Here is a 144179-nt window from a genome sequence, read left to right on the forward strand (position 1 = left end):
CATTAACATGAAGGCATCCATCTGTCATCTGCTATTTATCTGTTTTGTATTCTGGAACACAGACTATAAGAGAATGATGTACGAACACTTATCGTACTTTTCTTGTTCTAGTCAAGTTCTAAACCAACTTCCACAGTTCCACTAACGTCTATCAACGTTTTAGTGGATCATTTGACCTCCGTATATATTTCGGGATAACTATGATGGATATACAGTGGACACTCACTAAGAAATAATGGGAGAAGTGAAATTATCCATTGAGTTGTAATCATGAAGTGCTTTTAAAGCACTAGTACATTATTTTCTCGATTGGATTATTTATCTGCCCTTTTTATGTTAGAATTTCGAAAATACAGAAGGTGTATATGAATCGGGATTCAATGTTTTGAGAAAGATGTTGGTTAAAATTCATCAAATAGTTTGATTACGACCAAGCCAGGTCCCTAATACGAAACGTCAAAGTTATAATCGTCTCTAGTTGTGTAGGAACTAAATATTGTTATCATTTTATCTTTTGTAATACGCGAAGTACAAAGACAAACACATTTGTACGACCTTTTAATGAGCTATCGAATATACCCCATACGTCATTACATTACATTATATACAGATGGTTTAAATTTCCAGGAAAAAGTATCAAGTTTGGATAGTTAGGTTGATGATAATTTTCTCAATTAAAAAGAAAAAACCAAAAAGCATTTCATACACATTGCAATAGGGTGACAATAGTTAGACGTCAAGCTAACTCGATCCACGAGTCTTTTGTACAAGGCCAACATGGTTGCCGAAGCGAGGTTTTGGTTGGTGTATTCAATAATCATTTATTCATGGTCTGATTAAATCAGTGCTGAACAGACTATTTCCCATTCCTAAATATAACCAAGGTCTTGATGACTTCCATCACAGTGTCATACTTCAGGGTTTTACATATGAAGATCGAAGTTTCCAATCAGTTTCTTTTCCATCACGTAATCAATATTTGAAGCCGTCGTTGTCATGGAAACAATATATCATTAATCATGCAATTTCTTTTTTCTTCTCTTCAAATTTGTCCCTTGAAATGTCTGAAACGAACTTTTTCGATTAAAAGATACAGACATTGACTCTTTTTCATTTGTTGATAATACTCTCAGGCAAAAGAGCCAATAATATGTTCATTGATTGTCCCATACTGCCGATAAAATGTCAATTCTTTCTCTTAACAGACAAAGTTTTTCATTCATCCGAAAAAAAACAATTACGTAACCTCACAATGAATTATTGAACAGAAGCAAACATACCAGGACATTTTCTTGTTTGTGATGCATGCCGGGACATCAACATGCTGATGAAGCATGTTATGGCTGTGATATCTGCTGACAAAGCATCCTGGATCTCTACCCGTTGACTTTACTCCACGTATCGATTTTTGCCCCAAGTCCCTTCATATCTGTGATCACGCCTGAACTACATGCAATCAGAAAATCAGAAATACGCTCACGACCAGTGACAAGTATACAAGTTCATCAACCCTGGTATCAACTCCCGGTATCTATTTCACTGATCACTGATGATACCTATCTGGAGTCACGATGTGATACAGTTTCTTCTGGGATCGGGATTATGATGTGATAGGCACGGTTCTCGTGCAGTTTCCAATAGTAGCAGAGCATATCTAACATTGTGAGACTGTATCGGGTTGCTATTTGCTGGCAAAGCACATTTTAAATATATCTTCGTGTGCATTCGAACTCGTGTTTGAGTAGTTGACTCAGTAGATCTATGATAAAGACATTTTACTTCTTTCGGCCCGCGATATTTTCTCTCAAGCACACAAAAGGAAAGCATTATTCGATTTAGGGAAAATTAAATTGCATGGAACACGAACTTATAATGTGGAAATATAGACAGACATGCTTCATTTGAGACAAAATCTCCTCGATATTCCGATATAGACCAGTCAACGTTTTTCTTCTTGTTTTTATATGTTGTTTCATATACACATGTCCGCTCTAAGAGCCGTAAACATTTACATCTATAATTTTTCTAATAAAATAAATATCAAAAGCGCTAGGATCAAATTATTTTACACAATTTCACAAGCAGCTGGGGTCAGACAGAAAATAAGTGTCATAGATTATCGTTCAGTGTGAAAGGTCAAAATCTGTCAACTATCCGGAACAGAATCAGAGAAAAGAAGACGACTCTTGTTTTGTTTTTCAGCAGTTCTGCATCAAGGGAATGTTTGACAACATCACAGGTCAAAGTTCATCCATTCCAACGATTTTCTTTACTCCATTACATATGAATCTGAATAACATCAGGAGTCAACCACGACTTATCTTGATGTCAACCAGTGATTCAACGATTCAGTGATGAATGCCAAATGAACCGAACCTCGAGATAGATTATGGAGCTGATGACCGCTTTCCAGAAGGAATTCGGTGGTCTAAAACTACTACAATGTTCTCTAAGACTGCATTGACCAAAACTCCCAATAGGTATGCTGTCAACGTAATGAACAATAAACAAATATACAGCAATATGTGTATAATTTCATAAACCACCCTCTCTAAATATGTGCCACTAAGCTATATGTTATAGACTCGCTACTCGTTCTGGTAATTTGAATATCATCTGCATTCTAGTGTACTGTCACTATATTTTGCCTCAGTACTGATCACCGAGGCCTAAAACGAGTGTCCCTTGGGTTCTCTACGTGCTGCTGGCCCGTATAATTTCATCATGGCTACATTTTTTATTTTTACTCAATGAAAAAAAAATTAGTGTTATTTGGTAAAAGTATGAATGGATATGCGAAATATCGGTTCTATTGATGCACAGTTGACTTGTTCTTGAAAATTGATCTCCGTTGAGGTTGACCACGGATACCATGCTCCAGTTGCTTCATTACATTTGATCGGTAATAGTATTGCCAGAGGTTAAACCAGAAAGCTTTATGTAGACTATTTAGGTCTCCGGTTATACCCCGAGATTTTAGGAGAAATAGGATTGATGTCAATTCAGCTGCTGACGAAAGATGGTGTTCTAAACACAAGATTGGCCAGGCCATAACAACATTGATTCCACATTATCTCACGTGCCTTTATTCGAACACGCTAGCCTTTTCTACTTGGCAAACATTCAAACCTTTTCATCCTTTATAGCACAAAACACAATTGTTTTACATACCGATTCTGACCTAGATTTCTAGGTTTGTGTGTCATGCAATGAAAGGTATGCACCGTTTGACAATAGCGAGGCAATTAATGAAAACAAGACGGCTGGTGTTCAATCTTAACAGTACATAGAAGCTTTCAATAATGTAGTACGCAGACTCTTTTAATCGCTGTTCAAATAAAACCCTACACACGTTTCATTTTTATCTTGACACAATCAAAAGTGACATATCGTGGGAACCGATATTACAATGGCGTACATGAACACAGATGTTTCTGCTGTAGTAGTGTTAGTGTTTGTAGATTATATATACCGTCGTAAAAAGCCAAAATAATCGATAATCCCATGTTCGCTTCCAGCGTAACTCAAGAGAGACGTCGCCAATAGTATTACACTCAGTGCTACATTTCTTTGGGGTCTGTCCCAGAAATCAGATATAAATCTGATTTTCGCTCGGTTCCTTATCAACTTTGTGAGAACGTTCCATACTAAACCAAATGTCTCATCAGTACATTACACAAGCCATCTAGAACAGAAATCCGATGTTTGTGAACAGAACTCTGCATGGTTAACTGTTAATGTTTGATGGTCTATCATCATATTCAGGTCAACTTAGGACTCTGTCTGCTTGAATTAGGTCAAGTAACAAACCAGTGTATAGTTCGACTACAAGGACATTTCATGTCGCAGCCACATTGGTATGCTATATCTCCCGACTTCTGAATTGACCAGTCATGTGAACGTTTATATCCCTCTCATTGCTGGGCGCCAAGCGGGAAACAACAAATAGCCATTTTAATGACTTTGGTATGTCACGGCCTCAGGACAGAACCCAGTAGACTTCCTTGGTGGGATGGACGCTAAATAAAGTATTGAGACAGGGTCAAAGTGTCAAGGGAGACATTGGGAAAGTACTTACAAAGCAGCAAGGGGGATATGTCCCAAAGTTAGTGGACTCTTACTGAACACCTAATGTCCTACCTGTAAGGGAGAAATGTCCTAAAGTTAGTGAACTCTTACTGACCACCTAATGCCCTACCTGTAGGGGGAAATGTACTAAAGTTAGTGAACTCTTACTGACCAACTAATGCCCTACCTGTAGGGGCAAATGACCCAAAGTTAGTGGACTTTTACTGACCACTTAATGTCCTACCTGTAGGGGCAAATGTCCCAAAGTTAGTGAACTCTTACTGACCACCTAATGTCCTACCTGTAGGAGCAAATGTCCCAAAGTTAGTGGACTCTTACTGACCACCTAATGCCCTACCTGTAGGGGCAAATGTCCCAAAGTTAGTGAACTCTTACTGACCAACTAATGGCCTACCTCAAAGGGCAAATATCCCAAAGTTAGTGGACTCTTACTGAGCAACTAATGTCCTACCTGTAGGGGCAAATGTCCCAAAGTTAGTGGACTCTTACTGACCAGCTAATGTCCTACCTGTAGGAGCAAATGTCCCAAAGTTAGTGAACTCTTACTGACCACCTAATGTCCTACCTGTAGGAGCAAATGTCCCAAAGTTAGTGGACTCTTACTGACCACCTAATGCCCTACCTGTAGGGGCAAATGTCCCAAAGTTAGTGAACTCTTACTGACCAACTAATGGCCTACCTCAAAGGGCAAATATCCCAAAGTTAGTGGACTCTTACTGAGCAACTAATGTCCTACCTGTAGGGGCAAATGTCCCAAAGTTAGTGGACTCTTACTGACCACCTAATGCCCTACCTGTAGGGGCAAATGTCCCAAAGTTAGTGGACTCTTACTGACCAACTAATGGCCTACCTCAAAGGGCAAATATCCCAAAGTTAGTGGACTCTTACTGACCACCTAATGGCCTACCTCAAAGGGCAAATATCCCAAAGTTAGTGGACTCTTACTGACCACCTAATGCCCTACCTGTAGGGGCAAATGTCCCAAAGTTAGTGGACTCTTATTGACCACCTAATGCCCTACCTGTAGGGGCAAATGTCCCAAAGTTAGTGGACTCTTACTGACCAACTAATGTCCTACCTGTAGGGGCAAATGTCCCAAAGTTAGTGGACTCTTACTGACCAACTAATGCCCTACCTGTAAGGAGGAAATGTCCCAAAGTTAGTGAACTCTTACTGACCAACTAATGCCTTACCTGTAGGGGGAAATGTCCCAAAGTTAGTGGACTCTTACTGACTAACTAATGCCCTACCTGTAAGGAGGAAATGTCCCAAAGTTAGTGAACTCTTACTGACCACCTAATGCCCTACCTGTAGGGGCAAATGTCCCAAAGTTAGTGGACTCTTACTGACCAACTAATGCCCTACCTGTAAGGAGGAAATGTCCCAAAGTTAGTGAACTCTTACTGACCAACTAATGCCTTACCTGTAGGGGGAAATGTCCCAAAGTTAGTGAACTCTTACTGACCACCTAATGTCCTACCCTTGGGAATGTCCAACGTAGCGTCCATTTTAGAGGTGCCATTACAGGGACTATGGGATAAGAACAAAAAGCAGACATTAAAGAGACACTAAAGCAACACGGTAAGCAACATAAACCGAACTTTCGTATCTCACGTTCCTCCATAAATGTTTCCGGTGCCACATGGGGTACCGGATTTGAAGTTTTTTTGGTTTTTTTTTTGTTCAATGCAGAAAAATCAATGAATGAATAAGAGATCATGCCAAACAATTTTATCACCAAGTTATATATTTATAACAGGAACAATGTACGACTCCATCATCTTTCCATCTGCACCGCCCCTCAACAGCTAACTGATGGTACCAAATAGCTTTTCCAGGGAGTTATGTGACCTTTTTGAAAAATATCCGATATATGGCGTGCAGAACGCTCATCAGTTACCTCGACAGGATAGTATTAAATCGCTCTGCCCTAACATTTGTCGGTATGTGGAGCAGGTCCCGTGCTGTCATCCTCACATCCGGTGGGTGTTTCTCGCTTTAAATATGATTTAAACAGAAAAACGGACGCACCTGGTAATTTTCGATGATTATGATATGTTTCGGGGACCGTTTATTGGGGAAGTGGTTTTAAAGTACATAACATACGAATACATTCACTTTGTTTAGTTCACAACTTCATTGCATCAAGTCATGCAATAGTTGGGAAGGCCTATATTTAGGTACCATTCAATGAAAGGGAATGTCTGTGTAATATAAATACTATGAATAGATACTAGGCTGGAAACGATTCAGTGATTTTACTTCTGTACGGAGATCGTCTGTATATACAGTAGAATGTCTCGTGTTTCAAACCAACTATGTCATCTTAACAATAGAAAGGATAATTGTTTTTGTTGTTGTTTTTTTTTATTGTAGATAGTTTAAGTATTTGATATACTTCAGTTTGCTATCAGGACTAAAACAGAGGGATTAGCGATATTCCAATGTAAACATTTCGATTTATGTTTATTCGCGTAAAGATAAAAGTGTTACATGTAGGTAGATTAGTTGGGGCCAAAAGTTATCATTGTTTCTTAGTATAGCACTTAAGGCAGTATGCTACCTTACTCTGAAATTACCTTCTTTTTAAAAGAGTTCTATTTTTATTACATATCACATGCCCCAATATGAACGGTAATATATCAAGGCGCATTCACAGTGAATTATCTTTGTTTATGACAACAGATCAAGTAAATAAAGCCTACCTGTAAGATTGTCTATAAAAACTTGTATATATCTTGATATGAGTCATTAGAAGTAGAGATCTGTACCGTTCATCGATAGTTTATAAGAAAGCTATTCAAGGCTTAAAACAAAACGATGTCTTTGTATACAAACCATCAACACCATTAATCTTATCAATTTAACCCCACGGAGTTTAGAAGATATATCGATATAAGGTATAGAGATATGTTATTTACACAAACTCATGACATATATGGGCACAATGTTTAGAACATTAGCGGAATCGATAGAAAACATTTATATGAAAAATTATTTTATCGTCTGTATTATTCATCATTATCTTTAGTACTCGGATAGCGACGAACAATTAAAGATACACAATTGTGAAGGCGATGTAAGGAAAATGTACGTTTCAATTAATTGAGACAGATACGGTTATATTTAGAGGGTAACTCATTATCTCATTGGATTTGCGGCGATAGATCGATTCGTCGTTCGTAAACTCAATCTGCGACAAGATAACAAGTTAAAACACGTTCTTGACGTTTTTTCATTATTTTTCTGTCAGATGTCTGTGTAGCTCTAGAAATTTAGACTGGATTACCTTTACATGTAGAAAAAATGTGGCAAGCAACTTATCTGTCTTCCTGTATGATTGGTGACGTTAACAACATTCAAAGTGAGACGGATTTCATTGGCCTTTGACCTAATATCCTTGACGTTTGCGTCACGTGTCCGGGTCAGTAGAGGTCATTGATAAAAGAAAGTCGGTATCAATGATATTGCAGGATAATATCAATCGTTAGTAGTGTTGTTGTATAATTATGTCTGTCTGTTGTCAGTATATATGCAGGCGAACGGTTTCATATAGGCCTCTGTCCATTTGTATGGGTTAACGGACTTGGAGGGTTTATGGCGTCATCACTAGACTTACATTGTACGATATGTGGTTGACAATACTAGTTCTTTGTATCGTGTGACTGGTAGTCGTGTTGTCTACAGGCCGAGCTCTTGACAGTATCTGTAAGTACCTCACAATAAAACTCCTAAGACGATGAACACTAGAGTGTTACAGATGTGCTTGCTGACCGATATCACAGATTATTAATGACGTAGCAAAACTTGTAGTATTTTAAAGGTTATGGGTTTGTTAACCTTGTCAGATATTGGAAAACACATATGATGCTTCATCTGTCCGACAGACCGGGAACTTCCTGACGCCAGTGTTTCCGAACTCTCCCTGTAAATAACTGCATGGTTACTTGTGCGTTTACAAGGTGCTAATGTAGGAAAAATATATCAATTTATTTAAATTAGAACATCCCCTATGATCAGTGCATTTCGCAGCACCATTTTATTATGACGTCATAAAGCGATTATTTCATAACTCAGACGTCATTTTGCACACGATATTACAGTGATCGCAAATTGTGACATATGATTTTAGGGGTCGTCTTAGTTATTTTGATGGGTATAGATAAATTTCAATGTTAGAATGGGATTTGTTTTGTCCTATTGTAGGTGTATACGTCACTTACAGAGAAGAACTTGCAAGTTTCATTTGTCATTTTTTGGTCAATGAAAACGTATTCAAATCAAGTACGTCACTCCTGAGTTAATTGAACAAAAAACGTCACTCCAAGAGACCAATACCGGACGAAATATTCTGTTATATCACCAGAAATGCATGTAATACATGTTTGATAAAACTCTACTTAGATTTTGTTTGTATATTTGACCGCGATATTCGTCATTTTAAATACTTGTATTTAGAAATATAGATTCTCTGTCCTCGACATACCCACCCTACCGACATCTGTTGAGATCAGATCTATTTCTATCCCGAGATATAAACACACTAAAGCGTTATCGACCCCGACAACAATAGACGTTAAAGTACTGTAAGTAATAAATCCGTGACACATTTTAATCATAAAACGGTAAATGTGTCCCTGCTTTATCGGGGCATGGCCAGAAAGTTTCGTTTATTGCTAAAGCATATCATTGCTTAAAAGTTTATATCAGTTTGGACGTCTTATATTTCATCACACGTTTTCACTCCAGACAATGGGATTGCCTTTTTATGATTTAATGATGACAAAGGGTACAAACAACATATTATTTGCTTTTTTTATTCGCAAAAGTGCAGCTACTTTTCCAGTTTTCGTTTAGGATATGGTAGCAATCGTAACATCTCGGTAAATTTCGTCAAGTTTCGGAGACTCCGAACTTAGACGGAATTCGCCGAGAAGTTTTCATCGATATTGAAGTGGACTAACAAGTGTTAGAACCTTATACAGCGACACAATCTTCCTGAATGGTCGGTAAAGTGAAGGGCGCGTTCCGGCACATCTCGACAAACTCACCAAAAGGAGTAAATCGGCAGCAAGAGGTTTCAATATGTCGGTATCGAACGCCATAGCTGTCACACATGACCTTAAGATAATATATTAATAGATATTTTCATTATATTATTAGACTTTATCAATATATTATTCGATTTTATCAACATATTATTCGATTTTGCAATAATATTATGAAGTTGTACAATAATATAATGGTATGTTGCAATCATATCGTGATATGCGTGAATAATATGATGACGGAATGGTATAATGGATAATATTGAATGATATAACGATTAAACAAAATAATATAATGACCAGAGTAAATAATATAAAGAGAAATAATAATATTGTAATGATGAAATCAAATAATATAACGACAACATATAATAATATAACGACAAAATCGAATAATATAACGACAAAATCGACTAATATGTTGATAAAATCGAATAATGTATTGATAAAATCTAATGATATAATGAAAATATCAATTAATATATTATTTTAAGGTCAAGTTTGACAGCTATGGCGTTCCATATGTCGGTCTGTTTGTTTGGTTTATCGCCCCATGAACAGACAGGTTCATTGTGAGGCGGGGTCATTTGTAGTAGTTGGTGACTACTTCACTGCATGAACAACATACGGGAGGCCCATCGCATGTCATTTAGAGTAATTAGGATAAAGTGTCTTGTACAAGGGCGCAACCGATGACAGCACAGGCATGTCCGTTCTCAGCTTCCTGAAAAATAACACAAACCGCTACCGTTAGGGAGCGTCGAACCACGCACCTCGGACCTTCACCCCGAGGTTACCTGACCGGCTCTCTTAAATATGTCGGTCACAGTTTGCGAACAACGTTTACGATGAAGAATAACTTAGTCTTTGGTTTTGAATGCAAAGAAAAACGAGATCTTTGTCATTATTAAGAAATAGATTGATCAAAAGGAGTATGGAACTATGTAAAGAAATTCTATTACGTGGTAAAGATTCAACTAATCGTCCAGATATTACGACGTAATAGCGCAATTTACATACGGAGGGCGTAACTGTTATATAATAACACGTATCATTTCTATATATCGGTTTGTATATTATCGTTATTTTATTTGAAACCCACATTGTCGGTGTAAACAGAGTAAGAGAGGACGCTCAATTGCGTCTATGTCAAACAGAAGATCTTGAAACCGCGTGTCAATCTCTCCCAGAGAGCATTGCGGTTCCCTTCATAACTGTTATGAAGGGAAGGGAACCGCAATGCACTCTGGGAGAGATTGACCGCGTGTGACATCCGCAAGTGGAGGATATCGCAATGCATTCTGGGAAGTGTTGCGTGTACTCAACGTAAACATTGTGATGAGAGGGAAACAAGTACCCGAGTGTTTCGTTCTTCTGTACATCGATATCAGCCTGTTGATGAACACTGGTCTTATTAGGATCACTTCGAAGTTGTAACGATAGACTGATAGCATATTTAACAAGGTTTATAATGCTACCAAGTCGTTGTAGAGTGTGGTAGACGACCCCTGGAGGAAGGAAAACATGATCATGAAATTGCTTTATAACGGTTTATTATCTAAGGTGTGGATATTCCGTAGTGAATGTCTGGCTTCCCCTCTGTCTGACACAAAATGGGGTCAGGAGGGACAAGCAATGTCTAGAATCACTCTTACATTTCATAAAATATGTTGTAATGCCTTCCCTGCTGGGTTATACAGTAAATATACCATAATAGATCTGTAAACATAATCGTAATTGGATTTCACAAATTCCAAAATTATTTTGAAATATGTCATTTTGGCGTTAGTTATAAGTACATGATATACTGTATACGATTTTTGAAATGGTAATATAGATAACTAAACAAGAGCCATAACAATCTTTTGTGCTATTTATGGATGAAATTCGATAAGCTATTCAACAAAAATGAGTCATATTTCGAAATTTCTCGTTCATTATTGATGTAGGTTATTGAGTCTATACACCGTCACGTGATGATCATATATGTCAAACATGGTTCTTACGTCTTTATAGCATAACGTTTGGGGATTTGAAGCTACTTCTATGCCATTTCTGTCTTGGCGAACTACTGTTACTTAATAAAAGAACAGACTTTAAATGCAGAGTACTAAATGTTCTTTTTATGATTACATTTCCGGGAATTGTAATCTGCGAAATATTTCCATATTAGAGAAAACGGACTCCCTTTTTGAGCAACTTAAAACGACGAATGTGTTTTATTTACTAAACTAACTGCTGAGAGAATGTCTAGTCAAATCGAACGGTAAAGTAATTAATTAGTTTATGCTTGTTACAAGTATTTTGATTTATTTAATAGAAAATATATAATATAGACTCTCTTTGAGTCACTTCCGGCACCATTCCAATGACGAATTCCTTTTTATATGTTGGAATTGGCGCAATTCAAGCACTTTCTTCAAATGCAGCAGTAGAATACACCTTGGAAATTTTTGGACACGTGGAGATGAAATTAAGCGCATTTCCAGAAAATGTTTTTCTGTTGCAGATCAATATAACCGTTTTATCGAATTCTGAAACCACAGTGTACTTAAGTACGTAAGTATACGTTATGTATATACATTGCTGTTCGTGGATATTATTAATGGCTTTATATAGATGTGAAGTTGTTGATCTTAAGATGTATACATACTTATGGTCCTTGAAATGATGTCTGGCCAGCAGCCAAAGTGTCACGTGATTAAGATGAAAAGAAATGGTCATCGTCACATGAGGCCCGTATGAAAAATTGCCTGGACGTGTTCCAGGGAGCATCTATCATCGCCATGTGTTGCAAGTCGTGTCAAAAGCACGGGTTTTGTAAAGTCGTACGCCATCCACCAAACTTTTCTGTTACGCTTCAAAGCTGGTGACATTAATAATCTCCTCACGACAATGGACATACACAATTTGACGATTGATTGTTGCAGTATCGCATTGTCGGGAAATGAGAAATGCACACTTTACATAATCGCAATATCTCGGCCATTCCCGTCAAATGCGATTCTTGACGGAATTGGCCGAGTTTTATAACGTGACATTGTGATATTATCTTAAACTGGTTTCGTTCCAGGAAATGTGAACATGCTATTGATATTCCGAAAATCATGAATTATGCAGAAATTTCTTCAATCTGAGCATTTTCATGCCGTCTGCATATTAATACCGTATAACAAAATACTCTCAAATCCAATTCCATTCCAGACACATTTTATGCCGGTTTCTTTGCCAGACTTGTTCACTTATTGGATAAAATAGGAGCGTTATGATATACTGCATCACATTTGTTTCCTGAACAGAGAATCTTAGATCCGCAATATCTCTCTGTAACGAGCAGGAGAGATGTCAGATCGAGGTGTCGTCGAATTCATAAACCTGTTTTAATACAATTTTCATAACCTGAATACAAACAGTACAGGTATTGACTGGGTTTGAGGTACATACATATATTTGCTTAAACAAGATATATAGCCCCAATTTTAATTTAAATCAATTTATTACACATAAATCTTACACAGAAGGATCGGACGCAGGTCATCACAACTTGTCAACTATTTTAGGAACAGACTTTATTGTTTAGACACAATTGGATTGGCCACAAGTTTTTAGCAACTTATAAAATCTCTCTCCACAAATATATATTACAAAGATTGTGATAGCGACACAGTATACTTATAATGATTATAAAGAAAGAAAAGCAAAAAAGAGTGACAGGAAGGAAGACCAATCTAGAGAGGTTTAAGAGTAATATGAATGCTGCTACATTAGGATATACTACAGATTAGGGTTCATAAACGATGTACACAATATCTTAATCTTATGTGTACAAATAGGCTGAGAATAGCCTCGTTTGATTTTATATCTAAGGAATTATCACCGTACATAGGCTTTCGTATGTAATATCTCTATACCTTGATAATGTCTAAGCAATGTATTCCTTTGTACGTTACATAATGGACAGTGAAAAATAAAACCGACTGGGCGGAATATCAGTCAGAGAGACGCGGAATAATACAAACATTGTTCGAATACGACAATGAGAAACAGTCCCTTTGTTACTCGACAATGTTCCACCGTATACTTTAGATGTTAGATTGCCATATTGCTTTTTTAAGATTAAATGAAGTTTATAAAGCTTGGTAGTAAACCCTATATTCGCTTTGATACGAACACTATAATATTTCATTGTTGCAATATATTTCAGAAGACAGATTTTTAATGTTTATCATTTTAAAGATGCTACGACAAGGAGTAAGTATTAGGACCAATTAAAAAAGGGATAGATTGTGGGTTTTTTTGTTGTTTTATTTTTATATAAAATACCAAAATTTTCACTATGACTACCCTCGAAAAGAGTGGGTTTCTGATTATATCTTTTGAATTTAAAGAGGATAATTGATTACAGCGAAGTCATTGTATCGTTATCTGCCTCTATTTATCGTATACAAGCCACTATAACTGTAAAAAAATTCCCCGTTGGAAAATGTTATCAGACGTAATATTCTAAAAATATTTCATATAACTAAGACTTTCCCTTAATGACGCAACTTTAAAGTGTCCGCAACTCTAAATACCTAAATTAGAGCGAAACAATAACATTACAATTCGCTGGGTCCTACAAGAATTCATATATTACCGCTCGTAAGCAGAACACACCACGTGACTCCATTCGGCCTTGTCCGTGTTGCGTTCACAGACTCGTATACCGCTATATCTTAAACCCATTTTACTATGCACAAGACGAAATCACAGTTCAATGAGAACGAAATCTACAGTTATGGTCGTTTAAACACGATCATCATATTTTTTTTTAATTTGTTAAGTGTTAATTAGATATTGTTCTATACCATAGGTGCCATTATACGCCTCTGTCATTGTGTATACGCCGTCAGTACTGGGGGAATCTTTAAATATTTACCCCATTACAATTATCCCTGACAAGTATGTCTGAACAACTATACCGCCATGTGATTAATATATTGTGACAGTATAACAACTCGAGACAAACAAATCCCCAGCACTTGTAAATTTAACTTCCGCCTCCTTCAATTGTTGTTGACGTAAACATTATTTAACGCACTAGACATGTGATGTATCACATAAAACTTGGTGGTTCTACGTTTCAGGAATTACCCGTCCTCTGCGTATTCATAAACTCTTATACTCAGGGGCCTGGACACAAAATCCTGGCAAATAATGCATATACAAATTTACATGTATATAGCCCTCAGGTTAAGATTGTTCGCCAGGTCCCTGTGCTCCTACATGTCTAGCTGTATTTTACCGTTGTAGTTCAAAAAATTATCAGCTTCCCACGAGAATACTTTAATTGAGAGTAAATATAATTTACAATTAATGGGAGTATTAGAGGATCAGTTCTAGAAAGTATTTCGTCATAACGTTTTCGCCATCGTAAAAAATCTGGCCTCTCCGCCGAGATATTTAATCATCATCAGTCATGCCATTTCAGGTTTATCATCATTGGTCATCAGGGACGTAATCGATCAAAAATCCTCCAGCCACCTCATCCATACTAAAATAGATCCCCGTAACTCTGAGACATCATGAAATCCCTACTTTCGTTTTCCAAAAGAGGAAATTTTCTTTTAGAAAATGGCATGTCAGCCAAGACTTTTTACGGAATCGTTAGAAACTGAAACATGTACGTGATCGTGTGTTTGATAAACATGTTTTTCCAGCCATGAAAAGTTTCAAGTGTTTCACGATTTTAAAACATTTATTTGGCAATATTTCAAAGATGAATACAAGATATTTTGATACATGGCTGTAAAATCCAATGCTGGTGTCTAGCTTTCAATACCCATTACGATTCGAATGTGCTTCAGATATCGACCAAGATCCCGTATTTTCAATACTAATATGACACTCATACATGTATACCGCAGCGTAATTGATATTAGTTACTTCTTTCATTAAAATGCGAGACATTTTGAAATACAAAGATGGTTTTATCATATTGTATAAATGCAAAAATGACAGTCTATACACTGTTACAGTGTGTCAGGTGTTTCGTTAGCAACATTCTGTCAGATCTAGCCGCCAAACATCAGAGCCAGTAATATCCTATACCACACAATTCATGGCGAATACTAGCACGGTTTAGTCTGTCTGTCTTAGCCGGACGACGCAAACATTACAAGAATGTCTGCTTGTCGCAGAGCCCAATCTCTCCCAGAGTTCATTGCGGTTCTCTTCGTAAAAAGGGGGGACCGCAATGCACTCTGGGAGAGATTGTGTAGAGCTATGATATCGCAGCTCGTCGAATATGACATCATTTTTTTGCTACTGATTTTATTACTTATATTGATATCTTTACATTGTAACATAAGTACCGGTAACATTTCCCTAGGGGTCGGTTAGTTTGTCGCAAATCATTTGAATTTTCGACCAATCAGATATATATTAGATAAAGCGTTATACGTCAATGATAAAACATTTTGGAGAGTGTGGTTTATTGTGTATGTGTAATAAATACTTCAATGTATGCTACTAACACTTATGAAATAGATTGCATTGCAGCCACAGGGGCTTGACAATCCTAAATTACTTCAATAAGTGATTTATGGGTCGGACCGTGTGGTAAATGTTTCGCTCTGGGTCAGAGGATAATAGACCCAGGTTGAGACCGGTACATCGACAAGATAACTAAATGCGTTTTCGGTTTCATCTTCATTTAGCCTGGTCATCGGGTATTTCATTTATTTCATCAACCATTTCCATATATAGCACTATGTTAGCCGCTGGTCACGTACGTGGTCTTCTTTTCTTCGATAATATCCGGCTATGATTCGATAATCTCCGCTCATCACTCGGCAATCTCCGTTCATCACTCGACAATTTCCGATCAAAATTTCTGCAATAATGTCTTGCCGTCCGGTCATGATTCAATAAACTCCCGGATTTAAACCACAGCTATTATTCTTTGGCGATACCTATCCATCGTTCTAGGTTGTACCTGGCCATTCAATCCTCGGACAGTCTACATCATCAATGTCATGTTATTATTCTACAGACAGACTTCAATCTTCATTCTTCAAGCTTTTTTTCGGTCAGCTAGTGAAATAGTCAAAGATCAGTTAAAAGATCTCCAGCAATGTCCGATCGTCCTTCCACGCCAAAGTCCATTAACTGATTGTTCTTCGCTAATATCCGCAATTACTTCGGCTATTTCCGGCGTCCCTCGGAACGTTACCACATTTTAGTAGAACTGTAATACAGAAGATGTATATAGATGTATCATTTTATACAAAGTGGAGTATATCTTCACTTGTGATATGAAATATTGACATAATTTTCTGCTTTTTGTTTTACAACAATCTTATGAAACTTTACAGAAAAAAGTAGATACAAAAACTACGTCGCGCGTTCAATGAAATCATAAGCAATAATATTTAATTTGTGCTGTTTTTTTTTGTTTTTTTTTACAGAAACAAATAATCTATGAAAAGTACGTCGTATATCCCTTTCTGTTTCGCAACAAGACTGTTTTCTTCGTTTATCATTATGAAACATTTTCTACTATTCTTATCACAGGGACCTGAGACTTTGTTACAGTCTAGTGTATTGCTATACTCACTATGGAAGGTCAAAATAGACGTAGACTGTGACAAATTATCAGGTCCCTATGATTCTTATAACAGAACATTGACATTTTACAGGAAAAAGTCTACGTCACATATCCAAAAATACGTTTCGCGAAAACACAAAAGGAAATTTCCAGTGTATGAACTCATCATATTGTCCGTGTTATGTCCCCACACACAGCTGGTCAGTAGTGGACATCGATCGGGTCCACAGCGTCAGATTCCGTGCCGTATTACTCACGTACGTATTTAGATACACGTCAACCCTTACTGTTTGTATACTCAGCTCCCTACGACACTGACTTCCGTTAAGTGATCCTCTGAAGCAATTGATTTCAATAATTCATGTAACGTTTTGTAAGCCTCGCTAACAGATTCTCTCTTATGTGGTTCCAAGCTGAAATGAACATGGTTGAGAGCGTGAGAAAATTGGAATGGAGAGAATCCCACAGCCGTTCTATCCATATTCTAGTCTACTCAGTGTACATATTTGTCATTTATATAAATTATTAATTAACAACTCTCGTCTCTTATTAACTTACGGTTTTTAACGACTTTCTGTATTCAACGGAGTGTGTCGACTGGTTGACTTAAATTCATGCATGGATCCAGGTGTCATTGAATACTGGAATAGTTCACCCGAGGATGCAAGAATTAATGAAATTAAGAAGTTAATGAATAGCTGATGCAATTTATTGGATAGTTAAAGGGAAATAACTCGCATATGTTTCCACAGTGAGTTTAAGATTTGATGAAGGGAGATAAGTCATGTTGTTCAAGTCGCGTTGGAATTCTAGGGATAAAACTACTTCTATTGTTATATGTGTTTGTAATTACAAAGAAAAAAAACTGTTATAAGTTTGGTGAATCGCACTCATCTGAAAACAAAGATACCGCAGACCTCACAAACTATCAAATCAACTACCCACAAGTGGTAGCAGTCGAATGCCTCACTGCTTTTGACTAATTTATTACATTCTAAGTAAAAGGCTGAAAATCTCAATATACTTACCATAAATATTTTATATTTATCGGAAGAAAAATGCCTCCGTCTTTGCATAATTCAATTGTTCATACTACTGAAATTCTATCGACATCCATATTATTTTGTGTATGTATTATACTACATTTATATCTATGACCGTGAGTTTGGAATTTGGACCGATTCCTTGTGGATGAGAAATGTTCTTCGGGGCGAAAAGTCGAAAATAATGAACCCGAGAAGACGAGAATTAAAATCGCTAATTTGCGTGCATTTACTTCGTCTTTTCACGTATGTTGTTTCGTCTTATCGTCCCGAAAATTGAAGTTTTTTGATTTTCGTCTTTTCGGGGCGAAAAGACGAAAGGACGAGAATTAAGATATTTGATTTTCGTCTTTTCGGGGCGAAAAGGCGAAAGGACGAAATGGCACAAATAAGCCACCGTACATATCAGTGTCACGTATCAAGTCACCATGAAACCTCTGTACATAAAACGTTTTAAAAAGAATTATTTTCCGGCCAAATGTTGGCATAAGGAACACTAAATACCCTGTACATCATACTGGGGAAATTAATTCACTACGTCATTAAAAATGGTATGAGACAGAATAAAGAATGACAATTTTCTGCAGTATATCAGTATGTATATACATGTACAATGCAATATAAATGTAGAAGCTTACAATGATTATGTAAATACTTGTCAAGATTTTTACTACATGTAAATTAGTCTCATTCGACTCGGTGCCCTTGTGTATGCTTCAATGGCATTTACTGAAAAAGTTTAATCGCCATTTACCAAAACAAGCTATAATCAAGATATATACCCTTCGTGCATAATGGTAGAATTATTTAGAGTTTTCGATTATTCTTACCCGTGTGACCTTGAATGCGGTCTATGATAATTTATTTAATAATTATAATTTGAATACATGTATAGCATGTTATTAATGCAGACTTAACACGGGCATATTGATTGATAGTGTCATTATTGTGTTCCTGCAAGGTTATGTCTCAAGGTCACATAGTTACGTAATGGTGATGGCGCTATATTTGTCAACGGGATACAACCGAGTCACTTCATATCAGCTGGGATTTGGACAATCTAGTCCTTAACTCCAACAAGCTATGTATAATGTGTCAAATCTTATGTCCCCAGGCATTTTAGCCACTGATATCAATGACACATTCCTTAACACGAGTCAATTTTGGTGTTGAAGTGGACATTCGGTCACTAGGATCTCTGACATGCGGCCTCAGCGAAAGCTACAGATAACACGCGGATTGTATCTGTTCATACTCACCTGTCAAAGGTTTTACTATCTTGATGACAAAATGTTTAATTATATACCGAAACATGTGACCATTTAACTACTTTTAATTTGATTATCATTTTCCTTCGAAACATTTAAAATGATACGGGGTATTGTTTCATGAAAATGTCTCCCTAGATAATGCATTGTAATTTCTTAATCATGCTTCTTCCGTTATTACACATATTAGGAGATTTTACTCGTCCTCAGAACACAAACCCAATTTGTCCACCATGTTAGGAATTGACCTAAGAGAAGACTCGGATTCTTTGGTTTCTATGTACAGTACGTCAAGTATCAAGCTGAACATACACAACTGTAATTGGCTTTACATTTGGCCCATCTCATGAAGGTATGACCATACGAGTTCCCGAAGTAAATCTGTATATATGTATTATAACGACTAGCCTTTGTGCAATGGCGTCTCTGGTACATTTCATGTTTTTCATCTTAATTCTAACGCATGTGCATTGTGTGCTTTTACGACAACCACAAGTTGTCTACGAATGGCGATCCCTGGATTACGCCTGGCCAAATGACACGACAAAACAACAGTTTATCACCGAGAAGCGATACATAGTGGAAAATAATATCATTACTGGAATTAAAGTATTGGATGGAAGCGTTTATGTGACCGTGCCAAGATGGAAACCAGGCGTCCCATCGACGCTCAACAAAGTAATGACCAATCTATTGAATTCGGAGGAAAGCATTCTAGAACCATATCCTAATTGGAAGATGCAAACAGTCGGGGATTGTGACGCGCTCCAGTACGTCCAGAGCATGGAGATCGACCCAAATACAGGACACATGTGGATAATAGATTCTGGACGAATCAATCGCCTCACGGACCAACCAGAGGACCTTTGTCCAGCTAAATTGGTTATTTACGACGTCCGAAGTGACAAGCTAATACACATATATGAGTTTCCCGACAACGTCGTTTCAAGAACGTCCAATTTTATGAACGACATTGTCATTGACTACGTAAATGGCGTCGCCTCGTTTGCATATATCACCGACACGGCTGATGCTAAATTGTATGTGTATGACTTCAAACAGGATACGTCATATTTTTTCAAGCATTCATCTATGGGAATCTGAACCTGGAACCGAAACAATTAATATTGGGCAGAATCACGTGACTACGAGAGCCACCATTGATGGCATAGCCATGAGCTTCGACTTCCGGTTCCTGTACTTCTGCGCATTGAATGGATACTCGTTGTACAGAGTGTCCAACGGCATTGCTAAGGAACAGATCAGCAATATTTTCTGTGGAAAGTGTTGGTCGAAAAGTTGACCTCACAGACGGAATGGTGTTCACTGACAAAGCATTGTACTTCGGAGGCTTGACCACAAATTCTGTATACAAGTGGTCAATCAATCCGGCCAAACACAATTCGTTTAATCAACAGCTGGTTATCTCCAACAAAACCAGTCTCCGATGGATTGACACTTTTGCCATGGACGACCGTCAGAATCTTTGGCTCGTTGCCAACGGTTTAGACATGTTTGTGACAGGAAGACGAAATCTTACACAAACAAATATGTTCATTTGGAAAATACCAATTGGAGAGAAGGGCTACCTTTCTTCTGCACTGTCACGGACAAAAGATGATATTTCGAACGGCAGTATGAACACTATGACCTGTAATTTGATGTTATTTTCAGTGTTGGTGGTGTTGACGACGTCATTCATGCTTTAAATCATTTTCTTTAGTGATATAGATAAGTTCGTTAGTTTTTACGAGATGTTCAACGACGTGTTCAAAATGTTTCTTCATTTTATATATTTACAAAATTTAAAAAATCAGCGTTCATAGTCTAATATTTGTTTCACAACTTTCACCACCCGATTTTCTTCGAGAAATATATAGATGGTCATGAACGCGAAGAAGACTAACCACCAAATCTTTTGCTTTTTTGTTGTTGTTGTTGTTGTTTTTTTTGTTTTTTTTTGGGGGGGGGGGGGGGGGGGGGGGTGCATTGTTCAAGTGTAAGTGGTTTGTTTATTATGAAACACGATTTTTGAAAAATGTTCAAAAATATTCAAAGGATACGAAATTGGTTAAAATATGGGGTTGGTGTGACTCTCTTGAAACCCATGTTGATTTTCCTAATATCCAGTCTGGATTTCCACACTTCTGGTCCATCCAGTCCAAGTGTATGGTGCAGTTTAGCTGGTAATATTCGTGCGGGGATTAAATTTCGCTATATTCAGGAATGCTTACAATGTGACGTTACGGGTAATGTAATACTCGATAACCAGGTCCGACTGGAAACACCGCGAAATATTACGCCCTTGGAATTTAACATCTGTGCAGTATATACATTTTTATGTTATTCATCATCCGGCGATTTCTTCGACCACTCGTGGGTCTGACTGGTCCTAGTAACACTGAACAGTCGTACGATATAGTTATACATTATACGGCATGCATACATACTACATATATTATCACATTCATATTAAAATGTGCTATTAATATGTATTCTTATTTTTTGTACAATCTTTTAATCATCGAGATTAAAACAAGACAAAACAAACAAAAACATGAGTTTAGCCATTAAATGTTTTTTTCTTATTTCTTTACATTTGAGAGAAGGCACATATTTCTCGCAAACAAAGACAATATCAGCGACCTTACAAAATGCGAGTTGTGAGTTACAAACTGCGAGTTGCGAGTTGCAAAATGCAGGCATAGGGTTTTGAATGAAATAAAATCCCTTAATCAGTATGATTTACGTTCGGCGTTTTACCGGATGTCTTGCTCAAGTGTTGGCAAACAGTGACCAAGTGGTAATTCTGTCTACATGTTTCCTGTTCTGAATAATGATTGGCGACATTAGATAATGCGTGAAAATAAAGTCTTAAAGCAAAATATAGCTTGCGGGGTAGAGATAAAGAATAAACTTGATAGCAATTAATAGGATATCCCAATACGTCACTGCCATCCATATATCATTGAGTTACGATACTATAGATGTAGTACTTGATCAGAATGGAGAGATTTATTTACTAGTTATACGCAGTACAATATTTATATCGGGGCCAAGTTGTTCAAAAGGTGATCAGGCTAATCTCATTTTAACAACATTTTTCAAATCCTGATATAATGATCTGGTAGAACTAACTTGATGAAACTTTATGAAATTCTGTAATTCTTAATTTACTTCCAACTGGCATGATTTAAAGACGACATACTTACAGGTTTTGCAAGAAATGAAAACTGAAATTTTCACTAATCAAGTGATTAAGCTAATCACCTTTTGAACAACTGGGCCCAGATCACTAATCACATAATCCCAGTCTTCGTGTCGTTGAAAGTTTAGTTCACCTTGTTTGATGACACTTGATTGTCATTTGTTTAAGAGGAATGGATACATATGTAATGACAATGTAATGACTATTGTAGGTTTAGTATTAATACAACGCTAGAGAAAAACGCATGAATTATAAACAGAACAATAAACCGAATAAAAAAAGTAAGTAAATAAACAAACAAACAAATAAAGTAAACTTCTTTACTACCAGGAAGAGTTTAAAAGTGGTTTCTTACAGATATTGAATTCCTTTGATTATACAGTAATGTATTCAGCCCGCTTGATGGTACATCCGGGTGGCTATGATGGGCCTATTCGCATGAGTTACACTTCAATGTAATTATATAGCTGATAAAAAGGATTAAAGGAGGGGCCAAACCCTTGAATGGAAGGAAAAAGCCACAAGATAACGTCAGATGGGTGATATTTAACATACTTAATATAATAAAAAATATTCATGTATTCTGGTCAAGGATTGAGTCACCCGTTATATCTCATTTACTCATTAGATTAACTTAGTTTTTTCACAGAAATGTTAACGAAAAATATATAAATACATAAAATCATAATAAAATAATAAATATTATTAGGTTACTGGAAATATTAACTTGAAATGTTTTCATTTATCGAGAAAGGAATAAAGTCAAAGTAAAATGAAATGTAATTAATTGCTAAAAATATGGCCTGTTTTATATGACGCGAGTAATACTGTACAAATTATTTTCTTTTAAAACTTTTAATGAAGATATATGCATTAATTACATATACCACTTCTACGACAGGCATCAGTTACTCTTCAATCGCTTAACTTAGGTCATACAGTACACAGCAGCTCAGAACACCAACTTCATTAATCTCTCACCCTCCGACTATTTTGAGTGTGCTGGCAGCAATTCTTTGCATATTAAAAATTATAACTTCACAAACTCCAAACTAATCGGCTATGGCTTGGAGCGTCATCTGGACGGAGAGATATTTTAGGGATAGAAGTTATTACTTTTTCATAGGTATTTTAGTTTTCACTTGATGTTTTGACGATATGTTAATTAGAGAATCAAATTCATCCTAAGTCTTCTTAAGACATTCACCTCTTTATTCTGGAATATTGCGCCCTATATAATTTTGGAAACAGGGAATGTTTTTACGTTGTGTGTGTGTTGAGATGCCATGTCTGAAGGAGTTCTCATTAGTTCAGCAGTAACTACCTTCCCAGAATTGTCGTATTGGTTAGAATCTATTCAGATTTGTTCGTTAATGGATGCCATCTTGAAGCTAGAACTTTTGATTGGTTTCTCAAGAGCTTTACTTCAGAACCAATTCGAAAACCAGTTTGAAACCTTAAACCAAAATCTAAGCCAGTTTATTTACAACAAATTGGGGCAACAAATCCACCCAAAGTAAGAATCAACTGATTTCTGTATCGTATGCTTGAAAATGTACATCGTTTACATATATATATATACATATATATAAAACTGGTTATACAGTAGATTATAATTACATCCTATCCACATCCTATCATCCTATCCCACATCCTATCATCCTATCCCACATCCTATCATCCTATCCACATCCTATCCCACATCCTATCATCCTATCCCACATCCTATCATCCTACCCACATCCTATCCCACATCCTATCATCCTATCCCACATTATATCATGCTATCCCACATCCTATCATGCTATCCCACATCCTATCCCACATCCTATCATCCTATCCCACATCCATCATGCTATCCCACATCCTATCCACATCTATCATCCTATCCCACATCCTATCATGCTATCCACATATATCAGTATCCCACATGCTATCCACATCCGATCATGCGATCCCACAGCATCATGCATCCACATATATCATCCTATCCCACATCCTATCCCACATCCTTATCATGCTATCCACAGCCATCATGCGATCCACAGAACAGCGAGCCCACAGCCAGCCACAGCCGAGGCCACAGCCGAGCAGCCAGCAGCCGAGCCCACAGGAGAGCAGCGAGCCCACAGCCAGCAGCCGAGCCACAGCGAGAGCGAGCCCACAGGAGAGAAGCGAGCAGCCACCCAAAGCGGCAGCCGAGCCCACAGCCGAGCAGCGAGCCCACAGCCGAGCAGCCGAGCCCACAGAGAGCAGCAGAGCCCACAGCCGAGCAGCCGAGCCAACAGCAGCAGCAGCGAGCCCACGGCGAGAAGCCTGAGCGAAGCCAGCAGGCTCGAGCCCACGGAGATCAGCCGAGCCCACAGCACAGGCAGCCGAGTCCCACAGACACAGTCAGCCGATGCCCACAGCACAGCAGCCGAGCCCCACAGCACAGCAGCCGAGCCCACACAGCTCAGCTAGCCGAGGCCCACAGCGCAGGAGCAGGCCGAGCCCACAGCACGAAGTCCGAGCCCACAGGAGAGCAGGCAAGCCCACAGCCTGAGCAGCCGAGCCACCAGCCGAAGCCCAACAGCCGAGGAGGCATAGCCCACAGCACAGCAGGCCGAGCCAACAGGCACAGCAGCCGAGCCCACAGGAGAGCAGCCGAGCCCACAGCACAGCAGGCCGAGGCCCACAGCACAGCAGCCGAGCCAACAGTCAGAGCAGCCGATCCCACAGGCGAGCAGCCGGAGACCCACAGCCGAGGCGGCCGAGCCAACAGGCGAGGCCCACAGGAGAGCAGGCGAGCCCACAGCACAGCAGTGCCGGAGCCCCACAGCAACAGCAGGCCGAGCCCATCAGCGCAGCAGCCGAGCCCACAGCACAGAGCATCGAGCCCACAGCAGAGCAGCCGAGCCCACAGGAGAGCAGCAGAGCCCAAGGCGAGCAGCCGACCAACAGCCGAGCAGCCGAGCCAACAGCAGAGCAGCCGAGACCGACAGCGAGCAGCCGAGCCCACAGTCGAGCAGCCGAGTCCCACAGCCGAGCAGACACGCCCACAGCCAAGCAGACACGCCCAACAGCAGAGCAGGCCGAGCCTACAGCCGAGCAGACCGAGCCACAGGCGAACCCACAGTGCAGAGCACGAGCCCACAGCGAGAGAGCCGACCCCAACAGCCGAGCAGCCGAGCCCACAGGAGCAGCCGAGCCCACAGCCCAGCAGCCGAGCCCACACCGAGCAGCGGAGCAGCTCGAGCCCACAGCCCAGCAGCCGAGCCCACAGCCGAGCAGCCGAGCCCAAGCGAGCAGCCGAGCCCACAGCCACAGCCGAGCCCAATTCCAGCGGGCCAGCAGAGCCCACACAGGAGAGCAGCCGAGCCCACAAGCATGAGCAGCCGACCCACAGCCAGAGCAGCCAGAGCCCACAGCCACAAGAGCCAGCCCACAGCCGATGCAGCAGAGCCCAAGCACGGGAGCCAAGCACCACAGCCGAGCAGCGAGCCCACAGCCGAGCAGCCGAGCCACAGCCACAGACAGCCCACAGCCTAGCAGCGAGCCCACAGCAGAGCCAGCCCAAACAGCCGAGCAGCCGAGCCAAAGCCGAGCAGCGAGCCCACAGCGAGCAGCACGAGCCCCCAAGCCAGCAGCGAGCCCACAGCGACCAGACGAGCCAAACAGCACCAGCAGCCGAGCCCACAGTCCAGAGCCGAGCCACACAGCCCGAGGCATGCCGTAGTCCCACAGCATCAGCCGAGCCCACAACAGCAGTATGCATCCATCCACAGCAATCCAGCATCCACCAACTGACCAAGCAGCCAGAGCCACAACTGATGCATGCCAGCCCACAGCCAGACACATCCCACACCACATACATCCTATCCACACCGAAGCATCCTAGCCCACAGCCACAAAGCCGATCACACACCCACAACCGACAAACCATCCAACATCCTAGATCCTATCCACATTCTCAGCTATACCCACAAGCCCACAGCCGAGGCACGAGCCAACAGCGTAGCAGGCCGAGCCCACAGCCGAGCCCACAGCCGAGCAGCCGACCCAACAGCCGAGCCCAACACAGACAGCCAGCCACACATGCCCAGCAACCGAGGCCAACAGCAGTCCCACATCAGAGCAACCAACCCACAGCCGATCCAACATCCTATCATCCGAGCCCACACAAGCCCACAGTGCTATCAGCCGATCCAACATCCTAGCATATCCCACTTCTACCCACACCAGCCCGAGCCCACAGCCGATCAGCATCAGCTAGCCCACATAATATCATCATATCCAACATCCTATCCCACAGAACAGCCGGCCACAGCCATCACCGAGCCCAACACAGTCATCGTATCCCACATCCGAGGCGATCCCACTACCCACACCAGCCCACAGCCGATCGCAAGCCAACAGCCGAGCCGATCCACAGCCGAGCAGAAGCAAGCGAGCCCACAGCCCAGCACGAGCCACAAGCCACAGCCGACCCACGAGCCACAGCCAGCACGACCCACAGCGAGCAGCGAGAAGCCGAGCCCACAGCCGAGAGGAGCAACAGCAAGCAAAGGAGCCCACAGTCCGAGCAGGACCCACAGCCATATCAGAGCAAGCCGAGAGCGAGCCCACCAGCAGCCGAGGCAGCCGAGCCCACAGCGACAGCGAGCCCACAGCAGAGCAAACCGAGCCAACAGAGCCCACAGCCGGGCCCACAGACGAGCCAGCCCCAGCAGCCGAGCCCACAGCAGACCCACAGCCGCAGCCGAGCCCACAGGAAGCAGAGCCACATCAATAGCATCCAACAGCCGGCCCACATCCGAGCCCAAACCTAGACCACAGCCCAGCACACTAGCCCACACAGATTCATCCTATCCCACATTCTATCATCCTATCCCACATCCTATCATCCTATCCCACATCCTATCATCCTATCCCACATCCTATCATCCTATCCCACATCATATCATCATATCCCACACCATATACCACATCAGACTTATTTGAATCACTATATTTTGTAGGTAAAAACCAAGGCCATCGACGACCGAGACTGTCGGAAACACGGGCAAGCAACGATCAAGTCAAAAATGATGGAATTTGAGCAACATACCTAATTTTGGTTTCTTCGTCATCCCGTGACGTCACTTGTTTGTTTTAACTAAACGTTATATTTTAATCACAAAGAAATCTTGTTTGTTCATTGACTATGTTTTTCCATAGTAAACAATACTTTTATTATATTATACTAACTTGGTGGAACAAATCAAAATACCAAATTTGTGGAACAAATAGTGTGAACGAAGCATCTGTACTTTATGTCTATCATTATAGAACAGAAAACTGTGGTATTTCGGACATACATGAAGTAATACATTCTCCTATACGGGTTGAATATTTGTTTTCTTCAATTTTTTTTTTTTTTTTTTTTTTAAGCAATTCAATTTGAATTTGTCTCAATGCTATTAACTTTATATTTCCCATCAGGTCGAATAAAATAATGTCTTTTATAAACTTACAGATTTCTCTGTCGTTAAAGAACCAAACCTCTACTTCGGTCAGGCAATTGCGACACTGAGCTCTGGAGACCTCCGTGACATCATATTGAGGTCGATTTACGACACTGAGCTCTGGAGACCTCCGTGACACCATATTGAGGTAGAGTTGCGACACTGAGCTCTGGAGACCTCCGTGACACCATATTGAGGTAGATTTGCGACACTGAGCTCTGGAGACCTCCGTGACACCATATTGAGGTAGAGTTGCGACACTGAGCTCTGGGGACCTCCGTGACATCATATTGAGGTAGATTTACGACACTGAGCTCTGAAGACCTCCGTGACATCATATTGAGGTCGATTTACGACACTGAGCTCTGGAGACCTCCGTGACACCATATTGAGGTAGATTTGCGACACTGAGCTCTGGAGACCTCCGTGATATCATCTTGAGATAGATTTACGACACTGAGCTCTGGAGACCTCCGTGACATCATATTGAGGTCGATTTACGACACTGAGCTCTGGAAACCTCCGTGACACCATATTGAGGTAGATTTGCGACACTGAGCTCTGGAGACCTCCGTGACATCATCTTGAGATAGATTTACGACACTGAGCTCTGGAGACCTCCGTGACATCATATTGAGGTCGATTTACGACACTGAGCTCTGCAAACCTCCGTGACAGCATATTGAGGTAGATTTGCGACACTGAGCTCTGAAGACCTCCATGACAGCATCATGAAGTAGATTCCAACCATCACCGGCCGTGTCGATCCCTACTCCACGACGCCCTCTGGTTGGCGGGTTTGGTTTCGTTTGCTTTATTTTAACGTCCTATTAACAGCTAAGGTCATTTAAGGACGTCCTCCCGTTCGTGCGAGATGCATGCGTGTGATGAGTGCGTATGTGTGTTTTGGGAGGCTGCGGTATGTTCGTGTTAAGTCTCCTTGTGATAGGCCGGAACTTTTGCCGATTTATAGTGCTACCTCACTGAATCATACTGTCGAAGACACCCAGCAGCACACCCCACCCGGTCACATTATACTGACAACGGGCGAACCAGTCGTCCCACTCCAAATATGCTGAGCGCTAAGCAGGAGCAGCAACTACCATTTTTAAAGACTCTGGTATGTCTCGGCTAGGGGACAGAACCCAAAGCCTTCCTCACAGCGGCGAACGCTCAACTAAAGGCCGTGTATGATGAAACAGACATTTGGAAGTTCTAATGAGATCTGCTGGAGTGTAAATTGAAATATCTGTATGTGTGAAGAAGATAGATATCTCTGTTGACAAAGAAGTAATATTGCATGCTACCAAAACAGCGCCATATTCGAGAATATAGTTTGTGTTAGGAAAAGAGCTGTTTAGGAAGACAGCAGCACTTTAGCTTTATTGATGGCTGTTGGAACATAAAACTGTCAAATACACCATCTCCGATAACGAATGTTATGCTAGTCAGCAATCAAACAAGTTTGAATTGCGGACAATGCATTTAAAAAAATGTCTCACGTTTCTTTCTAAATGTCTCGCGAGCCGTCATAGGCCACTCCTTTAAAATCTTCTGCATCCGTTAGTAAAGTGTTTCCAAGAGCAAATAGGTGTTTACCTTATCCTGAATTTTAAACAGCCAAATTTGCTGGGTGCAAATAAAATTCAAGCCAGCTCGAGAAGTCATCTGTACAATGACCATAAAAAAACTCCTAACACTTCCTTTCGTGTTTTATTTTCATTGAGAGGTAGTGTAATTCAAAGATATGTTGAAGACTCATTCCGGATCTAGAGTACAGAGGTGAAAAGTAGTGACGACTTATTAGAAAGATCCTGTTATCATATTGAACAGTTGATATTAGTCACTGTAAGCTGTAGTGTGTCAAATAATACATGGTTAACGCCCAATTGCCACTTCACAATCCAACACAAAACATTAAAAATGAATCATTGTATTCTATATGTTATTTTTGTAATTTTGGTTTGTGGTGGTGGTTGTGGTGGTGGTTTCGGTGATGGTTGTGGTGGTGGTTGTGGTGGTGGTTGCGGTGGTGGTTGCGGTGGTGGTTGTGGTGGTTGTGGTGGTGGTTGCGGTGGTGGTTGTAGTGGTGGTTGTGATGGTGGTTGTGGTGGTGGTTGCGGTGGTGGTTGCGGTGGTGGTTGTGGTGGTTGTGGTGGTGGTTGCGGTGGTGGTTGCGGTGGTGGTTGTGATGGTGGTTGCGGTGGTGGTTGCGGTGGTGGTTGTGGTGGTGGTTGTGATGGTGGTTGCGGTGGTGGTTGTGGTGGTGGTTGTGGTGGTGGTTGTGATGGTGGTGTTGGAAGGGGAGGGGGGGTCTACTCGCGTTTTCTTTAATCTTATTTATATGTATTCTCTGTGTCTTGATAAAGGAACGGATTGCCTCGAAAATTTGACATTTTTCATTGTCCACACTGTTAGAATAGCTTCTTTGCCCCATGTTTATATATTGTCGTGTAACAAAAGAGTATAAATAAACCTGAATTACATGCATTAACATGGAAAGAAAGCTCGTGAACTATGGCGGTGTATATGTCGATATTGATATTGTAAACATAGTTATATCACGTGGTGTAAAACTGACCAGTGTACATATATACTGTACTTATTGATTCACAAACACTTTCTTCAAACACTTTTGTCAATCCTTTGTCGCACATTTGCATAAAGTCTGTTTCAGAATTCATGGGAAAACATAGGCGTCTGTTAAGGGGACACCAGAGAGTTCAGTAAACAATTCATCCTGTATTCCACCGCTCGTTGACCTTGAAGAATCAGGGATATGGTTAATCCACATGCATCCGGGTCAAACTGTATGTGACGAAGTCGTCATAATAAATAAAATCGTGAAAGAGTATATGCGAAGATAGAGTAAGTATAAAAAGAGTGAAACAATATTTTTGTAAGGCATTTTTAAACAGTATCTCATGTCGATACACTTCTGTGGGAGAATCTGACCTTCTACTTCAAACAAATATTAAATTGAATTGTCTCACTTTGTGTCATCAAATTAACGGTTTGTGGACAACCTAGGCAACACGAATATTCCTTCTTATCTTTATCCTCTTTCTTTGTCGTCTTTCCCTTCCCTTGATACTTAGATTGTTAAGATTTATAATGAGTAATAGTACATGTTTAAGTGGTGTCTCACGTGTTATCTTTAAAGCGACTATAACTGTAAAAATCCTGGTTTGAAAATGTTATCAGGCGTTATATATATATATATAAAAAAAACTCATATAACTAATATTTCCCCTTTCTTACTTAAATTAAAAGTGTTTTGTGAAAACATGTACCTAAATCAGAGCGAAACAACAATATTACCATTCCGGTCCTACAAGAATGCATATACAGGGTGTCCCAAAAAACATGTCCCGACTTTGACGGGTAATAACTTTTGCAATACTAAACTTTTTTTTGAAAATTCAAAATGCTTTGGAAAGCAGGAGTATCCTAATTTAACTTAATTGGGAACACATGTACTGATTACATCATCAGTACGTGTGATGACGTCATAATAGAAATGATGACGTCATCGATGATGTCACAATTCAGTGACTTTCCAGCAACATGAAGATTCAGGCTGAAATTATTGAACTCTACTATGCGACCGGAAAATCCCCTACTTTAGTGAATGAAATGTTAGGAAAACGTCACCCAGGTATGCAGTCCATCTCCAGGAAGCAGATTTACAGAATTGTATCAAAATTTGAAGCTTATGGATGTGTCACCGATCGCAGGAAAGGAAGCAGTGGTAGACGGAGGAGCGCTAGGTGCGACGAGAACATCAGTCAAGTGAAGACCATCATAGAGGAAACACCACAGAGGTCCATCAGAATGGTACTGTCTGACATGAACCAACATCCAAGTAAATCATCAGTGCAAAGGATTCTGAAATTCGATCTCAAATTGACACCATACAAAATATCTGTAATGCAACACCTGAAAGAAAGTGATATTGCGTCGAGATTAACATTCACGAACTGGGTGCTGGAACACGACGACATTTTGGACAGTGTGTGGTTCTCAGACGAGGCTCACTTCACATTGAGTGCCCAAGTGAACAAGCAGAACATGAGGTTTTGGGGGACATCCAGACCAGACTTTTATGAAGAAAAACCTCTGCATAGTGACAAGGTAACTGTATGGGCAGCTTTAAGCAGACATGGGATCATTGGACCCTTTTTCTACGAGTCGGCAGGCGAAACGGCTACTGTGACGTCAGATCGATACCTTCAAATCCTCAGCAAGAGGTTCAGACCAGCACTGAGGAGAAAAGGACATGAACTAAATGGTGTGTGGTATCAGCAAGATGGGGCGGCACCCCACACAGCAAATCGAGTGTTGACCTGGCTAGCAGACACTTTTGGCAATAGGCTGATATCGTTGCGTACTGACATTGAGTGGCCACCTCATTCTCCAGACCTGAACCCGTTAGATTTTTACCTTTGGGGCTACCTCAAGGACCGGTTTACACTCCTCCTCCATCTAATCTCCAGGAACATCCGGCCAGACACATGCAGGGAGGTGGTGAGGAATTTCAGGGACAGAATTCAGCATGTCATCGAAAAGAAGGGCGGACACCTCGAACACATTCTTTGACTGAAATTATCAATTATCAATTATCAAATGTCACTTTCTCATGAATTTCAATATAAGTACTAACAAAAAGATATTTTGGAGGGTTTTTTTATATATCGTTGTACTAAGCAGATCATTACCTTTCTTATGGTATATACATCGAATTCCTCCGTCTATTAAAACATTTTTTATAAAGCGTCAAACTCGGGACATGTTTTTTGGGGCACCCTGTATGTATTACCGTTCGTGAGCAAAACGCTGTGCGGACTCGTCACTCGAACTCACGTGACCCCATTCGGCTTTGTCCGTGTAACATTCTTTACAAACATCAACCGGGGTCAACATTGTTTTAGAATACATAATCGTATATTTATAGAACAGTTTCATGATATTGGTTCAGGTATCACTATTTCCTAAACCAATTTCAATATTTAAAAGACGAAATCACCGTTTAACGAGTATGAAGTTTACGGACATAGTCGCTTTAATGAGTATGAAGTTTACGGATATATTCGCTTTAATGAGTATGAAGTTTACGGATATAGTCGCTTTAACGAGTGTTAAGTTTACGGATATAGTCGCTTTAACGAGTATGAAGTTTACGGATATAGTCGCTTTAATGAGTATGAAGTTTACGGATATAGTCGCTTTAACGAGTGTGAAGTTTACGGATATAGTCGCTTTAACGAGTATGAAGTTTACGGATATAGTCGCTTTAATGAGTATGAAGTTTACGGATATGGTCGCTTTTTACGGATATAGTCGCTTAAATGAGTATGAAGTTTACAGATATAGTCGCTTTAATGAGTATGAAGTTTACAGATATAGTCGCTTTAATGAGTATGAAGTTTACGGATATGGTCGCTTTAATGAGTATGAAGTTTACGGATATGGTCGCTTTAATGAGTATGAAGTTTACGGATATGGTCGCTTTAATGAGTATGAAGTTTACGGATATGGTCGCTTTAATGAGTATGAAGTTTTCGGATAAAGTCGCTTCTTACGGATATAGTCGCTTTAATAAGTATGAAGTTTACGGATATAGGCGCTTTAATGAGTATGAAGTTTACGGATATGGTCGCTTAAATGAGTATGAAGTTTACGGATATGGTCGCTTTAATGAGTATGAAGTTTACGGATATAGTCGCTTTAATGAGTATGAAGTTTACGGATAAAGTCGCTTCTTACGGATATAGTCGCTTTAATAAGTATGAAGTTTACAGGTATACTTTCTTTAATCAAAACATGTGAGTACCATTTATGAAGGATAATCTGTAAATGATTTGTGCAAAGGACACACAAGCTATTATCATTTTTCAACACTAGCATCAAAATACTGTTTATAAAATAAGTAAAGTATACATTGTATCAAATGTTATCACGATTTGTTTTCTGTGACCGAAACATCATTGTACAAAGTAAGTTGTATCCAATGTGAAATAAAAAGTCGCGCCATTACAAAATATTGTTATTGTGTCAGAAAACAGACTACGGTATGTGCCTTTGTCCAGTTGGCATTCATCAGCCCATAACCTTCCAAATGAAAGCAGTTCAATGCTTATATTAACATTTGACAACGACTTTTAAAGACTATATCCAGGAATTTTGCTTCTACGATGAATGAACAAATTATCATCGTCAAAGACGGAACAGCCTTTTCAACAGCCATCTTTCGTTATCGCCGACGTTACAATTAGGGCTGCAGTGTAAATGTAAATATACAACAAAATATTTACATTTACACTGCAGCCCCACTATATAACTTTACCAAGCTCACTTGGAAGTTATGGACTGACTTCCAAATCTTTATTATGACGTCATTCATATAGTGACGTCATAATTGTCACGTCGGCGATAACGAAAGATGGCTGTTGAAAAGGCTGTTCCGTCTTTGACGATAATGATTTGTTCATTCATCGTCGGAGCAAAATTCCTGGATATAGTCTTCGTTGTCAAATATAAATATAAGCATTGAACTGCTTTTAGTTGAAAGTTATTGGATGATGACAGCCCATAACTTCGCGCTTCATGTGAATTTGCCTTTGTTCAGTTGGCATTCATCAGCCCATAACTTCGCGCTTCATGTGAATTTGCCTTTGTTCAGTTGGCATTCATCAGCCCATAACTTCCAACTGAAAGCAGTTCAATGCTTAAATACATGCATGACAATATCAAGCAAAATTGGTTGAAATCAAACCAACAGTCAAGCGACCAAAGGACAAAGTCACTGGGTCTAAGGTCAAGGTCATATCTTGTATCGTCGATTTTTTTCCCGTTTAATGCAACACCAAAGTAATTTATAGTTCGTTAGTATATATATGTTTTCAAATATACAGGAACAGTAGTTTATTTATATATTCTTATCATTTTGTCTGTGGGAATTTGTTTCATGAAATTCTGTGAAAATGTTTTTTTTTTGCTTTGCTTACCTGAATTGTTTATTTACATAGAATAATTCAGATATTCCAGAATTGTTTCTGTAGAGTGATATGACTAGTTATGTTAAGCTTTAGATTTAAGCATTTAAGATGAAGAAACTCCCAAAAAGCTAAAAATCAATTTGGTGTGGTTTAAATGGAGTTCGGTTGCCATCGGTCCCAGAGAGACGCCTTGTTACAGTACCGGATATACAGAGCTGTGGTAAAATAGATAAAAATGATGATGAGGAAGGCAATACTTGTAATGTAACTTTAGCCTCCATTTCGTTGTCCATCACCTTAAACGTACGAAAGCCCGGAGATCGTAGGAGAAAATAATGGGTTTTTTTTTCATCTTATTACGCGAAACTAACGCGTTATATCGCGTTATTATGGAAACTTTCGCATCATATCGCGAAATAACGCGTTATTATGGAAACTTTCGCATCATATCGCGAAATAAGGCGTTATTATGGAAACTTTCGCATCATATCGCGAAATAACGCGTTATTATGGAAATTCTCGCATCATATCGCGAAATAACGCGTTATTATGGAAACTCTCGCATCATATCGCGAAATAACGCGTTATTATGGAAACTCTCGCATCATATCGCGAAATAACGCGTTATTATGCGACGCTAATGCGTCATATCGCGAAACTAACGCGAAAAAAAACTATTTTCGGCTAGCAAAATGATCCTAACTGGCTTTCGTATAAACCACAGTCTGTAGAATGTTTAAAAAAACATGCTGTCAAACGAATCACGCCAGAAGAGTGATATCGTCTGAAATATCATGAATTATTTATAAGGACCGGATGATTGTCTGACGATCTTCCGGTTTGTCAGATTTGTTAGGCCCATGACGTCATTTTCAAATACATTCCTCTTCAGATACAACACAAACACGGTATGATATTTGCGTTGCATTGTCTCTAGACGAAGCAATAACTACCAAACCTAATGTCTGTATGTCGATGTCTACGCTTGGTGATTAGGCTTGCTAGAGACAAGTACGTGTATACCAACAGAGCTTGCCTAAAAACACAAGCGCTTGAAAAAATGAATGTTAAGATACATAATTTAAAAATGTAAAAATTATCACAGTGTATGACATCAGAAATCCAGTTGCGGACGATTCCTTTCGAAATTTCTACGTCAGACAGGGTGAACAGGAACATAGTACTAGAAATGTTGAGGTTTTAACGTAAATGAGTTTACGCGGACGAAACAATTGGTTTGGCTCCAATATTTGCCATTTTATTTTTGATATGCATAAACATATGTAGTAAACGTGAATGAGTATGTATTCGTCTCTAATATTATTAGAGGAACCTTAATCTATTTTTAAACATGAAGGAATACCCATTCTCACATGTTTGCATGTTTTAAGGAGAGGGCGATAATAATGTTTGGAAAGCTTGTGCCCAATTTTGCTTTGTGTGGCAATAACATCTGTTTAAACTAAAAACATAACCAATTACCTCAATGTAAATAAAAATCGACGCAGACACACAAACAAATCAATTCAAATACAAACGTGAGAGCAAATCACCTAACTAGTGTTTTATACGGACGAAATACCGTGTGCAAACTAGTGTTTTATACGGACGAATTACTGTGTGCAAACTAGTATTTTATACGGACAAATTACTGTGTGCAAACTAGTATTTTATACGGACGAAATACTGTGTGCAAACAAGTGTTTTATGCGGACGAATTACTGTGTGCAAACTAGTATTTTATACGGACGAATTACTGTGTGCAAACTAGTATTTTATACGGACGAAATACTGTGTGCAACCTTGTGTTTTATACGGACAAATTACTGTGTGGAAACGAGTATTTTATACGGACGACAGTACCGTGTGCAAACTATCATTTTATAGGACGAAGTACCGTGTACAAACTTGTATTTTATACGGACGAAGTATCGTGTGCAAACTATTATTTTATACGGACGAAGTACCGTGTGCAAACTATTATTTTTTACGGATGAAGTACTGTGCGCAAACTATTATTTTATACGGACAAAGTGCTTTAGGGAAACTAGTATTTTGTACGGACGAATTATCGTGTGCAAACCTGTATTTTATGCGGACGAAGTACTGTGTAGAAACTAGTATTTTATGCGGACGAAGTACTGCGTGGAAACCGAGTATTTTATACGGACGAAGTCCTGTGTGCAAACTAGTGTTTAATACGGACGAAGTACTGTTTGGAAACTAGTATTTTATGCGGACGAAGTACTGTGTGCAAACTAGTATTTTATACGGACGAAGTACTGTTTGGAAACTAGTATTTTATACGGACGAAGTACTGTGTGCAAACTAGTATTTTATACGGACGAAGTACTGTGTGCAAACTAGTATTTTATACGGACGAAGTACTGTTTGGAAACTAATATTTTATACGCAGGAAGTACTGTGTGCAAAGTAGTATTTTATACGGACGAAGTACTTTGTAGAAACTAGTATTTTATACGGACGAAATACGTCAAAAAATCATGTAAAATAGATATAGGTAAATACAAAGTTTATTGAAAGATAAATTTTAGCAAGTGTCGTTTTCACAGCTATTAGAACATTTTGAATAAAACATCAATATAATAGAAATCTGTCGACGTATAGACGCATGGGTTAACTATCTTAATACCCATGTCTTTTCTGAATCTGATTAGGCACAAATATTGTACACATGCATTTAGATCATTACCGTTAAAAATGATTTAACACTTCGTGAGGAGAGGATTTATCCTATCATTAAGAAGGAACAACACGTTTTAAATGTCCCAGGTCAAATAACACCCAATGCAATTTTGACCAATGTAATCATATGAAGGCAGATACCGCAAAAACACATACGTTATAACAAAACATGTTTGGGCGATTACTTCGATGGTTTTGGGTTTTGATAAGCAATTTAAATTGTTTGTTTTTTTATCAACCACGGAAAACATGTTTATAGACACGGTCCTTTCCATGCTTTACAGAAGTAAGTGAAAAAGCGAATATAGAGGTCACAAGTGGGGACAGCAGATTATTTTAGTTATCCAGCATTCCACAAACAGACAAAACAGAACCTCCAACTCTGTTGAGTCACACATTAGTCGCCTCATACTAATGATGTAGTAGCAATGACGACAAAAAGGGTGACTACATCCCTTCCTAGAAGCTGAGGAGGATATACTGTAAATGAATAGCCCATTCTGTTGACCTGAGTTTGATCACCGTAAGTCAGAATCCTGACGCCGGTGATATTTACAACAGTAAACATCCGTTACCTGTACTTCTGTGTATTGTACTGACGTATTTTACCTGAAGGAGAATACATCTACACTTGTTCCGGTGTAGCTTTTTCTAAGAATACCTGTAATTAATGGATAGTCTCGCACAGACTGAACGAATAAAGAAAACCCTGTCTTATCCGACCCCTGATTAATCTCACATACTATTTAGACTGGTACAATGTTTAAATCTAATTTCGCCTTCAAAACAGAAACAACACTTCTTTTTTTCTTATTTATTTGAAAACCAATTTAAATATGATTTTCTATCGGTGCTGTTAGTTGGAATCTAACTACAACCTCTTCGGGGTAAGCGTTTCACCGAATGTTATTTAATTTATATTAAATAAAAAAAGAAAATTTGAATATCAGTTTGTAGAATGTTATAGTGATTAAATACATGATAAGACATCGTATACCCACTGTAGTGTGTAAATGACGGAGACATCGTATACCCACTGTAGTGTGTAAATGATGGAGACATCGCTATACCCACTGTAGTGTGTAAATGATGGAGAAATCTATACAAAGTCTGGAGCTATATAGGGCTATTTATCTTATATGTAGACATCGTTAAAATACGAAATATATGTCCACTGTATAAATTTGTAATGTAAATATTTCAAATATTTTAAAGTTCATAATTAGTGTGTGCGTGAAGGTAAATATCAAGATATGTATATACATATATATTTGTCCTCGTCTTGTATAACGTACACCTCATTTTTAAAAAGGAGAAAAGGGAATCTGAGTACAGAATGCGTCAAATATTGTAAAACTGAACTCAAACGGATGTAGTACTCGATGTTTTAAACCGCAAATTTCACCATAAATTATCCTGCAAGTCATGCCTCATGAGCAACCCCGTTCCCGGATCTACCGTTACGATTCGACTGGGGGGCTACCGGACGTCCCGTACATATATAAGCTGTCTCCCATTATAATGTGATCATTTACAGGACGATACCACACAGACGAACACCATGTGGGTGACACTGTTTGTCTCTGTCGTTGTTTGTGTTTTGCTTATGAAGGTCTGCGATGCCGCAGTCAGTAAACCGGAAGTAGTATATAGCTGGCCAATGCTTGAGTTCGACTGGAGAAGCGAGAACCAAAAACAAGAGTTTATTGCCGACAGCAGGTATATTCCCGAAAACAATCCGTTCACAGGAATTAAGATATATAAAAACAAAACTTACATAAATGTTCCAAGATGGCGCCTAGGAGTTCCGTCTACGTTAAATGTTGTTGTCGAGAAAAATGGAAAACCTCTTCTTCAGCCTTACCCGAGCTGGGAAATGCAAAGTCTAAGTGGCGATTGTAATACATTTAAGTTCGTACAGAGTATGGAGATTGATCCAAACACAGGACTCATGTGGATCATCGACACCGGACGTATAAACATTTTCCCAGCTTCCACTGGATCTCAAGACGCACAGAATCTTTGCCCGGCAAAACTCATCATATACGATCTCAACAAAAACGTTACTGTTCTGAAGTACGAGTTTCCGGAAAATGTCGTAAACTCAACTACGACATTTCTCAATGATATTATTTTGGATTATGTTGATGGCGAGGCTAGATTTGCTTATATCACAGATACTTTCGATTTTAAAATAATTGTCTATGACCGGAAGCAGAATAGATCATACTTTATCCAAGATCTTCCGTCAATGTCTCCTGAAAGTCCAACAGCCGGTGATATCACTGTGGGAAATATAAGCTTATCGGTGGGCGTTCTCGGGATCAACGGAATAGCCATGTCGCCAGATTTCAAATACGTATACTACGGACCAGTGGCAGGGGTTGGACTTCATCAAGTTCCGACATCTCTTTTGCGAAATTATGAAAGCAGCACTGCTACGTCATATCCGGAAATAAGAAAAGTTGGCGATAAGTTTACCCAATCAGATGGTATGTTAGCTACACAGGCCGGGCGAATATACTTCCCGGCCTTGTCCGTAAACGCCCTATGGAGATGGGACATGAGAAAGGACCGATTAGCCCAGGGTGTTTCCCGAAGAAGACGTCATCATGGAAACGCAAGAAGAAGTTGTCAGAAATGACGACACAATGCAATGGATTGATACTTTAGGAATTGACGAATATGGCTGTATTTGGTTTACCGCTCCGGCTGTACAGCGCTGGATGACAGGGAACATGGATCTGTCGGGTGCGAGCGGCGACAACTTCTATATATGGAAAGTGTGCGTTGGAGAACTAGGGTACCTCCAGAACGCTGATGTTACTACAAAGGACGTGGCAAACGATGGGAATTCCCCGGTGGGATTGATGTCTATATTTGTCACGTTGATGCATATATTGAAGCGCTTCTTTCGGCATTTAGTTTAATTTTTTTTGTTATTTATTGTTTTCATTCACACATGGCATAAATGATAGGGGCTTTTTTTTCTGTCGATATTTTCAAATTTCGTCCCAAACAAATAAGTTTTAAAATATCGTGCAAAATGTATATTTTTGTCAACTTTCATTTTGGAAAAAAACATATTCCATTGTAATATTTAAATGTTTAACTTGTGTTTTATAACTGTTTGATCTTTTACATTTTCTACGACAATTTTAATTAAACAACTTTTTTTGATTGACGTCTGTTTTTAGTCATTGTATCTTTACGTGCTTACTTTTAGAAATAGTGCGCATTCTCATTTGTTCTGTCTTTTGTGTACTTTGAAATTATCTATCAATTATTGACCTTTGGTGAGGTCAATGTGGTGTTATACCAACCTGGTAGAATAAAATTATACCGAGGACAAAGCAGTCCGAAACTAATGTTTTAGTTTCTACCAAATTCTTTCTTTCTTTCTTTCTTTCTTTCTTTCTTTCTTTCTTTCTTTCCTGGGTTAAAGTAATTTTAATGGAATTTAATGGCTAGCCATTTCCCGATACGAAGGAACAATAAATTAATTGTTTCCCGTGTGTCTCTGTCTCCGCTAACGATCGTAGTCATTTATATGTAGACAATACTTGTTCCACTCGAGAAGCAGACCTGTTCGAGAGGAACCAGAAAACTGCAATTACCAATAATCTGTACACTGAAATGAAGTGCAGAGTTTGAAGCGTTAAATCTTAAAAGTCACCTCACTAGTGTACGTAACAAACAACTGGATTGTATTCTCCATTGCGATGACGTAGCGGGTGTGGAAGGGAAATGGAACTCTAACTATAGACCGGTACTTAGGCCTATTCCATATGGATCAATATTTCGATTTTGGACAACAGCAATAACCCCCATATTTCTTAAACATATGGACAACTATGCAATGGTATAAAACTCAATTGCAAAAATTAGTTACACTGGCCAAACTGACCGTTTTCAGAGATATTGGTTTGAGTATTAAGTCGCCGTTTTCAAATGTCTATTAAATATGTCAGCAGTTAGTTAGTTGTTATACCCCGTGATGTTTGTTTCCCATTTGTTTAAAACTAATGCAACGCGTATATTGATGTAAAGTTGTGCTATACAAATTTCACATGCGGGGGATTGTTAGAGTTATTTCCCTTTAAAATAAATTGGTTTTAGTATCATTTAGTTTTCGGCATAGCCGTATAATATTCTTTTGGCCTCGGATATGACGCGACAGGTGGCATTACTGGTCAAGAGGAAGCATGTGATTGGTCAATGTAGCGGTAAATGCAAAATGTAGTTATACAGTTTAAAACTAAACAAAGTTAAGATTAAATACAAGCTGAATAAGTGGATGTATCTTTTCAAATGACACATTGATAAAATTACATTCCTAATTCAAATACAGACTTATCATCACCAAAAATGTTTGAAACTGATATGATTTTGTTATCCGTGCTGAAACGCATTAGTTCGTTATCTATAACCATCATTAAAACTATGCCGTTTATCTTTTTTAAAGATATTTCCTGTTATTTATAAAAACGACAACATTTTATACAAGTGACAAGAGGCTTGGGCACTTGTAAGTGGTCACAAAAGTATCAACGCCCTTTCCTCCAAAACCAGGCACGTCCTGAATTGACCCTGGCTGTAATAGGACGTTAAACAAAATAAACCAAACCAAACCTCTGACATATACATCAAATTTATAAAATGGCATATTTTGGTGTAATGTAATATAATTGTAACATTGAAATAGCACGAAGAAAAGAAAGAACAACCTGTCAACGGGCTCGTGAAATTGAGGAGAAGTACGTACCATACCTACCGCTGATCTTTATATAATTGTTTGTACACTTCGAGCCGTTGACAGATCCGGGATACCAGATAATAGTACATCTAAAGATATTGCATTAATCTTTTTCGTATTTTGAAACAATTTAAACCTCTGATGCCTACATAGGGTATTCAAAGGTTAAACGATAGGCATTTTCACAGGGAGATCTATAGATGTGAGTTGATTGCTGCAAGGGACATGGAGCGCGCACTCAATTAGGCAGGTGAACAGGTACACAGTTACAAGTAGAGGGATACAGGTAAGTTTTATGTACACTATTCTAGGGACGATACGCCCTTAGATAAACGTGCAAAATAGAAAAAACTTATAGACTTATAGTAAAACGTTAAGCAACTATTAGGAAGTCATATCTGGCCACATGAGGTCATAGCAGGCCACATGAGGTCATATCAGGCCACATGAGGTCATATCTGGCCACACGAGGTCATATCAGGCCACATGAGGTCATATCTGGCCACATGAGATCATATCTGGCCACATGAGGTCATATCTGGCCATCTGAGGTCATATCTGGCCACATGAGGTCATATCAGGCCACATGAGGTCATATCTGGCCACATGAGGTCATATCTGGCCACATGAGATCATATCTGGCCACATGAGGTCATATCAGGCCACATGAGGTCATATCAGGCCACATGAGGTCATATCTGGCCACATGAGGTCATATCATGCCACATGAGGTCATATCTGGCCACACGAGGTCATATCTGGCCACACGCAAATTTCCACGGGGGCTAGTAATAGGCTGCACCTACATATAATTCAATGCAAGGATAGGTGTCGAGACAGGTAGCCCCCGTAGGCTTCATACATAATGCTGACGTCATCAATGAGTGACGTATCGGTCAGGTGATAAATGTCCTGTCTCAAAGGCGACGATTTGAGGTTTATAATCACTCATACCCTACGTATATAACAGAATAAATAGGATATTGGTCGACAATAATCGTAGGCTATAAGAAGGACATTCTGCTATTGCTGTCTCCTTTTTTGAATGGAGACAACTTTAAGACAAATGCCGATTTCCCGAAGGTTCTGTTTATCAGAGGAGGAGGAGGGGGGGGGGGGGGGGGGGGGGGGGGGGGCAGATAAACAGATTAACTTCCGTGGTTCATATAATAACCACGCCACGGGTAATGTCATTTTTACAGATTTTAATCTTTAATCTAGCCCCCCCCCCCCCCCCCCTCCTCTAAAAAAATCTGACAATGTGCTACATGAATACACACTAGGGAAGGTCAAAATACACGTAGATTGTAACAATTTCTCAGGTCCACACAATTTACACAATTGTAAACTGACTATTGACTATAAAAGTCTGTTAAATATAGAAAGGTAAATGTCAAAATATGTACGTTTGTAAAAAAAAAAATCCTCACAATTTAAGATTTTGTCCTTTCTACAAAAATGTCGTAGAAGATGAATGCTATTTCATTTTAAAATGTCACTCCTTTAACGGTCTCATAATAAAATACATAAAGCCTCACTGTCGGATTAATCCCTCTGTCTATCAGTTAATCAATTCACTATCAACTGGTATTGTGAAAGAATTAGTAATCTGGGCAAGTTTTTATACCGCGCATAGTGGCATCACTTTTATTCCACGCATAGTAATTTAACTTTATTGAATCATATATATAACTTAGCAACACAAATGGCGAAGGAAGACAACTTTTTGACTCGTGCCCTGACCGGGCCTCGAATCACGATCTACGGCACCCAATCGCCTAGCCAGAAATACCCGCAGCTTATAACGCTGCGCCACATCGGCGTTCTTAAAAAAGAACGTTTCAATGGCGCAGTGATGGTCGGCCCGATACCCTGACATGATCATTGTGGAAGTCGTCTATAAGATGATATGAATACCTGGATCGCAATGTATTTACATACATGGATACGAATTGTACATATATTACATATATTTCTCTCGGTACAACTACGACAGGAAATTCAAATCTATATCTTCGGATCACCAACACATAGTGTATATGATACATTGTGCTAATAAATAGTTATATAACTTAGCAACACAAATGACGAAGGAAGACAACTTTTTGACTCGTGCCCTGACCGGGCCTCGAACTCACGATCTACGGCATTTAAAAATGTTTATAATAAATGATAATTGTTTTATGTGAAAATCACCTGTACCGAGGTTCTTTGGTTATTTCTGTATAAGGAAATACGAGTTACTTCCCTTTTGAATGCATTGGTAGAAAGTTTAGATAAAACTACACTAAAATAGAGATTAGTACTGTACATAATTATTTACAAGACGAACGCGTAACTTTATATTCCAACAAAGATCTCGGGCAATCCAGCAACACATATTTTTTATAACAACACATATTTATTAATGTAGAAACGTGACGTTTTCATTGTATTAATATTCCTCTATATATTAAATATTTGGAGAAGGCTTAGATAAGTTGTTACAACATGTCTATTAAAGTTTAAAAATGAATATGTTAAAATCATTGACGTCGATTCATATTGAAGTCTCCGATTACACTATTGTATATATATATCAATTATGTTCAATTTAGTGATGAATATTTACATTTTGGTGGCAAAGCCACGATATAAACATAGTAAAAAGATTTGCAGTCTATGTGACCATAATTGACACCCAAAACGTGACAACAACCCATGCTGCGCATGAATATATTCACCCACCGGAACTACTTGTAACTAACGTAAATCGTTTTTTATGTTAATTAAAAAGTATCAAAAAGACATTTTATACAATATTGTTACACAAATAATAAAAAGAATTGAACAGACATTGTTTTTTTTCGTACTATTTCAAATCACTTTTTGTTTGCCAATCTGCACATGACAAATGAATTTTGAAAAAATAGGCTGTTCTATTTGTCGAACCCCATTGACGAAATCGCTGAATATTGGCATTTTTATGCTAACTCAATTTCAATTTTCAAAAAGTAACAAAACGAATATGTCGAGAATGTAAATATAAGCATTAAACTGTTTTGTTTTTTGTTTTTTCTATGGTCGATATAGATGCCAGAGCTTTGCAAACAAACGTGTCATATTGTGCGCTGTTTGCAAAGCTCTGGCATCTATATCGACCATAGACACCAAAAAAGGACAGTTTAATCCTTAAATATACGTGGCTACGTGATGAAGTTGGTTAGGAGACTGTAGCACCTTATCATGACGTTCTGAGGATGACACCGTTAAGTTCGGTGTACTCTTTAAAAACCAAATTTCCTGTGTAAAACTGTGAAAATGCAAGACGGATAATATGTCCGTATGCTGGTTTTGTGCTATGATCAGTCAAATATATTAATTTAACAGGGTATGGGATTTAACAAATTAATTCTGCTGTTTGACCATTTGCAGGAGAAATTCATACAATATGTTTCAAGTGTGTTATCAGACATGTATGATTGCTTCAGCTTGTGGAATTGACAAGAATAATATTTTCTTTTAAATATCAGAAGATAATTATTTAACCTATTCTTTATTCTTTTAACGCCGAAATCATTTTAAGTTACACCTTTCCCTTATTTTTAATGACAACACTTTTTCAATTAATGTTCTGCTATCGATTCTTTTTTAAACATGAAGCGGACCAAATAATAGATATCCTTCTTAATATTTTAGTTCTTCTAGAATGGTTTTTCTCTTTTCTCTTTTTTGACATATTTTCCTATACATATGTATGTGTTTGCTATGAAATTGATCACCAGGTTCTAATATGGCAAAAAGAAGAAAGAAAGAAAGAAAGAAAGAAAGAAAGAAAGAAAAGGACAAAGAAAACGTTACTCAAGATTTGTTAAGAACTAACTTTGCGATTTTACTGGGAATGAATGATGGTGTTTTTAGTTTAAGCATATTTTATTGCCATAAATTGACAAAGGGATTAGTCAGCAAGTTTTACCAACTTATAAACTACTTCTTCTGGTGGTGTAGGACATGCGACTGGATACCGCAGACTAACGGTATTGTTTCCCACGTAAGATTATGATATTTAAATGAATTACATTGTGGGTATCATATTAATATTATGGCGATCAATAACATTGTGTGTATCATCTTAATATTATGGCGATCTCAATAATTCTAATTCGTTTAGTGATTAAGGTGGTATAATTCGAGATTTAAGCATTCTAAGTTTCCTAATGTAACCAGAATATAGGGTATATCATAACATCATACAATGGTTAGGTGATCCGGCAAAACGGGCTGGTAATATCGTTAATTCTTTGTAGTGACATCACTAATTAATTGAAGTGACGTCATCAATTAATTATAGTGCCATCATCAATAAATGGTATTGACGCAAATTTAAAATAATTACGTCACACATTAATTAAAGTGACGTCTCTATTGAATTATAGTGCTAATCCAAATCAATTATGTGTAGTGATGTCCTCAAGTGTATGTGTGGCATTACCGATCCCCGATTAGTGTTGATTGTAGTGACGTCACCAATCAATGTGTAGTGATGTCCTCAAGTGTATGATTAGTGATAGTCATATCATCAATTGATCGTAGTGACGTCACCAATCAATTTGTACAGTAACGTCATCAATCAATTATAAAATGACGTCATCAATTAATCATAATGGCAATTAGCCATTGTTGTGACATAACCCGAAACAATTACAGCAACACCGCTTTTAAATTGTAGTTACACCAGACTCCCTTCACTTGATCCATTCGATAAGTGAGCTGGATATTGTAATTCTAATATAAAATTTTAAATTTCAAATTAAGAAAGGGTCGTTTTAAATCCTGTGGTCATTGTGGTAATTCCGTAAAAGTAAAATATATTGTAAAGAAATTGAATTCCTCAACCAAATTATGATAACCCATTTCTTGTGAATCATACATATTTCGAAGTCTTACTGTGCAACTGACGAGAAAACATATCTAATTTAATCATTGCTTGTGTGCGTATGGTATTTAAAAAGGCTTCCATTTTGCTAATTCAACAAAGTACATCATTATTATGACTGGAACTGTTTCTTATTTATTTGGATTAAAATATGAGTGCAGCATGGTTTCCATGAACACATGGGTTAGGTTGATAATCTCTAAACCTTTGACTACACAATTGACTTGGTCACGGTTATATCAACAAGTTTCACTGATACACAAGTCTGATAAATAATGTTAATGTTGCATTTTTATTTTTAGAACTTACGTGAAGTTTTGTCTATTTATAAATTGGACTTTAACTTAAACTTTGATATTGGAATCGAAAGAAGAAAACAATTGATATGGTGATACAGTTAGACATATTTATGTTAATCTTTATAAAACTGATGTCATGTTAATGCTTAAAATGATTTGTTTGTATGGAAATGCTGCCTTCGGAACGAAGCAAAAATCTTTGTCAAATATTTCCCCCAAATTAAGACTTTTGGGGACCTTTACTGCTATAGTCCATTCCATTTTCAGTTTTAATGTTTTCTGAATAAGAATAAAAATACGATAAACTGAACAATGCTGACTGTATACTTCATTTCATATACTGTTATACAACAATACGATGATAACACAATTATTTCCTCGGGTACTGAATTAATGGATGGTCATTGGGTGACGTCATTGGTCAGTGCTCGAGATAAATTACGGTAAATTACCGTTATAAATATACCCCCAAAATGTACCGTAAATAATGAGTTTCCATAAAATATCTCTTTTTAATATAATCTTTTATTTTGATAAAATAGTGTTTCCTAAAACAATTTTAATATTTTTAGTGTAATAGAAATATGTTTACTTAATTAAATTGAAAAATTAGCGCCGCAAAATATGCTGTGTGCTATTTCTGGAACGGGTTATAGGGCGGGAATCAGTTGTAAAGCCTTCATCGAACCGATGTCATACGATTGTTCCCGATTTCCCCGGTGTTTACCTGTGTGGTAACGACCGCTAAAATGAATTCAGAACTTGCAGAAGGTAACTAGGAAAGGTTTTAATAGCATTTGTTTTATTAATAACCGTCGAGAATGAGACATTTAGACACAAAATTTATCCCGACAGATCGCGGACTGGAGGCAGTGTGACGTCACGAGAGCATCAACAAAGTTGGATCTGATAGAGAACTGCATCACCTTCGAGGCTGTCAGAAATTTTTCTTGTTTATTTTCTGCGAGAAAAAATATTCCGGATGGTTGGGCATTGTTTAATTTCCAGGTCTGTGAGTGCCCAAATGAAATCAATGTGTTTATCATCTGATTTTGTTAAGAAGAATGTTCAATAATATCGGCGGGGGACCGCCATCTTGGACTTCCAGCTCTAGCGGGTTGCCAGATCGTAACAAAAATAACGAGGGTAGGCATTGTGATAGTGTGCATCAGGAAATAATCGATCGCCAGAAACCTGGGCTTTTCATTTTTTACCTACTTTAGGTTATTTATGCAGTATTATGAGCGCTAACACTGTTTTTTCGTTTGTGTATTGCACCCAAAATGGCCTCCGAAAAACCTAGTCCAGCTCGATAATGCTGACTCGTGTTTACAACAATACAAATTAATTTTCTGAATTCACTAAGTCAAGGTCGCGATAAGTCTCCTATATTCTTTCTACACGTTTGTAAGCCTTATTTATATGTTTATGTCGATTTATTAGCTGGATATTACCAGGATCTTTTCGATGTGTAATTTTCTTCCAGTTGTTAATTTCGCCCTGGTCAACAAAACGTTGTTTACGTGGTCCGACATAATCTGTCGAGAAGTAAACGGATAGAGCCCAAAGGTATTCTCGAGGTCATCTGAGGGTTGATGAATGTGTCATGGTTTTCAGGTATCAATGTCACAACATATATGTGTCTGTGCTTAGTGTTTTGTTGTCAAAACATGTTAATATTTACACGAGATGTTCAGCCATGTTTATGAATAGTTGAGTAATTTGTTAGCCTATTTCTCATTGATTATATGGGAAGATTACACTGGCTTCTGCAGATCTGTAAACCATATTTTGAACATCATTTCTGATTAATCTTCATATCCTAACTAGCTGTGTTGCTGCCATTGTTAGATCCATCATTGCTCCAACTTTATCCTATTTGAACTGATCATCAATTATTTAGACTATTTGATATTGTCGTCTTGCCCTGTTCCCCAACCACCAACTGACTCTTGAATCCATTGGGGAGGAAATCACACATAGATTTTCAGTTAATAATTCATCGTGTAGCTGTTGTGTGTTGAGTCTAGTTGCTATGGACCAGTATGCATATGACTGACATGTGTTTTAGTTGAACTGCATGACATTATTACTTCTGGCTTATAATAATAATCTTAACATTTTCTGCCTAAACCAGGGATCTAACTAGCTACCATGGCTTTTCAATCCAGTTCCATATTGTCATGATTTGTGTTTTTGTCCAAAATAAGTTACCCACAATTTCCTAGCCCTCTCTATCAACACAGAACAAAACGAAATTTCGAGGACGTCACATTTTATGTAATATATGTATATATGAATAAGTATATATGAATAGTGCCTCTGGTTTATTTATGCTAGAATACAATAAGATACTGAAGAATTCTCTCGGAATGAAATTAATTGTTTAACAAGTAAATAATTCTGCCATTTCATATAAAGTAATTGAACCATGTGAGTTTGTCCCACGCACTTCATGCTCGTACGCGTAGTTGCATACCCTCCATGTGTAAAGTTGTGTTCCGTAATGCAATACAAGTTCCCATCATAACTTGTATGCATATTGCATCTGAATGGGTTGATCATTTATTGAATGGATGTCACTTCAAACCTGCAATCTGCATCACTGAAAACCGAAATCAGTGATTTCAACAAATTTTGAATCTGTCTAATGATTGAAGTCAATCTCCTTCAAATAATATCTGCAAAAAAATATGTGCAAATTATAAGAGAAAAATTCATGGATGTCTCGGCATATTACATTGACAAAAAGCATTCCTAGTTATTCTGGATCCTCATGAAGCATGCCACTCTTTAACCTTGGCCCATTCTCGTTTGTACATTGTGTGTCGGGTTTGTACATGCATGTTATTATCGGTGATTAAAGTAGCCAAAATGTTACATTTGTTAACATGCATTTTATTATCAGTGATGACGGTAGCCAATATGATGCATTTGTTAACATGTATGTTATTATTAGTGATGACGGGAGCCAAAACGTGCTATTTCCTTGGTAGGAATAAACACTTTTTAGCACTGTTAAAAAAAATGTATAAAGTCTGATAAGAGATTTGCTTTGATACAATGATATACTCCTATGTAATTCTTAAACTTGGCTTGTGGGTGTAGAATCTTGTATTCATATGCATATATTGTATGTAACAAACTTAGCTCGGTGAGTTGGCAGTTTGTCAATATCTTCTACAAATCAATATAACATGCAACAGTCATTCGTGGTGAACTTCAATTGAGTTATATAGGAAAATGGTAGATCTTTGTTCAGATTCAATTGGATAATTTTATTTTTGTCTGGACGTACATACAATAATGTGTTGGGATGGAAGAAGAATGAGATGAATCAACATTGGTTTGTCTTAGACTGCTGTCAGAATCTGATTCCTTTGACAAGAGACTATGTTGTAGAAAATATTTGGTTTTTTTTTTGCCATCATTTATCCTGAGACTTAATGAAATATTTTGAATGGTGTCTTAAGAAAAGAAAGTACACAGGATTAATAATTACTTTTCTCTTTTAGATATTATCCAAAAAGTTTTGTTGGGATTTATTTTTTTAATTGTCCCACACAAAAAATAAGGAAATCTTCTCCAGTAAAACTAGCATGTATTATTTCTGAAATAAGAGACTCTTTCGCCATTAAATAAGAGTCTGGGCCTGGATATTGTGTAGAAATCACTGACTGTGGTATATATTGGGCCTGGATATTGTGTAGAAATCACTGACAGTGGTATATATAGAGATACAGGAATAAACAATGCTCTAAATGTATTGATTATTACTGTGAGTGGTGAGGCAGTTCATTTGTTGGTAACAAGATGTGTGGATGAATAACTATTCCTGTTGTGGTCAGCTGGTTACAGCAGGGAATTAAAATGACCACAGAAATCTTGAATGGACAACTTGTTGGAGATCGCCTTTTGACCTTTTGGGTGTCAAATGTTCATTACCTAAAAAAAAGTTGTTCATGACAAATGATGGTGGCTGTTGCAAGGATATTATTAGAATCACTCCTGTATGTTTGATCCTCATGTCACACTACAAAATGTCCACTTAGACCATGATGTTACAACAGAAAATGAAAATATAATATCCCCAAAATAGACTGGTTCATAATCAGTTCTGTAATATGAAATCAAGTCACTTTATTGGAAATGTTATGACAAAAGAGAATTATTTTGACACAAATTTGCAGTATTCTTTGTCATTATTAAGTAATTTTCTAAGATTTTTTGTTTATTTTCAGCTGCCGCTGTCAACAATAGCATGGACAATGTAAACCTACAGAGTCTGGATCCGAGAAAGCAAGAATTGCTGGAAGCCAGGTTCTATGGGAGTAGGGTAAGAATCGTAGTCTGATGGTAAGCTGGGTTGTTTGGAATAAGTTATCATGTATATTCCACGGGAGAACTCTAGTAAAAAAAAATCTATGTGTGGTGGTTTGTCGGAGAAAAGGCAGCTTATTAAAGTGAAACCAATGTGTCGGGAATGCCTGTGTCGGTAAAATTATCGCAGGGCTTTTTGGGGCCGTTAATAGGCCCCATTCCCAATTGATATTATTTCATATTTTAGCCAAATTCCCAGCTTACTCCTGAAAAAGTCTTTCCCAATTCACCAATTTTCTTCCCAAAATGAGACAAAAAGCCCAAACCAGTAAGAAAAAGCCCTGTATTTAGGATCATGTCTCCGTTCCTGTAGATATGGTCAGATGATATATATGTTGTTAAAGGCAGTGGTTGGTCGGGTTTCACTGTATGGTACTATTAGAATTAAATTATTGGTTCCTGATAGTAAACCTGGAGTTCTCCCATTGGTTAAATATTTTGACGGGAGTATCCGTAACTATGAATAGCATTTCTTAACAAGTATTAATTACGCTGGGTCAGAGCTGTATGTGTGTATACGCATTAACTGTAACTCTACTACTCTAGTGAGGGCTTTTTGGGCCTGTTAATTGGCCTCATTCCCCATTGAAATTATTTCATATATATATTTAAGCCAATTTCCCAAAATATGCAGTTTGCTCCTGAAAACAAGTCTTTCCCAATTCACAAGTTTTCTTCCCGAAAATGAGACAAAAAGGCCCCGTCCTAAATCAGTGAAAAAATACCCTGCTTGCTGTCAAGGGCAGTCCTATGCTGCTTCAGAATGTGTGAATTACCATGTTGTCTGTCAGGTTAAGTTATAGAATTTGATCGCTTCACTTGAGTAATAAAAAAAATATCACTAGACACATGAATCAGGTATGATGGAAGCAATGCTTGTGTACGTTTGTCTAATTACCAGTATAAATACTACAGTTGGTAGATACCTTACTGGCAGCAGGTACTTTGTAGACCTTGGACTTGGTCGATATTCGTAATGTCTGACCAAATTAGGGCTATTCCAGTAAAATATATATACCAATGAGAGAAATCCAGAAATAAAGAAAGTCTATGCAGATGGGTACTGCAAAAAAAGTAACCAATTATATAGTGCTGTTTAGATTAAATCTCTTCTATGTGGTCCCTGTTTCACAGATCTGGAATCCTCCCGTAGATATTTTGATGGGGTAGCCCCTTCCTAGTTTGTGTATATTGTTTTATCAATGATTTGTATGCATCTTGTTTATTGAATTTCTTTGTTTCAGTTTCAGCCTCTCAACATTGCACCACAGCAGGACAACAGTAACCTTAGTGCAGGCTCCGCAGAGAGAGATGATGAGGTAATTAAGATCCTGGTTGTGACCAGTGACTGCTTCGTACCTGTTGAATGACCTGAATTTCGAGTGTCCGACCATCAAAATGTACCAATCACCAGAATTACTTTCTTGATGCACTCGGTTATTTATATTTCAATGTGCTCTTGATATATTTATGACACTGAATTAAGGATTTTGAATTCTCCACATCAACAGAACACTGACTATATATAGTCATTGTGTTGAAACCTAGCAGTAGGTGGAGTTATGTAAGTGGTAAACTAGTAACCAAGGCCAACAGAGTTCTGACTATAGTAGGTGGGATGAGACCTAGCTATAGGCAGTAATGTAGGCGACACACCAGTAACTAAGGTCGACAAACCAATAACTAAGGTCGACAAACCAGTAACTAAGGCTGACAAACCAGTAACTAAGGCCGATGAAGTAGATAGCAATAGACATTAATGTAGGCGATAAACCAGTAACTAAGTCAGGGCTCAAAGTAGATATTTTAATTTTACATGGTGGCTTATCGGGCTACCAGGCCATGAAATCTAGGCTCCAATTGGAAAAGTTGGGTGGCCGGCTCAATTGTCTTAACTTCACCAAAACATTTCCTATTAACTTTTCAGATCCGTATATACAATATTATGACATGTGTCTGTAACTTTTTAGATTATAAATGTCATTCAAGCATTTTTGAGTGCAACCTTTAAAAGAATAATCACCCAATTGCCAATTTACAAACATTTATGCAGTTTGCAATTTGGTTTTCCAACCACAGTTTGATGAAATCACAATATCTTGAAACTCAGTATTGAAAACTGCAGCCATTTTACAAAGCATGTGTTAGATTGTGATCAGAGAAGTGTTTTAATGTGATGGAAGTAGGGCAAATTTATTGAATTTTACTTCATGTCTAATATTTTCAAAACAACATTTTCTAGTCACCATGCATGCACCTTACTGGTTGCAAATGGTGAATATAAGGCACCATGGCCACCCAAATAGGCGCCACTATGAGTCCTGCTAAGGCCGACAGAGCACTGACTGTTGTTGGCGAGATTAAACCTACCATTTGGCTGAGTCATGTAGGCAGTAAACCAGTAATTATCTGAAGCGAACAGAACACTGATCTGGCTGTAGTTTGTTAGAATGAAACCTAGCAATAGTCATAGTCATGTAGGTGGTAAACCTGTTACTAACTAAATTGATTGATCATTACATTACAATTTCTCAAAACTTCGTTATTGTTAATTTATCAATTATGAATGCAGTGAATGCAAAAATGCTATTTAAGTATTCACCAAAATTTGGTAAAATGATTTTTATTAACGTGAGGTAGTATGATGTTTTCATGCGTGATTATCTGTCCCTAGTTAATGAAGCAGGAATGAGACCTAAGGCATGCTAATACTAAATTCAGTTACACTCGTTTCTCTGCGAATGTTTGTTTATCAAAATATTATTTAATAAAGGAGTAAAGGTATAGGTGTAGGTCAATCAGTTTGTCAGCAGTCTGTTTAAATCTTATAGATTGCTTGGCACACATCTTCAAATTGGTATATATTTTCTAAAATAGTGGAATTCAAAGCTAGATTATAGATTTAACCATTAGAAGATAATGTTGTATAGATCTTGGATTGTATGATCCGTCTCTACGTGTGAGCGTCTGATTTTTTATAGCAACCGCTTGATGTAAAAACTTAAGTTCTGTCAACTTAAAAACTTCTCTTCACATGTCTGTTTATGTTCTGTTAAATAAGAAACTCTAAACAATTTTTGCAAAGTGGAGTCGCCATTGTTACTTGCTATCTTAAATCTTTCCTTTCCTCACTGCTCTATGTTCTTAGTTTTCTTACTATAGGTGTCTTCTTGACACCTTTCCTCATATGACCTTGGATGTTGCCAGGACGATAAACTCTTCATTATTTGTTTGCTGGGTTTATCACCCCGTGAACAGTCAAGGTCATTTTTAGATGGGGCCTCCTTGTAGTAATCAGTGACTACCTCGCTGAACAACATGGGAGGTCCATCGCTGGCCATTTAGAACAGTTAGGGTAAAGTATTTTGCCCAAGGACACAACAATGACAGACCAGTTTCTCAGCTTCTTTAGAAACACGCACCAACACCGGTATAGAACTTCAAAACATGCAACTGGATTCTTCACATAAGGTTACATGGCTGGCCCCTTAACCGACTGAGCTTTTACAAAACAAAACAAATTAACCCAACCCTACTTTGAGCCAATGAATTTGGTTGACAAGATCCCTTTACGTTCTTGTGTTCCTTGACAAATGAATGAAATACACATGAACAGCTAAACCTTGATAATTTGAATGGAGCATTTGTAACATAGTGGAAAGTTTAGGTAAATCATTATTAGCTCACCAGTTACGAGTAATGGTGAGCTAATGCTGTAGCCTGTACCCCCGAGGTCCGCATCCCACCCCAAGACTTTAAAAGTGTTTGGAAAGCTTCTAAGTCCAAAAGTATACACCTCACGCTCTTCTAATTTGGTTTATGCATTCATTAGAGGCCTATGAGTGATATTAGGGCAAAATCATGCAGAAAAAATTTCAGATTTTTCCGCATTTGACCATTTTGTGGACTTTACTTTTTTGTCAGCAAAACCCACTTTTAACATTTTTGCTTATACATGCATAAAAAAAATTAGTGTATATTGTGATTGCTGCTGTCTTTGAACTTTGCAATCATTGATTACACTTGTTAGAACATGTACAGTATATAATGGTACATTCGGCAAGTGAAGTCCTCATTCATTTACAAATTTAAAGTTTAAACTGTCATCAAGAAAAAATGCCTGTCAAGATCAATAACAATTTTGAATTACAAGTGTATGTGTAAAAAATGAAATGCAATTTTGAATTATTTATAAAAAGGAAGTAAGATTTTGAATTGATGTGTACAAAATTATGTACACTTTTGATTTAATGGGTCTTTTGAGATTAAATGCAATTTATAATTATGTTTTGAAATGAAATTTAATTATGATTTAATGATGTCTGGACATAAATTATGAAACTGATATTTTATTTCTTTAGCTATCCGGAGTGGTCCACACACCAGAGAAGCATGCTCGAACTCCATCTGAGAGGAAGAGGAAGCGAAAAGCCACCAGTGAAGGCACTGAAAGCAGTAAGTCACAGCCACTCTAGCATTTAGTCTACCAAACACCAGATGTCTGTACGAGTCTGTGCCAATGGAATCCAATTTAGTGGTCAATCCTCTACTGACTTCTGGGTTCATCACATTCTTTGAGCATAAGATTCTACAAACTCCTGAGATAGTACTATATCCCAACCCACACCATTGTCTCTGTCTCTGGAAATAACAAAACAGATAAGATTTAAGAGTAACACTTTCTCTGGAAAGAACAAAACAGATCAGATTTAAGAGTAAAACTGTTTAAATTGAGTCCTGACATTGACAACCAATTTTATTATTCACTTTTATAGCTGCAATATATTTTCAAGTCACAAGATTTTCTCTACCTGTGTAATAGCACCATGAATACCAAAACAGAGGCATCAAAGACTATCATGAATTATATTGAAGAAGAGGTACAGAATGACATTGACTAAGTTAATGAAAGTATGATGCTCTTTTCCTTGCATTAACTGAACTTTTGTACCTTAAAAATAATTTGATAGCCCTAGAATATATTCAATCTGAGGGTTTATTTGACATTTTCACTGCAAGCTGGTTATGTGGAATGCTTAAAATGATTTGATAAGTCTTAGAATGTATTCATTTTGAGCGTTATTTGACGTCTTCCAGGGCCCGGCAGAAACTTTAAAAAGCACTTGTCCATTGGACTAGTGGCAAAAGCAAGAATTCATTTGTCTAGAAAATTTACATGTTAAACAAAATCCTTTTTCTACTTAATGTGTTCTATGGAAATCATATACCAACAGCAAGTGTGCTTATGTTTGTATGTTTAGTCTAGCTTATTCTGTCATGTTGGTTTAAACAGTGTTTTATTACCAAAAATATTCACGTTCGTACTTTCTAAATTTTCGTAAGGTAATGTTTTCAAGGTATAAAGAATGTCCAATGATAGAGCATATTATAAACATGGCAAAGTAGGTTAAATTTTGTGGCAAATTGTAAAAAAAAAAATCAATGATTCCGACTGAAACAAACATTCTCTTGACTTTAGAGTTATCGGCATGACATCAATAAAGTAAGCATTTGGCATGATGTAAGCCAACTGCAGAAATACTACCATGCATATTAAAAAAGAATTCTACTAACATGTCGCCTGTCCGAACGTCATATATCAATACTTTTAAATTTCCCAACTCTGGTTGTGGACCCCAAACATCTTATACCTGGCGCATGGTTACAAAATCATTTGCCTGAAAATCTGGATGACTATGTTACACTCTGAAGATACACCCTGACCTTTTGTCGACTTCAAACAACATATGACTGGGATATTTAAAAATAAGTTTCACTTTTTGAGATTTTTAACATCAGGGTGCCTTTGGCACTTGCCGTTATAGGCGTGGTGGGAAAATGTTGTTACTGACACCTCTGTTCGGGCTAACTATTCCTCTTTTCTGTCATACAAATGATATACATCCGCAGCCTAATATAGTTCCTATTTTGATAGCAATAATTGACAGAATTTAAGTGATGTAAACCGTGTTTACTGCAATTATTTGAAATGAAATATGAATGTTTGGTGTTCTAGACTATTTTAGAGTATAAATATTAACATTTTCCTCGTCAGTATATGCAATTTTGTTGGCGTAGGATTACGTAGTTGCCTTGAAAACGAAAGTAGAAAAATCAGTTTGATCGTCGTGGAAATTTACGTGCATTCACAGAGAAACTACAGTCAAACCTGTCTATAGCGACCGCCCAAGGGGAGGCAGAAAAACGGTCACTATAGACAGGTTGCCTTTATAGGCATTAATAGTTTGGGTACCTGGTAAGCCAACATGAGATTAATTTTTCTTGATTCTCAGGCCTGCCCGCATCCAATATGAATTCCCGCACCACTAATTTTTATTTATAACCAAAAATAAAAACGTCATTGCCAAAAATCAAATTCTCAAAAAAAACTAAATTGTTGTTGCTTCCCGCATTATACAGAATCTTGTCCGGTCCGTGTTTTAGTATCTCCCAAATCGGATCACTGAAACGTTTGTTTTTTCATCTGCCAGCACATGGTTCGCCCTGATTTCAGTTCAGATAAGGGGAATGTGTTATTGCCACAGACGATTTTATGCAATTATATTGAGAGGTGTATGTTCGTGAAACTATACAAGGGCTCTAGAGATAGATCACTAGGACCCGATGACAGGAGCTTTCCCCCCCAAATTCATCGACCATGATATATCAGCCAGCATCGGCAAAAAGAAGGACAACAATTTTGACAAAGTGTTGATTTATATATCTGATGTTTGGATAATACATAAATTGATATGAGAGGCTAGGTCATGTCTTCTACCACTTTTTCTCAAATTTGTACAAATCATTTGAATAGGTATCACTCATGATGGATATTCCAGAGGTATGCATAAGAAATTATTAAAAGGGAACAGATTTATGCAAGTTACTACAACTTGTTTGCGGATCCTATTCTTTTGTACTGTTCTATGTGTTGTAATGAACTTGTTGAATTCTGAATAAAATAAAGTTAATATTAAATTATTAATAGCTAGAACTGGCTAGTGACACAAATAAATGCACAGATATTCAAATTTTATTCCGAATATAGAACACATTCACAAACATCTAGAGGAAAAAAAACAAATGAAGGTAAGCCACCACACACACCGAGGAGTATATAGTACAGAAAAGCTATTAAGGGACAGACTCGAAGGTTTGAGTGCAATTGTCCATGAGTGTCCAAATATAATTGGATTACAAGATGTAAATGTGACATTGTGGTGGAACATTAATTACATGTGTTAAGTGGAATAATTCAATTAAAGACATGTGTTGTCATTTACAAGAAAACATGTATCGTGGTTGACAGAGAGAACTTTTTAAAAAAAAAAAAGTCCCTCCTTCATCACATTTTTGGAAAAATGTGCCTGAGAAAACAAGTTATTAATTTCGTTTGCCCTGATTATATTACGGTCAAGTAAAACGATACCTAGGGCCAGATTACTGAAAAACCTGAATTGATAGCTAATTAAGTGTACCATCAGAAATGCCTCAAAAACATCACAGAATCGACCGATCATGGAAGTTGGCATGGTGAAATCTATTTATCAACGAGTCAAATAAACGTCGCTTATTAGGTCACCTGACCTATTGTAATCGCTTTTTGTCCAGCGTCGCCCAGCATAAACAATCTACATTTTTGACGTCTTCTCCAAAACTGCAGAACCAAATTCAATGAAATTTGGCAGAAAGCTTCCATAGCCAAATAAGAACCAAAATATTGAATTATATCATATATGGTCCCCCCAGGGTTATAAAGAAAAATCACTTTTTAGACTGTCATTTGTTTCATTTCTATTAGGAATTCATTCTAACTTGGTTAACATTATCAGCATGGAATTTCAATTTGATGGTATGCACATGTTGGCCCAGACTGACCCAAAGGGGCTGATGGGTGGGGCCAAAAAGGGTCAAATTTGCAAAAATATTTCAAAACTCAGGTGACTGTTAAGGCCCATGGGCCTCTTGTTATTCAATGCAGTTGTTGTCAATTCTATGTAAATTTTCAAACTCAAAAATATGAACAGATCAAGGTATATTTTTTTTGTTTGCTTGTTTTTTTGCCCTGTGAACAGCCAGCGTCGGTACACATTGACAGTAACAAGATATTTCATTTGTCAATCAGGGAGCACATATTGACAACATTTGCGAAATATTTTGTCAATCAGAGAGATACCGTATATTATTGACAACAGTTACCAAATATTTCAATTGTCAGTCATGGAGCACCTTGATAAGCAGACACCTCTTCAAGGAATCATACCTCGATATTCAGACCTGATTTCCTATCACACCTAACCCATTTTGGGTATCCCTATAGAGAGCCCTTTTATTTTGACGTCTGCCATATACTGCTTTCATTAATCTACAAAATTACTTCTCTGCTCATTTCCCACAAAATTGCTTGAGTATGTCTTCACACTAATGTTGTGTTAAATTTGGTGTTGCCAACATTCTGGAGCTAAAAATAAGGTCACTGTTATACTAAATATGGGGTTTTGTTGCCATGGCTTATACTAATTTCATTTTCCACTCTTTATCATGAAAACTTCTGCTTGTGTATATTATGTTGTTACTTCACACAAATTGGTTAATACTTATTATGATGCCAATGTTGGTAAAGAAATTCACCCCAACACCTGGGTACATGTGTACTCTAGAGCACACACTTCTGAAGTAGAGGTTAGTAACCTAGGTAGCAGGTGTATAATTTCTTTATCTGTGTGACCATAGCAAAAAGCTTGTAGTGAGTACAAGATATCTCGGTAACCGCTTGACAGATACATATGATAGTTCATATCAACAACTTAGTATCAAAGGTCTACATGTAAGTCTGATAGATTAGATTATGGTTGTCATTGGTCAAAGTTAAGATGTCAAAGGTCACACTTTTACTTTACTTAATTGTACAAGACATCTTGACTGGTGTCAAGATTTAGTTTATATTCACATCATGACAACATAACAAAGTTCAACACCAAATATCTCCTTTCTTGGTCGTCTTTAGTCAAGATAATGGGTCAGAGGTCACTTGCTTGATTATTGTAAAGATTACTGGTGTGTGTAGTGTGGGTATATCTGACCTTTCACATATTATATAGGTGACCAGGGTTTGTTACCCTGATCATACATGGAAATGTATAAGGGTGACCTTTACTGATCTACTTGACCATGTGATTTTTAGCCCACCATCATCAGATGGTGGGCTATTCAAATCGCCCTGCGTCCGTGGTCCGTCGTCCGTCCGTCCGTCCCTCCGTCCGTCCGTCCGTCCCTCCGTCCGTCCGTCCGTCCCTCCGTCCGTAAACAATGCTTGTTATCGCTATTTCTGAGAAAGTACTGATGGGATCTTTCTCAAATTTCATATGTAGGTTCCCCTTGGTGCCTAGTTGTGCATATTGCATTTTGGGACCGATCGGAAAACAACATGGCCGACAGGCAGCCATCTTGGATTTTGACAATTGAAGTTAGTTATCTCTATTTCTGAGAAAGTATTGAAGAGATCTTTCTCAAATTTCATATGTAGGTTCCCCTTGGTGCCTAGTTATGCATATTGCATTTTGGGACCGATCAGAAAACAACATGGCCGACAGGCAGCCATCTTGGATTTTGACATTTGGAGTTTGTTATCGCTATTTCTGAGGAAGTACTGAAGGGATATTTCTCAAATTTCATATGTAGGTTCCCTTTGGTGCCTAGTTATGCATATTGCATTTTGGGACCAATCGGAAAACAACATGGCCGACAGGCAGCCATCTTGGATTTTGACAATTTGAGTTTGTTATCGCTATTTCTGAGGAAGTACTGAAGGGATCTTTCTCAAATTTCATATATAGGTTCCCTTTGGTGCCTAGTTATGCATATTGCATTTTGGGACCAATCGGAAAACAAAATGGCCGACAGGCAGCCATCTTGGATTTTGACATTTGAAGTTTGTTATCGCTATTTCTGTGAAAGTACTGAAGGGATCTTTCTCAAATTTCATATGCAGGTTCCTCTTTGTTCCTGGTTATGCATATTGCATTTTGAGACTAATTAGAAAACAACATGGCCGACAGGCAGCCATCTTGGATTTTGAAAATTAAAGTTTGTTATCGCTATTTCTGTGAAAGTAATGAAGGGATCTTTCTGAAATTTCATATGCAGGTTCCCCTCAGTGCCTAGTTATGCATATTGCATTTTGAGACCAATCGGAAAACAACATGGCCGACAGGCAGCCATCTTGGATTTTGACAATTGAAATTTGTTATCGCTTTTTCTGTGAAAGAACTGAAGGGATCTTTCTCAAATTTCATATGGAGGTTCCCCTTGGTGCCTACTTATGCATATTGCATTTTGAGACCAATCAGAAAACAAAATTGCTGACAGGCAGCCATCTTGGATTTTGACAATTAAAATTTGTTATCGCTATTTCTCAGAAAGTAATGAAGGGATCTTTCTGAAATTACATATGCAGGTTCCCCTCAGTGCCTAGTTATGCATATTGCATTTTGAGACTAATCAGAAAACAACATGGCTGACAGGCAGCCATCTTGGATTTTGACAATTGAAGTTTGTTATCGCTATTTCTGTGAAAGTACTGAAGGGATCTTTTTCAAATTTCATATGTAGGTTCCCCTCAGTGCCTAGTTTTGCATACTGGGACCAATACGAAAACAACATGGCCGACAGACAGCCATTATAGCTAAATCTTAAATTCTATATATAGGTTCCCCTTGTTTGAATAGTACTAGAGGGCTGTTTCTGAATTTACACAGATAAGTAAGACTTAGAGGAAGGGAAAAGTAGGGAAAAGATCAATCTGACATGGAACCTATAAAGATCATTCAATGGTGGGCGCCAAGATCCCTCTGGGATCTCTTGTTCTCTTTGTGGCTTCCTCCGGCAATAAGACCCTAGCACATTTCCATTCAGACCAACACTGACTAAGATTAATATAACACATTCATTGTAAAATGAATAAAATTTATATAGTTTTAAGCTTCAACTCGCTTGATTGTACAAAAGAATGTTAACCTTGACCTGTATTCAAGGTCACATTAGTGAAATTATATGTTAAAACTCTCAAACAACTTCTGATGGTGTTTGGTGTAGGTTCTTTCTATTAACTGAAAGGCAAAGAATCATTAAAGCTGGTATTACTGGCCCTTTGGCCTCCTGTTTTAGGTCAGTTGAAATGAAGTCTAGGGGCCGCGGTGGCCGAGTGGTTAAGGTGTACCGACACTTTAACACTAGCCCTCCACCACTGGGTTGCGCATTCGAAACCTACGTGGGGCAGTTGCCAGGTACTGACCGTAGACCGGTGGTTTTTCTCCGGGTACTCCGGCTTTCGTCCACCTCCAAAACCTGGCACGTCCTTAAATGACCCTGGCTGTTAATAGGACGTTAAACAAAAACAAACCAAAATGAAGTCTCAAATACTCTATTGCAATCGCCTTTTGTCTGGTGCATTCATACAGCATTTTCAATGAAGACACAACATTTGTTAATTAAGGGGGATATTGTAATGCTGTTCTCTGTCCTTCCAAACCATGATCTCCAGACTAAAGTCTGAAGTTTTAAGTCGACCAATTAAATTTCAATTTCACACAGTGCTTCCTCATCATGAGTACTTGATTGATCAGATTTCCTTTCTGGTCAGAAGGTCAAAGGTCGGTGCCAATCACTATTAATTGAAAATGTGTCCCTTGGAAATAGTTCAAGTGTATAGATCTATCGAGCTCATATACACTGCTTCATCATCAATAATTCTTGCTTGGGATTTTCTTTTCTTTAACTGGAGACAAAGTGGACAGATCAAATTCAAACTCTACACATTCCTTCCCTATTGGGACTGCATGTTTAAGATTTTGTTCATAGGTCAGAAGTCAAGGTCATTAATATAGAATTACAAAATTTGTTTCCTAATAAGCTTCAATTCAAGTGGAACGATCTAGCTCAAATTAAACTTAATAAGTTGATAAACTGCTTCCTGATGGGGTGTTTTTTCTGTGCATTGGATTTCTTTTCGGGTCAACATTTCAAAGGTCAAACTTACTACAGATAGAAAATTGGTTTCCTAACAATATCTCCAGTTCATGTAGACCGATGAAACTTCACACACTGCTTCTTTATCAGAACATTATATCTGGTCAAAAGGACAATGAACCTAATGGGGATATTAGTATCTTTCAGCGATACCTTGTAATAATAATTAAATACTTCTACTATTGCATAGAAAAAATCTCTTTTTAACATCAGGATGCCTTTGGCACCTGCCGTTATAGTCGTGGTGGGTAAATTTTGTTAGGTCACACTTTTGTTTCCGGCTAACAACTTCTCTTTTCTGTAATACAAATGATAGACATCCGCAGCCTAATATAGTTCCTATTTTGACAGCAGTTATTGACACGAGCTAACTGATGGTTCCCGTGTTTACTGCAATTATTCAAATTGAAATATGAATGTTTAGTGTTCTAGACTATTTTAGATTATAAATATAAACATTTTCCTCACCAGTATAATGCAATTTTGTTGGCGTAGGATTACGTAGTTCTGTCTCGATCCTTCCTTGAAAAGGAAAGTTAAAAATTAAGTTTGATCGTCGTGGAAATTTACATGCGTCCACAGAGAAACTATCCACATGTCTTCAGACTCATGTTCACTCTAAGTTCATGTGCAGGAATATTTCATATATAAGCCTAAAACCAACCGTGTTTACGTAGTCAAATGTTTACAATTCTATAAATAGCTTTGCAGCCAAACACACTTCAGATGTCACGTGACTAATCATGTGATCATCACTAATCGGCTAAAATGGCGGTTATGTCTAATGTAACTAAACCAGCGACCGTTCGCAGTTTCATATTTATTTGTATGTCACTAGAATACGCAGGAAATATCAACAGGAATTGAAGGCAAGTTGTAACAAACTACATTGCCGTTTTTCATGAGGATTTTATTAAATAAGATTATAATTTGTTTATTTGAAAAAAATCTAACGATTATGATCTGTGACTGATGTACTGGCGTCTTGTTTGTCTATATATGTCTCGTCGGACAGCGTGACCGACTGCGCGACCGCAGGTTTCTAGCGTAGGTTAAAATATTTGCATTTTCGATGTTACTAGGTGTCAGGAAATAGATGTTTGCTAGGCCTAATTAATATCTTATACATGTTGTATCACTAGTTGTACATGTAACTATTAATAGACCGATTTGTCCTTCAGTTGATTTTTAAACGAACATTAATGTTCGGTTATTGCCATCAAGAACTGGACTGAGAAATATGACCATATTTGGTAGCCACATTCACCAATACGCCATCTACTGTCTGTTTCAATGAAATATGGCTGCCCCCATTGCCTTACGCTTCAAATAATTTACTTGCAAAAACATCTTCGTTTTATGTAGTAGTTTTACCGAAAATGTTGAAATGTATTCAGTAGATGTTTTCAAGATGCATACGATTTGAGAAATGCATAACGCTAGCGAAATGTGAAGACTAAATGAACCTGAACTTAAACGAATAACTCCAGGTCAATATATTTATGTAAACAAATATTGCGCAGGCGCATTCGTCTCCGGATGTTTAGAAAGTTTTGCTCTTCCGTGTTCATTCCAAAACGGCTGACATTATAGCATCGGTCTGCAAATATGTCCGCGATTTACTTAAATGTGTATTATATATATTCTAGAATGTAACATCATTATCAACTAGATGAATATTTCTATAATTTAGAGAAAGAAATATATCAATAACGGCATACGAGACGATACATTGTATCATACTATAGGTTACTGTACTGCGTACAGTACATGTTTGCGAGAAAGGTAGATACTAGGTGGCATTTGTGGTCAGGGTGACTGGTCATAGCGTTAACATTGTCATCGATTTCCATATTCCATTTTCCTTTGACGAAAACGACCAATAAATCAAATGCAAATGATAATAACTTGTTTGCCATGTGCACGGGATTGGTTGTTGTAGGCGATACTTGGAACGTATTTACTGTTGTAAGGGAGGTAACTGCAAGATTACGGAAATCAAACGTTAAACCAATTTGATTGGTCGATTCTTCCATGACTTTGGCAGGGGGTTTACAATCGAAGTGACAGATAACTACGGCAATATTTAGATGATATCAACAATAACACTTTTAGATACGTGTGGTCGGCAGTTGTCATGTTTAAAATGAACAATTATATAGCTTGTTTTTATTTCGGCAAAGTCGAGAATATTTACTGAAACGGACCACAGGTGAAGCAGACTTGGAAATACCGAAACGAAGAAAAATGGGGCTCAATTATAATATAAATTGGCATTATTTTCAGAGAATTGACCCACATATATGTTTTTCAATGCCTAATTGTATCATATGTAAAATATTAGAGGTTTACGAATTTTAAATTAATTTTTCATTTGCGAATCGCGGCCCGATTGTCGTTAGAGTTGAATTACCGAAATGGCCGATAGTGGACCCAAATCGATATTTTTACGAGAGAATGGACCCAATATAGGATCTATTAATCTTTGGTGTGTGTATAGAGACCATATGCATTTTTTTCCTTTACCTAGAAGTATTTTGAAAGAATTTGCAATATACCGAATTCACGATCAAATTTTCGATTGTGACGAACTACTGAGACGGTGTTAAGTTCATGTTAAGTCAATCTGATTGAAATCAGCTGTTACATATGTACACATGGCTACGTTTACTATGCAATACGCCTACGTATTTTTTTTTCAAAGACGGAAAACGGAAATCCGGATTATCTAAAAACAAATGCAAAAAGACTTGTGATATTCACTTAATTTAACATTCAGCCATTAATTGTTATTTGTAGTTTTATAACTTCTGAAATAGTGTGATCGATTCTCTATATAATATTGCTGTGGAACTTGTGTTATTTTTCAAACAAATTCATTTTGATATTTTTTTAATTTAGAACGTTCATCAAGTCATGTTCAAGACTTGAAATTCTCGCTACACCATACTTCAAACACAGTAATCAATGAATTGAAAATTGAAGTCAAGCAAATGAGTTAATATTTACCTAAATAATTTTTCAATATACAACACATGTTCAGATGGCTATTTGTGCCATGCTGTTACAAGATTTCAGTTATAATTCTAAAATTGAATTAGTATGTAAATATATGTTATACTGTCAATATCCACAAAGCGAGTGTAGTCTACTGTACTCGGTCATGCCGTAGATAGCGGTACATATACGTACTGCTTACATCTCGTGCTTACTTGTGTGAACTATAAATCAATAACAAAAATGGTTCATATATTTCTATATATGACTTCACAAATTATGCGGTGTCTGAAGATCTGAATGAAGTGAATAAACGATGTATTAAATTATTTTTATGAAATATTCAAGTCATAGATCATTCTTTTTTTAAAAGTACTGATTTCAGGTCCATTTTGGTAATTCAACTATAACGGCTATTAAAATACTTCTCGTTTTTTTGTTAAAGCTGGAAAACGGAAATCCGGATTATCTAAAAACAAATGCAAAAAGACTTGTGATATTCACTTAATTTGATATTCAGCCGTTAATTATTATTTGTAGTTTTATAACTTTTGATATATTGTGATTGATTCTCTATATAATATTGCTGTGGAACTTGTGTTATTTTTCAACAAATTCATTTTAATAATTTGTTAATTTAAAATTTTCATCAAGTCATGATCAGGACTTGAAATTCTCACTACACCATACTTCAAACACGGAGTAATCAATGAATTGATAAACTGAAAATTTACCTTAAATAATTTTTCAATATACAACACATGTTCAGATGACTATTTGTGCCATGCTGTTACAAGATTTCAGTTACAATTCTAAAATTGAATTAGTATGTAAATATATGTTATCCTGTCAATATCCACAAAGCGAGTGTAGTTTACTGTACTCAAAGTCATGCCAGTAGATAGCGGTACATATACTTACTGCTTACATCTAGTGCTTACTTGTGTGAATAAATCAATAACAAAATGGTTCATATATTTCTATATATGACTTCACAAATTATGTGGTGTCTGAAGATCTGAATGAAGTGAATAAACGATGTATTACATTATTTTTATGAAATATTCAAGTCATAGATCATTCTCTTAAAAATATTGATTTCAAGTCCATTTTGGTAATTTTACTATGACGGCAATCAGGCCTAGAATGGCGAATAAGCCCCTAATATTTTACATATGATTAATTTTGACATTGGAGAACATAAAATTGTGTCCATTCTCTAAGCACTGGTAGAATGTACAGAATAGAGCTTCATAAATATATTCTCAAAATTACTAATTACCCCGGTAAATATAACATTTTACATAAACCTCCCATGACTGATGGTGAACTTAAACTTGCAAATCTCCTGTGTCATTCCAATTTTGATATGTGTAAATATATACACGTACTGTATATATATATATATAGTTATAGAAATGGAATGCTTCACAATTTGCATACAGTTATGGAATCTTATAACACCCCCAAAAATGTTCTCACCACATAAAGGTGTGATTTGTGCAATTACATTGCTGAATTGTGTGGTTCAGTATGATTGGATGATCAACATTGGAAAAGGACAATAAATAGGGAATGTGTCGTCCCATCGAATGGACTGTAATCTTTGTGATCAGGTTTGAAGTTGAAAATGAATCTTCAAGTTTTCTTTTCCTGTTTGCTGAATTATTCGATGAAGATAGTCTTTATCTGGTTGTTATTCTTTATCACATTGTTTACCATCCTGTAATTATACCAGAAGTTTTATCTTCTCATATACAGATTTATTAACATCAAATGATTCCTGAACAAAAGGAGTCAAGTTTTTTGTTTTGAAGTACCATAAATGCTTGGGTACAGTTTCAATAGGATACATTCCTAATTCGGGCCTTGATTAGCAGCTCTGGTTTTGGTTTTCAGTAATTCTTTATGTGTGTTTCATCATATTAAGTTGAAATACAACTATGTATGCCAAACTAACGATGGAACTAGCCTAAATTTAGTTCATATTAGAAGTTGGCATCAATAAGGTCACAGAGTCCTGGCTGTATTATAACTGATGATGCCTTCCCGAAAGAAAGAAGACATATTTTATTTTCATCGATCCAAGATAGATCAACAAACTTCCAATTTCAATTAGGACCTTACAGAAACATGCATGTGTACAATCAAATCAGAACAGCTGCAAACATTTCAAATTATTTGCAATTAATTCCTAAACCGATATCAGTAAATTTATCAACTTAAAACTAAGAAGATTACTGATTTTGCATTAAACAATAATGTTCGTTTACAGTACTTCCAGTACTTTGATTTTTCAAAGTTTACAAGCAGCTTTGCTGATTCAGAAGTATATCAATAATCTTCCACAAGCATTAAAGAATATATAGCAGATAAATATGATATACATGTTTTCTTGAATATTTATAGAATAGGAATAGCCAAATTAAGACATTTCATCTGATACAAAAGTAACTGTCTGACTATAAAATCCAATTTTAAATTTCTTATTATATGACCTCAGACCCTGACGTTTCTCAGGGCCTTAACGCTTTGGCCCTTTGATTATGAGCAAGCAGTTCCAAGGTTAAAGTATAGACCTGGCTGAATAAAAAACTTTGTGTGTTTAGTCAGTATGTATTATATAGATGTGTGTTTGACAATTAATATAAAAAGAATGAGAATATTTAATGTAAGGTACATTTTGTATAACATTGGTAATTTAAAACATTTTCAGAAAAATGATCAGCAATTGGCTTATGAAGTTGGGACAGAATATTTGTTGGGTTTATTATGACCTCGTGGGTATGAATTACCATTTCTACGGTATAAGCTGAAGGGGGGCGCGGGGCAAATTTATACTTTTACATTTATAAACAAGGTGGTTCGTTGTTTTTACTGACCTGTAATGGAGATGGGTGGGCTTATTACCAGGCATGGGTTTATCGCTGGATAAATATGGTATTGATACACATACTTGTAGAAGGACAATACACAAATCCAGGGACAGCATTAGAGATTAGCAATGATACCACTGGGCATGTTCGTATGTATACCTGAGGATTATTGCCTTTGAAAATCTATAACAGATTGAATCAATATTCTGATTGATACAGGTGAAAGACCATTTACTTTTAAAACACTAAAATTGAATACTAGTGTACTTTGAGTTTGGTTATATACCTAACACACAAAATACTTCAGGAGAATACATTTAATTATATATACAATTTTTAGCCCACCATCATCAGATGGTGGGCTATTCAAATCGCCCTGCGTCCGTGGTCCGTCGTCCGTCCGTCCGTCCGTCCCTCCGTCCGTCCCTCCGTCCGTCCGTCCCTCCGTCCGTCCGTAAACAATTCTTGTTATCGCTAATCCTCAGAAAGTACTGAAGGGATCTTTCTCAAATTTCATATGTGGGTTCCCCTTGGTGCCTAGTTATGCATATTGCATTTTGAGACCAATCGTAAAACAACATGGCCGACAGGCAGCCATCTTGGATTTTGACAATTGAAGTTTGTTATCGCTATTTCTGAGAAAGTACCCAAGGGATCTTTCTCAAATTTCATATGTAGATTCCCCTTGGTGCCTAGTTATGCATATTGCATTTTGAGACCAATCGGAAAACAACATGGCCGACAGGCAGCCATCTTGGATTTTGACAATTGAAGTTTGTTATCGCTATTTCTGAGAAAGTACCCAAGGGATCTTTCTCAAATTTCATATGTAGATTCCCCTTGGTGCCTAGTTATGCATATTGCATTTTGAGACCAATCGGAAAACAACATGGCCGACAGGCAGCCATCTTGGATTTTGACAATTGAAGTTTGTTATCGCTGCATATTGCATTTTGAGATCAATCGGAAAACAACATGGCCGACAGGCAGCCATCTTGGATTTTGACAATTGAAGTTTGTTATCGCTATTTCTCAGAAAGCACAAAAGGGATCGTTCTCAAATTTCAGATGTAGGTTCCTCTTGGTGCCTAGTTATACATATTGTATTTTGAGACCAATCGGAAAACAACATGGCCGACAGGCAGCCATCTTGGATTTTGACAATTGAAGTTTGTTATCGCTATTTCTCAGAAAGTAATGAAGGGATCTTTCTCAAATTTCATATGTAGGTTTCCCTCGGTGCCTTAGTTATGCCATATTGCATTTGAGACCAATCGGAAAACAACATGGCCGACAGGCAGCCATCTTGGATTTTGACAATTGAAGTTTGTTATCGCTATTTCTCAGAAAGTACTGAAGGGATCTTTCTCAAATTTCATATATATGTTCCCCTTGGTGCCTAGTATGCATATTGTATTTTGAGACCAATCGGAAAACAACATGGCCGACAGGCAGCCATCTTGGATTTGACAATTGAAGTTTGTTATCGCTATTTCTCAGAAAGCACAAAAGGGATCTTCTCAAATTTCAGATGTTAGGTTCCTCTTGGTGGCCTAGTTATGCATATTGCATTTGAGACCAATCGGAAAACAACATGGCCGACAGGCAGCCATCTTGGATTTTGACAATTGAAGTTTGTTATCGCTATTTCTCAGAAAGTAATGAAGGGATCGTTCTCAAATTTCATATGTATGTTTCCCTCGGTGCTTAGTTATGCATATTGCATTTTGAGACCAATCGGAAAGCAACATGGCCGACAGGCAGCCATCTTGGATTTTGACAATTGAAGTTTGTTATCGCTATTTCTCAGAAAGCACAAAAGGGATCTTTCTCAAATTTCATATGTAGGTTCCTCTTGGTGCCTAGTTATGCATATTGCATTTTGAGACCAATCGGAAAACAACATGGCCGACAGGCAGCCATCTTGGATTTTGACAATTGAAGTTTGTTATCGCTATTTCTCAGAAAGTAATGAAGGGATCTTTCTCAAATTTCATATGTAGGTTTCCCTCGGTGCCTAGTTATGCATATTGCATTTTGAGACCAATCGGAAAACAACATGGCCGACAGGCAGCCATCTTGGATTTTGACAATTGAAGTTTGTTATCGCTATTTCTCAGAAAGTACTGAAGGGATCTTTCTCAAATTTCATATATATGTTCCCCTTGGTGCCTAGTTATGCATATTGTATTTTGAGACCAATCGGAAAACAACATGGCCGACAGGCAGCCATCTTGGATTTTGACAATTGAAGTTTGTTATCGCTATTTCTCAGAAAGTAATGAAGGGATCTTTCTCAAATTTCATATGTAGGTTTCCCTCGGTGCCTAGTTATGCATATTGCATTTTGAGACCAATCGGAAAACAACATGGCCGACAGGCAGCCATCTTGGATTTTGACAATTGAAGTTTGTTATCGCTATTTCTCAGAAAGTACTGAAGGGATCTTTCTCAAATTTCATAAGTAGGTTTCCCTTGGTGCCTAGTTATGCATATTGCATTTTGAGACCAATCGGAAAACAACATGGCCGACAGGCAGCCATCTTGGATTTTGACAATTGAAGTTTGTTATAGCTATTTCTCAGAAAGTAATGAAGGGATCTTTCTCAAATTTTATATGTAGGTTCCCCTCAGTGCCTAGCTATATATAGTTTTGCATATTGGGACCAATCGGAAAACAACATGGCCGACAGACAGCCATTATCGCTAAATCTTAAATTTTATATATAGGTTCCCCTTGTTGGAAAAATACTAGCTATAGAGGGCTGTTTCTGAATTTACACAGATTAGTAAGACTTAGAGGAAGGGAAAAGTAGAGAAAAGATCAATCTGACATGGAACCTATAAAGATCATTCAATGGTGGGCGCCAAGATCCCTCTGGGATCTCTTGTTATATAATTACAGCCACAGGTAGCATTAAAATAGCAATAATAAGTTTCTAGCTGAATATTTTAAATTTTATAAAAATGTTACTTTTCCATTAAACGAAAGAAAGAAAATGATATATTGACAAGAAAACTTTTCCTAAAACAAATGTTGTTGACAATTGTAGAAGGCTTCAACCTTGATCGATTAGGTCCATATTTAGAATAAAAGGCTTCCTATATAAAGACCTCCATGATACATCTACATGTAGTTTCTTTTCTTCATGTTATTGTAAAAAATATTCATAGATTCTGATAATTTGTGAATTATGTTCTGTTAAAGATTCATGATGAGACATTGAAAAGATTTTAAGTTATGATCTAATTTACATAAAACTGCAGTGGGATCCTGCTCTAGCTGCAGGAAGTGATAGGGTTTAAGATAAAGTACAGGTAAGAATTTAAGTATATGGCTCATGTCGCAAACAGTTCAGCTATAGGACAATAAACTTGTCCTGTTTATAGCAGCTGTGCAACACAATTGACTGTTTGCAGGCTACCATTTACATACAACTCTGTTAATATTGAGCGCAGTGCCAAGCATGTAGTACCGGCTGCCCGGTGGCAGTGGTGATAATCTGGGGCATTCCTCTTTAATACAATGTACATGTATCAACTGAAGGGACGAACCACTGCTGGCAGGAACATTATCAATATGGTGATAATAGTATCAGAAGTGTTGGAAAACAGATATTTGACCTTGACCTTCAGCTTTCGTGGCAAGCATTTTCGAAACAGACTATAACTTATGGGAATATGTCTTCCCACCTATAATTTTTTTGAAACAGTCTGTAAGTATAGAAATACACTGATGGATTTGTTAGATAATAAAACAAGGATTAACTACTGACACCGGAGATGTATTTCCCAGGATTAATTACAGGCACTGATGGTGGTATACAGTAACACATATATAACTGCAGTGTGATCCCAGGTTACTGTAAATCAGGCGGCCACTATTTTTCCAAGCACATTTTTTGGACTGTGTTCCATTCTGACTTTTTTTTTCAGTTTAAAGTGCAAATTCCTAACATTTCAATTTACTGCTAATTTTTTCCATCCCAATTTCATCGATTTTCTTCCTAAAATGAGACAAAAAAGGTCCTATCATTAGCATAGTGAAAACAAAAACGCATGGTTGTTATTCCATGAAATACTATTAAATATCCTGTTTCCGTAAACATGTTTCCATGACAAAATTAACATTGGTATTGATTGTAATTATTTTTCAGTGCATAATTTTGTCCTGATAAGAAATGCTTTCACCTAAAGTAAATATTGTCCCCATGTAACTACCACAGATTATTATACTGCAGATGTCTGGATTTAGCTGGACATTAAATATTTAAGCTGGCTTTATTAAGCTGACCAATTATCCTTCATGACAATGGAAACAATTCTGTATCTATAATTCAGGACAAAATATATATCTCCAGCCTCCGAATCAATATGTCAGTGAGATGATAGAGTTGCTCATCCCACATCAGTTTGGTAGATATTTTGTACCTAGCAGTCTAATTATTTATCGATACCTTCGTATAATATGTAGTACATGTATAGGTGAATCTGGTACACTTTCTTGAAAATTCTGAATTTCTCTCCAAGCATTCAATCATTACTCGGTATAACCCCTGGGTCATAAAAATATGATTAAGCATGTAAGCTAGGAAACCGTCACATTTCTGTTATGAATTTTTTTTTACTCATTTGACGTACTGTGAATGAATGTTGTGGGACTAGCCTATTTGGTGCTGGTGGTATCATTAATATCTTACATTCTGGGATAGCCTGTTGTCTGGTCTTGTTTATCATTACACTGCCATCTTATATCATGTGAAAGCCTATTTTCTGCCTGCAAAATGTCATCACTATACTGGTATAAAATGTGCTCGATAGAGCTGTGGTGCTATTGTATTGCTGGCCTATCCAGACCCACACACACGTATTGCCTACTGTACTGGCACCTTATACAGGAAATGCTGGGGATAGTTGTCAATTACACATAAATTACTCTTAATCAGACCATGTACAAACATTGGAGCTTTTCTCTGTACGAGATAGCTGTGGTAAATGTCCTTACATTGAATGTTCCCAGTACTTCATGATTATATTCTTGCGACAAATTGTACAATGGTTGTCATGAAATTGATGAGAAAAATTCCCTTCCTATTTCGGTCTCACTTAAAATATTGAATCCTTAAGAAAATTTACTTTTATTGTGTTTTTCATGATGGATGTGGAAAATGTCTAAAAGTGTATGTTTTCATATCAATTAAAGCTCTCTGAATTAGCTAGATTAAAGAATCCTTTCAACAAACTCATTCTACAGTATGGTAAATGTCCTAAAATCAAATGATTATTATATGTTTATTTAGGGACTATAAATTCCATTGAATCAGATTATTGGTACGGTAAATATCCTTAAACTTCATGTTTGAGATAATTTTGCAGAGACTGAGATATGGAATCCTTACAAAAATTTACAACAGGGTATGGTAAATATCCATAAATTGAATGTCTAAAAAAAAATTTAAAAACTCTGAAGTAGATTATTATGTCCCTGACACAAATTGACCAATCTTATACCGTATTTGACCTAATAAGGGCGCAGGGCGCGGGTAATTGACAGTGGGGGCGCCCTTATTAAGATTAGTTATTCTGAAGTTTTATGAAACAGACTATACCTTATAGCAGAATACCCAAGGTTGTGGAAATAGTAAAATATTCAGTCATAAAAATATTCCAGATGAAGATATCTATTCATTATCATATATTCCTGTAAACTTGTAAACCATGCCAGCTGATCTTTAGACCAGAGAACATGTGTTCCACCATTTATGTTCAAATGGAACTCTTTTGTGTTCTATTTATAGAAACAGGTGATTTCCCAGATCATATCAGACATCGTTTTCTTTGACCTAATAATTGATTTACAATGTCTTTTACTAGCTTTCTGTTCTGAACAAAAGTTATTTATCAACAAGAATGAAGTCTTTACTTTATCTTCAAATAAAGATGTTAAGTTATTATTTGTATGTGTGTTTAGTTTTGGGTGCTCTTTGCACTGACATGTCATCTGTAGCCTGTAGGAATACACAAAATGTGGCGAAAACATGTGTTCCAGTTACTTAATTTGCTGAAGAAAACTGAACACATAAAGTAGCAAAATATTTCACATGAATTATTACTTTTGAACACCATTTTGACACTCAGTCAAAGATTTATTTCCTTGAAAAAAGGTAGGGGCGCCCTTAATAGGGCAGGCACGGTACGTGCAGATATGGTAAATGTTTAAAATTTCAAATGGTTTAAACATTTTTCACAAACATAAAATCAAACCCTTTTTGAAAAATTAAATGTCTATATGACTAGATGTAGAGGATTATGACTTGCCTAGTTCATCCAGCATCCTCAGGACATATACATAGTTTAGCCATTGTATAAGAGGACGTTCTTGAACTAAAATAGAGTATGTAATTAACCCATCATTTGTCCACAAGAAGGTCAGTTCAAAATGAGAAATATATGGCTGAAGACTGCATTAATGTAGAATTGTAAAATTAGCAAATAAAAGCTGTGACCATAAATACTAACCTTAGCTTTTCTACCATTTTAAGCCCCAATATAGGCAACTTTCACTAGAAAATTTTGAAGAAAAAAATTATTATTATAATATATGTAGTTAAAATTAATATAGCTGAGGTGTTTCAAGATGATACCGTGTGTTAGTATGGATATATAACAGCACTGGAAATTCACTCTTCCTTAAACATGGCTCTATTTAAGATCATTGCCCAACAAGGGTAAGAAAATCCTTAGTCGTTGCCATGAAAGGTCTGAATTCTGAAGCCCCCACTGTCAATTACCCGCGCCCTGCACTCTTATTAGCTCAAATACGGTATGCTGAACTATAGTAATGAATACGATTATGTTAACACCTTTTTCCTCACTTATCAGATCAAGAGTCCCTAGCTACTGTACAATGTGTTACAGTGTAAAAGGACTTTTCTGCGTCTGATTTCAACATCAGTTAGGCTTTTAACTTCCAATACCTTTCTACCTCATCCTCTATTGTCACAGTTGTGGACTGTCCGTAGTTTGTTTCCCGTACTAGTTCCATTCTTCTTTTTACTTCTCCTGTTAGCTTTTATCTTCCACAAGGTATTTCCTCTTTATGCAGAATATGCAGATTGGTCACATGTTTCTTTTCAGTTCGTATAACATCAGTTTATTTGTTTAGTGGGGCCCATTTTGATTAATTTTCATTTCTATCGATGTTCCCACCAAGTGTTTCTTAATGGATACCACTCAGCTTAAGTGTTAACTTTGCATAATTATCAAGTGGATTTTTTCTCAGAAACTTCCTGAATCACAGAAATTTGACAAATGACTCCTATATTCACTTGGGGCTTATAAATGAAAGCTAAAGCACCTTAATTTCTCTTTATATCTTTTCTATTATTAAATCTTCAGCGGCATGAAATTTTAATGGTCATAACTTATGCATTTAATCACAAAGTCAAGCACAGCACTGAGAATGTTTTGTAGATTTGAAATATATATATTAATATATGTTTTAATAGTTTGTTCTTTAAAATAAAATTTCTAGATACATGAAAAGTTAGCATTACTAAATACATGTATGTCTCATTCTGTTGTTAGGAATATAAATTATATAAAAAGTTAGCGTTACTAAATATATCTCATTCTGTTTTGAGGAATTATTGCTTGCTCTTCATGTGTTTAAAAACAACCTGGGTTTTCTAAAATACAAGGAAATGTCATGATGCTTAAAAAAAACTGTGTTTTTATAGCTCACTGGTTATTAGCTCACCTGCCCGAAGGGCAAGTGAGCTTATGCCATGGTGCGGCGTCCGTCGTCCGTCCGTCTGTCCGGCCGTCCGGCGTCAACTTTTTCATTTAAACAACTTCTTCTCAATAACCAAGAGGCCTAGGAACTTCATATTGGGCCTGCAGCATACTGGGGTGAAGGGCTACCAAGTTTGTTCAAATAATTGACCTTGACCTTCATTCAAGGTCACATTTGTCAAATAGGCTATAATCTTCAAACCACTTCTTCTCAATAACCAAGAGGCCCAGGGACTTGATATTGGGCCTGTAGCATGCTGGGGTGAAGGGCTACAGAGTTTGTTCAAATAAATGACCTTGACCTTCATTCAAGGGCACATTGATCAAATAGGTTATAATCTTCAAACGACTTCTTCTCAATAACCAAGAGGCCCAATGACTTAATATTGGGCCTGTAGCATGCTGAATTGAAGGGCTACAAAGTTTGTCCAAATAAATGACCTTGATGACCTTCATTCAAGGTCGCATGGGTCAAATAGGCTATAATCTTCAAACGACTTCTTCTCAATAAGCAAGAGGCCCAGGGACTTGATATGGGGGCCTGTAGCATGCTGGGGTGAAGGGCTACCAAGTTTGTTCAAATAAATGACCTTGACCTACATTCATGGTCACAGGGGTGAAATCGGCTTAAATGTGTAAACAATAATTTTACGATAGCCAAGAATCTCTGAAATCTGATATTAGGCAAATATTATACTGGACTGAAGGACTAGAGCATTTATTAATATGAATAAACCCAGCATACACTGATATTTGAATAAAGAGGTAATCAGCATAGTATGTGTAGAAATGACCTCAATCAACTTCAAAGTTGCGGTAGAGCCAGGTGAGCAATATAGGCCCATTGGGCCTCTTGTTAGATTAATAAAATACCAAATATTTTATACTGTAAATCAAATCCTACACTTACTGTCTGCTCTAGCTGTCTACAACACATTCATCCTCAACAGGATATTTAACTAGACTGCCTCCAGGGAGCTAATCGGTCGGACTGTTAAAAATATAATCACCTGTAATTTTAACAGTTGTCATGACAACAGATCTTCGAACAACGTATACATGCATGGCCATGATGTTTAAAAGTTAAGGTTACAAACTGAGTTATACAACGACCATTACAGTGAGCTAACCCTTGATTGCTGTCACTGTGCTTATATAGGCCAATATAGGCCAAATATAAAAAGAAATTTGTGTCTAGGTAGTTATAGTCTGTACATACATATAGTGATAGGTATTCAGGTGCTATTTTCTTTGATTAGTTATCTTTGAAGAGTTTTATCGGGTGAGGCTATAATACCGTTTTACCAAATTTTGATCAAACAAGTTTGAGAATTAAGAGATAGTGGGTACTCGCAGGAAAAGAACTCAGATATTCAAATTCCAGCCAGGGTCATTTAAGGACGTGCCTGGTTTTGAAGGTGGAGGAAAGTCGGAGTTCCCGGAGAAAAAGCACCAGGCAACTGCCCCACTTGGGTTTCGAACTCGCACCCCAGAGGTAGATGGCTAGTGATAAAATGTCGGGCACCTTAACCACTGGGCCACCGCGGCACAAGAACATTGATTAATTCATTAAGATAGTGTTTCTGTAATTGACGTCAATTTTGAATAAAGTATTTTACAGGTATTCGTAAACTATTTGTTTTATTTTTAACCCAAAAAACAACAACAAAAAAGGAGTATATAGACCGATCATTCTGTGTGAAAGCGTGGTTACTTGATGGAGGTTTTATTAATCGCCTACTGGTGAATTCGTGGGGACTATATATAGGTGTCCATATGTATGTAACAACAATTAATGTCTGTCGGTGTTTTAGAGACTTCATTCCTTGAGAGGTTTTGATTAAACCTCACAATGATAAAGGACCATAATATCTCGGGACAAGGTCACTTAAAATTATTAACTGGGGCTTGAGCAAATAATACCTAGTATGCTTATTTTCAACATTTGTTGTGACCTAAAAAGTAAAAAAAATAGCAAAATTTTATCAAAAATATCAAAATCCTGGAATTAGTGACAACAGAACATCAGAGAAAAAAAACCAACATCATTTTGTTACACTCTACATTCAGAGTGTTATTCAGAAAATTTTGGAATCATTCAATTCTACACCAATAAAAACTTCGATTTTTTTAAAACAGATGTATGTGTGCTGCATTGCACTAATCTTTGCTGTTGCTAGGACACTAAACCTTTAACAAGATATTGACATTAATTGATTGTAATAGTGTTTGCTCCTAGCTGTCTTAAAGTCTTTTGAAACTAGGACTACTTTGGTAATCAGCCCCGAATCCCCGATTTGTTCTTGTCAGGAAAATCTTGCGATGCAGAAAGTTGATCTGAATGTTCATAGAATAGACAATTTTTTGTTTAAAAATATTAATTTTCATTACTTAAATGAATAAAAGATACTATCAACATAGATGCATCAGTGAGTTGTGAGAGTGACAGGTCAATTCATAATTAGCCTAATATTCAGGTTAGTCAGGGTGGACTCCATGTGCGTGACATGTTTAAAAAAACACAAGCCCTTAAACACCTTGAGTGAATTAGGACACATGGGATGCCAAGCCAAGTGTCGTTAACTTGGCACGGAAATTTGAATTCAGAAACAAATCATAATGCCTTCTGTACCATAGGGGTGGAGTCGAATACAAATTTTCGAAATATTTTGTTAAATTTCAACAAGACAACACCTGAACAGTTCATGGTGTGTTGATAGTGGGATGTGACCTTATGATGGAGATACCTGAACAGTTCATGGTGTGTTGATAGTGGGATGTGACCTTATGATGGAGATACCTGAACAGTTCATGGTGTGTTGATAGTGGGATGTAACCTTATGACGGAGATACCTGAACAGTTCATGGTGTGTTGATAGTGGGATGTGACCTTATGATGGAGATGGTACCTGAACAGTTCATGGTGTGTTGATAGTGGGATGTGACCTTATGATGGAGATGGTACCTGAACAGTTCATGGTGTGTTGATAGTGGGATGTGACCTTATGATGGAGATGGTACCTGAACAGTTCATGGTGTGTTGATAGTGGGATGTGACCTTATGATGGAGATGGTACCTGAACAGTTGATGGTGTGTTGATAGTGGGATGTGACCTTATGATGGAGATGGTACCTGAACAGTTGATGGTGTGTTGATAGTGGGATGTGACCTTATGATGGATATACCTTTCTCGTTCCATGGTTGTATACACTGACATTTGAGCATGGAGGCCCAATCAATATTAAAGATTGTATCATAATATGGTAATGTTGTACATATGTGAGCTGAGCAATGTACCAGGGTGTTTATTCTTGGTGGCATCTGCTGCAGGCTGCAAATTATATGTTATAACTGTTTAGTGTGGAATCAGATTCTTATGTAATACTCTATACACAGTCTGATCATCATGATCATAAACTAGGCTTCTTTGCGGAGGTGTTTTATTTTGTCAAATGTGTGTGCTTTAAATTTTCTTCAGGTAAGTGACCTTGATTTTCAAGGTCACTAGAGTTAAATATATTTAAAACATTCAAGAACAAAGTTTAGTTTATTTCCAGTAAAGGATAATCCTCAAATTATCAAAGATGAACAAGTGGTTATTTAGTCATATTGACTGTAACGTTTCATAGAATTAAGATTTAAACAGATTGAACAGGTGTTAAGACTTAAAATACTACAGTTGGCCATGGTTGCTCCTTGAATAGACAGTTCATGATTGTAAATGATTGTTATACATGTCTCTTTTCAGTGTTTTACAAACCCTTAATTATCACAATTTAAATATATATATAGAAATCTCAACCTTAAATATCGCAATTTAAACATATAATTGGTGTTTCTTGGGGGAAAAATTTCTGCAGACGTAATGACCTTTGTGTGTGGAATGCAAAAAATAACAGCACGATACTTGTCCGACTTTCTTGATGTAGACTTAATCAAGCTGCAGTCTAAATTAGCTTTAGTAAATATAGTCAACAGTTCCAGACAGATTCTAATTATAGCTGTACACGAAGTGGCCTATAAGTTAAACAAAAGGAAGGTTTGATTGTTCCATAGCCTTTACGGACTGATTTAATAACACTGCTCTCTCGGTATCTTTATCTGGAGTGGTGTGTTTGCGAGGAATTCAATTTCCTAACCCTCATGCCTGCTTCATGCGTAAACACATCATGCAACTTCAATGGTAGAAAATCTCCAATGCAAGGAGAGGTGTCTTGAAGGTAGAAAATGCAGCAGACAGGTTTGGCCTGTAAAATGACATCATGCTGATTATTTTGCCCAGAGTGCCTGAAGTATGTAAAGTGATTCATTTAACTGCTCTGCTAGTTTGCCCTGCTGCTGTATCTTGTTAATGGTGTTCCAACTTTAATTGACGGTGTTTGTTTCAGAGTGGTGCAGTGATAATATATCTCCGTCAGGGTATTGTATAATATATACCCTGGGAAGTGGCTAGCTATAGCACACACATGTATCTAGGTTTAATGAACATCTTACACACTACAGTATGCAGTAAGTAGTGTACATATGGATGTACCCTTTACACCTTGGGACTTTTACATACTATACATTATGTATTGTTCTTACCGGGCATCCAGTAGGATTAAAATCTCGGGAGTAAGGATTTAAAATCTCAGGAGTAAGAATTTAAAATCTCAGGAGTCATTGACTCTCAGCTCTAGAATCCTTGGAGACAAATCAAAATCCTGAGAGTCAAATCAATATCCTGAGAGTCAAATCAAAATCCTGAGAGTCCAATCAAAATCCTGAGATCTAGAGTTAAAATATGAAATTCACAAAACATCACTGTCAACAATTTCCATACATTTTTTTTTTTGCTCACCAGTGGCCCTTCAGTAAGTCATAGTGAGGCATACACTGTCCATCTGACGTCGGTCTGGCATCAACTTTTCCATTTAAAAAACTTTCTCTCATCAACAAAGAGGCTAAGAGAGATGAATCAATATTTGGGCAGATAAGTTCCTGAAATGGAGCCCCAAAAAATTCGGGAGAAGAAATAACCTTGACCCATTTTCAAGGTCACAGGGGATAATATTCATTAAAACAGTCAAACGACTTCTGCTCAATCAAAAGGCCTTGAAGCATGATGTTTAGCTGATAGATTGTCACAGGAAAGCTTGACAGGGTTTGTGAAGAAAAACAACCTCAGAAAACAAAAAAACATAACATGAATAATAAACGCCTTCCATTCTGTCAAATGCAGCTGCAGCACTGGTCATGTGAGGTTATTCAGGTTATGAACATCAATATGGCTGCGATTGATGTTTCACATGCATCGGACTAGGCTACTTACAATCTATTTTTGTTACAACTTGTTTGCAAGTTACCATGAAATTATGTGTACATTGACTACATTCATTTCTTCATATGACAATCTATTATAGCTTAATTATTTCAATGATTAAAATGATATTGCTGAGAACAATGGGATTAACTACAGCAAGTAAGGCTGGTAGAGTACAGTGTACCGACATTTGACACCTGTGTGCTCCAATTAGCAAGACACAGCCGGACCTTGTCACAGTTGATGAGTGGCTCTTTTAATTGACGCCATGGGGTATTTTACCATTTAGTGAACATTTTTTAAAGGCCTAATGCATCAGCTTGATGCATAGAATGCAAAAATTGTGCATCAAATTGAATTTTGCTGCTTTTTTGACCTGAGGTCTTTGGTTAATAGATGCCAAGTTGTTCATACTAATTGTACTGTCATGATTGGGAAACACTAATTTAGGTATTGCAAGCCTGCACTTAGTAATTAATGTTATTCCCTTTTGTTTGTTCGCTGGGTTTTTCGCCCAGTAAAAACCTAAGTTATTTCAAGGTATGTATATGCTATGGCCCTTTATTTGTTTTCTTTGCTTGGTTTATCACCCACTAAAAACCTGGGTTATTTTGAGGCAGGGTCTCCTTGTAGTAGCTGGTGGCTACTACCATAAACATCATACAGTAATTCTGCACAAACTATAATTGGCATTAGTTGAAGTGCCTTGCTCCGAGGACATAGCCATCGTTGCACAGGCCTGTTAAACCTTTCCTAGTAGTAAGGATTGAATAACACACCACCAATCTTATATGAGATTGCTTTAGTCCGATGTTATACAGACTTCGCTATCACAGCCCTCATTTCATGTCCCATTGTAATCTATTTATAGTTATGTATAAAGAAATTAAGTCTATCTAAGGCTGAGATAGTACTGTTCAGAAACCTGAGGCATGACCTTGAGGTGTTTGTCATAGATATTAAGAAAAACAAAACAACATACTGCCAGTTATATTTGGAGACCCGGTATGCAACACTTCAAATGTTCTATTACTTCAGTATAAGGATCAGAAATGTGACTGGAAGCATTGAACAATATTTAATTTTAGAATTTTTTGGAAATCTGGTATGCATAGTTTACAAAACATGCATATTAACTGGAATGAGAGAATGTTGTATAGAAGTGTAAGAAAAACAGTAAAATGGTAATTATAGATTCAAGTATCTTGTGTATTATAGTAAGATAATTAAATGAAAAAATGAAAATGGTTGATGATAGGAGTTGAATCTCCAAACATTTTAAAGGAATTCTATGAGAGGATGTTTTTGTGAAGAGAAATATGTGTGTGTTGAGTTTGATGGACAGTTGGGACAAGATGTCACCCATTAGCTGTGGTAGTGGTGTTTAGCCAAAAATGGCCTGTGTATATATGTGTACTGTCAGACATGAAAATAAATGTGATAGAAAAGTTGTTTATGGAGTCTAGGGAGAGTGTTCTGGTCAGGCTGGCAGTGGTAATGATGCCGTCCTTGATCGACCCAGTGTCTAGTGACAACTACAGACATGTGAGAATATTTATTTAAGTGTTGTAGAATATTTATTTAAGTGTTGTTTAATTGTTTTTGACCAGAATGTTGTGACGCTCATCTGTTGAACTCTTTCTGTCATTTCAGATACTCCAAAGTCCAATAGACCAGAAGCAAACGGAAAGAAAATCAATGAGTATTTCAAGGTAGTTGTCTGACTGTAGCTAAAGATGTATGATCTGTTATAATTATAACCAGTGGAAATCTTGCTTAGTTTGGATGACAAGAGTGATTCTAGTTCAAGTTGAAATACATTACATATATAAACAGATTAATAAATTTAATAGCACCATATATGGGGCTAAGTGTCACATTCAGGCATGGGTGTGAAATTCCTGCACCCAGTACTCAATACTCCATCTACTTTCCTATTTCTTAGAATTTCCATGGTGGAAATTGCATATATGTGAAACATTTTAAGATTTGAAAAAAAAAATTGATGTGTAGTTTTCCTATGTACAATAGATTCCTCTGTAGGGTAGTTTCCTACATGGCACATGCTCAATGAATAAAATTTGAGGTTGATGCTGTTTTATGCTTTAGCCACAAAACTTTACAATAAAATAAGTTTCAGTTCACACAAGACAGGTAATAGCAATAGGTAAAAGTTCAACATACACTGAAAAATATTGTTGGTCAAGTTAATAGGTGATATTGCAATCAAGGTTGCAGAGGTTTATAAATATGTACATTATAAATATGTACATGTTTTCGTTTCTGTGTTGGGCTCATATCTTATTTCATTTCACAGATTAATTTGGTACCTTAAACCGAGAACCACGCTGAAATCCATGCTTCAAGTTGTCAGATTTACATGATAGCCTTATCTCTTTACAGCAGAACCAGTCTCCTAGTCGTAGTGCCAACAGTCAGTCGGCCGGGACCAAGTCACCCTCACCCCAGGGGATGAGTTACAGCTACACCGCCCCCTCCCCTAGTAATCATAGCAATTCCGACAGTGTTGGCTACCCTCCAGTACCTCTTTATCATTGTAATAAGACCATACAGGTAAGTCAAAGATAAATAATCATAACGAAACCATACAGGTAAGTCAAAGATAAATAAATTATAACAAAACCATACAGGTAAGTCAAAGATAAATAATCGTAACAAAACCATACAGGTAAGTCAAAGATAAATAAATTATAACAAAACCATACAGGTACTGTACATGACCTAATAAGGGCGCCCCTACCTTTTCCCCCAAAAAAATCTTTGAGTGTCAAAATGGTGTTCAAAAGTAAATTACCCATGTGAAATGTTTTGCTACTTTATATGTTCGATTTTCTTCACCCAATTAAGTCACTGGAACAGAAGTTTTAGCCACATTTTGTCTATTCAGTGATACAGATGTCAGTACAAAGTGTGCCCGAAACTAATGCTAAACACACATACAAATTACTGTTACTATTACTACCATATTTATTTGAAAATTAAGTAAAAGACTTAATCATGCTGTTAAGTAACTGTTGTTCAGAACAGAAAGCTAGTTAGACAGTGTAGATCAATTATTAGGTCAAAGAAAACAATGTCTGATATGATCTGAGAAATCACCTGTGTCTATGAATAGAACACAAAATGTTCCATTTGAAGTAAATGATGAAACACACATTCTCTGTTATAAAGAACAGCTAGCATGGTTTACAAGTTTACAGGAATATTCAAGTGATATTCAAGCTTAATTTATGATAATGAATAGATATCTTCATCTGGAATATTTTTATCACTGAATATTTTACTGTTTCCACAGCCTTTGGTATTCTGCTATAAGGTATAGTTTGTTTCATAAAACTTCCGAATAAAACTTCCGAATAACAAATCTTAATTAGCCCCCTCCCCCCTGAACTGTCAATTTTTTCACGCTGTGTGCCCTTATTATGTCATATATGGTATGTCCATGATAAATTTAATACAACCATACAGGTAAGGCCAAGATAAATAAATTTTAACAAAATCATACAGGTAAGTCCATGATAAATAGATTCTTATCTTATTGGGTTTTAGGGGCCGATAACGGGACCCAATTAATCCATATTAAAGTCAAATAATCAAAGTGATCTACCGTTTACTCCTGATGATTTTCTTTCCAATTCAAATGATACCAAATGCCCCATCCCAAACTAGTTTAAAAGTCAGCCCTGGTCTATGATGGGTTCCTGCTGAACATGGTCTGTTCCATTGATGAATATTGTACACAAGTAATCATTCATATCATATGCCCACATTCCTGCCATTCATTCATTTCTTGTCAATATTATTTCATATTCTTATGCATTTACTGTATGATTTGTTTTTTCATTCTCATATTGTCAAGTATTTGATGAGACAAACGGTTAATGTTATAATCTGACTGCAGTGACAAATTTTCTAAATTCATGAATTAATAGAATTGCCCCTAAGTTTGTGGCTTTTCTGACATTTTAATACTATTCATTGAGGGAAAACTTTCTTAACTTGATACATTATATCATTAAAATTGCCAATTGAATTCCAATATTGAAATGCAAATTTTTTAAACAATAGGGAGACGTGTAGATTTTAAAACCCGATGTATACTGAATTTGTTTGTATCCTTTTTGCCTTACAGACGGACTTAAATCTACAACAGATAATTGTCCTAGAGAGCAAGTCATCATCCCATATAGAACAGAAGGATAGCAAAATAGACGACCTACTACGGGTAACTTCTCATACTACCATAACACCATTCTGTTACTCACACATCTCCATTAAACCATTCCCTTATTCTCATATCATTCATTACCTTAGTGCTATCAAACCGTTCCAACATTTACACATTTTGCCATAAAACATTCCTGTGATATGATTATTCTTACATTCCCATAAAACCATTCCCATATTCTCACATGTGATGGGGAATTTGATTCAAAATTCAAAATCAATCGTCTGTTATATTCAGAAAGGCCTTCTGGGCCCGGTTGTTCAAAAGGCGATTAGCTTAATCACTTGATTAGTGAAAATCTCATTTCTCCTTTACTTCAAATCATAATTTTATGTGTGTATATTCTTCAAATCAGCAGGTATAAAGAGACTGGTAGGTGTTATAATTTCAGAAAATTTTGTCGAATAAGTTTTACCAGAAATTATTTTATCAAGATTTTAATATTGTTGTTAAATTATGGTTAGCCTAATCACCTTTTGAACAACTGGGCCCAGATGTAGTTATATGGTTAAATAATTGGTATTTTATCATATTATTTTTGGGTAAATTTGATTAAAATGCGCAACTTATCTAGGATTCAGTTACGAATGAAATATATGAACAATTATCATCTTTATTAGGTCACCTGAGACGAAGTCTCAAGTGACCTATTCTAATCGCCTTTTGTCCGTCGTCGTCCGTCGTCCGTCGTGCGTCGTGCGTCGTCCGTCGTGCGTCCGTAAACTTTTTACATTTTCGACTTCTTCTCCAAAACCACTTAACAAAATTCAATGAAATTTGGCAGAAAGTTTCTATGGCTGAAGGTCAACCAAAATTGTGAATTATATGGTCCCCACCCCCCAGGGGCCTGAGGGGTGGGGCCAAAAAGGGTCAAATTGACTAAAACTTCAAAAATCTTCTTCTCTACTCTCAGATATTATGGAGTCAAACACTCTTTATAGATGAAAGGGTCTTGTGGTGCTTTACCAAAATTGTGAATTGCATGACCCTGGGGTCTCACGTTTGCCCCTGGGGATGGGGTAAACTTTACTATAGTTTATATAGGGAAATCACATTTTTGACTATTATTTGTTGGATTTGTATTGGAATTCATTCCAACTTGTATCAAATTATCAGCATGGGATGACAGTTTGATGGTATGTACATGTTGGCCCTAATTGACCCCCAGGGGCTGGTGGGCGGGGCCAAAAAGGGTCAAATTGACTAAAATTTCAAAAATCTTCTTCTCTACTCTCAGATATGGTAGAATCAAATACTCTTGATAGATGGAAGGGTCTTAAGGTGCTTTACCAAAATTGTGAATTTCATGACCCTGGGGTCTCAGGTTTGCCCCTGGGTAGGGGGTAAACTTTACTATAGTTTATATAGGGAAATCACATTTTTGACTATTATTTGTTGGATTTCTATTGGAATTCATTCTAACTTGTATCAAATTATCAGCATGGGATGACAGTTTGATGGTATGTACATGTTGGCCCTAATCGACCCCCAGGGGCTGGTGGGCGGGGCCAAAAAGGGTCAAATTGACTAAAATTTCAAAAATCTTCTTCTCTACTCTCAGATATGGTAGAATCAAATACTCTTCATAGTTGGAAGGGTCTTAAGGTGCTTTACCAAAATTGTGAATTTCATGACCCTGGGGTCTCAGGTTTGCCCCTGGGGAGGGGGTAAACTTTACTATAGTTTATATAGGGAAATCACATTTTTGACTATTATTTGTTGGATTTCTATTGGAATTCATTCTAACTTGTATCAAATTATCAGCATGGGATGACAGTTTGATGGTATGTACATGTTGGCCCTAATTGACCCCCAGGGGCTGGTGGGCGGGGCCAAAAAGGGTCAAATTGACTAAAATTTCAAAAATCTTCTTCTCTACTCTCAGATATGGTAGAATCAAATACTCTTGATAGATGGAAGGGTCTTAAGGTGCTTTACCAAAATTGTGAATTTCATGGCCCTGGGGTCTTAGGTTTGCCCCTGGGTAGGGGGTAAACTTTACTATAGTTTATATAGGGAAATCACATTTTTGACTATTATTTGTTGGATTTCTATTGGAATTCATTCTAACTTGGTTCAAATTATCAGCATTGGATTACAGTTTGATGTTATGTACATGTTGGCCCTGGTTGACCCCCAGGGGCTGGTGGGCGGGGCCAAAAAGGGTCAAATTGACTGAAATTTCAAAAATCTTCTCTACTCTCAGATATGTTAGAATCAAATACTCTTCATAGATGGAAGGGTCTTAAGGTGCTTTACCAAAATTGTGAATTTCATGACCCTGGGGTCTCAGGTTTGCCCCTGGGTAGGGGGTAAACTTTACTATAGTTTATATAGGGAAATCACATTTTTGACTATTATTTGTTGGATTTCTATTGGAATTCATTCTAACTTGGTTGAAATTATCAGCATGGGATGACAGTTTGATGTTATGTACATGTTGGCCCTGGTTGACCCCCAGGGGCTGGTGGGCGGGGCCAAAAAGGGTCAAATTGACTAAAATTTCAAAAATCTTCTTCTCTACTCTCAGATATGTTAGAATCAAATACTCTTCATAGATGGAAGGCTCTTCAGGTGCTTTACCAAAATTGTGAATTTCATGACCCTGGGGTCTCACGTTTGCCCCTGGGTAGGGAGTAAACTTTACTATAGTTTATATAGGGAAATCACATTTTTGACTATTATTTGTTGGATTTGTATTGGAATTCATTCTAACTTGGTTCAAATTATCAGCATTGGATTACAGTTTGATGTTATGTACATATTGGCCCTGGTTGACCCCCAGGGGCTGGTGGGCGGGGCCAAAAAGGGTCAAATTGACTAAAATTTCAAAAATCTTCTTCTCTACTCTCAGATATGTTAGAATCAAATACTCTTCATAGATGGAAGGCTCTTCAGGTGCTTTACCAAAATTGTGAATTTCATGACCCTGGGGTCTCACGTTTGCCCCTGGGTAGGGAGTAAACTTTACTATAGTTTATATAGGGAATCACATTTTTGACTATTATTTGTTGGATTTGTATTGGAATTCATTCTAACTTGGTTCAAATTATCAGCATTGGATTACAGTTTGATGTTATGTACATATTGGCCCTGGTTGACCCCCAGGGGCTGGTGGGCGGGGCCAAAAAGGGTCAAATTGACTGAAATTTCAAAAATCTTCTTCTCTACTCTCAGATATGTTAGAATCAAATACTCTTCATAGATGGAAGGCTCTTATATTGCAAAATACAGAAAAAATTCTCCCTTATTCTTACATCTCCATGAAATAATTCTCATATTTACATATTAGACCATTCACACATTTCACCATAAAATCATTCACATATTTCACCTGAAGACTATTCTCACATCTCCGTAAAACTAATCCTACATTCACACAATTTCGTCATAAAACCATTCATACATTTGCCATTTCACACATTTCCCAAAGAAAATAAAAATAATCTACACATTTTGTCATAATATTTCACAAATTTCAACAGAAAATCATTCTCATTATTCTCTCATCCTTCTAAAAGCATTCACCTATCACCATAAAACCTCTCTTATAGCCACCATATATACAAACCATTCTCATATTCTCACATTGCCACAAAACCACTCTCATATTCTCATGTCACTATCAACCATTCCCATTGCTACCAAATCGTCCACCAATCAAATGGTTAACAGGATAATTAATACGTACACCATATTAACACAGATACTATACTGACCAATAGTCACCATATTATCCAAACAGTATCAATTCTTCAACTATCGGGTGGTCGGCCGGCACAGTGGTAACACACAGTTGTAGTGCACATATACTCTCCATTCACCTAGGCGGCATGGGTTTGATTTCGTAATCAGACATGAGAAGGTTTGGGGGTTACCTACCCGACCTCGTAAGCTTTCTCCAGGTAATCTGGTTTCTTCCTACAGTATTACCCCTTGTGTGCTTCCAGTGCATGTTGGTCGTCAAATTGATATTACTTGTTTCACAGCTGTTGTAAATAAGTGAAGTTTATATTTTCATTTCAACTTTTAACATTTACAGACCAACTGTTAGAATGCACTTAATCATCTGATCTTTACATCTAAAGTTCTATGGTATGAATAAGTAACTTTTGTCTCAAAACTTTCTTTCCATTTTACAGCAAAATGACGAGCTACGGCGACAATTAACGGCACAACAGAAGCTTATAGAAAAGCACAAAGAAAACTTACAGAAATGTCTCAATGTCAACAAGTCATTATTAATAGAAAAGGTCAGTACATCACTGTGGAGGCTTTAAAAAGGCATGAACAAAGCTTATAGAAAAGGTCAGTATATCACTGTAGAAGCTTTAAAAAGACAGGAACAAAGCTTATAGAAAAGGTCAGTATATCACTGTAGAAGCTTTAAAAAGGCACGAACAAAGCTTATAGAAAAGGTCAGTACATCACTGTAGAAGCTTTAAAAAGGCACGCACAAACTTATAGAAAAGGTCAGTATATCACTGTGGAGGCTTTAAAAAGGCACGAACAAAGCTTATAGAAAAGGTCAGTACATCACTGTGGAGGCTTTAAAAAGACATGAACATAGCTTATAGAAAAGGTCAGTATATCACTGTAGAAGCTTTAAAAAGACATGAACATAGCTTATAGAAAAGGTCAGTACATCACTGTAGAAGCTTTAAAAAGGCACGAACAAAGCTTATAGAAAAGGTCAGTACATCACTGTAGAAGCTTTAAAAAGGCACGAACAAAGCTTATAGAAAAGGTCAGTACATCACTGTAGAAGCTTTAAAAAGGCATGAACAAAGCTTATAGAAAAGGTCAGTATATCACTGTAGAAGCTTTAAAAAGACAGGAACAAAGCTTATAGAAAAGGTCAGTATATCACTGTAGAAGCTTTAAAAAGGCACGAACAAAGATTATAGAAAAGGTCAGTACATCACTGTAGAAGCTTTAAAAAGGCACGAACAAAGCTTATAGAAAAGGTCAGTATATCACTGTAGAAGCTTTAAAAAGGCATGAACAAAGCTTATAGAAAAGGTCAGTATATCACTGTGGAGGCTTTAAAAAGGCACGAACAAAGCTTATAGAAAAGGTCAGTACATCACTGTAGAAGCTTTAAAAAGGCACGAACAAAGCTCAACATGTTATTGATATAGAAAGTTACTATTCAAAATAAAGCTTATTGAAAGGCACAAAGAAAACTTATGAAAATGTCTCGGTGTCGGTCATTATGAAATATGAATAGAAAAGGTTGGTAAGGAAACAGAAGACAGTCATTAGATTTCATTTGAAATCTTACTTAGTATTTGTTGGATTACATGTATATTGCAAGCTACATTTAGATTTTGAAAATCTTCAATAGCTTATATTTTTTTTGACAGAGTAAATTGGAAAAGAAGACAACGAGACAGAAATGTATGGGGGACCGACTGAGACTGGGCCAGTTTGTCACGCAGAGACAGGGTGCTACATTTGTGGAGAACTGGGTCGACGGATGGGCCTTCACAGACCTAATGAAGTAAGAGTCGTCCAACCATACACGGGAATTTATTACCTTTAAGTTTGTCTTTATGAAAGGACAATAACCTGAATGTCTGTTATTGTGTTGTGTGTGCTTCGATCAAGTCTCTTCGTCAAGCTGATGATGAGTAGCTGACCTGTTATCACATGCTCTCTCAAAATATATTTATCGTACATTGTATAATATTTTGATAAACATAAAAAGTTTTTCAAATGGCACAAACAGATGTTATCTATAGTAAAGCTTGGATGTTCAAATGTGATAAGGAAATCTGCATGGACAGGAAATGTATATAGCTTCATCACATTTTCAGTTTGAGATCAAATTTATTGTGATCAAAACGATCAGATAGTGTAAACAAACACAATGCACAGAAACTGTCCGGACTGGAATCCTTTTTCATAATGCTTGGTTAATGTAAATAAGATCTGACAATTTAATCATTATCTTTAAATACAGTATATTATAGATTTAATTCTAATTATTCACATTTTCATTTAATTTGAATGCTAACTGCAACAAGGAAAAAAGTACATGATTGAAAAACTACGAAATATTAATTGAATCTGTTCAGCTGTATCATTACTTATTTGATGTCTCTTTTTCTCAGACAACAAGAACGAATATCGTCTGACAGAGAAGAAATAGAAAAACAAAGAAAACTCCTAACAAAGAAAAAGCCAACTCAAACTGTGATGAAGAACTCCAAACATGACGCTTTCCTGAAGCCAGGTGGTGATAAGCCGTAAGTTGTGTTTGTGGTATTGTTGGTAGTGACAGAGTTTACCAATGCAAGGGAGATAACCTACAACATTTTTGTCCTCTCTGCATGAACATAAATTGGGATTATAATGGCGATAGAATGGAAAAAAGAATTAACTGGTAAATATTTTCAATTGAAAATTGGATCATATGCTGTAACTGTGCTTAATTTCTATATATTTGAAATCAACTTCTCCCCCAAATTATGTGTTTCCATCCGGGCCTACAAGAGAGATTGATATAAGTTGGTAAAACTTGTTTTGTACAAATTAATATAGATTATAGGTAATAGTAAATTGCCTGCCCATATATTAAAATCTTTTTTAATACCCTGAATCTATAATGTATTTCAATGCAAGAAAATTAACTGATCAATGTGTATACGAGACTTGATTCTAATTTGTTTTTTGTTTCAGAATGACACTGGCTGAATTCTATGAACAGGATGAGATTTTAAAATTGCGTCAGGCAAGCCTGAAAAAGGAGGATGCAGATCTACAGTTAGAATTAGAAAAATTAGAAAGAGAGAGGAATCTACATATACGAGAACTGAAAAGGATACACAATGAGGACAACTCTAGGTACTGCTTTTGTACCTTTCTCTTCCTGAAAATAAATTGTGATGTTTGTCAAATATGGAGGAGTATTTCTTGTCATGAATGGAGGAATATTTCTTGTCATGTCGTGAAAAAGTGTTTTCCAAGTTGGCATGACGATGCGTTTATTGGATTTATTGGAGCAATTCAGCTATACTCTTCAGTAGTGTTACGTATTTATACTGTAGGGAAGTGTTCCTTGATGAATACTGGTGATTTTTTGTTTTGTTGGTGATGGACAAGTAAAATCTGTATGTATTCTAGACTAATGAATCTCTGTCAGGGTCTGATACACAGGCAAAATTCCTGCTTGTGAACTCATGTGAAAAGGGCAAAAAAGTGAAATTCACATGAATTTTTTTTCATGAATTTCTCGTGAAGGAATTTTGCCTGTGTATTCTGTACCAAAATCTTATTTGAAGTGAGGAGTTGAAATTACAGAACGTCCAGACTAGATTTTAATAGAATCTTACATGAATCTGTTGTGTGGAAAAGGTTATCTCCACCCGAGCGTAAGAGATTGGCTGGTCAGCATGAGGCTTACTGGGAAATGTAAACTCTTACATGAGGGTTGAATATAGCTGTCCACAGGATAGACTCATGTTTGATTATTTTTCTCACATACTAATGTTACCCAGGTAAATACTAGCTGCAACATACCTCTCGACTAGAAAGATCTTCTCTTCAGCTCGATCGGTTAAGTGCATGACTAGTAAGCCAGAGGTCAGGGTTCGATCCCTAGTGGAGGCAGTGATTTAAATTCAATTAATCATGTTACACTAACAAATAAACAATAATGTCTCGTCAACAATTCTTCATTATGACATTAAAGGGCTTGTCAGCTGTCTGTCCCTACCACATAGACTTATCCCATCAAGCAAACATGGGTTCTTCACCCTGTGAAGTATGTGAGGAAAATGTAAATTGATCACATCCAATTAGATTATTTTTTTTGAATATAAGTTTGATGCAATAATATACTAGCTGTACTTTATTGTATCAAGTTGATATCAAAGTATCATTTATAATTCACTTCTTAAATTCTTAAATTTGAACTGAACGGCCACCCATAATGTTATGCGTCAGAAGAACAATTGAATATGATGACATAGATGTTATACTAAATATGGGTAACTGGAAAACCTAACATTAGGTAACTTGAGATTTCTGTCTCTGGTGTACGAGATAAAACTGTCCATGTCAGATGTTTGCTCTAAGTATTGTTGTAAATCCATTGATAGCATATTGATTGATGTAGTTTGAGAATATAGTACCTTGTACATTATCATCCTTCAAAGAATTCTTGTAACCAAGGACCAAATTACAGATATCAGTGATTAGTTGACCATCTCCCGCTGAAATACAAGGCAGATACACTTAACTCTCTTCAATGAAATGATTCGTCCATTTGCTGATGGCATAAATTTCATCCAATGCCGACTAACCAAATAACCAGCAGGTGCCTTTTCAGTACAAATTTAAGCACAACACCCATATTTAGTAACACAAATAACCAGCAGGTGCCTGTTGAGTACAAATTAAGCACAACACCCATATTTAGTAACACAGAATTATGTTAACTGAAGTGTGACAAACTTGTGTAGCATTGTTGATTGCAGTTGACCGGAGTGTTGCACCAGAGAATAGTTTATTTCAATGTCTTGTATAAACCGCAGAATTTGTATTCATTGAAGTATGTCATTATTTGGTACCACAAACATAAACTAGAGTGTGGCACCACAGGATTTGTGTTCATTGAAGTGTGACATAATATGGAACCTCAATAACTAGAGAGTGACACAACCAAAGTTTTGTTAATTTGAGTGTTGAATTATATCAGAACCACAAAGTATGTTAACTGGTTCCGAGGAATTTTTTTCTTGTTGTTTTGGCCATTTTCGTTCATAGCAATGCAAATAGTTTGACCAGTTGGGCAAGAATTGATGTTCAAATAAGGACAACGTGGTGATTTAATGTTGCTTTTGGATGAAACGTTACGAAGATTTTCAAGTCCTGCATTAACATCTGCAATTCTGTCAAGAATTACTCCTGAAATGTTACATTTATAAAACTTACAAACTGGTTTGTCTGCATAAACAAACAGGTTCATATGGTTCAATGTGATTTAATCTAAAGTGCAGTTGTAACTCCTCTTGTACTCGTCAGCTTGTCTATATTTCAGATGCTATAGTAACATGTATGTTCATGACATAAATGCTTCGGTTTGCTCTTTTCAGGTTCAAAGAGCACCCAACACTACATGACAGATACCTTCTGCTGTGTTTACTGGGGAAAGGGGGCTTCAGTGAAGTCCACAAGGTAAGGAATATTTCTGGGCATAACAGGATCTTATATGGCCTGTACCGTGGACAGGGATTAACTGCGTGCTGGCCGGCCAAACTATTACATGAGGGTTAGGATATATCTTTGTTCAGGCCCATGATTGAGGAAGATCTTTGTTCAGGCCCATGATTGATTATCTTCCTCACAAAAAAATTACAAAACTTTTAACGCCATAATGAAAGTGTGCATCAGAATTGATGATATAATTTTCGACGTGTGTACACTAGATAAAATGATGACATTGAGCTATTGCGAGTGGCGTCATAACATATGCCAGCTGTCTTTCCCTTCTCCCATACTTCACAGGGTTATCCGGCGGTTGCTAGGGAAAAGATCAATTGATCTTACACGGGGTGGGTAAAGACAGCCGGCACGTGCTATATGACTCTGCTCACGATGATGTCATAAATTTTGACGCACATTCCAAGGAGCATTGAAGATGGCGCGAGGAAAAACTTTAATAAATACTTACGTTCGGTTGCAAGTATGTGAGAAAAATAATCAATCATGGGTCTATTCCGCGAACAAGGATAACTCAACCCTCGTGTAAGAGTTTGGCTGGCCAGCACTCGGCAAGCCTCGTGCTGACTGGCCAAACTCTTACACTCGGTTGAGATATCCCTGTCCACGGAACAGACCCATGATAGATTCTATTATTCTCTTACCCTGGACAGGGATATCCACAGTTTTACTGGGGTGAGATTTTCTTATCTCACCCTAGGGGAAAAGACAAGCTACACGTGCTCTTCGAACGTGCTCATGTTCTCGATAGGGTGACGTCACTATAACCTGACCCGGAACTACTTTTAAGGGGCCACACACATGCATATGTTCGTCTGCTTGTTTACCTGTGTGCATACTATTTGAAGAAGATTTAAAACGTAGTGAAAATGTTCAAATTAAGATAAGTATTAATTATCAGAGTTAACTGAGTGTTTGGTGTTCTTTTCGACATGCGTATCGGTACTATATTTTGAATGAAATCAACATCGTAAGGTGTAAAGCGTCTGCTGCAGCCTTATCACAATAGTCATCCGCCGTCCACGTGTTGTTGTTTACATACGGTTCGATTTGGTTCACACCACGATTGGAAAACAGGGTAAGAGAAAAATAATCTTTCACCCCTTTTGAGATGAGATAGGGGGATCTCAACCCTCGAGGGAGATTGTTAAGTTCCCAAACACCGGTAAGCCTCGTGTTTAGGAAGTAAACAATCTCCCCCCTCGGGTTGAGATCCCCCTATCTCACACCAAAAGGTGTGAAAGATTCTATTAATCCCCTCCTTAGCAACCACAGGATCAGCCTGTCAAGTATGTGAGAAAGAGGATTTCCCCAGAAGGGCAGTGAATTGGAAATTAAAAAAATATCTATTGAGGAGTAATACTATACAATCAGCAAAAGTGCAAGGATATTCAGGGTCCTGCATTGGAAATTTTGGTTTAAATGATAAAAGTTGTATGAAATGTGCTGTTTGACTTATATGGGTATAATACGAAATTTCTACATCCCCTGACATCAGCTTACATAATCAATTAATCTCTATACAAAGGGCATTGTCTTTAATTTGTTGATTCACTATTACCAGAGGATGAGGTCATAAGAATGGATAATTAATGAGGTTTAACATTTGTTTTGCAGGGTTTTGACCTAAAAGAACAGAGATATGTGGCGTGCAAGATCCATCAGTTAAATAGAGAGTGGAAGGATGACAAAAAAGCCAATTATATTAAGTGAGTTTCTATGTTATGGTTAATAGGATCCATGTTTAACAGTAGAAATGATTTGATAATTATCAAATTACAGTTAATGGACTTTGTCAGGTATTGTTTTGTTTGGAGGTATTGTTTCGTTTGGCCAGTATTCTATTATTGATAACATGATCTTGGAGCGAAATCCAAGATCGATTTCTATACATGACAAAACTGATTTATTATTTAAAGCATATATATATATATGTCATTCCTGGGTTTTATCACAATAAATTAATTTCATTTGGCTGTGTCTGCCATTATCATTTACATTCTTTCTCCTCGTATAAGCTGGTTTTTATGGCAGTGAAGTCATATATTAATTTCATTTGGCTACGTCTGCTATTATCATTCAGTCTTTCTCCTCGTATAAGGCTGTTTATATCGTAGATTCATCACTTGAAGGGTGTTTGAAGGGTGATAACTCTCATATATGTTTTGATATACTTGATCATAATAATCATATTTTATGATAAGAAGAGGTGTGCTGAGCACTGGAAAAAGCAGGATAAACTGATGGTTCAGATTACATTTATTATCAATCTCGATCAGTCATGAATTTTAACCAATTCTCAACATTAATAATATATTCATTGAATGTCCTGAAATACTGTTCAGTTTATAAGTCACATATATATGAGGTGATAGAGCCTTTATCCCCCAATTAATACTGATTTCATTTTAGTGTTTGGTAATTATATACATAGATGATATGATGTCATTTATATTTAATGAACTTGTAGTAAATCATTGAATTTCTTTTTCAGACATGCTTTAAGAGAATACAACATCCACAAAAGTCTTAATCACCCTCGAATAGTGCGACTGTATGATGTGTTTGAAATAGACAATAATTCGTAAGTACTATAGTATGCTTAACTCTTGAAATCACTGCAATTTTGTGATACTAGTTGTAATGCATTTCTAGTCCCCTACTGGTGAAGCCGGTACAGGACTATATGTTTCCTCCCTGTTTATCCGTCCGTCTGTAGGGGACATGCTTGTTTCATCAGAAGGGTCATTTGCAAATTTTAAAACATATATTTTTCAAACACCACTCTTCTGTCCGATGTAAATTCTAAAACATCTCTTCGAACATTTTAAATTATAGGCTTTTCGAGAACAAATATCTACCTCAACTTTTGACAAATTAGATATTAAAAATCAATTGAATGCTTGATTGAATCCTATGTCAATGATTTAATTCTGTCGGTAGTGATAACCATTAGCATTAAGTTACTGAGTCTGGAGTTTGAGGTTGGGATAGAAGCTTTACTAGTTTCCCAGCGTATTGAATATCTGTTTTTCCTGTGATGGTATTTGTACATTGTTATATATCTGTTTTTCCTTTGAAGATTTTGTACAGTGTTAGAGTACTGTGAAGGGAATGATCTGGACTTCTATCTGAAGCAAAACAAATCCATTCCGGAGAAGGAGGCCCGTTCCATTATCTCCCAAACCGTCAGTGCTCTACGCTACCTGAATGAGATAAAGCCACCTGTGATTCATTATGACCTAAAACCAGGTGAATCATCTCTACATCTATTTCCAATAATCAATATTGAATTCTGTTATATTTACCAAAAAAAAATGTCATCAGTTGATCTTTACTTTCATGATTTTTTTTGCATAGAGGATATTTAAATTTTTTATGACAGAATTTTATTTTCAAGTCGAATGTAGACTTATTTTTAATGAAACACATTTTAATGATACATAATTTGCCCAAGAACACCACCTCATAATTCGGTATGTGTTTCTCGGGAAGCTGAGAAACGGAAGGTCTGTGCTGTCGTGATGTTGTTCTTGGTACACTATCCATTACTTGGAACAGTAATGAGTTTGTAGTTCCTCGTGAAAGTTTTTATCTATAAATGGCATATTTTATCCAATTTAGGATAAATATTTCGTAAAAAAATACTTAAACGTGACCCTCTTTTGCATATGATGTTAATCAGCATAACAGTTTGAAGATATGATCTAAATATGTAATTGATAAAGTCCAGATAGTGATAGCCAAAACTAACTGAGTGTTGATTATTTTGTTCAGGCAACATACTGCTTGGTAGTGGGTCAGTTAGCGGTGAGATCAAGATCACAGATTTTGGTCTCAGCAAAGTGATGGACGATGACAATCTGACACCAGACGGCATGGACCTCACATCCCAAGGGGCCGGCACGTACTGGTAAGCTCTTATTCACATCCTTTTATAAGGGGGCCGGGATAGCTCATTCTTGTAAGTGTGCCCATCTTGTAACCTCATGGTGAAGTTCCTAGGTGTGTCTGGTTCAATACTCCCTATCCATTTTGGTTTGTGTATCTTGGGAAGCTGAGAAACAGACCAGTCTGTGATGTAGTTATTGTATTCCTTGGCAAGACACTTAACCCTGATTGCATGTAACGGGCCTCCTGTATGTTGTTCAGTGAGGTAGCCACAAGCTTCTATAAGGAGACCCCGTGTTGATAATGACCCGGGCTGTTCAAGGGGCGATAAACACAGCAATCAAACTTAAATGGCAGTCAGCTGTTGACGAGTATTATGGTATGGCGTTATCCATACGGTGATTTTTTTTGCCTTGAGACTACCTATCTCAGATTCCAACATTTGATAGCTTAATCATTGTATGTTGTCTTATTTTCTTCATTTAAAAAAAAAATATGTAGGGTTTGTTAGCATTGCATCTAGTTATGGTTTCCTAACAGCATTTTGAGGGAACAATTTTGCCTTCATTTTCATTTCCTCAATTTGTTTTTGAAGGGGGAGGGGGGCTCGGGTAGTATTGAATAGTGTAAAAGTTATCACTGGTAACTGTAAAAGTCTGAATTTTGGCGAAAAATCTGAGTTTTAAAATACATATCTGAATTTCAGCCGAAAAGTCTTAGTTTTTCAGATATACATTTTATATTCTGATAAGTTGGGGGGAACTCAGATAAGTATTATGAAATTCCGATTTGCATGCTGGAATTCAGATATGTTGGGTAAAATTCAGATGTTTTCTTATTTGTGCCCTCGGGCACCCCTTCTTGCCGGCGAGAGCAGCACGGGGTTTCACACCTCCCGCGGAGCCGGTGTTCATGGTCCACCGGCACCAGCTTACCTTTACCTGTGCTGTTATAAATCATCCGCGTGCGACTCGGTCGGTCACCAATTCAATCATACATCGGTCGCTGCAAACTTCAACATTACGGCCGGTAAAGTGTTTTAATTTGTGATTATCTTCGTCTGTTTTTAGTGTAATGGTCAGTGTCGTCGTTCCGTGTGTGTTTGATACTTTTCTACCTCCGATAACAAAGATCTGACTGCACGGTGCGGTGATGCAATCGGACCGACGACGTTTTGTACAAGGGCATATCACAATCGACAACCAATATCTCTTATTTCCAATTGGTATCTAAGCTTAATTAAAATGATATTCTCAATAAATCTGTTCACGTGTTGTGATCTGTTGAAACAGTCGGTTCGTAACGTAAGTAGCCGCCCATATGTACAGTACTGTGCAGTGTGTAATTAATAAAAATCGTGTGTTGATACCGATATTCACACTGTTATAAACCAAACATTATCATGTGCACTTGACGAAAAATCGGACCCAAATCAACATTACTAGCTGCTACTGTGTATAAATTGTTCGCACACTTTCGATGGCTTGTGGTCGCATGATAGTCATACGTCTGGCCGTACGCTGCGCCAGCAGGCGGTCTATTTTAGGACCGATCAAAAGCCGTACGTCTGTCATGGGCTACCAGCTAGCTACCAGTACAAACAGAATCACCTACCGTAAGTGTCGCTGCTGTCCTTTATATTTCTTACAGAACCATCGTTTTGTTAATGATTATTTGGCGAGATTGGAAAATGTTAGTCTTTGTGAACAACTTAATCGTATATTTGTTTTGACGTATATATAACACAGTTACTATATTCTTGTTTCAGGTATCCCATGGCTGTAATACGGTTGCAGAAAAATTAGACCAAATTTCTAACCAGTTGCAGTTTTCTTCTTTGTGCCTGGCCTGAACGATGCTTGCTATTTATTGATTTTGATATATGCTGTATACCTATATCCGTTAACATTATTTGATATATTTACCCTGTAGCATTTTAATAATTTCCTAAATACGTAGACGTATATATCGCATACATGTGACCTTTATATACGTCTCTGCTTATAAAATAATGGGGCATATCAGGACTCATTTCACGACATGTATGTCGTACAATATGTTTTATACTTTGCCGAATACAACAGAGATACACATTTAAATATATATTTTAGATCGTGGAAAAATATTTCGATAATTTTCTGAATCGCACGTATATATATCGTGTAACATTTTGATGATGTTCTGAATAGAACTCGAGCATCAAAGTTTCTTAATGTATCGGTACGAATATATATCGGCAACATTTTGATAATTCTTCGTGATTTATAGCGGGGCGTTTTTTTTTTTTTTTTTTTTGTATTTTTAATATAATCGAGGATAGAGAGTGGTGAAAATTTGATCATTTTCTTAAGATAATTGGACAGACGTAAATGGTGTGCCATGTAGATTTTGTTCTTGATATATCCTGCAACATTTCGATAATTTTCTAAATAGAATGGGACGTATGCATTGTGTAACGTTTTTTTTTTATATATAATTTTCTAAATAGAATGGGACGTATAAATTGTTTAACGTTTTTTTTTTATATAATTTTCTAAATGTATCTGGATTTATAAGCGTCATTTTGCTTTCATTTTACGTGTTTTACTCCCGACCCTCATAAAGTTAAACTCATAAAATCATAGCCGGAATCATTTTACCGATGTCAAATCTTCTAATAAAATCCGAAACGTTACGTGTAGATTATCTTTTTATTCATACAATACATGAACGAACATTTCATCTTAACCCTGGGATACTGATTTAGTCGATAAAATATGGGTCTCCATTCCCTACGGGATGTCGCCACAGCAAGTACCCATTTCTCCCCGTAGCTCAACAAGGACTCTTCTGTATTTTACCTTCGAGATAGGATATTACGTAATTCAATTCATTTCCAAAAGCAACACAGTATGAAGGATTCCAGGATACATACAGAATATAGTAGTCTTGTCACAGCTCATGGTCTTGAAATTTGTTTAAATATGCATTCTTATGTCATGGGTGTGTAATGAGTTCCTGCCTATACAATTGTCCCTATATTTATATTATTGTAGAACTCGACACCGCGACATTGTCGATGACACGCCGACATCTCAACGGTCCAGTGAACAAGATAATTGACCTGTAATCAGTGTCATCTGGACTAGCAGAGGTTGTGTATTGTAACTGACTAGGGCAGTGACCACACCATATTTGAAACAATGATCTAGTATATGAACGTTTTGCTTATGAAAACTCCTCACCTTAACAATAAAGTTCGCAAAATTGGTAAAACGAATTATGGATTGACGACCGATACCAAACCGGTACATATTAAGTATGTATCGTGGATTCCCATAGCAAGGACCCATTGTAATACTTTGATCAAACATTCGTTACGATAATCTACAGTAAGTATTTAACCGAGATAAATACTTAAGATAAATGTGAACTGTTAAGTGATTAAACAGTATTTAGTATTATCTTTTATTTTTTTAGGGACAGTGATGGAATAAGAAAGAGTGCATGTATGAAGACTTGTATTTTGCACGAATTTACCTGGACCCGAGACGTGAATATCAGATAACGCGTCTCTGTCTTGACACAATTATAATTATAAACGATGACATATAGACATAAAACATGGAACAGTTACACAAGTTTAGTAGATAAACAACGGAACATTATTGTTGCTTATGTTTATGAACTCTTCGGTCGATTATTAATTCGCCTATTGTAATTTGTAATTAATTAGAAAACATCTTAGGTGGTGTACAAATGATATAACTAAATAGCCAAATAAAAAGTTTGCTATGAAGCAAATGTTTCTGTTTTTCTCCACAGTCCCCACAAAACTCCGCCAAACCTGAGGCCAGCGGTTAGAAGTGACAATGTCGGGTGGCAAATTCCATACTCCTGACTGAAAATAGTATGTTTTAACGTAAATTGAATCGACTGTTAATTATCGACAAACGAAATCTAGGACCCGGGGAGGGGTCATGTATATGCATGTGTGGATAATATATTTTGACCAATGTTACATAAGAAGAAAACGAGATGCTGATATCGAGCTGCTTAACTCACCTGCGTATCATCAATAACAACTGCTGTGTTTAATCAATAAGCATCTTGATTATTTGATTGCTCCAAGCTATGTCTCTTACCTGTACTCGAATCAGATCAAACGGACTTGAGGCGTCCTTTAGAAAGGTACTCTACCTACCTGTCAAAGCGCTATCCACGGGTGGCCACATTAGCCATGTGCAGGTGTCAGGTACATCCAGTTCAAGTTCTTTAGGACTTTGAGCGAATTAGCTCATCAGTTTAGAGTACAGACATAATTCACAAAATCATATATATACAGGTTCAACCGTGGAACGGCTGCTAAACAACGATGATTGGAGAGTGTATTTTTATATTCGTTACATCAAAGTTTCATGTATTTATGATTATGTAATTACATGTTAAAAAGTATGTGTACACATGAGCACATGCATTGAAGTAATAATTCTAACCTTTTCTTTTCCATGTGCAGGTGTCAGGTACGTCCGGTAGACATTCTTTTCTGACCTGATGTAAATGTAATTTTTGATAGCGTTGGCGCTTTCGTAACTGCAGCAAGTTATTTATATAACCACGAAAATAATATATTTTTGTTAGTTTTACATCATTTGTGAAACGGGATATTTTCACATATATCAGACGATTCAATGTTAACGTTTTACAGCCGTTTTACCGCTCCCTGCTATGTACACAAACGGGGTACGGACAAAAGCCCGCACTTGACATTAGCCCCCGGGACATTAGCCCCTAGGACGAAAGCCCTTCACACTAATAAAAAAGTGGACATTTGCGACATCGATCATATAATACTTGCAAAATGGAACACTATAATAATTCAACAAGTTCGGCAAGTTAATTTATGTTTCTAATGTTTTATGTTCTATTACGGACACGTATCTAATCAAAAGTCCGTGGAACAACTGACGTAACAACTAACGGTGATAAATAAAGGCATTCAAAAACCTATTGTATATTCAAATCCCATATGACTAATTTATCAGACGACACGTACCCAATCCGACTCGTATCCGTAAATCTATACAGATGTGGTTCACTCTACTCACAAAAAAATACCAACATTTGGTTAAGTCGTTCCTTAATTATTTTCGGATTTGGAAGATGCATTTATTTCAGCTTTAACGAAGTTGTCAAATAGCTGGTTTAAATGATGCATGTGCAGTCGATATCATACAGTAATGTGGTTGCAAGTTGCCAGAATTTGCATTGACTGCTTCCACTCGTTCTACTTACTTACTTAACAGGTGTTACGTCCGCTGTATTACGACCTTACGGTCTTTCAGCTGACGAAATGACGAAGATGCCCTCTTGCTGGTCATCAATTGATAAATATTTCCACTTCAAGAATGGTTTTGAGGAAGATGGACATCAGCTTGACCGGCATATTCTAAGTCCTGTGCATCGACGAATCATTACATAAAATAATCTTTTGGTTTTCCTTCCTTTATATTGGCCTAGAGACCAATTACATTACATCGTTAGCATGTGGAGCTTTATCAAATTGTTGTATATGAAGAAAATTGTCAAAATGTTATGCAACACATATCCTGTTATATAAATATATAAGAGAAATAATCTAATAGTCGTACGCTGTGCGCTTCGTCCTGTTCTGCTTAATGAATTATCAAAATGTGACCCAATATGGTAAAATACGGCCCATTATTAATAGAAAGTTATCCCGATTAACAATGCATCCGGTCCTGTTACATTTCACAAAAGTATTAACATTACGATAAACGATACACATGCAAGTTCTATTCAGAAAATTAGCATGATACATTATATATGTCGGTATAATATTTACGTATACCATTTATTTAGAATATACGTCCCGGTATATCAAGAAATTTGTAAAAATTTTACACGATGCACATATCAAATTATTTAAAAATGATCAAATTCTAAGAGTGTGTTTGAACTGAACAAAGATAGTCAGAATCGCCAGGGCTAGATACAGGAAAGGCAACTGGTAAGAAAGTTGGTTTGATGTTTTCAGTTCTCGGACACCTGAAACAAGAAAATGGCCATAGTGTTATATTAACGTAAACACAATTATGATATAACGAACCTGCTTCCTGAGACAACTATGAAAATGTCAAAGAGAACACGACACTTACGGCGACACACTGCGTAAGTATGCCTTTTGATCGGTCTTAAAATAGACCGCCTGCTGGCGCTGTGTTCGGCCAGACGTATAACTAGTCCTGTGACAACAAGCTATCGAACGGGTGAAAAATACACACAAAAATAAAGATACAATGTGGGTTTGGGTCCGTTTTTTACGTTAAATATATGCTGATCAGCGCATATATAGTTAATATTAGGTCTATAACAGTGTGAATATCGGTATCAACACACGATTTTTATTAATTACACACTGCACAGTACTGTACATATGGACGGCTACGTACTGTTTCAACAGATCACAACACGTGAACAGATTTATTGAGAATATCATTTTAATTAAGCTTAGATACCAATTGGAAATAAGAGATATTGGTTGTCGATTGTGATATGCCCTTGTACAAAACGTCGTCGGTCCGATTGCATCACCGCACCGTGCAGTCAGATCTTTGTTATCGGAGGTAGAAAAGTATCAAACACACACGGAACGACGACACTGACCATTACACTAAAAACAGACGAAGATAATCACAAATTAAAACACTTTACCGGCCGTAATGTTGAAGTTTGCAGCGACCGATGTATGATTGAATTGGTGACCGACCGAGTCGCACGCGGATGATTTATAACAGCACAGGTAAAGGTAAGCTGGTGCCGGTGGACCATGAACACCGGCTCCGCGGGAGGTGTGAAACCCCGTGCTGCTCTCGCCGGCAAGAAGGGGTGCCCGAGGGCACAAATAAGAAAACATCTGAATTTTACCCAACATATCTGAATTCCAGCATGCAAATCGGAATTTCATAATACTTATCTGAGTTCCCCCCAACTTATCAGAATATAAAATGTATATCTGAAAAACTAAGACTTTTCGGCTGAAATTCAGATATGTATTTTAAAACTCAGATTTTTCGCCAAAATTCAGACTTTTACAGTTACCAGTGTATATTGTCACGGTTATTATGTCAAACATGGCCATGGATATACACATGGCAAACTGATATCCCTTCAATGCTGAAAACCTTGCTTTGCCCTTCAAAATAGTATCTCTTGGAAGATTTTAGGTCATAATTGTATACATAATACAATAGTAACATAACACTGTCAATGAAGGGTGTATTGGACACACAGTAAGTATAGACAAGTAGGTCATTTGTTAGAGTAAGTAGGTCACATGTTGGACTAGTAGGTCATTTGTTTGAATAAGTAGGTCACATGTTGGTCTAGTAGCTGTAGGTCACATGTTAGACTAGTAGGTCACATGTTAGACTAGTAGATCACATGTTTGAATAAGTAGGTCACATGTTGGACTAGTAGGTCACATGTTTGAATAAATAGGTCACATGTTAGACTAGTAGGTCACATGTTAGACTAGTAGATCACATGTTTGAATAAGTAGGTCACATGTTAGACTAGTAGATCACATGTTTGAATAAGTAGGTCACATTTTGGACTAGTAGGTCACATGTTTGGATAAGTGGGTCACATGTTGGACTGTTAGAATCTTTCACTCCCTGGAGGCTGTGACAAGGAGGGATCTCGACCTAAGGTGAAAGATTCAGATTGACAAACACAAGATTTGTTAGACAGGTTAAGTATCTCGGGGTTTGGTTTGGGTTCTCTCTGTCTCCCCCTACAGAGGTCGTGTATGATATTGACCTTACATCAATGTAAGACATAGTGGGCATGGCTTGATTGAATTGTTAAAGATGACATTGTAGTATTTGTGCAAAGTTGTCATAAAATTGATGTAAATTAGGAATCCTTAAGTCTTGCCCCTAGAGATGTAGAAGTTTTGAACTGGTAAAAATGTGGATATTCTTGTCCAGGAGAATTTACATACAATCTGTAATATCCAGGTAGTGATGTCTTAGTCTGATACAATCTGTAATATCCAGGTAGTGATGTCTTAGTCTGATACAATCTGTAATATCCAGGTAGTGATGTCTTAGTCTGATACAATCTGTAATATCCAGGTAGTGATGTCTTAGTCTGATGTTTTTTCTAACACAGGTACTTGCCCCCAGAATGTTTCGTCGTTGGTTCCAACCCGCCCAAAATTTCTTCCAAAGTGGACGTCTGGTCAGTAGGAGTGATATTTTATCAGTGTCTGTATGGCAAAAAGGTAAGAACTTAACATATACTACCTCAAAATATGTATGGCAAACATTTATAAAAAGTCCTTAAATTACCTCAAAATATGTCAGTTACTTATAAATCGCCTCCAAATATGCACTTGCTTTCTTCTGATGTTTAAAAAAATTCAGCAATCGTTAACTTCAGGAAACTCTTTAACGTGAATTTTTCCATAGTGAAGCATTTTGATATTGGACTGAAAAATCTTAATTTATCCACTGTGATTTGCATGACAAAACAGACTAAGTACAACGGAATTGGAGCCGGAAAAAGAATTGGATTCACAAACAACTAGAAATTAATTCATCAATCTGTTTCCAATTAGTGTCTTATTAATTATGGCATGACATGATGGCATATTTACTGAAAGATTGTTTAATCATAGATCGCTGGACATTTACAGGGCCTTTCTATAACGTGTTTGGTTTCTTTTTAGCCATTTGGACACAATTTATCTCAAGCTGCCATACTTGAAGAAAACACGATTCTCAAGGCTACAGAAGTGGAATTCCCAGCCAAACCTCAGATCAGTAATGAGGCAAAGGTTGGTCAATTATATCCGACAGAGTAAAACAAAGAGACATGGTCCTGAAACATCCAGTTTCTGTTTACAAAGAGGAATGGGATTTGTAGATAATATTGTCTTTCAGAATTTTTGAATTATATCTGAGAATTCCAAAATCCTGTTGAAAATGTAGATGATTAAAAGTGACCAAAAGAGAATTGCTTTCTGTTGAATTATTACTGAATGATAACTGAATCTAAGGGATAAAAACTGTGGCTGTGCACCCACTGTATTAAACAAATATACCAATATCGGGATATAAAGGTTAAAAGTATCGGCACAAATTTAAATCGGGTATTTTTCTCTTAACAGGTCATGCTTTACTCAAAAATATTTTCATGTTGTATTGTCTATTTTGTATTTTTCTATCTTGAAAAATGATCCAGTAATGTAAAATTGATCGTTATATATGTTTTACTTAAAATATGAAAAAAAAAATATTAAAATCCTTAATTGATTTTCAGAGTTTCATCAGACAGTGTCTGCAGTATAAGAAGGAGCATCGGCCAGATGTTCTGCTGTTGGCTCACCAAGACTATCTTCGGCCTGCCCCACTGAAATCCAAAGGGTATAACACTAATCTATTAGTCACTTAATTAGGCCAAACAAAATTAATGTCTTGTTTCTCAGGCACATTTTCCCAAAAAAGGATGAGGGAGGGAGGCTTTTTTTTTTTTTTTTTACTACCTAAAAATGTGATGAGGGAGGGACTTTTTTATTTTTTTCTCTCAGTCACATAATGATACATATACATGAATCATGTGATTTGAAATTGTGTCAATTGTTAAATGCATAAAATGAATAAAGAAATCTTAATTTTAAACTATTGTCTTTATTTTCTGATATTAAACTTGCAATTTAAATTGAAAAACAATTGAAATACAATTTAATTACAATATTGACTACTATAAATCCCTTATATTTCCTATAGGATTTATTTTCTCTTCAACACAAGAGGAGAGTCCATCATAAATTCAAATGCTACCCAATATTTGTACAGAAATAACACTTCTGGATAGCTGCCCATCTATCGGTTCGTATGTAGGAGTCTTGTAGAGTCCATGACTCTAAAAGCTCATCATTCTCCATTTTAAACTTCTTAATCAGCATTCATGAAGTCATGTAATTGCGAATAGGTCTGAAGAGGCAAGTTCATTAACTATTCACGTAATCTAGTGATGAAAGTACTGTAAACGAACTGATTTTGGTGCACTCCGATTTTAGCACATAAACAAATTTTAAGAGGTAAGCGCAATGATTAAATATGTCCCAGATTGTATAGAAATAGTATCTGAGAGTGTAATTAGCATAACTGTGATTTAGTGCACAGCTTCCAGCGCTATAGTGGGAAAGTAAAATATGTATATTTACTGACTTTGTTGTACAGTGTATATATATATATCCTTCAGATTTGTGTTGACAGGGACTTGACAAAATTTTAAATACTTGTGTAAATTTGATGATGAGAAGAAATTGTAAAAATCACAATGTGCATGCTCCTACAATGAAAGATGTTAAATGTCGATATTCCTCTGTTTCAAAAGATTTGGGTGATATAGGTGTAATTTTGTTTCCTTCATTACAAATCATTCAGGCGGTAAAGGTTAAGTATGTTGAATATAGATATTTCTTTATGTTTCAAAGCATTCACATGATAAAAGAGATTTAGTATGTTAAATGTTGATAAGGTTGTTAAATATTGATATTCTCCGTTTCATAACATTCAGGTGATAAAAGGTTTAACTTGTTATGCAGATACATCTTTATGTTTAAAAACATTCAGATGATAGAGGTTTTGTTTATTAAATGATGATATTTTCTTGGTGTTTCAGACATTTAGGTGATAGCTGATAGAGGTTTTGTATAACTTTAAATGATATTTTCTTGATGTTTCAGACATTCAGGTGATAGCGGTTTGGGATCGGGATCCAACAGTATTGTACAGGCATCGCTGTCGCTCAACCAACCTTCCGGCTTCACGTTTGGGGACAGAACATGACAACAGTGTGTTGAACATTTACCAAGGGGAGATAACTATCCTCCCAATACTATTCCATGTGCTGGCCAGGCTGGGATGACTGTGTACGGGGCTTGCCCCATGTAGTCATGTTGCCGTCACAAACTTATCTGGAGGTCGGACACACAGGCCGGTGCCATGCCAGATCCCTGGGGAGCCTCCAGCAGACCACACTGTAGCACTAACACAAGTGTCACCAGATTTGGTGATCGTTCAAACGTTTTGACAGAGCTTGTGTGAAGGACTGCATATAGAATTGGCAGAGTCACTCCCACTGTCATGTGTTGCCAACTTTTTTATTCAATAAGATGGCATGATATTTATGTTATAAAAATAACTACATTGGTGTCATCCGTTGGCTGTGAAATTACCTGTGGGAACACCACAGTCATGCATTCAGCATTTATCATAGCAGAATATGATCAGAATTGCTCTCAAGGCTGGCTGTGTATATAGGAAATAGCTGGAAGGAAAAAAACCAATACAAATGGGCAGACATAAATCAAAGTAGACCCCTTAGCTGAGAGGAGTCAACTTAATAAATAAAGATGAGAAAATAGGAATTGATTTAGTTTATAAATAATTTTAAATTAAAGATGATAAAACAGGAGTTTGTCGAGGGAAAAGGCTGTGTTGACAAGTCTGATCTGTCAAAACTGAAGATGAAGTATGAAGCTAAAGCAATACAGGTCGTTTCGGTCCAGACATAGGAAATGTGGTTATTATCTGAAAGGACAGTGACATCAGCCGAAAAAAAAATTAATACAAGTTCATTCAGAAATGCATTGAATAAAACTGTTAAATTAGCAAACTGTTAAGCTCAAATGATTTGATTGTTAGGGCTATTCCAGTAAAATATCTATCCCTCCCCAAGACTCCAGGTTTTGTTAAGGGGTACCACCAACAGAAGTTATTGAACAGATTACTTGAACTTATAGGAAAGAAGTCCAACCATGGATAGAAGTGATTATTTTGGAGTCCTGGGGTCAGTTAGATACTTTACTGGAATGGCCCTTATTGAAGAAGTTCAACTCTCAGCAACTTTCAGTATATATCTGGCGTTTTCTATACACAGTGAAGTCTTGAGAGAATTTCTTAACATGTTCTTTATTTAAAATTTGTGTATTACACACACTGTGGAAAGAGAGCTAAGAGTTGAGAACTCTACTGTATGCATGAGTGTAAATGTATTAGGGGCTCAATAGTGAAGGAGAAACTGCTATACATATAATATTATATATACATACATGCACAGGTGAAGTAGAATGTTGTTATTGGCGGTCTGGATTATGACAAGTCTTGTCGTACACATGCAAACAGTAGATAGTTGTATACTGGGAGGTTTGTAGGGAGGTGAATTCTAAACCTTATACACATTTTGCTGTTCACATCATTTGAGCAGCAATAATATGGTTTTCTGAGGAGGAAATTTTACCTTAACAAATACTTAAAGTATATTGAACTTGAGATTGCTAGGGCTTTTGTGAAAATAGCTTTGGAAAATTTTCAAATTGTCCACTTAAGTTACAATAAATATTTTTTGAGATACTCTAACATGGCCATAGCACTTTATGAACTGAATTGAGCTGATAATTTTAAAATTGGCATTGAATGGTCATTGTCTTAATTTTCAGAATGCAAGAGTAGTATAAAAATAATGAGCAAGCTATAACATTTAACAATTAAAAAAAATGAAGCTTTGATTATATTGTTAACGGGACAAATCATGTATTTTGACAGGTGCTTAACAGAATGAAAACCTGTAAGATATGTTCTGGATAAAGATTCACATATTTTGTATCTAATATCACTACTTATACTGTGATAAATTCGGATTGCTTGTGGTTTTAAAGTCCAATCCAAAGGGGTTCAGCATTCTTCTACACAAACCATCCCAACTAACTACTGGGTCATGAGACAAGGCTGCTGAGTGTGTATACATCGTTTGCAGTATGATGCATTACTGTTTGGGTTGGAGTGCATGTGTGATGATTTTTAGCAAGTGCCAGTTCTCTTAGCTAAAATCCTGTACAGTGTTATTGTGTGCGTGTGCGCTTTTTGTATGCAACTTACCTGTCCAAGGGGAATCCAAATCTATCTTGTATAAATTAATCATGTATATAGTGTTTACCTCATCTGATCTTTTGAATGAATGGTTCTCTAATTCAAATCATTATTTTCGCTGAAAAATAAATCAAATCTTGAACTTAAAAAAAAATCATGGTCAATTTTTAGGAAAAGATTTGTTTTTGATGTAACTTGTTGTCAATGCAATATATATATATCACATTGCAAGGAATTATAATAGACAGTGATGTTGTTGATCCAATGATAAGGTTAAGCAGGAACTTTAGCCAGTTAGAATCTTCCAATCCATTGTGTTAGTTGCAAGATTTGTTCAGTATAACAATAACTGATTGGCTAAAAAAGGAAGAAATATGCAGTGAAATGTGTTATAGATATTCAAGGAAAAATCTACTGTAATTAGAAATCCTGTTATTTTCAAAATATTTGTTCTGACAAGATTGACTAGATTTATAAATGTATGAATGCTATTGGAATTTACGTACATTTTGGCAGTATAGATACAATTTCACCCAAATTACAGGACCAATGTTGCTGAGCTACAGTCCTTTGTGTAGTTAGGAAGTGAACTTTCCACTGTCATTCCACTGAATGCAAAACAATTCCAGTTTTATTCCATTTAGGAGTATGATAATTTTCCTAGTTACTTAAAATAATTATAAAGTATTTGACTATACAATGCAAAACTTACTCGGCTTCAACATGGAAAGAGTTTGTAATATTGATTTAGGAAGAATGAGTCAAGAAAAAAGTTCAACTGAAATGAAAAAAACCCAGCTTTAGTATGGCATCAGTTACAAACAACTGTTGTTACCATATTCATCTGTATTCTGTGTTAACTCATGTGGAAAACTTAATATTGGAAATAGGTACATTTCTGTCAGTCTTATTTCAATATTTTTGTTTCATTCATCAGAAAATTAGGACATTCTGCATACATGTGTCACTTTTTCTAAACAGGTAGAAATTGAAGACAGGTAGAAATTGAAGGAAGATAGATGGATACATTTTTTTTTCAATTTCAAATTTTATGGATTGTTATGCTTTTAATTTGAAGGATAAACTTAAATTAGGACTTTTGTATAGTATGTCATTTAATGTAATGAAATAGATTGTTTTTAAAAAAAAATAAAAAAATTCTGTTATTTTAAAATTAGTGCATGTTAAAACAAATAATTAATTATTTTAAAGTTTTATTAATGAAAACAATTCTCATCTTTTAATAACTATCATTGATTTTCCTATGGCAGTTTTGTCTTCAAGTAATATTAAAGAAATAAATGATACTGAAGAAATTTAATGAAAGTAAATTTTTTGCCTCCTGTTTTATGTTTTTAAAGAAATATACTGGACTTTTTACCATTTTGTTTGTTAGTTTTTTTGTTTTAAGCACAACACCTTATGAGATTATGAAGTAGGATAAGATATGAATTTTAAAGACTAGAATGTTGATTGGGTCGAGATAAAAAGGGTATTGTTATACATTATTTTGTAGACGAGAACTGAATTTAAAGCCTTTTTGCTAGTTTCAGTTACTGACTTTAAACTTAAATCCATTGAATCATAAAAATAACTCTGGAAAATTATATCAGAGATGATTAAGAAAATCTCATGGAAGTAACGAAAGCATTTTAGAATAACCAGTGCAGATTGAAGATTTTTTTTCTTTCTGAAATCCATTTTGTACAACCTTTGTTTTTTGGTCTCTCGTAATATTTTGTAATGCTTGTGCTATGCAGTGGATATGACTGTACAGCTGTTGTGATATTTGAGAATCATGAAATATTTATGCGGAATTATGTTTTGTAAACACAGAAAAGTTATGAAGAAAAACTAATGAAGTGAAAAAAAATTCAATTATGTAGACATAAGATTGATGACGGCTACACATCGTCATAGAAAGGACACGTAGAAAACTGTCTAGTCAAATAACATCCTAGTAATGTGTGTATGTCGGCAGGCTGAACGTCCATGTGCAGTGGTGTTGATGTACCTTGATCAAGTGCTCAACATGATGCAAACTTGCATTATTGTTTGTTTGTTTTTTTTTTTTTGTGATGTTAATTTTGCCTATTACAGTGTGTTATCCTGTGTGACAATATTGTCATGTGATGTGTGTTGTCCTGTTTGATACTGTCTGCATAAGGGTACATGTGTTTTGTATGTGCTCTGTCCTGTGTGTCACTTCCTGTGTGTGTAACTCTGAGTTCTCTGTCGTAAATATCACTTCCTGTGTGTGTAAATCTGCAAGTTCTCTGTCGTAAATATCACTTCCTGTGTGTGTCACTTTGTGAATTCTCTGTCGTTAATGTCACTTCCTGCGTGTCACATCCTTTGTGTTGTTATTGCTATGCATTATCTGTGTGTTGTGTCCTTTATGTCCTCAAGCTCATAGTCATTGTGCTTGCAGTTGTAATCAAAATTCAGGAAAAAATGGTAATCACTTTGAAAAACCAATATATTCTGATAATGTGTAATATAGTTTATCAAGAAAATATTTCTGTTAATTGAATTCCTGCAGATTGTGGTCTTGAAAGTTTTGAGCCAAAATTCCAAAAATATGTGTTAAATGTTTACACACCTGGTTTAATTCAGGTGAGTAGAATAACTTCAGATGAGGATTCCAGCGTTGAATTTTGCTTGGCATCAAATATATGTATCCACTGTTTTTAACAAGTAATCTTACACTCAAGATCCGTGTTTTCGGCTGTTGCAACAATAATCGGCTAACATTCTTATACATTTATTTTCTGAAAGCAATACAAGCAATATGTTTATATCATTGAACTCTGTAGGAGTTTCATGAATAATATTTTTTGCTATATATGGAAATCTAATTTCTTCGATTGGATGGAATTTTGAATATAACTGGTTTGGCGATAAGGAAAAGGATATATGACATCACACATTGTCAATTTCTGTTTTCTGTTGATAGTTGCTGTAAGCAACTTGTAGTTTTCGTTTTGTATTTTATTGTGATAAGATTCAAAATTGTCTGCCCTTGCACTATCTGTTCTGTTAAGTTATCACCAGTCAAATTTCTCTAAAATTAACCTGCTAAATTTCTTTCTGCCCTTTTACTATCAATTCTCTATAGGTACCACCTGTCCGAATCATTCTCCAAATTTCTTGTTATCAACTTTTCTCTTCCAAAGGGAAAGTATGGTTTTCACTACTGATTTACTGGTTGTGACATATCCGTCCCAACGTTTCATTAAAATAAATAGAAAAAAAGGCAAAATAACATTGAGCTTAATTCTTTCTTTTTTTGTGTGTTTATAATGTATTTTGATTCAAAGTTTGATTTTAATGCTCCACTTTATATCAAAATTTAAATTTAAACCATTGTTTAAAAATACTTTGTTTTACTGAAGAATTATTCCCGAGGAGTACAACTCTTTTTTTTAAAAACACTTGAAGATTTTAAACCCCAAATGTTTTAATAAAAGGAATTCTTGATAAGCAGAGTTTTAATATAGCAAGAGGCAAATGTTTCTATTTCAGGACTAGTGTACATATATTCTCCAGTTGTGCTATACAGAATGTATATTGTTTGTCGCTGGTCACACAATCTGTCCAAGGTGACTAAAAAAAATGTTTCGTTAAGGTGACTGAAAAAATGTCGTGTTACACTTAGATGCCAAATCTCTTTTATTAAGTGTTTTTTCCATGCAAGTAAAACCCTGTAAATAAATGATGATTTTGCCATGGGGAGAATTATTTGCCATAATTTTTGGGGATGGGGGACATTTAAAATAAAATACTTCTCTTAGTTTTGTTTCTGTTTTAGCTTCTGTATTAAAAAAAAAAAATAGCAATTGTTTTTAACATGTGTTTTATCGGTTGATGTTTTTAACCTGTTCCCCAATGTGATTGATTTGTGGGTGTTTTGTAAGTATGTACATTAGATCATCAGTATTTGCTGAGAATTGTCTTTCAACATTTGATATGGAGCACTTTGGACATATGAATGTGGTGAGAAGTTGTTTCCATGAGAACTGAGAACGAGGGCGAGTGTGAGAATACATGCGTGTCTATGTGAAGCGTGAGTAAACGTACATGAAAGCCGTTCTCACATAGTTAACTTTGTCTTAAGACGACAAAGGGAAGGATAATAAATTACTATTTTTCAAAAAACAAATCATGTCTTTTTTTATTTTTTTAAATATCTTTCAAACACACTGGTATAAAAAAAATCAGACTTATTAGGGAAACAGGTACACTATAGTAATCACTTTCTGTTCGTCCACAAATTTTGTTCTTGGTGATAAGGTTGACATTTATTGACAGATTTACATGAAACTTGGTCAAGATGTTAAATTTATAAATGTACACACGGGTAAAAAGTGAAGGTCAAAGGTCAAGGTCATGTTTTGCATCTTTTCATTGATGGATATTTTGTTGTGAAATGATGAAGCCAAGTTGTTCAGAATTAAACTATGTGTCAACTGCATGACCATCGAGTGGGACATCAATATCAAATACCGAGATGAAATTTTGTAGCTTTTTAAGTCACCTGAGATGAAGTCTCGAGTGACCTTTTCTAATCACCTGTTGTCCGTTGTCCGTTCGTAAACAATTTACATTTTCAACTTCTTCTCAATTACCAAGAGACCTGATATTGGAGATATAGCATGCTGGGGTGAAGGGCTATCAATGAATGACCTTGACCTTCATTCAAGATCACAGGGGTCAAATATGTGAAAATCGACCTTTCATTAACCAAGAGGCATCGAAACCTGATATTGGGCCTATAGCATGCTGGGGTAAAGTGCTTTGACGATTGTTAAAATGAATAACCATGACCTTGACCTTCATTTACGACCACATGGCTCAAATATGCTAAAAAAATAAATATCTTCTGGAGGACCAACACACATAGAAACCTGATGTTTGGCCTGTAGCTTGCTGGAGTGAACACATTGACCTCAAATTCAAGGTCACTGGAATCAAATCTACCAAAATATATCAAAATTCAGTTGACTGTTTAGCCCTATTGGCCTCTTGTCATTAATGAACATTTTATTTGGACACTACTAAGCAATGTTGCTTAGATTTTAACAAAGGTCAAGGTCAGTGGATCAAAAGGGCACGGACACAAAGTTGGTATCTTTTCACTGATTAACATTTTATGGTACTATGAAGCAATGTTCCTTGGATTTTAACAAGAGTCAATTGACCAAATGTAAAGGTCACCGGGTCACATGTCAAGGTCAAATTTCATGTCTTTATTGATTAGCATATTGTTATGACATAATGAAGATGAAGCATTGCTGGTCTGAAATATACCAGAGGTGAAGGTGACTGGTCACATTTAAAGTTTTGTATTTTTTCATTGATTAATATTTTGTGATGACATGAAGCATAGTTGGTCGAAATTAAACAAACCGCCAACTGAGTTAATGTAAGGGTCACTGGTTCAATTGTGAAGGTCAGATTTTCACTAATGAACTTATTTTCACTACATCATGAAGCAAAATTAATCTGAATTTAACTAGGAATCAACTGACCTAATGTCAAGGTCACTGGTCAATGTCATATTAATATTTGCTTTAATCTTGATGAACATATCAAAGTTGGTCAGAACTACACAAAGGAGTCAGCTGATCAAAGGTCACGTGTTTGACGCTCTAACAGACAGAACAATCACAGAATTCAAGGTCGAGGTCATTTGGGTCTAAAGGTCGAAGACAAAGTGGGTATCTGACTACGAACCTAAATCCAGATTTTTTTTTTTTTTGGGGGGGGGGGGGGTTATTGAAATCAAGTGTAAGCACAGCAAATATGGAGGTTGGGGGGAACGAGTCGCAGTATAGTACATGTAAAAGGTATACAATATGTATTTTGCTTCCTTGCGACAGTTTTCGAAGTCCAAATGTCAAACGTCAACCTCAACATATGGGCAGATATCTTGCTGACGATTACGGGGAATATATTGCCACAAGACGGAGCCCTTGTTTACCTCTCATTGTTCTTGTTTTTGATATTCGTCCAATATAATTTCTCGGGTAAAATTCTTAAATCTACCAGAAGCATAAACACTCATGAAATACAGTTACGTGATCGCACAACGTTCCACGATAATTTTCGTATATAGTTTGGGTGCAGTAGTTATACATATTAGTTTCATTTGTCTTAACACAGGTCACTCTGATAAAATAATAATTTGGTATCCAGCTGTTAATGTTCTTCTGGTGAAGTGTAGTATCCACTCTATAAACAATCTCGTTTACGGAAAGTGCCGACGGTTCCCGATTGTTCCGTAACAACTACTTGCTTGGGCATGTGACCTTGGGAAAGGGTCACCTTGTACTATAATTCCCTTGGAGTTTAGTTTTGCATTGTGGCTTATCAGCAGCTATGGTCATTTAAGGATTTGTTTGATGGGAAAGACCATACACACATGAAAAACGTCATGATATATATATATCAGAAGTCAAATTTATTAAGAGTCATATACAGTTCTGTGCATATATGTAATAAATTAACATTACCGCACTGTTATTCTTGCGGCAAAACTTGTTGTGGCAATAATAAAACAATAAAAACATTCAAAAACGACGATTTGAATACAATATGGAACTGTTCATTATATGATGAAATCAGTCTTCGGAAATGAAACTTGGGAATCCTAGAATACCATTGAAGTATGAATGTTCAAGATGTATATGCAATGTATACCAAAAATAAGTGTTACGAAATAAATAGAGGAGTATACGGTTGTCATTTGCCATTTGATCAATGGATACCCCACCCCTCTAAGCAGTTTCCACGTTCATATTACATCCCTTGCCAGGTTCCACTTACAGCGCGCATGCCCAAGGCGATAGATGAGTGCACGAGGCATGCTACCATCTCACCGCAGTGTCCACTTCCAAATAAGTACTGTTTGAAGTGCGTATTTTTTCAGACTGTCATAATGATTAAATATTAACTATACATTATTGTACTTTTTTTGCGTCAAAAAGTGCAGATTGTGCATCAGGTGTATCTACCCTGTTGGCGTCGAATGAGAACAATGTGCAGGAGAGCTAGATTCTGTAATGTGAATTGGATTGGAACGCAAGCGATACAGAAATTGACTCAAAATCCTGTAGTTTATAGCCGATTTTCATAACTTGACATAGTCGCAGTGAGAACCTGCTACGGCCGTGACGTCAACGTAGTAAGTACCGCCTGAATGTGTTGACTTTTAACAACATGTCAAGGATGTACCATGGCCATTGCATAAGCGTAGAGTGGTCGTGGTGTGTAATGCATTGACGTAGCAAGAACGCTATACAACCCTTCCCGCATGCGCTAGGCTTCTACTACGTCAATGAAGTCTCCATTAGGTTTTCATTACGTCATAACTACGTCAATGGCGTCCTTACTATGTCCTTATTTGCTCTTACTGTGTCCCGACTCGACCACGCCATCGCTGCGTTTTTATAAACTTGTTCGAAGTTTATCACCGACCCCCATGTCCACGAAGACTATACCTTACCGACTTCTACTGCGTGGTTAACGACATTGAACAGGTTTACTGCGTTCTCACTGCATCCTTCAATATTGTCCATAAGGTTGTTGGACTTTAATGGAACGTGGCCACGTGCGATCGAAGTTTGATGTTGATTATTTCATTATACTTGATAGATATCCTTATTTCAGAGGGGTCATCCTAAGTTTCTCCTGTTCTATATAGACGTTCCCGTTTTCTTCTTGTTTTAGATGGAATCTCAATTTCTTAATCTTCAAAGGGAGGTGATAGTTGTCTGTGTATTCTAGGGAATTTCCCGATTTTTCAAACGTTTCCGACATTTGGTCGAACTCAAAAAAGTATCTGACGCCTTGCCGTAATAGAATAACTTCATTGCATAGTAAAGTCATTTTGTCAGAAAGGCCGTGTGCGAGTTATTTTGTAAATATAATTGAACTTTTGTACGAGTTGGTTCCAAATCTACTTTCGCCGGGCACGTCACTGGCAAACCCGATCTACCCCTCGATCCGGCGTGCGTCCAGTAATCTACCAGCGCGAAACGTGTTCGGTTGGGTTCCTGGTAAAAAAGAGGAACTACGCAGACCAAACCACACGATGGTTCGTTCGCGAAAAAATGCTGTCACCAAAAATTGCATTAGCACAATGCATACACTCTGATTCTTTCATACACAGGACAATACGTCATCACAAACCTATTGGACTGTCTTTGGTAACACAAACAGTGAGGCGTGAAAGGCAGACTGAGGTCGTAGTCACTACAGACCTGGCCGTTTATGGAGACACTTCGCAATATGCCATTGTCTAGAACAACACAGATCTGTCCCTTTACTAGCGTCAAACCTGCGGCGCCAGTTGGGGCCGGTATGTTCCAAAGCTGCGTCCCTTCGAAGGAAAAGCATCGGACTTTGTGAGGATATGCATAAGAAACATAGAAACAATTGCGTTCACCAGCAACTATGTCGGTGTAAACTGAGAAAAGGCCCTTTTCTTTCACAATGACACGCCTATGACTTTCGGTATCCATTAGTTCAATACTCCGTATGTATTCGCTGTAGTGAGATACAAGACATATGAAACTTTTGTTTTGGTAAGTGATGTCCAACAGGTCGCCGCTCTTATCCCTCCGTTTTGCTGTAGTGGTCAGTTCAAGTTTGCCGCTCTCTACACTATACACATTTACGAAGTTGTACTGTCCGCCAAACGAAACAGCTACTGTGTTTTTGTCGACCACTGTCAGACCGTTAGCGTAGTCCACCCCTAGAGGTCCGCGACTTGGCGTTCTTATGTGATGCAGAAATTTGTAGTCGGGACTGAATAGTTTTAATTTATCGTTATTTCGGTCCAATACAATAATTGTATCGTCGGCGAGTGACACCACTCGGTTATGCTTGAACCCATCTTTGTCTGCATCGGATGGAATAGTGAACGGAAATGACGTCAGTAACTTTGCAGCCAATGGTTCACCAGCATGCACATGCGCGTTTGATGGCCTCAGAATGGACCATTTCGAATTCTTGTTTTGCTTGAATGCCGCTGTTGTTGTTAAAGAGGGTCCGTCCTTTGAAGCCTGTGTATCGCCCTTTTGAGCCGTTTCGGAGTTCCTCGGTAAATTTGTTTTTTGTGTATTATGAGCAGAGGGGACCGATTCAGAAGTCCGCGGTGCGTTTGATTTCAGTATATTCTGCGCAGAGGGATTAGGTTCAGACTTCTTTGACAATGTCTTTCCGGTGCCCCAAGCAGTCACTGCTTGCACTTTGGTTTTAGTTGAATTTTGGCCCATTCTTTGCAACCTATAAACAAATTACCACATTTCAATTCACTCAGATATAAGTAAAACTATCAGCAAAAATATTTATTTCATTTAGAAAGGATGAAATGGAGGTAAATGTGCATTGAGAAAGGAATGGCTATTTTTGTGAACTTTACTGCCAGTGATATTTTTACACATTTCTATATGTGTTATCACATAGAATTCTTCAATTTGATATATAAGCCTAGTGATATTCCGTGTATTGCTTTACTATATATTTGATATTTTTTATATAATTTATGTGTTATTCTTGATGTCTTGGTCAGAATGTTGACGTTAAAACAATCGGACGTGTGGTGCGTGATATAAACAGTATTGACGTTAAGACAATCTGACGTGAGGTGTGTGATATAAACAGTATTGACGTTAAGACAATCTGACGTGAGGTGTGTGATATAAACAGTATTGACGTTAATACAATCTGACGTGAGGTGTGTGATATAAACAGTATTGACGTTAAGACAATCTGACGTGAGGTGTGTGATATAAACAGTATTGACGTTAAGACAATCTGACGTGAGGTGTGTGATATAAACAGTATTGACGTTAAGACAATCTGACGTGAGGTGTGTGATATAAACAGTATTGACGTTAAGACAATCTGACGTGAGGTGTGTGATATAAATTTAATCATAGAGGTATGACACTGATACTGTGTAGATGTATTATTTAAAATACAAAATATAACTGCAACATTTTAAATTATATCTATCGAAGCAAAAACCATCTTTTTTTTTCTTTTTCATTTTTACACGCCGGAACATAACACAGGGGAAAAGGACAATGCTTGAATGTGGAATGTACAAATGGAGATTTGAAAACGCAGATAATTGTATAGACCGAAGACATATGCTTAATTAAAACCAATAGATGGTAGGTTGAGTACGGTAGAATGTCTTCGGTATGTTTGTTTGTTTACTGGGTTTATCGCCGCGTGAACATCCATGATCATTTTAAGGCGGGGCCTTCTTGTAGTAGCTGGTGACTACCTCACTTGAAACATACAGGAGGCACGGCACATCCCATCTAGAGAAATTAGGGAAATGTCTTGCCAAAGGAAACAACCACGACGACACAGAAACTTACCAACTGATTCATGAGCTATCGCGGTCTTCGGTATGCAGTTAATTATTCATTTAATCTATATTCAATAGATAAAAGAGGACCCCAATATGGTAATAGCTTTCAGGTACATCGAATGTAACTTTTGGTGTTGTATGAAATATACAACAGTCTATCCTTGTTTTCATTTATCAAATTTTACTTTTTGTCGGAGATTTATCACCTTTAGATTAAAAAAGGAAGGTATGTAATTTTATTGTTTGACGAATTTATATCGCGAGTTTTAAAGTAGTGGTTCTGAAGTTGGTAGTTTATTTTAAACAAAAAAACAAATTACACAGGTTTTTTTTATTTGAGCACAATAACTTAAAAAATCGATATTAACATGCAGCCACTTGGTGGCTTATGAGACACTATAGATCATAAATAATGTGTTCCAGCTTCTAAAACAGTATAATAAGAGAGTAAAAATAAGTATGTAATCAGAATGTACTTAGACCCAACGGCGGGAGAAATACGAGAGTGGTTGGGCCAATCACTACCGACAGATCACACAACCCCCACCATTAGGATCGTGACAATTTATACTAATAAAAGTTACAATGAAATAGATAAATGTATTTAAAGTGTATTTGAAATACGAGCTCACATAGAATCTGTCAGACTGTGCATAATGAATGACCTAGTTATAAAATACAAATACTGTATTTACAATTATTAAAAGGAACAGTTTCTAGACCACGGGACACTGCGAGTTCAAATGTTTGAACTAGACATAATTACCTTGTTACAATTATCTGTAGACTTTGAATGTGTGTTCTCAAGAAAGCCGTCACTGTATGTGTCTATTTCACAACTTAAAACCGCTGAAGTGAAATCACGCACATTGTCTTCAATACAATATATTTTGTATAGGTACGAAGGTATACCATGCCCGTCTGATGTTTTGTTGAAACAACATACTTAACGACTAATGGGGGCTTTCGCCAATTTTATCCTTTTTGCCATAGCACGTTTGTCTCTACTCTGTCCGTTACCAATCAATATTATTTGTTTTCCTGGATGTTCCCCTAAAGACATTAGCTGACGTTTAGTTTTTGTATACTGATGAAAATTATCACCATAGTTACTGCATTTGATCAAGTGACCTTTCTTCCCTACACTGGTTCCTGTTAATCCTTATGTGTACAAGGTTAATTTCGAGACTGATCGTTACAGGAATTTCCCAAGAAATGCAAGATGAATTTCAATATAAGATGTTGATAATTGGTTCGCCCTTCATGTTTTTTTAAAAAGAAAAAAAATTATCCGTCAAACAACAGAATCTTGCTTCGTAAAACGATCTAAAACGCAATATTATGGGGCGCCGTTTTACTATTCATTTTCGCTTAGCGATATCACTCAAAGGACTAAGTGATAAAATGTATTAATCAAGTATTATCACCCAATTAAAAGTTGACAAATTTATATTAATTAAAATGCTAAATGATGTTAAGAGATAACCAGAAACCTACCAAGCTATACAGACAAAGATTATCTACTGTGTTAATAATATACGGTTTGCCAGTACATATGTGATGTACAGTATATATGCGTAAAGCCAAGGGCAGATTGTGGTTAGAACATATATATTCATTTCAAAGTTATTTTTTCATTCATCAATAATTTTGAATTATCGATTATTTTTTATGAAAATAATAAAGAAGGTCGTGTTTAACTAAACATATCGCTAACTGTGTATATTATTAACATACTTATGAAATAGATAAGAAGTAAGATATGTTAAAATAAACACTCACCCTATAAGTGCCGTTTCTCTGGAACGGAAATGACGAAACACGGGTTAGAGGTCATTGCCGTCACAACTGTCAAATCAGCAGAGTATTGGAAGACAGTTTCTAATTATTCAGTCTCGTGACCTGTTATTGTGGGTTTGTATACGTGTGGAATCCGAAACATTTCATTATCGATAGTTTGTTAAGTTAACAGTTTACAATTATTGACTGGTACTGATGGCAACACCAATTTTGTTGGGTCCCAAGATCCTGACAATTACTCGACGCAAAGCGAATATGAACACAATTAATTAACGACCAGCATCGATCCGGTATGGTTATGGCAAGCCAAGTTGTCATTTATTTATATAAGATATAAAGAAAAGTTTATGAGATATTTTCTATAATATATCAGATATCTTATATCATTTATCAGATATGACCACACAAATGTTACTCTGTTGTGACAGACTTGTTAATATGTTTGGTCACATGTGTTACTATGGGGTCACAAGTGTTACTATGGGGTCACACATGTGTTACTATGGGGTCACAAGTGTTACTATGGGATCACAAGTGTTACTATGGGGTCACACATGTGTTACTATGTGGTCACAAGTGTTACTATGGGGTCACACATGTGTTGCTATGTGGTTACATATTGTTATAAATATTCAAACAAACTAACTAAATAGCTGAAACAAGTAGCCGTGATATTAAGACAGTTTTTTAATCTTAACTGAAGAATCTAGTTCCGCTGGAACAGGAAATTCTGACAAAATAATACAGATATGGGCCTTTAACATGTTTGACAACCAAATATAAATATGCAGCAATTCATTTACTGTGTAGACGTTAAATTTCACGTGGCTAATAGTTGGTGGTTGGCATCGTCTGACATAGACAATAAATAATGATAATAATTTAGAGTTTGATATACTGCTATATCACAATAGCATATCATAATATAACAGTGGTTCACAAATGATAATCCGTGGTTATTGGACCTTTAGTAACCAGTCAATGTCTTTCTCAACTCCCTGGGGACCATACAGCCGGAGCTACCATTTCGGCACTAACAGCTCACACACATGCCCTACCACGTACTCATTTACAGCTAAGTCGACTAGTTAATAACGGAGTAAAGTATTTTGTTCAACGATACAACACAGCGTCCGTGTCGGGACTCGAACTAGCGACCCTTCGGTCACGTAGCCCTGTTGCTTCCAAAATTTCTATTGTACAAAAGGGTCCCTGGTACTGAGAGTCACAGAAAAACTTGGTGGTTCCAAAATTTCAATTGGACAAAAAGTGTCTCTGCTACTGAGAGTCACAGAAAATGTTGTTGGTTCTAAAAAATTCAATCATACAAAAAGTGTCCCGCAAACGAAGTTTCATACGCTGCAATCCTGATGTGTGTCACAGACCTTTTCTGTAGCCATATTCTATCCCCACCTTTTAACCGTAATATAACAGTGTTCGTGCTCGTGTGCTCCTTTGGACCGAATGTTATGGTGAAACCTTTAGTGGACCCGTTCAATTTGAAGTCGACAAGCACGTGACCCCAGTCCGTATTTTGGATCTGGACCGACCATGTAAACTTGTATGTACCATTTACTGGGCACGTGAATACGCCGGTCGAGTTGTTGTACGCGTCGCCTTCGTTCAGTACCACTCTGTCAAATATGAGGATGTCAGCTGCGGTTTCGAATGATATGAATGTGTAAAATGCGATCTTGATATCTGAAAGAGAAGCGGAAGTCATATAAAACTGATAATGAAAAGCAAAAACCATGTGTAATACATGAACATATTTTTGTACAATGTTAGGCAGTTTTTTTTTATATTTCATTTACTAAATATATGCTTTATGTATGTTGAGTATGCCGTTAATGTGTAAAACATTTTTTTCGAAAATTACCATAGATATAAGTAAGTATGTAAGTAGAGTAACGAGCTGCAAAAAAAAACACCAACATCTCAGTATATTTCTACATCAAAATATATATTATTTATCAGTTGGTTAATGCCTGTACATAAACAGTATTCATTTTATCAACTTTTTGAATGGCTTCTTTTATTCCGAAAGTGACATCTCTTTTGCAACATCTCGGCCATCTCCGTCAATGCCCGGAACAAAGCCTTGACGGAGTTGGTCGATTCCGTACCTTCAATGACCGAGAAGAATCGGTCTAGGTGTTCCGTGTGCTACATACCTTTCTTTCTTGTCTCTAGTTCGGCAAACCGCATTTCTATCTCACGTATTTTTGTCTCCAGTAGACTAACAGTAGCATTGCACTGATCCAACTGGTTTTGGACAATGCTTTCAGTAAGAGAGAGAATGGGGGTGCGAACAGATTCCAAAAGTGCCTGTTGTATTTTGACCACTTGATGGTCACGTTCTTTGGGCAGGAGTTGTCCGAGCAGGCCCGGTAGACACAGTAGTGTCCAAATATGTAGGTGTCCAGTCATAACCTTGCAAATAAAGTCAATATAAATATACTAAAATCATAGATCTAATTCACCCATTTGCAATTCTTAGGTAGTGGAATGTACATTATGAGACTATAACACCAATAGATCACGTGGCCAATGCTGGGATGTTACATGTACATACAGTTGAAAATCTTAGGACTGTGAACTGAATATATAAAGTACAACAACTCTAGTCTCAAAATACAAAATATAAGAAATGCATATTTTGCTGACTGACATTACTTGTTGGACCATGACACCGTATGGTATGCTTGTCACGAAAGACCATTAAATGACTTCTACGGTATATAAGACAGAAGAAAGTTATTAATAAAATGTGTCTGTCGATTTAACAAATTAAAATTAAACGGAATACTCGCATACTTACGATGTCATGTCTTTTGCCATTAGCCGTTTTGATATATATTTTGCCATTTTTTTCTTATTCTTTTGTATTATGTCCGTTAAATAATTACATCAGTCTAAACGTGCTTGTCTTTTAAAAATTACTTTTCAAACAAAAAATTCTGACATACTACAGTTTAAGTATATCGGAAGGACGTGGGCGTTTCAGAAAAAAATGAAATTCATTTTCGACATTATTTAGATTACTACAGTGCAAATTCTCAAGTGTCACTAAATATTTTGATAACGATCATTTTCTACATTTAAGTCATGAGCTGACTGTCGAATTTTAGTAATTTCTTTTAGTAACCTTTCACTAATGGTTTTCTAAAATAACCCTGAATCACAGGGGCTTGGCACGATTTTCCAAATGATAGTCCATATATATATGTATATAGTATCATACTATATACATATATATATAGACTATCATTTGGAAAATCGTGCCAAGCCCTGTGCCCTGAATACTAAATTCATCGTTAAACCATGTATAGAAAAATCCTTTTGACGATATTCCAGTTCGTTCTATACAGTATTGTATGTAAATATCAGCGAGACTTTAATTATTATGTAAGATCAATATATTCCGTTTGCCATTTATTACCTATGCCTAAAAAACACACCCCCCCCCCCCCCCCCCCCCCCAAAAAAAACAACCCCACCTATAAACCAACAAACAGTTCTAACGAGCATTGAGAGAAACCTTTAAAATCGGTGAAGTTTTTACTTACCCTTTTTACTTAGTAATTTAAATCCTGCCGACAGAATAATCGCCCAATGTCACTGTGAATCTTTTATTTGGGCATCAGTATAAATATCTAACTAGCCAATTAGCAAACGAGCATACCACTTAAATGTATAATGATGTCTAGTAAAATACTCAATTGTATTCGTCGTAAGAACACTTATGACCGAGACTGCCTCGTCTAAACCTAGAAGAAGATTGTATCTTGATGTATACGTCAGAACGTCAATAGACAAGGACATAATTGAAGTAGCCCAACATCCTCTTTACTCGATGTTGTTATGCAACATGACTGTAAAATTGTGATATTGGTAATAACATGGGTCATAGGTTTTATATAACAACTGCCAAAGTGCACTTGGATCATTTCCCAGATCATATGAACCTTCGGGCGCATTTTCAATAATAACTGTGCCTGCCATTATAAGAAATATACCTGTCAATATTAGATTTGTACCTGTCAATAAAAGAACTGTACCTGTCATTATTAGGACTGTACCTGTCAATAAATGAACTGTATCTGTCATTATTAGAACTGTACCTGTCATTATTAGAACTGTACATGTCATTATTAGACCTGTACCTGTCATTATAAGAACTGTACCTTTCCTTATTAGAACTGTACTGTCATTATTAGAACTGTACCTGTCAATAAAAGAACTGTACCTGTCATTATCAGAACTGTACCTGTCATTATTAGAACTGTACCTGTCATTATTAGAACTGTACATGCCATTATTAGAACTGTACCTGTCAATAAAAGAACTGTACCTGTCATTATTAGAACTGTACCTGTCATTATTAGAACTGTACCTGTCATTATTAGAACTGTACCTGTCATTATTAGAACTGTACCTGTCATTATTAGAACTGTACATGTCATTATTAGACCTGTACCTGTCATTATTAGAACTGTACCTTTCCTTATTAGAACTGTACCTGTCATTATTAGAACTGTACCTGTCATTATTAGAACTGTACCTGTCATTATTAGACCTGTACCTGTCATTATTAGACCTGTACCTGTCATTATAAGAACTGTACCTTTCCTTATTAGAACTGTACTGTCATTATTAGAACTGTACCTGTCAATAAAAGAACTGTACCTGTCATTATCAGAACTGTACCTGTCATTATTAGAACTATACCTGTCATTATTAGAACTGTACCTATCATTATTAGAACTGTACCTGTCATTATTAGACCTGTACCTGTCATTATAAGAACTGTACCTGTCATTATTAGAACTGTACTGTCATTATAATAACTGTACCTGTCATTATTAGAACTGTACCTGTCATTATAAGAACTGTACCTGCCATTATTAGAACTGTACCTGTCATTATTAGAACGGTACATGTCATTATTAGACCTGTACCTGTCATTATTAGAACTGTACCTTTCCTTATTAGAACTGTACCTGTCATTATTAGAACTGTACCTGTCATTATTAGAACTGTACATGTCATTATTAGACGTGTACCTGTCATTATTACAACTGTACCTTTCCTTATTAGAACTGTACCTGTCATTATTAGAACTGTACCTGTCGTTATTAGAACTGTACCTGTCGTTATTAGAACTGTACCTGTCGTTATTAGAACTGTACCTGCCATTATTAGACCTGTACCTGTCATTATTAGACCTGTACCTGTCATTATTAGAACTGTACCTGTCATTATTAGAACTGTACCTGTCATTATAAGAACTGTACCTGTCATTATTAGAACTGTACCTGTCATTATTAGACCTGTACCTGTCATTATTTGAACTGTACTGTCATTATTAGAACTGTGCCTGTCATTATAAGAACTGTACCTGTCATTATTAGACCTGTACCTGTCATTATTAGAAATGTACCTGTTATTATAAGAACTGTACCTGTCATTATTAGAACTGTACCTGTCATTATAAAAACTGTACCTGTCATTATTAGACCTGTACCTGTCATTATAAGAACTGTACCTGTCATTATAAGAACTGTACCTGTCATTATGAGAACTATACTTGTCATTAATAGAACTGTACCTGTCAATAAAAGAACTGTGCCTGTCATTATAATAACTGTACCTGTCATTATAAGAACTGTACCTGCCATTATAAGAACTGTACCTGTCATTATAAGAACCGTACCTGTCATTATTAGAACTGTACCTGTCATTATGAGAACTATACCTGTCATTATTAGAACTGTACCTGTCATTATTAGAACTGTACCTGTCATTATAAGAACTGTACCTGTCATTATAAAAACTGTACCTGTCATTATAAGAACTGTACCTGTCATTATAAAAACTGTACCTGTCATTATTAGAACTGTACCTGTCATTATAATAACTGTACTTGTCATTATTAGACCTGTACCTGTCATTATTAGAACTGTACCTGTCATTATTAGAACTGTACCTGTCAATATCAGAACTGTACCTGTTATTATTAGAACTGTACCTGTCATTATCAGAACTGTACCTGTCATTATTAGACCTGTACCTGCCATTATTAGAACTGTACCTGTCATTATTAGAACTGTACCTGTCATTATTAGAACTGTACCTGTCATTATAATAACTGTACCTGTCATTATTAGAACTGTACCTGTCATTATAAGAACTGTACCTGTCATTATAAAAACTGTACCTGTCATTATTAGAACTGTACCTGCCATTATTAGAACTGTACCTGTCATTATTAGACCTGTACCTGCCATTATTAGAACTGTACCTGTCATTATTAGAACTGTACCTGCCATTATTAGAACTGTACCTGTCATTATAAGAACTGTACCTGTCATTATTAGAACCGTACCTGTCATTATAAGAACTGTACCTGTCATTATTAGAACTGTACCTGTCATTATTAGAACTGTACCTGTCATTATTAGAACTGTACCTGTCATTATTAGAACTGTACCTGTCATTATTAGAACTGTACCTGTCAATAAAAGAACTGTACCTGTCATTATTAGAACTGTACCCGTCATTATTAGAACTGTACCTGTCATTATTAGAAGTGTACCTGTCATTATTAGAACTGTACCTGTCATTATTAGAACTGTACCTGTCATTATTAGAACTGTACCTGTCATTAGAAAAACTGTACCTGTCATTATAAGAACTGTACCTGTCATTATTAGAACTGTACTTGTCATTATTAGAACTGTACATGTCATTATTAGAACTGTACCTGTCAATAAAAGAACTGTACCTGTCATTATTAGAACTGTAACTGTCATTATTAGAACTGTACCTGTCATTATAATAACTGTACCTGTCATTATTAGAACTGTACCTGTCATTATTAGAACTGTACCTGTCATTATTAGAACCGTACCTGTCATTATTAGAACTGTACCTGTCATTATTAGAACTGTACCTGTCATTATAAAAACTGTACCTGTCATTATTTGAACTGTACCTGTCAATAAAAGAACTGTACCTGCCGCACCATTGTATGATTGGTAAGAGACTTTACTAAACAACTTTCTTGTTCCTTATGTTTTAATTACTTTACTTTGTCTGATGTCGAACCTTGGGAGTCCACCCACGTGAGACTGCTCATAGCGCTGTCCCTGAGATACCAGAGTCTCTAAAATGGTAGTAGCCATTCGTTCTTAATGTTAGGCATTTTAAGAGTGGGACGAATGGTTCGTCCGATCTAAGTATTGTGTGACCGAGTGAGGGGTTCTGTTGGATGTCACCGACAGTATACTTCTGTGAGGTAGCACTACAGAGTCGACATCGTTTCCAATGTTAATTAGGAAAACACAAATGAATAGCAGCTTCCGAACACACATTACTATCTACACACTCACCACAAACTCACTACATCATACAGCTTTCACCACACACTCACCACACACTCACCACATCATACAACTTTCACCACACACTCACCACATACTCACCACACACCCACCACATCATACAACTTTCACAACACATTCACCACATCATACAGCTTTCACCACACACTTACCACACACTCACCACATCATACAGCTTTAATCACACACTCACCACACACTCACCACATCATACAACTTTCACCACATCATACAGCTTTCACCACATACTCGCCACATCATACAACTTTCACCACACACTCACCACATACTCGCCACACACTCACCACATCATACAACTTTCACCACACACCCACCACACATTCACCACATCATACAGCTTTGACCACACACTCACCACACACTCACCACATCATACAACTTTCACCACACACCCACCACACATTCACCACATCATACAGCTTTGACCACACATTCACCACACACTCACACATCATACAACTTTCACCACATCATACAGCTTTCACCACATACTCACCACACATCACCACATCATACAACTTTCACCACACACTCACCACATCATACAACTTTCACCACACACCCACCACACATTCACCACATCATACAGCTTTGACCACACATTCACCACACACTCACACATCATACAACTTTCACCACATCATACAGCTTTCACCACATACTCACCAAACTCACAAATTCATACAACTTTAACCACAAATTAACCACATCATACAGCTTTCACCACACACTCACCACATACTCACCACACACCCACCACACATCACCACACATCACCACATCCTATAGCTTTCACCACACACTCACCACATCATACAACTTTCACAACACACTCACCATATCATACAGCTTTCACCACACACTCACCACATCATACAACTGTCACCACACACTCACCACACATTCACCACATCATACAGCTTTCACCACACACTCACCACACACTCACCACATCATACACCTTTCCCCACCCCCCCCCTCCCATACCACTCACCCACCCACTCCCCACATCATCCAAACTTGCACCACACTCCCCCCATTCCTACAACTTTCACCACACTCTCACCACATCATACAGCTTTCACCACACACCACCACACACTCACCACACACTCACCACACATTCACCACACACTCACCACACATTCACCACACACTCACCACACACTCACCACACACTCACCACATCATACAACATTCACCACACACTCACCACATCATACAGCTTTCACCACACATTCACCACATCATACAACTTTCACCACACACTCACCACACACTCACCATACACTCACCACATCATACAACTTTCACCACACACTCACCACACCACTCACCCCACCACTCACCACATCATACAGCTTCCACCCACACACTCACCACACTCATCACATCATACAGCTTTCCACCACACTCACCACATCATACAGCTTTCACCACACATTCACCACATCATACAACTTTCACCACACACTCACCACATCATACAACTTTCACCACAAACTCACCACACATTCACCACACACTCACCACACACTCACCACATCATACAACTTTCACCACAAACTCACCCACACACTCACCACAATCATACAACTTTCACCACACACTCACCAACACACTCACCCACGCACCCACCACATCATACAGCTTTCACCCACCACACACCGGCAGACAGGCTTTTGGTACCACACACACAAGCAACATCATACAACTGTCACCACACACTCACCAATAGTCATACAGCGCTTCGGCAACACATCAAGAGCGCACCACAGACGCAAGCCACCACCACACACGCGCAAACAGAGCAGCGGGCCACCAAAAGCCGACAAACGGGCCACCACACACGCACAAACAGCAGACAAGCGTGGCAGCCCAACTACCATGAATCCACAGCAGCAACGGGCATCAACCACGCCCAAAGCACAGACAGCTGGATAACCACACAAGCACCACAAGCAGACAGCTGGGCACCACACACCCCACCACCACAGCACACAGCAACAGCGGGCACCACTCACAGAACCACAGCAGAGCAAAGGGGCTACCACCAGGAATTCACCAAAGCAGGAAAACAGGCACCACACACGCACCCACACAGCACCATCGCACACGCACAACAGCAGAAACGGGCACCACACACCGACACCACACACACTCACCACATCATACAGCTTTCATTCATTTCACCACACACCTCAACACACAACCATCATACAGCTTCACCACACACTCACCACACACTCACCAACAATCATACAGCTTTCACATTCACACCACCACTCACCACATCATACAACTTCATCACCACAACACATCACCACACACTCTCACCACACACTCACCACATCATACCAGCAGCTATTCACCACCACACTCAACCACATCAGAACAGCTTTCACCACACACTCACACACATCAATACAGCGTTCACCACACATTCAACTCACATCAAACAATTTACAACATTCACTCACATACTCACCACACATACAACTTTCACCACACACTCACCACATCACACAGCTTGCATCACACCACACTCACCACACACACACCACCACAGACAGCTTTCACAGCACCACAACACGCACCACCATACTCATACACACACCCACCACACATACAGCTTTCACCACACACTCACCACACACTCACCACATCATACAACTTTCACCACACACTCACCACCACACTCACCACATCATACAACTTTCACCACACTCTCACCACATCATACAACTTTCACCACACTCTCACCACATCATACAGCTTTCACCACACACCACCACACACTCACCACACACTCACCACACACACTCACCACACACTCACCACACACTCACCACATCATACAACTTTCACCACACACTCACCACATCATACAACTTTCACCACACATTCACCACATCATACAACTTTCACCACACACTCACCACACATTCACCACATCATACAGCTTTCACCCACACACTCACCACATCATACAACTTTCACCACACATTCACCACACACTCACCACATCATACAGCTTTCACCACACACTCACCACACTCATCACATCATACAGCTTTCACCACACTCACCACATCATACAGCTTTCACCACACACTCACCACATCATACAAATTTCACCACACACTCACCACACACTCACCACACACTCACCACATCATACAGCTTTCACCACACACTCACCACATACTCACCACCCACCCACCACACATACAGCTTTCACCACACACTCACCACACATTCACCACACACTCACCACACACTCACCACATCATACAACTGTCACCACAAACTCACCACACACTCACCACATCATACAACTTTCACCACACACTCACCACACACTCACCACACACCCACCACATCATACAGCTTTCACCACACACTCACCACATCATACAGCTTTCACCACACACGCACCACATCATACTACTTTCACCACACACTCACCACACACTCACCACATCATACAGCTTTCACCACACACTCACCACATACTCACCACACACCCACCACACATACAGCTTTCACCACATCATACAACTTTCACCACACACTCACCACATCATACAACTTTCACCACACACTCACCACATCATACAACTTTCACCACACACTCACCACATCATACAGCTTTCACCACACACTCACCACACACTCACCACACTCACCACATCATACAACTTTCACCACAAATTCACCACATCATACAAATTTCACCACACACTCACCACACACTCACCACACACTCACCACATCATACAACTTTCACCACACACTCACCACACACTCACCACACACTCACCACATCATACAACTTTCACCACACTCTCACCACATCATACAACTTTCACCACACTCTCACCACATCATACAGCTTTCACCACACACCCACCACACATTCACCACATCATACAGCTTTGACCACACATTCACCACACACTCACACATCATACAACTTTCACCACATCATACAGCTTTCACCACATACTCACCACACATCACCACATCATACAACTTTCACCACACATTCACCACATCATACAGCTTTCACCACACACTCACCACATACTCACCACACACCCACCACACACTCACCACACATCACCACATCCTATAGCTTTCACCACACACTCACCACACATACAACTTTCACCACCACAACCATACTTCATACAGCATTTCTCACCACCACACTCACCACCACATCATCACTTACACTCACCACATCATCACAAACTGTACACACCCATCCCACACACTCACCACATTCATACAGCGTTCACCAACACTCACCACAACACTAACCACATCATTACAAAGTGCACCACACACTAACCACAAGCACCACCACACTTCCCCCCCAGACCACCATCATAAAAACGTTCACCACACTCTCACCAAATTCATACAATGGTCACCACCAATCTCACCACATCATACGCTGTCACACACCCACACACACTCACACACACACGCACACACAGGCACCACACAAGCAGCCACACGGACCTACACAACGGCTACCACACCACCGCACCACCCACAGCACCACAGCAGACAACAGGCACCACACACGCCCTGTTGGCACAGTGGCGTTAGTACATAAGACGTTGCAACCACACACTCACCACATCATACAACTTTCACCACACACTCACCACACACTCACCATACACTCACCACATCATACAACTTTCACCACACACTCACCACACACTCACCACATCATACAGCTTTCACCACACACTCACCACACTCATCACATCATACAGCTTTCACCACACTCACCACATCATACAGCTTTCACCACACATTCACCACATCATACAACTTTCACCACACACTCACCACACACTCACCACACACTCACCACATCATACAGCTTTCACCACACACTCACCACATACTCACCACATCATACAACTTTCACCACACACTCACCACACACTCACCACATACCCACCACACATACAGCTTTCACCACACACTCACCACACATTCACCACACACTCACCACACACTCACCACATCATACAACTTTCACCACAAACTCACCACACACTCACCACATCATACAACTTTCACCACACACTCACCACACACTCACCACACACCCACCACATCATACAGCTTTCACCACACACTCACCACATCATACAGCTTTCACCACACACTCACCACATCATACAGCTTTCACCACACACGCACCACAACATACAACTTTCACCACACACTCACCACACACTCACCACATCATACAGCTTTCACCACACACTCACCACATACTCACCACACACCCACCACACATACAGCTTTCATCACATCATACAACTTTCACCACACACTCACCACATCATACAACTTTCACCACACACTCACCACATCATACAACTTTCACCACACACTCACCACATCATACAACTTTCACCACACACTCACCACATCATACAGCTTTCACCACACACTCACCACACACTCACCACACTCACCACATCATACAACTTTTCACCACAAATTCACCACATCATACAACTTTCACCACACACTCACCCACATGTATACCACATATCTAGACAAACGGCGCCCACACCACGCACCACAACAGCAACACACAGTCAGACAACGGGCAACACAAGCGCAAACCCCCCCCAAAGCAGACAACCGGGCACACATACGCGCACCACAGCAGACAGCGGGGCACCACAAACACCCACCACAGGCAGACAACGTGGCACCACACACCGCGACCACACACGCACCCACAGCAGACAACGGGACCACACCACGCATCCACAGCAGACAAACGGGCACCACACACGCACCACAGAGACAGCGGGCCCCACACAGGCACCACAGCAGGGACAACGGGCCCCACACACGCCACCACAGGCACCACGAGACAGCTCCGGCACCACAACACGCAGCACAGCAGAAACGGGCACCACACACTGCACACAACACGCACACAGCAGACAGCGGGCACCACACAAGCACCACACTCAGCAAGAAGAACAGCGGGCACCACACTCCCACAGCAGACAGCGGGCACCACACAGGCACCACAGCAGACAAAAGGGCAACACACACGGAACAAAAAACCGTAACAACACACTCACCATACATCATACAGCGGGAAACAAACACCAAACACCACATAATACGCACCAACATCAACAAACAACTCCAACCCACAAATCTACAACTGTAAACACAAACGCACCACACAGTCACCACACCACCACCAACACACTCAACCAATCATACCAACTTCACCCACACACCACCAACATCACCACCATCAACAACTTTTTCACCACACAAACTCACAACACCACTCACACGCACCCCCACCACATCATACAGCTTTCACCACACCACGCACCACACATACAGCGTGTACCTACGCCCCACACCCACCAAAGCATACAACGTGCACAAACAGCACCACATTCAGACAGCTGTCACCACCACACTCACCCACCTTACTCACCAACACACCCACCAACATACAGCTGTCACCACATCATACAACTTGCACCAACACACGCAACAAAATCATACAACTTTCACCACACACTCACCACATCATACAACTTTCACCACACACTCACCACATCATACAGCTTTCACCACACACTCACCACATCATACAGCTTTTCACCACACACCCACCACACACTCACCACATCATACAGCTTTCACCACACACTCACCACATCATACAACTTTCACCACAAATTCACCACATCATAAAACTTTCACCACACACTCACCACACACTCACCACACACTCACCACATCATACAACTTTCACCACACACTCACCACACACTCACCACACACTCACCACATCATACAGCTTTCACCACACACTCACCACATCATACAGCTTTCACCACACACTCACCACATCATACAACTTTCACCACACACTCACCACACACTCACCACACACTCACCACATCATACAGCTTTCACCACACACTCACCACATCATACAGCTTTCACCACACACTCACCACATCATACAGCTTTCACCAAACAACCACATCATACAACGGGAACACATAACTCACCACACATGAAACTTTCACACACACACTCATCCACAACTCACCACATCAACAGCTGTTTCATCACACACTCACCACACACCCACCACCATATACAGCGGGCACCACACACGCACCACCAAGACGTATCCCACAGCCCACCCACACAGAACAGCTTTCACCACACACTCACCACACACGAACCACAGCAGACAACGTGGCACCCACACACGCACCACACATCGCACCAAGAGCAGACAACGAGGCACCACCCGCGCACACAGCAGACAACGGGGGCACCGACACGCGAACCACAGAGACAGCTGTGGCAACCACATCACCAACCACACACTCACCACACCAATCCCCACACCACTCACCACACACTCACCACACACTCACCACACACTCACCACATCATACAACTTTCACCACACACTCACCACATCATACAACTTTCACCACACATTCACCACATCATACAACTTTCACCACACACTCACCACACACTCACCACACATTCACCACATCATACAGCTTTCACCACACACTCACCACATCATACAACTTTCACCACACACTGACCACACACTCACCACATCATACAGCTTTCACCACACACTCACCACACTCATCACATCATACAGCTTTCACCACACTCACCACATCATACAGCTTTCACCACACATTCACCACATCATACAACTTTCACCACACACTCACCACACACTCACCACACACTCACTACATCATACAGCTTTCACCACACACTCACCACATACTCACCACCCACCCACCACACATACAGCTTTCACCACACACTCACCACACATTCACCACACACTCACCACACACTCACCACATCATACAACTTTCACCACAAACTCACCACACACTCACCACATCATACAACTTCTCACCACACACTCACCACACACTCACCACACCCACCACATCATACAGCTTTCACCACACACTCACCACATCATACAGCTTTCACCACACCCCTCAACCCCATCATACAGCTTTCACCACCACAGCCACCACATCATACTAACTTTCACCACACACTCACCACACCTCACTCACCACATCATACAGGCTTTCACCCACACCACGCACACCCATACTCACCACCAACCACCACACATACAGCGTTTCAGTCACATCATGACAACGTCGGGCACCACACACGCACCACATCATACAACGTTCCCTCACCACACGCCTACACCAAGCATACATAGGCACTTCACCTCACAGCACTCCACAGCATACAACTTGCACCACACACTCACCACATCATACAGCTGCACCCACACAACTCACCACACAACTCCACCACACTCGCACCACAGCATACAAACGTGCACCACAAAGGTCACCACAGCAGACAACGGGCACCCAGCACACGCACCACATCACTCACCACACCACGCACACAGCAGACAACGGGCCACCACCCACCACCCACACAACGCACCACACCACGCACCACAATCAGAAACGTTGAAAACAACACGATGCACCAACATCATACAACGGTCACCCAACGGTCGCACCACAGGTCATACAAGCTTTCAGCCAACCACAAACCCCCACCACAGCAACACAAACTCACCAAACACTCACCACACACTGTGACACATACTCACCAATATACAAAGTTCCCACACACTATCCACATCATAAAACTGTCACCACACAACTCACCCCATCATACACGCTTTAACCACACAGCACCACATCATACAACTTCACCACCACACGCACCACAAATGCACCAACATCAATACAGTTGGTCACCACAGCACTCACCACATCAGACCACAAAACGGGGCACCACACATAGCACACACACGCACACATGCATACAGCGTGCACCACCTACACGTACCAACACGACAGCACATGTGCAGGACAGCTTGCACTAACAAGCACCCATCACGAGAGCTGGGAACCCAAAGCAGGCAAAACAGCAGGAAAACGGGCAACACACACGCTCACAACACACGGCACACAACAATCGCACCAGCAGCAGTACAGCGGGCAACACACACGCACCACAGAAGCACAACCACAACCACCACACATACAGCGGGCACCCACAAACCACCACACAACAGGCACACACCCACGCAACACACTACTCACCCACAGCAAGACAACGGTCACCACAAATCACCACACACTCACCACATCATACAAATGGCCACACACACTCACAACACTCACACACACCCACCAATAGACAGCTGGCAACACCACACGCACCAAATCATACGCTTTGTACCACCCACCCACCACAATCACATTACAACCTGCACCACAACATCACCACAGCATGACCAGCTTTCACCACACACTCACCACATACTCACCACACACCCACCACACATACAGCTTTCACCACAAGATACAACTTTCACCACACACTCACCACATCATACAACTTTCACCACACACTCACCACATCATACAACTTTCACCACACACTCACCACAGCATACAGCTTTCACCACCACACTCACCACATCATACAGCTTTCACCACACACCCACCACACACTCACCACACTCACCACATCATACAGCTTTCACCACACACTCACCACATCATACAACTTTCACCACAAATTCACCACATCATAAAACTTTCACCACACACTCACCACACACTCACCACACACTCACCACATCATACAGCTTTCACCACACACCCACCACACACTCACCACACTCACCACATCATACAGCTTTCACCACACACTCACCACATCATACAACTTTCACCACAAATTCACCACATCATACAACTGTCACCACACATTCACCACATCATACAGCTTTCACCACACACTCACCACACACTCACCACATCATACAGCTTTCACCACACTCACCACATCATACAACTTTCACCACACACTCACCACACACTCACCACACACTCACCACATCATACAGCTTTCACCACACACTCACCACATCATACAGCTTTCACCACACACTCACCACATCATACAGCTTTCACCACACATTCACCACATCATACAACTTTCACCACACACTCACCACACATACAACTTTCATCACACACTCACCACACACTCACCACATCACACAGCTTTCATCACACACTCATCACACACCCACCACACATACAGCTTTCACCACACACTCACCACATACTCATCACACACCCACCACACATACAGCTTTCACCACACACCCAGCACACACTCACCACACACTCACCACATCATACAACTTTCACCACACACTCACCACACACTCACCACATACTCACCACACATTGACCACATCATACAGCTTTCACCACATCCTACAACTTTCACCACACACCCACCACACACCCACCACACACTCACCACATCATACAACTTTTACCACACACTAACCACATCATACAGCTTTCACCACACACTCACCACACACTCACCACCACACCTCACCACCCACTGGCACCACCGCAGTACAACGGGACCGACAGACGCACCACACAGACAACGGGCACCACCACACGCACCACGCAGCGCCCCCCTGAACAACAAATAACCGGGGCATCCCACACCACGCATCCACAACACCACCGCCGACAGCGGGGCACCACACACGCCAACACATGAAGAAAAAGTGCAAAAAAAGAAAAAAAACAGAATAAAAGCAAGAAAAACGTGAAAAAAAAAAAAAAAAAGAAGACAAAGTGCATAACAAATGCACAAAAAGAAGAAAAAAGGGCACCAAAAAGAACCAACATAATAAAAATATGAACAAAACTAAGCAACAAACTTAAGAAAAAGGGACAAAAAAAAGAAAAAGAAGAAGACAAAACTGGAAAACAAACATAAAACAAAAATACAAACACAGAACAAAAAAAAGTTAACACACATCAATAAAAAGGTAAGGAAAACAATAGAACAAAATGCACAACACAAGAATAAACATCGAAAAAAAAGCTCACCACACACTCACCACACACACACCACACACTCACCACACACTCACCACATCATACAACTTTCACCACACACTCACCACATCATACAACTTTCACCACACTCACCACCTCATACAACTTTCACCACACTCACCACATCATACAACTTTCACCACACACCCACCACACACTCACCACACACTCACCACACACTCACCACATCATACAACTTTCACCACACACCACCACACACTCACCACACACTCACCACATACTCACCACATCATACAACTTTCACCACACACTCACCACACACTCACCACACCGTACAACTTTCACCACACAGTCACCACATCATACAACTTTCACCACACACTCACCACACCGTACAACTTTCACCACACACTCACCACACACTCACCACATCATACAGCTT

At 37.8% G+C, this 144179-nt stretch overlaps 8 protein-coding genes across 10 annotated transcripts; 6 read left to right on the plus strand and 2 right to left on the minus strand.

Annotated features, from left to right (window-relative positions):
• The first annotated feature begins 19045 nt into the window (after positions 1 to 19045).
• On the plus strand, positions 19046 to 20162 carry LOC117343896 (protein yellow-like). Its single transcript, XM_033906445.1, has one exon. The coding sequence runs from the start codon at positions 19391 to 19393 to the stop codon at positions 20138 to 20140; it is 750 nt and encodes a 249-aa protein (XP_033762336.1). The 5' UTR covers positions 19046 to 19390; the 3' UTR covers positions 20141 to 20162.
• On the plus strand, positions 20136 to 20942 carry LOC117343897. The gene is given in 2 exon segments (XM_033906446.1): positions 20136 to 20273; positions 20275 to 20942. Coding segments are annotated over 2 exon segments (534 nt in total). The 5' UTR covers positions 20136 to 20210; the 3' UTR covers positions 20746 to 20942.
• Positions 20943 to 24193: 3251 nt separating this feature from the next.
• Positions 24194 to 27018, plus strand: LOC117343369 (cell surface glycoprotein 1-like). Its single transcript, XM_033905710.1, has 2 exons — positions 24194 to 26416; positions 26539 to 27018. Exons 1-2 carry the CDS (start codon positions 24194 to 24196, stop codon positions 27016 to 27018), a joined length of 2703 nt encoding a protein of 900 aa, XP_033761601.1.
• A 2640-nt stretch (positions 27019 to 29658) lies between these two features.
• LOC117343370 (leucine-rich repeat extensin-like protein 3) lies at positions 29659 to 30414 on the minus strand. Its single transcript, XM_033905712.1, has 2 exons — positions 30349 to 30414; positions 29659 to 30045 (listed from the first exon to the last, which is right to left on the minus strand). The coding sequence occupies exons 1-2, from the start codon at positions 30412 to 30414 to the stop codon at positions 29659 to 29661; spliced, it is 453 nt and encodes a 150-aa protein (XP_033761603.1).
• Positions 30415 to 38947: 8533 nt separating this feature from the next.
• On the plus strand, positions 38948 to 40802 carry LOC117343898 (protein yellow-like). The gene is given in 2 exon segments (XM_033906447.1): positions 38948 to 40030; positions 40032 to 40802. Coding segments are annotated over 2 exon segments (1368 nt in total). The 5' UTR covers positions 38948 to 38995; the 3' UTR covers positions 40365 to 40802.
• Positions 40803 to 48067: 7265 nt separating this feature from the next.
• Positions 48068 to 113886, plus strand: LOC117343160 (serine/threonine-protein kinase tousled-like 2). Of its 3 annotated transcripts, none has more exons than XM_033905485.1 (20): positions 48068 to 48175; positions 51646 to 51740; positions 53029 to 53103; positions 56146 to 56239; positions 84435 to 84493; positions 85185 to 85355; positions 86935 to 87027; positions 91173 to 91283; positions 92397 to 92533; positions 93147 to 93281; positions 93715 to 93879; positions 96132 to 96213; positions 97876 to 97967; positions 98753 to 98842; positions 99341 to 99510; positions 100036 to 100171; positions 108325 to 108436; positions 108884 to 108991; positions 109477 to 109580; positions 110909 to 113886. In XM_033905485.1, the coding sequence occupies exons 1-20, from the start codon at positions 48154 to 48156 to the stop codon at positions 111009 to 111011; spliced, it is 2154 nt and encodes a 717-aa protein (XP_033761376.1). In that variant the 5' UTR covers positions 48068 to 48153; the 3' UTR covers positions 111012 to 113886. The 3 variants fall into 3 exon arrangements, with proteins under 3 accessions (XP_033761376.1, XP_033761375.1, XP_033761377.1); XM_033905484.1 differs by lacking the exon at positions 48068 to 48175 and adding an exon at positions 48272 to 48550; XM_033905486.1 differs by lacking the exon at positions 48068 to 48175 and adding an exon at positions 48273 to 48412.
• Positions 113887 to 125946: 12060 nt separating this feature from the next.
• LOC117344322 (complement C1q tumor necrosis factor-related protein 5-like) lies at positions 125947 to 128971 on the minus strand. The gene is made up of 3 exons (XM_033907045.1): positions 128853 to 128971; positions 127458 to 127716; positions 125947 to 126984 (listed from the first exon to the last, which is right to left on the minus strand). The coding sequence occupies exons 2-3, from the start codon at positions 127711 to 127713 to the stop codon at positions 126602 to 126604; spliced, it is 639 nt and encodes a 212-aa protein (XP_033762936.1). The 5' UTR covers positions 127714 to 127716; positions 128853 to 128971; the 3' UTR covers positions 125947 to 126601.
• A 9314-nt stretch (positions 128972 to 138285) lies between these two features.
• LOC117343371 (histidine-rich glycoprotein-like) lies at positions 138286 to 138939 on the plus strand. Its single transcript, XM_033905713.1, has one exon. It carries the CDS (start codon positions 138286 to 138288, stop codon positions 138937 to 138939), a length of 654 nt encoding a protein of 217 aa, XP_033761604.1.
• Positions 138940 to 144179: the final 5240 nt, after the last annotated feature.

Source organism: Pecten maximus, chromosome 15 (assembly GCF_902652985.1).
Source record: "Pecten maximus chromosome 15, xPecMax1.1, whole genome shotgun sequence".
Lineage (NCBI taxonomy): Eukaryota > Metazoa > Mollusca > Bivalvia > Pectinida > Pectinidae > Pecten > Pecten maximus.

Coding starts and splice junctions, on each gene's coding strand:
- LOC117343896 (XM_033906445.1), top strand. CDS start 19,391: ATGACCATACGAGTTCCCGAAGTAAATCTGTATATATGTATTATAACG.
- LOC117343369 (XM_033905710.1), top strand. CDS start 24,194: ATGCGATCCCACAGCATCATGCATCCACATATATCATCCTATCCCACA. Junction 26,417..26,538: donor CGAGCCCACACAAGCCCACA/GTGCTATCAGCC, acceptor CCTATCCCACAG/AACAGCCGGCCACAGCCATC.
- LOC117343370 (XM_033905712.1), bottom strand. CDS start 30,414: ATGAATTCTGAAACAGACTTTATGCAAATGTGCGACAAAGGATTGACA. Junction 30,046..30,348: donor CAAAAGTGTTTGAAGAAAGT/GTTTGTGAATCA, acceptor AAACGCGAGTAG/ACCCCCCCTCCCCTTCCAAC.
- LOC117343160 (XM_033905484.1), top strand. CDS start 48,469: ATGTTCAATAATATCGGCGGGGGACCGCCATCTTGGACTTCCAGCTCT. Junction 93,282..93,714: donor AAGCCAGGTGGTGATAAGCC/GTAAGTTGTGTT, acceptor TTTTTGTTTCAG/AATGACACTGGCTGAATTCT. Junction 99,511..100,035: donor TCATTATGACCTAAAACCAG/GTGAATCATCTC, acceptor TATTTTGTTCAG/GCAACATACTGCTTGGTAGT.
- LOC117344322 (XM_033907045.1), bottom strand. CDS start 127,713: ATGACTGGACACCTACATATTTGGACACTACTGTGTCTACCGGGCCTG. Junction 126,985..127,457: donor ACTAGAGACAAGAAAGAAAG/GTATGTAGCACA, acceptor CTTCTCTTTCAG/ATATCAAGATCGCATTTTAC.
- LOC117343371 (XM_033905713.1), top strand. CDS start 138,286: ATGTATACCACATATCTAGACAAACGGCGCCCACACCACGCACCACAA.